Source organism: Balaenoptera ricei, chromosome 4 (assembly GCF_028023285.1).
Source record: "Balaenoptera ricei isolate mBalRic1 chromosome 4, mBalRic1.hap2, whole genome shotgun sequence".
Taxonomy (NCBI): Eukaryota; Metazoa; Chordata; class Mammalia; order Artiodactyla; family Balaenopteridae; genus Balaenoptera; species Balaenoptera ricei.
This window is the reverse complement of record NC_082642.1, coordinates 53,260,897-53,405,075: the sequence shown is the minus strand read 5'-3', so window position 1 is coordinate 53,405,075 and position 144,179 is coordinate 53,260,897.

The following is a 144,179-nucleotide window of genomic DNA, read 5'->3' as shown; positions in this document are numbered from 1 at the left end:
AACTTGTGGTAAGTGAGAAAGCGAAAGACACATGTCCTATCATATCACTTAAAGGTGTTACCTAAAAACTGATACCAATGAAGATATTTCCACAGAGAAAGGCAATCACAGATTCATTAAACAAACTTATGGTTCACCAAATGGAAAGGTGTGAGGATTGGATACGTTACGACACTGGGCATAACAGAGATGTACAAACACATGTGAAATATATAATCACCAAAGACCTACGGAACACCAAGAGAACACTACTCAACATTGTGTCATAACCTACATGGGAAAAGGATGCGAAGAAGAATAGATATATGTATATGTGTGAAAGAACCATATCTTGCACACCTAGAACACACAAAACATTGTAAACAAATTTGCTGTGATAAAAAATAAAAATTAAGGTGAAAGTACGAACCAGAAGTAATGAGACATAAACTGAAAGGGCTTTTTCCTGGCACATTGCATTCTAATTTACAACCTACAACACCACTTCCATTAAGGCTCTGCTGCCCTAGTACCCAGATTTGGGAATGGAGAAATGCTGCCTCCTTGTGGCCGGTTCCCACAACAGCAGCTTTAAACCCATTGCTAAAGGTCACTGAATAGTCACCAAACTTGCAGTTCTGTAAATGACACCTGCCCTCCAAGAAAATCCTGGGGTCAAAAATCGACCAAAAACTTCAAAAGAGTGCAAACTTCCGAGAAGACAATTTCAAGACGCATATTGTACTCACACTATTTTCTTTCTTTCTTTTTTAACAGAAAAGGAAAAGGCGTGGAAAAATCATGTATTTTAGGAATTTTTAAAGACATGCAAACCCGAATTACAAAACCCTATCAGCTCACAGCGGTCAGAATGGTCATTAGTAAAAAGCTGCAAACAATACATGCTGAAGGGATTTTGGAGAAATGCGTACCCTCGGTTCTAATGGGGACCTGGTAAGAGCCACTAATGAAAACACAATGGAGGTGCTTTTAAAAGGGAAACTTTGAGCTACCACTCAGTCAATCACAGCCACTGCTGGGCCTATACCCTGAGAAAATGAGAATCTAAAAGTCACATGCTGGGGGTTTCCTTGGTGGCGTAGTGGTTGAGAATCTGCCTGCCAACGCAGGGGACACGGGTTCGGGCCCTGGCCTGGGAAGATCCCACATGCCGTGGAGCAACTAAGCCCGTGAGCCACAACTATTGAGCCTGCGCGTCTGGAGCTTGTGCTACGGAGCAAAAGAGGCCGCGACAGTGAGAAGCCCACACAACGCGATGAAGAGTGGCCCCCGCTTGCTGCATCTATAGAAAGCCCTCACGAATACCCAACACTTCCAAAATTAAATAAATAAATAAATAAAACTGAAAACAAAAAGTCACAGGCAGGCAGTCCTACACTCCAGCAATGTTTATCATAGCCAACACTAGGAAGCAACGAAAATGTCCATCAACAGAGGAATGCACCAAGAAGAAGTGGTCCATGTACATATTGGAATATTACTCCAATAAAACATATAAATTAAAATTAAATAACAAATGAAAGTAAGAGACATCAGCTTTTGTGGGTTTATCCGGGCACATTCCACTCTAATTTATAAGCCAGGAACACCACTGGCCGGGAGGTCTGTTTCCCTAGTTTCCAGAGTGGGCAACGTAGAAAGGATGCCGCCCTCTGGCCATTACCTGCAAAAGCAGCTTTAAAGCCTGTGCTAATGGTCACTTCATTTGAACAACTACTGCAGGGCTGTAACTGAAACCTACCCTCAAAATTTCTTGAGGGAGGGAATGGCCAGAACATTTCAAATTGTGGCACATACTTTAAGAAAACACTTTGAAGAACTAAGCTGTAATCACACTTTAAAAAATAAAAAGGACATGTCTTAAAACTCAATTTCAACGGATTATGAGACACATGCAAATTCAACCACAAAGAGGTATCAGCTCACACCCTTCAGAATAACCATCAGCAAGTCAACTATAAACAATAAATGCTAAAGATGTTGTGGAGAAATGCATACCCTCCACTTTAAGAGGGACGAAGCCGGAAAGAGCCACTAATGAGAACAGAATGGAGGTGCCTTTAAAAGGTAAACATTGAGCTACCAAATGATCCAGCAGGCCCATTCCTGGACCTAGAACCTAAGAAGACAGAATTGGAATGACACAGGCAGGCAAATCTGCATTGCACAGTATTACGCTAGCCAAGGTATGGAAGTAACCAAAAAGTTCACCAACAGTTGGGTGGACATAGAAGAACTGCTACATGTCGAGATGGAATATTAGCTAGCGAAAAAATGAAACAATGCCATTTGCAGCACCATAGGTGAGTCTACAATTAATCACGCAACTTGTGGTAAGTGAGAAAGTGAAAGACACATGTCCTATCATATCACTTAGAGGTGTTACCTAAAAAATGATACCAATGAAGATATTTCCACAGAGAAAGGCAATCACAGATTCATTAAACAATCTTATGGTTCACCAAATGGAAAGGTGTGAGGATTGGATACGTTACGACACTGGGCGTAACAGAGATGTACAAACACATGTGAAATATATAATCACCAAAGACCTACGGAACACCAAGAGAACACTACTCAACATTGTGTCATAACCTACATGGGAAAAGGATGCGAAGAAGAATAGATATATGTATATGTGTGAAAGAACCATATCTTGCACACCTAGAACACACAAAACATTGTAAACAAATTTGCTGTGATAAAAAATAAAAATTAAGGTGAAAGTACGAACCAGAAGTAATGAGACATAAACTGAAAGGGCTTTTTCCTGGCACATTGCATTCTAATTTACAACCTACAACACCACTTCCATTAAGGCTCTGCTGCCCTAGTACCCAGATTTGGGAATGGAGAAATGCTGCCTCCTTGTGGCCGGTTCCCACAACAGCAGCTTTAAACCCATTGCTAAAGGTCACTGAATAGTCACCAAACTTGCAGTTCTGTAAATGACACCTGCCCTCCAAGAAAATCCTGGGGTCAAAAATCGACCAAAAACTTCAAAAGAGTGCAAACTTCCGAGAAGACAATTTCAAGACGCATATTGTACTCACACTATTTTCTTTCTTTCTTTTTTAACAGAAAAGGAAAAGGCGTGGAAAAATCATGTATTTTAGGAATTTTTAAAGACATGCAAACCCGAATTACAAAACCCTATCAGCTCACAGCGGTCAGAATGGTCATTAGTAAAAAGCTGCAAACAATACATGCTGAAGGGATTTTGGAGAAATGCGTACCCTCGGTTCTAATGGGGACCTGGTAAGAGCCACTAATGAAAACACAATGGAGGTGCTTTTAAAAGGGAAACTTTGAGCTACCACTCAGTCAATCACAGCCACTGCTGGGCCTATACCCTGAGAAAATGAGAATCTAAAAGTCACATGCTGGGGGTTTCCTTGGTGGCGTAGTGGTTGACAATCTGCCTGCCAACGCAGGGGACACGGGTTCGGGCCCTGGTCTGGGAAGATCCCACATGCCGTGGAGCAACTAAGCCCGTGAGCCACAACTATTGAGCCTGCGCGTCTGGAGCTTGTGCTACGGAGCAAAAGAGGCCGCGACAGTGAGAAGCCCACACAACGCGATGAAGAGTGGCCCCCACTTGCTGCATCTATAGAAAGCCCTCACGAATACCCAACACTTCCAAAATTAAATAAATAAATAAATAAAACTGAAAACAAAAAGTCACAGGCAGGCAGTCCTACACTCCAGCAATGTTTATCATAGCCAACACTAGGAAGCAACGAAAATGTCCATCAACAGAGGAATGCACCAAGAAGAAGTGGTCCATGTACATATTGGAATATTACTCCAATAAAACATATAAATTAAAATTAAATAACAAATGAAAGTAAGAGACATCAGCTTTTGTGGGTTTATCCGGGCACATTCCACTCTAATTTATAAGCCAGGAACACCACTGGCCGGGAGGTCTGTTTCCCTAGTTTCCAGAGTGGGCAACGTAGAAAGGATGCCGCCCTCTGGCCATTACCTGCAAAAGCAGCTTTAAAGCCTGTGCTAATGGTCACTTCATTTGAACAACTACTGCAGGGCTGTAACTGAAACCTACCCTCAAAATTTCTTGAGGGAGGGAATGGCCAGAACATTTCAAATTGTGGCACATACTTTAAGAAAACACTTTGAAGAACTAAGCTGTAATCACACTTTAAAAAATAAAAAGGACATGTCTTAAAACTCAATTTCAACGGATTATGAGACACATGCAAATTCAACCACAAAGAGGTATCAGCTCACACCCTTCAGAATAACCATCAGCAAGTCAACTATAAACAATAAATGCTAAAGATGTTGTGGAGAAATGCATACCCTCCACTTTAAGAGGGACGAAGCCGGAAAGAGCCACTAATGAGAACAGAATGGAGGTGCCTTTAAAAGGTAAACATTGAGCTACCAAATGATCCAGCAGGCCCATTCCTGGACCTAGAACCTAAGAAGACAGAATTGGAATGACACAGGCAGGCAAATCTGCATTGCACAGTATTACGCTAGCCAAGGTATGGAAGTAACCAAAAAGTTCACCAACAGTTGGGTGGACATAGAAGAACTGCTACATGTCGAGATGGAATATTAGCTAGCGAAAAAATGAAACAATGCCATTTGCAGCACCATAGGTGAGTCTACAATTAATCACGCAACTTGTGGTAAGTGAGAAAGTGAAAGACACATGTCCTATCATATCACTTAGAGGTGTTACCTAAAAACTGATACCAATGAAGATATTTCCACAGAGAAAGGCAATCACAGATTCATTAAACAATCTTATGGTTCACCAAATGGAAAGGTGTGAGGATTGGATACGTTACGACATTGGGCTTAACAGAGATATACAAACACATGTGAAATATATAATCACCAAAGACCTACGGAACACCAAGAGAACACTACTCAACATTGTGTCATAACCTACATGGGAAAAGGATCCGAAGAAGAATAGATATATGTATATGTGTGAAAGAACCACATCTTGCACACCTAGAACACACAAAACATTGTAAACAAATTTGCTGTGATAAAAAATAAAAATTAAGGTAAAAATACGAACCAGAAGTAATGAGACATAAACTGAAAGGGCTTTTTCCTGGCACATTGCATTCTAATTTACAACCTACAACACCACTTCCATTAAGGCTCTGCTGCCCTAGTACCCAGATTTGGGAATGGAGAAATGCTGCCTCCTTGTGGCCGGTTCCCACAACAGCAGCTTTAAACCCATTGCTAAAGGTCACTGAATAGTCACCAAACTTGCAGTTCTGTAAATGACACCTGCCCTCCAAGAAAATCCTGGGGTCAAAAATCGACCAAAAACTTCAAAAGAGGGCAATCTTCCGAGAAGACAATTTCAAGACGCATATTGTACTCACACTATTTTCTTTCTTTCTTTTTTAACAGAAAAGGAAAAGGCGTGGAAAAATCATGTATTTTAGGAATTTTTAAAGACATGCAAACCCGAATTACAAAACCCTATCAGCTCACAGCGGTCAGAATGGTCATTAGTAAAAAGCTGCAAACAATACATGCTGAAGGGATTTTGGAGAAATGCGTACCCTCGGTTCTAATGGGGACCTGGTAAGAGCCACTAATGAAAACACAATGGAGGTGCTTTTAAAAGGGAAACTTTGAGCTACCACTCAATCAATCACAGCCACTGCTGGGCCTATACCCTGAGAAAATGAGAATCTAAAAGTCACATGCTGGGGGTTTCCTTGGTGGCGTAGTGGTGGAGAATCTGCCTGCCAACGCAGGGGACACAGGTTCGGGCCCTGGTCTGGGAAGATCCCACGTGCCACGGAGCAACTAAGCTCGTGAGCCACAACTATTGAGCCTGCGCATCAGGAGCTTGTGCTCCGGAGCAACAGAGGCCGCGAAAGTGAGAAGCTCGCAAAACGCGATGAAGAGTGGCCCCCGCTTGCTGCAACTAGAGAAAGCCCTCACAAAGACCCAACACATCCAAAATTAAATAAATAAATAAATAAAACTGAAAACAAAAAGTCACAGGCAGGCAGTCCTACACTCCAGCAATGTTTATCATAGCCAACACTTGGAAGCAACGAAAATGTCCATCAACAGAGGAATGCACCAAGAAGAAGTGGTCCATGTACATATTGGAATATTACTCCAATAAAATATATAAATTAAAATTAAATAACAAATGAAAGTAAGAGACATCAGCTTTTGTGGGGTTTTCCGGGCACATTCCACTCTAATTTATAAGCGAGGAACACCACTAGCCAGGAGGTCTGTTTCCCTAGTTTCCAGAGTGGGCAACGTAGAAAGGATTCCGCCCTCTGTCCATTACCTGCAAAAGCAGCTTTAAAGCCTGTGCTAATGGTCACTTCATTTGAACAACTACTGCAGGGCTGTAACTGAAACCTGCCCTCAAAATTTCTTGAGGGAGGGAATGGCCAGAACATTTCAAATTGCGACACATAATTGAAGAAAACACTTTGAAGAACTAAGCTGTAGTCACACTTTGAAAAATAAAAAGGACATGCCTTAAAGCTCAATTTCAACGGATTATGAGACACATGCAAATTCAACCACAAAGAGGTATCAGCTCACACCAGTCAGAAGAACCATCAGCAAGTCAACTATAAACAATAAATGTTGAAGGTCTTGTGGAGAAATGCATACCCTCCACTTTAAGAGGGACGAAACCTGGAAAGAGCCACTAATGAGAAAAGAATGGAGGAGCCTTTAAAAGGTAAACATTGAGCTACCAAATGATCCACCAGGCACATTCCTGGACCTAGAACCTAAGAAGACAGAATTGGAAAGACAGAGGCTGGCAAATCTGCACTGCACCGTATTACTCTATCCAAGATATGGAAGTAACCAAAAAGTTCACCAACAGATGGGTGGGCATAGAAGAACTGCTACATGTCGAGATGGAATATTAGCTAGCAAAAAAACGAAAAAATGCCATTTGCAGCACCATAGGTGAGTCTACAAGTAATCACGCAACTTGTGGTAAGTGAGAAAGCGAAAGACACATGTCCTATCATATCACTTAAAGGTGTTACCTAAAAACTGATACCAATGAAGATATTTCCACAGAGAAAGGCAATCACAGATTCATTAAACAAACTTATGGTTCACCAAATGGAAAGGTGTGAGGATTGGATACGTTACGACACTGGGCGTAACAGAGATGTACAAACACATGTGAAATATATAATCACCAAAGACCTACGGAACACCAAGAGAACACTACTCAACATTGTGTCATAACCTACATGGGAAAAGGATGCGAAGAAGAATAGATATATGTATATGTGTGAAAGAACCATATCTTGCACACCTAGAACACACAAAACATTGTAAACAAATTTGCTGTGATAAAAAATAAAAATTAAGGTGAAAGTACGAACCAGAAGTAATGAGACATAAACTGAAAGGGCTTTTTCCTGGCACATTGCATTCTAATTTACAACCTACAACACCACTTCCATTAAGGCTCTGCTGCCCTAGTACCCAGATTTGGGAATGGAGAAATGCTGCCTCCTTGTGGCCGGTTCCCACAACAGCAGCTTTAAACCCATTGCTAAAGGTCACTGAATAGTCACCAAACTTGCAGTTCTGTAAATGACACCTGCCCTCCAAGAAAATCCTGGGGTCAAAAATCGACCAAAAACTTCAAAAGAGTGCAAACTTCCGAGAAGACAATTTCAAGACGCATATTGTACTCACACTATTTTCTTTCTTTCTTTTTTAACAGAAAAGGAAAAGGCGTGGAAAAATCATGTATTTTAGGAATTTTTAAAGACATGCAAACCCGAATTACAAAACCCTATCAGCTCACAGCGGTCAGAATGGTCATTAGTAAAAAGCTGCAAACAATACATGCTGAAGGGATTTTGGAGAAATGCGTACCCTCGGTTCTAATGGGGACCTGGTAAGAGCCACTAATGAAAACACAATGGAGGTGCTTTTAAAAGGGAAACTTTGAGCTACCACTCAGTCAATCACAGCCACTGCTGGGCCTATACCCTGAGAAAATGAGAATCTAAAAGTCACATGCTGGGGGTTTCCTTGGTGGCGTAGTGGTTGAGAATCTGCCTGCCAACGCAGGGGACACGGGTTCGGGCCCTGGTCTGGGAAGATCCCACATGCCGTGGAGCAACTAAGCCCGTGAGCCACAACTATTGAGCCTGCGCGTCTGGAGCTTGTGCTACGGAGCAAAAGAGGCCGCGACAGTGAGAAGCCCACACAACGCGATGAAGAGTGGCCCCCACTTGCTGCATCTATAGAAAGCCCTCACGAATACCCAACACTTCCAAAATTAAATAAATAAATAAATAAAACTGAAAACAAAAAGTCACAGGCAGGCAGTCCTACACTCCAGCAATGTTTATCATAGGCAACACTAGGAAGCAACGAAAATGTCCATCAACAGAGGAATGCACCAAGAAGAAGTGGTCCATGTACATATTGGAATATTACTCCAATAAAACATATAAATTAAAATTAAATAACAAATGAAAGTAAGAGACATCAGCTTTTGTGGGTTTATCCGGGCACATTCCACTCTAATTTATAAGCCAGGAACACCACTGGCCGGGAGGTCTGTTTCCCTAGTTTCCAGAGTGGGCAACGTAGAAAGGATGCCGCCCTCTGGCCATTACCTGCAAAAGCAGCTTTAAAGCCTGTGCTAATGGTCACTTCATTTGAACAACTACTGCAGGGCTGTAACTGAAACCTACCCTCAAAATTTCTTGAGGGAGGGAATGGCCAGAACATTTCAAATTGTGGCACATACTTTAAGAAAACACTTTGAAGAACTAAGCTGTAATCACACTTTAAAAAATAAAAAGGACATGTCTTAAAACTCAATTTCAACGGATTATGAGACACATGCAAATTCAACCACAAAGAGGTATCAGCTCACACCCTTCAGAATAACCATCAGCAAGTCAACTATAAACAATAAATGCTAAAGATGTTGTGGAGAAATGCATACCCTCCACTTTAAGAGGGACGAAGCCGGAAAGAGCCACTAATGAGAACAGAATGGAGGTGCCTTTAAAAGGTAAACATTGAGCTACCAAATGATCCAGCAGGCCCATTCCTGGACCTAGAACCTAAGAAGACAGAATTGGAATGACACAGGCAGGCAAATCTGCATTGCACAGTATTACGCTAGCCAAGGTATGGAAGTAACCAAAAAGTTCACCAACAGTTGGGTGGACATAGAAGAACTGCTACATGTCGAGATGGAATATTAGCTAGCGAAAAAATGAAACAATGCCATTTGCAGCACCATAGGTGAGTCTACAATTAATCACGCAACTTGTGGTAAGTGAGAAAGTGAAAGACACATGTCCTATCATATCACTTAGAGGTGTTACCTAAAAACTGATACCAATGAAGATATTTCCACAGAGAAAGGCAATCACAGATTCATTAAACAATCTTATGGTTCACCAAATGGAAAGGTGTGAGGATTGGATACGTTACGACATTGGGCTTAACAGAGATATACAAACACATGTGAAATATATAATCACCAAAGACCTACGGAACACCAAGAGAACACTACTCAACATTGTGTCATAACCTACATGGGAAAAGGATCCGAAGAAGAATAGATATATGTATATGTGTGAAAGAACCACATCTTGCACACCTAGAACACACAAAACATTGTAAACAAATTTGCTGTGATAAAAAATAAAAATTAAGGTAAAAATACGAACCAGAAGTAATGAGACATAAACTGAAAGGGCTTTTTCCTGGCACATTGCATTCTAATTTACAACCTACAACACCACTTCCATTAAGGCTCTGCTGCCCTAGTACCCAGATTTGGGAATGGAGAAATGCTGCCTCCTTGTGGCCGGTTCCCACAACAGCAGCTTTAAACCCATTGCTAAAGGTCACTGAATAGTCACCAAACTTGCAGTTCTGTAAATGACACCTGCCCTCCAAGAAAATCCTGGGGTCAAAAATCGACCAAAAACTTCAAAAGAGGGCAATCTTCCGAGAAGACAATTTCAAGACGCATATTGTACTCACACTATTTTCTTTCTTTCTTTTTTAACAGAAAAGGAAAAGGCGTGGAAAAATCATGTATTTTAGGAATTTTTAAAGACATGCAAACCCGAATTACAAAACCCTATCAGCTCACAGCGGTCAGAATGGTCATTAGTAAAAAGCTGCAAACAATACATGCTGAAGGGATTTTGGAGAAATGCGTACCCTCGGTTCTAATGGGGACCTGGTAAGAGCCACTAATGAAAACACAATGGAGGTGCTTTTAAAAGGGAAACTTTGAGCTACCACTCAATCAATCACAGCCACTGCTGGGCCTATACCCTGAGAAAATGAGAATCTAAAAGTCACATGCTGGGGGTTTCCTTGGTGGCGTAGTGGTGGAGAATCTGCCTGCCAACGCAGGGGACACAGGTTCGGGCCCTGGTCTGGGAAGATCCCACGTGCCACGGAGCAACTAAGCTCGTGAGCCACAACTATTGAGCCTGCGCGTCAGGAGCTTGTGCTCCGGAGCAACAGAGGCCGCGAAAGTGAGAAGCTCGCAAAACGCGATGAAGAGTGGCCCCCGCTTGCTGCAACTAGAGAAAGCCCTCACAAAGACCCAACACATCCAAAATTAAATAAATAAATAAATAAAACTGAAAACAAAAAGTCACAGGCAGGCAGTCCTACACTCCAGCAATGTTTATCATAGCCAACACTTGGAAGCAACGAAAACGTCCATCAACAGAGGAATGCACCAAGAAGAAGTGGTCCATGTACATATTGGAATATTACTCCAATAAAACATATAAATTAAAATTAAATAACAAATGAAAGTAAGAGACATCAGCTTTTGTGGGGTTTTCCGGGCACATTCCACTCTAATTTATAAGCGAGGAACACCACTAGCCAGGAGGTCTGTTTCCCTAGTTTCCAGAGTGGGCAACGTAGAAAGGATTCCGCCCTCTGTCCATTACCTGCAAAAGCAGCTTTAAAGCCTGTGCTAATGGTCACTTCATTTGAACAACTACTGCAGGGCTGTAACTGAAACCTGCCCTCAAAATTTCTTGAGGGAGGGAATGGCCAGAACATTTCAAATTGCGACACATAATTGAAGAAAACACTTTGAAGAACTAAGCTGTAGTCACACTTTGAAAAATAAAAAGGACATGCCTTAAAGCTCAATTTCAACGGATTATGAGACACATGCAAATTCAACCACAAAGAGGTATCAGCTCACACCAGTCAGAAGAACCATCAGCAAGTCAACTATAAACAATAAATGTTGAAGGTCTTGTGGAGAAATGCATACCCTCCACTTTAAGAGGGACGAAACCTGGAAAGAGCCACTAATGAGAAAAGAATGGAGGAGCCTTTAAAAGGTAAACATTGAGCTACCAAATGATCCACCAGGCCCATTCCTGGACCTAGAACCTAAGAAGACAGAATTGGAAAGACAGAGGCTGGCAAATCTGCACTGCACCGTATTACTCTATCCAAGATATGGAAGTAACCAAAAAGTTCACCAACAGATGGGTGGACATAGAAGAACTGCTACATGTCGAGATGGAATATTAGCTAGCAAAAAAACGAAAAAATGCCATTTGCAGCACCATAGGTGAGTCTACAAGTAATCACGCAACTTGTGGTAAGTGAGAAAGCGAAAGACACATGTCCTATCATATCACTTAAAGGTGTTACCTAAAAACTGATACCAATGAAGATATTTCCACAGAGAAAGGCAATCACAGATTCATTAAACAAACTTATGGTTCACCAAATGGAAAGGTGTGAGGATTGGATACGTTACGACACTGGGCGTAACAGAGATGTACAAACACATGTGAAATATATAATCACCAAAGACCTACGGAACACCAAGAGAACACTACTCAACATTGTGTCATAACCTACATGGGAAAAGGATGCGAAGAAGAATAGATATATGTATATGTGTGAAAGAACCATATCTTGCACACCTAGAACACACAAAACATTGTAAACAAATTTGCTGTGATAAAAAATAAAAATTAAGGTGAAAGTACGAACCAGAAGTAATGAGACATAAACTGAAAGGGCTTTTTCCTGGCACATTGCATTCTAATTTACAACCTACAACACCACTTCCATTAAGGCTCTGCTGCCCTAGTACCCAGATTTGGGAATGGAGAAATGCTGCCTCCTTGTGGCCGGTTCCCACAACAGCAGCTTTAAACCCATTGCTAAAGGTCACTGAATAGTCACCAAACTTGCAGTTCTGTAAATGACACCTGCCCTCCAAGAAAATCCTGGGGTCAAAAATCGACCAAAAACTTCAAAAGAGTGCAAACTTCCGAGAAGACAATTTCAAGACGCATATTGTACTCACACTATTTTCTTTCTTTCTTTTTTAACAGAAAAGGAAAAGGCGTGGAAAAATCATGTATTTTAGGAATTTTTAAAGACATGCAAACCCGAATTACAAAACCCTATCAGCTCACAGCGGTCAGAATGGTCATTAGTAAAAAGCTGCAAACAATACATGCTGAAGGGATTTTGGAGAAATGCGTACCCTCGGTTCTAAGGCGGACCTGGTAAGAGCCACTAATGAAAACACAATGGAGGTGCTTTTAAAAGGGAAACTTTGAGCTACCACTCAGTCAATCACAACCACTGCTGGGCCTATACCCTGAGAAAATGAGAATCTAAAAGTCACATGCTGGGGGTTTCCTTGGTGGCGTAGTGGTTGAGAATCTGCCTGCCAACGCAGGGGACACGGGTTCGGGCCCTGGTCTGGGAAGATCCCACATGCCGTGGAGCAACTAAGCCCGTGAGCCACAACTATTGAGCCTGCGCGTCTGGAGCTTGTGCTACGGAGCAAAAGAGGCCGCGACAGTGAGAAGCCCACACAACGCGATGAAGAGTGGCCCCCGCTTGCTGCATCTATAGAAAGCCCTCACGAATACCCAACACTTCCAAAATTAAATAAATAAATAAATAAAACTGAAAACAAAAAGTCACAGGCAGGCAGTCCTACACTCCAGCAATGTTTATCATAGCCAACACTAGGAAGCAACGAAAATGTCCATCAACAGAGGAATGCACCATGAAGAAGTGGTCCATGTACATATTGGAATATTACTCCAATAAAACATATAAATTAAAATTAAATAACAAATGAAAGTAAGAGACATCAGCTTTTGTGGGTTTATCCGGGCACATTCCACTCTAATTTATAAGCCAGGAACACCACTGGCCGGGAGGTCTGTTTCCCTAGTTTCCAGAGTGGGCAACGTAGAAAGGATGCCGCCCTCTGGCCATTACCTGCAAAAGCAGCTTTAAAGCCTGTGCTAATGGTCACTTCATTTGAACAACTACTGCAGGGCTGTAACTGAAACCTACCCTCAAAATTTCTTGAGGGAGGGAATGGCCAGAACATTTCAAATTGTGGCACATACTTTAAGAAAACACTTTGAAGAACTAAGCTGTAATCACACTTTAAAAAATAAAAAGGACATGTCTTAAAACTCAATTTCAACGGATTATGAGACACATGCAAATTCAACCACAAAGAGGTATCAGCTCACACCCTTCAGAATAACCATCAGCAAGTCAACTATAAACAATAAATGCTAAAGATGTTGTGGAGAAATGCATACCCTCCACTTTAAGAGGGACGAAGCCGGAAAGAGCCACTAATGAGAACAGAATGGAGGTGCCTTTAAAAGGTAAACATTGAGCTACCAAATGATCCAGCAGGCCCATTCCTGGACCTAGAACCTAAGAAGACAGAATTGGAATGACACAGGCAGGCAAATCTGCATTGCACAGTATTACGCTAGCCAAGGTATGGAAGTAACCAAAAAGTTCACCAACAGTTGGGTGGACATAGAAGAACTGCTACATGTCGAGATGGAATATTAGCTAGCGAAAAAATGAAACAATGCCATTTGCAGCATCATAGGTGAGTCTACAATTAATCACGCAACTTGTGGTAAGTGAGAAAGTGAAAGACACATGTCCTATCATATCATTTAGAGGTGTTACCTAAAAAATGATACCAATGAAGATATTTCCACAGAGAAAGGCAATCACAGATTCATTAAACAATCTTATGGTTCACCAAATGGAAAGGTGTGAGGATTGGATACGTTACGACATTGGGCTTAACAGAGATATACAAACACATGTGAAATATATAATCACCAAAGACCTACGGAACACCAAGAGAACACTACTCAACATTGTGTCATAACCTACATGGGAAAAGGATCCGAAGAAGAATAGATATATGTATATGTGTGAAAGAACCACATCTTGCACACCTAGAACACACAAAACATTGTAAACAAATTTGCTGTGATAAAAAATAAAAATTAACGTAAAAATACGAACCAGAAGTAATGAGACATAAACTGAAAGGGCTTTTTCCTGGCACATTCCATTCTAATTTACAACCTACAACACCACTTCCATTAAGGCTCTGCTGCCCTAGTACCCAGATTTGGGAATGGAGAAATGCTGCCTCCTTGTGGCCGGTTCCCACAACAGCAGCTTTAAACCCATTGCTAAAGGTCACTGAATAGTCACCAAACTTGCAGTTCTGTAAATGACACCTGCCCTCCAAGAAAATCCTGGGGTCAAAAATCGACCAAAAACTTCAAAAGAGGGCAATCTTCCGAGAAGACAATTTCAAGACGCATATTGTACTCACACTATTTTCTTTCTTTCTTTTTTAACAGAAAAGGAAAAGGCGTGGAAAAATCATGTATTTTAGGAATTTTTAAAGACATGCAAACCCGAATTACAAAACCCTATCAGCTCACAGCGGTCAGAATGGTCATTAGTAAAAAGCTGCAAACAATACATGCTGAAGGGATTTTGGAGAAATGCGTACCCTCGGTTCTAATGGGGACCTGGTAAGAGCCACTAATGAAAACACAATGGAGGTGCTTTTAAAAGGGAAACTTTGAGCTACCACTCAATCACAGCCACTGCTGGGCCTATACCCTGAGAAAATGAGAATCTAAAAGTCACATGCTGGGGGTTTCCTTGGTGGCGTAGTGGTGGAGAATCTGCCTGCCAACGCAGGGGACACAGGTTCGGGCCCTGGTCTGGGAAGATCCCACGTGCCACGGAGCAACTAAGCTCGTGAGCCACAACTATTGAGCCTGCGCGTCAGGAGCTTGTGCTCCGGAGCAACAGAGGCCGCGAAAGTGAGAAGCTCGCAAAACGCGATGAAGAGTGGCCCCCGCTTGCTGCAACTAGAGAAAGCCCTCACAAAGACCCAACACATCCAAAATTAAATAAATAAATAAATAAAACTGAAAACAAAAAGTCACAGGCAGGCAGTCCTACACTCCAGCAATGTTTATCATAGCCAACACTTGGAAGCAACGAAAACGTCCATCAACAGAGGAATGCACCAAGAAGAAGTGGTCCATGTACATATTGGAATATTACTCCAATAAAACATGTAAATTAAAATTAAATAACAAATGAAAGTAAGAGACATCAGCTTTTGTGGGGTTTTCCGGGCACATTCCACTCTAATTTATAAGCGAGGAACACCACTAGCCAGGAGGTCTGTTTCCCTAGTTTCCAGAGTGGGCAACGTAGAAAGGATTCCGCCCTCTGTCCATTACCTGCAAAAGCAGCTTTAAAGCCTGTGCTAATGGTCACTTCATTTGAACAACTACTGCAGGGCTGTAACTGAAACCTGCCCTCAAAATTTCTTGAGGGAGGGAATGGCCAGAACATTTCAAATTGCGACACATAATTGAAGAAAACACTTTGAAGAACTAAGCTGTAGTCACACTTTGAAAAATAAAAAGGACATGCCTTAAAGCTCAATTTCAACGGATTATGAGACACATGCAAATTCAACCACAAAGAGGTATCAGCTCACACCAGTCAGAAGAACCATCAGCAAGTCAACTATAAACAATAAATGTTGAAGGTCTTGTGGAGAAATGCATACCCTCCACTTTAAGAGGGACGAAACCTGGAAAGAGCCACTAATGAGAAAAGAATGGAGGAGCCTTTAAAAGGTAAACATTGAGCTACCAAATGATCCACCAGGCCCATTCCTGGACCTAGAACCTAAGAAGACAGAATTGGAAAGACAGAGGCTGGCAAATCTGCACTGCACCGTATTACTCTATCCAAGATATGGAAGTAACCAAAAAGTTCACCAACAGATGGGTGGACATAGAAGAACTGCTACATGTCGAGATGGAATATTAGCTAGCAAAAAAATGAAAAAATGCCATTTGCAGCACCATAGGTGAGTCTACAAGTAATCACGCAACTTGTGGTAAGTGAGAAAGCGAAAGACACATGTCCTATCATATCACTTAAAGGTGTTACCTAAAAACTGATACCAATGAAGATATTTCCACAGAGAAAGGCAATCACAGATTCATTAAACAAACTTATGGTTCACCAAATGGAAAGGTGTGAGGATTGGATACGTTACGACACTGGGCGTAACAGAGATGTACAAACACATGTGAAATATATAATCACCAAAGACCTACGGAACACCAAGAGAACACTACTCAACATTGTGTCATAACCTACATGGGAAAAGGATGCGAAGAAGAATAGATATATGTATATGTGTGAAAGAACCATATCTTGCACACCTAGAACACACAAAACATTGTAAACAAATTTGCTGTGATAAAAAATAAAAATTAAGGTGAAAGTACGAACCAGAAGTAATGAGACATAAACTGAAAGGGCTTTTTCCTGGCACATTGCATTCTAATTTACAACCTACAACACCACTTCCATTAAGGCTCTGCTGCCCTAGTACCCAGATTTGGGAATGGAGAAATGCTGCCTCCTTGTGGCCGGTTCCCACAACAGCAGCTTTAAACCCATTGCTAAAGGTCACTGAATAGTCACCAAACTTGCAGTTCTGTAAATGACACCTGCCCTCCAAGAAAATCCTGGGGTCAAAAATCGACCAAAAACTTCAAAAGAGTGCAAACTTCCGAGAAGACAATTTCAAGACGCATATTGTACTCACACTATTTTCTTTCTTTCTTTTTTAACAGAAAAGGAAAAGGCGTGGAAAAATCATGTATTTTAGGAATTTTTAAAGACATGCAAACCCGAATTACAAAACCCTATCAGCTCACAGCGGTCAGAATGGTCATTAGTAAAAAGCTGCAAACAATACATGCTGAAGGGATTTTGGAGAAATGCGTACCCTCGGTTCTAATGGGGACCTGGTAAGAGCCACTAATGAAAACACAATGGAGGTGCTTTTAAAAGGGAAACTTTGAGCTACCACTCAGTCAATCACAGCCACTGCTGGGCCTATACCCTGAGAAAATGAGAATCTAAAAGTCACATGCTGGGGGTTTCCTTGGTGGCGTAGTGGTTGAGAATCTGCCTGCCAACGCAGGGGACACGGGTTCAGGCCCTGGTCTGGGAAGATCCCACATGCCGTGGAGCAACTAAGCCCGTGAGCCACAACTATTGAGCCTGCGCGTCTGGAGCTTGTGCTACGGAGCAAAAGAGGCCGCGACAGTGAGAAGCCCACACAACGCGATGAAGAGTGGCCCCCGCTTGCTGCATCTATAGAAAGCCCTCACGAATACCCAACACTTCCAAAATTAAATAAATAAATAAATAAAACTGAAAACAAAAAGTCACAGGCAGGCAGTCCTACACTCCAGCAATGTTTATCATAGCCAACACTAGGAAGCAACGAAAATGTCCATCAACAGAGGAATGCACCAAGAAGAAGTGGTCCATGTACATATTGGAATATTACTCCAATAAAACATATAAATTAAAATTAAATAACAAATGAAAGTAAGAGACATCAGCTTTTGTGGGTTTATCCGGGCACATTCCACTCTAATTTATAAGCCAGGAACACCACTGGCCGGGAGGTCTGTTTCCCTAGTTTCCAGAGTGGGCAACGTAGAAAGGATGCCGCCCTCTGGCCATTACCTGCAAAAGCAGCTTTAAAGCCTGTGCTAATGGTCACTTCATTTGAACAACTACTGCAGGGCTGTAACTGAAACCTACCCTCAAAATTTCTTGAGGGAGGGAATGGCCAGAACATTTCAAATTGTGGCACATACTTTAAGAAAACACTTTGAAGAACTAAGCTGTAATCACACTTTAAAAAATAAAAAGGACATGTCTTAAAACTCAATTTCAACGGATTATGAGACACATGCAAATTCAACCACAAAGAGGTATCAGCTCACACCCTTCAGAATAACCATCAGCAAGTCAACTATAAACAATAAATGCTAAAGATGTTGTGGAGAAATGCATACCCTCCACTTTAAGAGGGACGAAGCCGGAAAGAGCCACTAATGAGAACAGAATGGAGGTGCCTTTAAAAGGTAAACATTGAGCTACCAAATGATCCAGCAGGCCCATTCCTGGACCTAGAACCTAAGAAGACAGAATTGGAATGACACAGGCAGGCAAATCTGCATTGCACAGTATTACGCTAGCCAAGGTATGGAAGTAACCAAAAAGTTCACCAACAGTTGGGTGGACATAGAAGAACTGCTACATGTCGAGATGGAATATTAGCTAGCGAAAAAATGAAACAATGCCATTTGCAGCACCATAGGTGAGTCTACAATTAATCACGCAACTTGTGGTAAGTGAGAAAGTGAAAGACACATGTCCTATCATATCACTTAGAGGTGTTACCTAAAAACTGATACCAATGAAGATATTTCCACAGAGAAAGGCAATCACAGATTCATTAAACAATCTTATGGTTCACCAAATGGAAAGGTGTGAGGATTGGATACGTTACGACACTGGGCGTAACAGAGATGTACAAACACATGTGAAATATATAATCACCAAAGACCTACGGAACACCAAGAGAACACTACTCAACATTGTGTCATAACCTACATGGGAAAAGGATGCGAAGAAGAATAGATATATGTATATGTGTGAAAGAACCATATCTTGCACACCTAGAACACACAAAACATTGTAAACAAATTTGCTGTGATAAAAAATAAAAATTAAGGTGAAAGTACGAACCAGAAGTAATGAGACATAAACTGAAAGGGCTTTTTCCTGGCACATTGCATTCTAATTTACAACCTACAACACCACTTCCATTAAGGCTCTGCTGCCCTAGTACCCAGATTTGGGAATGGAGAAATGCTGCCTCCTTGTGGCCGGTTCCCACAACAGCAGCTTTAAACCCATTGCTAAAGGTCACTGAATAGTCACCAAACTTGCAGTTCTGTAAATGACACCTGCCCTCCAAGAAAATCCTGGGGTCAAAAATCGACCAAAAACTTCAAAAGAGTGCAAACTTCCGAGAAGACAATTTCAAGACGCATATTGTACTCACACTATTTTCTTTCTTTCTTTTTTAACAGAAAAGGAAAAGGCGTGGAAAAATCATGTATTTTAGGAATTTTTAAAGACATGCAAACCCGAATTACAAAACCCTATCAGCTCACAGCGGTCAGAATGGTCATTAGTAAAAAGCTGCAAACAATACATGCTGAAGGGATTTTGGAGAAATGCGTACCCTCGGTTCTAATGGGGACCTGGTAAGAGCCACTAATGAAAACACAATGGAGGTGCTTTTAAAAGGGAAACTTTGAGCTACCACTCAGTCAATCACAGCCACTGCTGGGCCTATACCCTGAGAAAATGAGAATCTAAAAGTCACATGCTGGGGGTTTCCTTGGTGGCGTAGTGGTTGACAATCTGCCTGCCAACGCAGGGGACACGGGTTCGGGCCCTGGTCTGGGAAGATCCCACATGCCGTGGAGCAACTAAGCCCGTGAGCCACAACTATTGAGCCTGCGCGTCTGGAGCTTGTGCTACGGAGCAAAAGAGGCCGCGACAGTGAGAAGCCCACACAACGCGATGAAGAGTGGCCCCCGCTTGCTGCATCTATAGAAAGCCCTCACGAATACCCAACACTTCCAAAATTAAATAAATAAATAAATAAAACTGAAAACAAAAAGTCACAGGCAGGCAGTCCTACACTCCAGCAATGTTTATCATAGGCAACACTAGGAAGCAACGAAAATGTCCATCAACAGAGGAATGCACCATGAAGAAGTGGTCCATGTACATATTGGAATATTACTCCAATAAAACATATAAATTAAAATTAAATAACAAATGAAAGTAAGAGACATCAGCTTTTGTGGGTTTATCCGGGCACATTCCACTCTAATTTATAAGCCAGGAACACCACTGGCCGGGAGGTCTGTTTCCCTAGTTTCCAGAGTGGGCAACGTAGAAAGGATGCCGCCCTCTGGCCATTACCTGCAAAAGCAGCTTTAAAGCCTGTGCTAATGGTCACTTCATTTGAACAACTACTGCAGGGCTGTAACTGAAACCTACCCTCAAAATTTCTTGAGGGAGGGAATGGCCAGAACATTTCAAATTGTGGCACATACTTTAAGAAAACACTTTGAAGAACTAAGCTGTAATCACACTTTAAAAAATAAAAAGGACATGTCTTAAAACTCAATTTCAACGGATTATGAGACACATGCAAATTCAACCACAAAGAGGTATCAGCTCACACCCTTCAGAATAACCATCAGCAAGTCAACTATAAACAATAAATGCTAAAGATGTTGTGGAGAAATGCATACCCTCCACTTTAAGAGGGACGAAGCCGGAAAGAGCCACTAATGAGAACAGAATGGAGGTGCCTTTAAAAGGTAAACATTGAGCTACCAAATGATCCAGCAGGCCCATTCCTGGACCTAGAACCTAAGAAGACAGAATTGGAATGACACAGGCAGGCAAATCTGCATTGCACAGTATTACGCTAGCCAAGGTATGGAAGTAACCAAAAAGTTCACCAACAGTTGGGTGGACATAGAAGAACTGCTACATGTCGAGATGGAATATTAGCTAGCGAAAAAATGAAACAATGCCATTTGCAGCACCATAGGTGAGTCTACAATTAATCACGCAACTTGTGGTAAGTGAGAAAGTGAAAGACACATGTCCTATCATATCACTTAGAGGTGTTACCTAAAAAATGATACCAATGAAGATATTTCCACAGAGAAAGGCAATCACAGATTCATTAAACAATCTTATGGTTCACCAAATGGAAAGGTGTGAGGATTGGATACGTTACGACACTGGGCGTAACAGAGATGTACAAACACATGTGAAATATATAATCACCAAAGACCTACGGAACACCAAGAGAACACTACTCAACATTGTGTCATAACCTACATGGGAAAAGGATGCGAAGAAGAATAGATATATGTATATGTGTGAAAGAACCATATCTTGCACACCTAGAACACACAAAACATTGTAAACAAATTTGCTGTGATAAAAAATAAAAATTAAGGTGAAAGTACGAACCAGAAGTAATGAGACATAAACTGAAAGGGCTTTTTCCTGGCACATTGCATTCTAATTTACAACCTACAACACCACTTCCATTAAGGCTCTGCTGCCCTAGTACCCAGATTTGGGAATGGAGAAATGCTGCCTCCTTGTGGCCGGTTCCCACAACAGCAGCTTTAAACCCATTGCTAAAGGTCACTGAATAGTCACCAAACTTGCAGTTCTGTAAATGACACCTGCCCTCCAAGAAAATCCTGGGGTCAAAAATCGACCAAAAACTTCAAAAGAGTGCAAACTTCCGAGAAGACAATTTCAAGACGCATATTGTACTCACACTATTTTCTTTCTTTCTTTTTTAACAGAAAAGGAAAAGGCGTGGAAAAATCATGTATTTTAGGAATTTTTAAAGACATGCAAACCCGAATTACAAAACCCTATCAGCTCACAGCGGTCAGAATGGTCATTAGTAAAAAGCTGCAAACAATACATGCTGAAGGGATTTTGGAGAAATGCGTACCCTCGGTTCTAATGGGGACCTGGTAAGAGCCACTAATGAAAACACAATGGAGGTGCTTTTAAAAGGGAAACTTTGAGCTACCACTCAGTCAATCACAGCCACTGCTGGGCCTATACCCTGAGAAAATGAGAATCTAAAAGTCACATGCTGGGGGTTTCCTTGGTGGCGTAGTGGTTGAGAATCTGCCTGCCAACGCAGGGGACACGGGTTCGGGCCCTGGTCTGGGAAGATCCCACATGCCGTGGAGCAACTAAGCCCGTGAGCCACAACTATTGAGCCTGCGCGTCTGGAGCTTGTGCTACGGAGCAAAAGAGGCCGCGACAGTGAGAAGCCCACACAACGCGATGAAGAGTGGCCCCCACTTGCTGCATCTATAGAAAGCCCTCACGAATACCCAACACTTCCAAAATTAAATAAATAAATAAATAAAACTGAAAACAAAAAGTCACAGGCAGGCAGTCCTACACTCCAGCAATGTTTATCATAGCCAACACTAGGAAGCAACGAAAATGTCCATCAACAGAGGAATGCACCAAGAAGAAGTGGTCCATGTACATATTGGAATATTACTCCAATAAAACATATAAATTAAAATTAAATAACAAATGAAAGTAAGAGACATCAGCTTTTGTGGGTTTATCCGGGCACATTCCACTCTAATTTATAAGCCAGGAACACCACTGGCCGGGAGGTCTGTTTCCCTAGTTTCCAGAGTGGGCAACGTAGAAAGGATGCCGCCCTCTGGCCATTACCTGCAAAAGCAGCTTTAAAGCCTGTGCTAATGGTCACTTCATTTGAACAACTACTGCAGGGCTGTAACTGAAACCTACCCTCAAAATTTCTTGAGGGAGGGAATGGCCAGAACATTTCAAATTGTGGCACATACTTTAAGAAAACACTTTGAAGAACTAAGCTGTAATCACACTTTAAAAAATAAAAAGGACATGTCTTAAAACTCAATTTCAACGGATTATGAGACACATGCAAATTCAACCACAAAGAGGTATCAGCTCACACCCTTCAGAATAACCATCAGCAAGTCAACTATAAACAATAAATGCTAAAGATGTTGTGGAGAAATGCATACCCTCCACTTTAAGAGGGACGAAGCCGGAAAGAGCCACTAATGAGAACAGAATGGAGGTGCCTTTAAAAGGTAAACATTGAGCTACCAAATGATCCAGCAGGCCCATTCCTGGACCTAGAACCTAAGAAGACAGAATTGGAATGACACAGGCAGGCAAATCTGCATTGCACAGTATTACGCTAGCCAAGGTATGGAAGTAACCAAAAAGTTCACCAACAGTTGGGTGGACATAGAAGAACTGCTACATGTCGAGATGGAATATTAGCTAGCGAAAAAATGAAACAATGCCATTTGCAGCACCATAGGTGAGTCTACAATTAATCACGCAACTTGTGGTAAGTGAGAAAGTGAAAGACACATGTCCTATCATATCACTTAGAGGTGTTACCTAAAAAATGATACCAATGAAGATATTTCCACAGAGAAAGGCAATCACAGATTCATTAAACAATCTTATGGTTCACCAAATGGAAAGGTGTGAGGATTGGATACGTTACGACACTGGGCGTAACAGAGATGTACAAACACATGTGAAATATATAATCACCAAAGACCTACGGAACACCAAGAGAACACTACTCAACATTGTGTCATAACCTACATGGGAAAAGGATGCGAAGAAGAATAGATATATGTATATGTGTGAAAGAACCATATCTTGCACACCTAGAACACACAAAACATTGTAAACAAATTTGCTGTGATAAAAAATAAAAATTAAGGTGAAAGTACGAACCAGAAGTAATGAGACATAAACTGAAAGGGCTTTTTCCTGGCACATTGCATTCTAATTTACAACCTACAACACCACTTCCATTAAGGCTCTGCTGCCCTAGTACCCAGATTTGGGAATGGAGAAATGCTGCCTCCTTGTGGCCGGTTCCCACAACAGCAGCTTTAAACCCATTGCTAAAGGTCACTGAATAGTCACCAAACTTGCAGTTCTGTAAATGACACCTGCCCTCCAAGAAAATCCTGGGGTCAAAAATCGACCAAAAACTTCAAAAGAGTGCAAACTTCTGAGAAGACAATTTCAAGACGCATATTGTACTCACACTATTTTCTTTCTTTCTTTTTTAACAGAAAAGGAAAAGGCGTGGAAAAATCATGTATTTTAGGAATTTTTAAAGACATGCAAACCCGAATTACAAAACCCTATCAGCTCACAGCGGTCAGAATGGTCATTAGTAAAAAGCTGCAAACAATACATGCTGAAGGGATTTTGGAGAAATGCGTACCCTCGGTTCTAATGGGGACCTGGTAAGAGCCACTAATGAAAACACAATGGAGGTGCTTTTAAAAGGGAAACTTTGAGCTACCACTCAGTCAATCACAGCCACTGCTGGGCCTATACCCTGAGAAAATGAGAATCTAAAAGTCACATGCTGGGGGTTTCCTTGGTGGCGTAGTGGTTGAGAATCTGCCTGCCAACGCAGGGGACACGGGTTCGGGCCCTGGTCTGGGAAGATCCCACATGCCGTGGAGCAACTAAGCCCGTGAGCCACAACTATTGAGCCTGCGCGTCTGGAGCTTGTGCTACGGAGCAAAAGAGGCCGCGACAGTGAGAAGCCCACACAACGCGATGAAGAGTGGCCCCCACTTGCTGCATCTATAGAAAGCCCTCACGAATACCCAACACTTCCAAAATTAAATAAATAAATAAATAAAACTGAAAACAAAAAGTCACAGGCAGGCAGTCCTACACTCCAGCAATGTTTATCATAGCCAACACTAGGAAGCAACGAAAATGTCCATCAACAGAGGAATGCACCAAGAAGAAGTGGTCCATGTACATATTGGAATATTACTCCAATAAAACATATAAATTAAAATTAAATAACAAATGAAAGTAAGAGACATCAGCTTTTGTGGGTTTATCCGGGCACATTCCACTCTAATTTATAAGCCAGGAACACCACTGGCCGGGAGGTCTGTTTCCCTAGTTTCCAGAGTGGGCAACGTAGAAAGGATGCCGCCCTCTGGCCATTACCTGCAAAAGCAGCTTTAAAGCCTGTGCTAATGGTCACTTCATTTGAACAACTACTGCAGGGCTGTAACTGAAACCTACCCTCAAAATTTCTTGAGGGAGGGAATGGCCAGAACATTTCAAATTGTGGCACATACTTTAAGAAAACACTTTGAAGAACTAAGCTGTAATCACACTTTAAAAAATAAAAAGGACATGTCTTAAAACTCAATTTCAACGGATTATGAGACACATGCAAATTCAACCACAAAGAGGTATCAGCTCACACCCTTCAGAATAACCATCAGCAAGTCAACTATAAACAATAAATGCTAAAGATGTTGTGGAGAAATGCATACCCTCCACTTTAAGAGGGACGAAGCCGGAAAGAGCCACTAATGAGAACAGAATGGAGGTGCCTTTAAAAGGTAAACATTGAGCTACCAAATGATCCAGCAGGCCCATTCCTGGACCTAGAACCTAAGAAGACAGAATTGGAATGACACAGGCAGGCAAATCTGCATTGCACAGTATTACGCTAGCCAAGGTATGGAAGTAACCAAAAAGTTCACCAACAGTTGGGTGGACATAGAAGAACTGCTACATGTCGAGATGGAATATTAGCTAGCGAAAAAATGAAACAATGCCATTTGCAGCACCATAGGTGAGTCTACAATTAATCACGCAACTTGTGGTAAGTGAGAAAGTGAAAGACACATGTCCTATCATATCACTTAGAGGTGTTACCTAAAAAATGATACCAATGAAGATATTTCCACAGAGAAAGGCAATCACAGATTCATTAAACAATCTTATGGTTCACCAAATGGAAAGGTGTGAGGATTGGATACGTTACGACACTGGGCGTAACAGAGATGTACAAACACATGTGAAATATATAATCACCAAAGACCTACGGAACACCAAGAGAACACTACTCAACATTGTGTCATAACCTACATGGGAAAAGGATGCGAAGAAGAATAGATATATGTATATGTGTGAAAGAACCATATCTTGCACACCTAGAACACACAAAACATTGTAAACAAATTTGCTGTGATAAAAAATAAAAATTAAGGTGAAAGTACGAACCAGAAGTAATGAGACATAAACTGAAAGGGCTTTTTCCTGGCACATTGCATTCTAATTTACAACCTACAACACCACTTCCATTAAGGCTCTGCTGCCCTAGTACCCAGATTTGGGAATGGAGAAATGCTGCCTCCTTGTGGCCGGTTCCCACAACAGCAGCTTTAAACCCATTGCTAAAGGTCACTGAATAGTCACCAAACTTGCAGTTCTGTAAATGACACCTGCCCTCCAAGAAAATCCTGGGGTCAAAAATCGACCAAAAACTTCAAAAGAGTGCAAACTTCCGAGAAGACAATTTCAAGACGCATATTGTACTCACACTATTTTCTTTCTTTCTTTTTTAACAGAAAAGGAAAAGGCGTGGAAAAATCATGTATTTTAGGAATTTTTAAAGACATGCAAACCCGAATTACAAAACCCTATCAGCTCACAGCGGTCAGAATGGTCATTAGTAAAAAGCTGCAAACAATACATGCTGAAGGGATTTTGGAGAAATGCGTACCCTCGGTTCTAATGGGGACCTGGTAAGAGCCACTAATGAAAACACAATGGAGGTGCTTTTAAAAGGGAAACTTTGAGCTACCACTCAGTCAATCACAGCCACTGCTGGGCCTATACCCTGAGAAAATGAGAATCTAAAAGTCACATGCTGGGGGTTTCCTTGGTGGCGTAGTGGTTGAGAATCTGCCTGCCAACGCAGGGGACACGGGTTCGGGCCCTGGTCTGGGAAGATCCCACATGCCGTGGAGCAACTAAGCCCGTGAGCCACAACTATTGAGCCTGCGCGTCTGGAGCTTGTGCTACGGAGCAAAAGAGGCCGCGACAGTGAGAAGCCCACACAACGCGATGAAGAGTGGCCCCCACTTGCTGCATCTATAGAAAGCCCTCACGAATACCCAACACTTCCAAAATTAAATAAATAAATAAATAAAACTGAAAACAAAAAGTCACAGGCAGGCAGTCCTACACTCCAGCAATGTTTATCATAGCCAACACTAGGAAGCAACGAAAATGTCCATCAACAGAGGAATGCACCAAGAAGAAGTGGTCCATGTACATATTGGAATATTACTCCAATAAAACATATAAATTAAAATTAAATAACAAATGAAAGTAAGAGACATCAGCTTTTGTGGGTTTATCCGGGCACATTCCACTCTAATTTATAAGCCAGGAACACCACTGGCCGGGAGGTCTGTTTCCCTAGTTTCCAGAGTGGGCAACGTAGAAAGGATGCCGCCCTCTGGCCATTACCTGCAAAAGCAGCTTTAAAGCCTGTGCTAATGGTCACTTCATTTGAACAACTACTGCAGGGCTGTAACTGAAACCTACCCTCAAAATTTCTTGAGGGAGGGAATGGCCAGAACATTTCAAATTGTGGCACATACTTTAAGAAAACACTTTGAAGAACTAAGCTGTAATCACACTTTAAAAAATAAAAAGGACATGTCTTAAAACTCAATTTCAACGGATTATGAGACACATGCAAATTCAACCACAAAGAGGTATCAGCTCACACCCTTCAGAATAACCATCAGCAAGTCAACTATAAACAATAAATGCTAAAGATGTTGTGGAGAAATGCATACCCTCCACTTTAAGAGGGACGAAGCCGGAAAGAGCCACTAATGAGAACAGAATGGAGGTGCCTTTAAAAGGTAAACATTGAGCTACCAAATGATCCAGCAGGCCCATTCCTGGACCTAGAACCTAAGAAGACAGAATTGGAATGACACAGGCAGGCAAATCTGCATTGCACAGTATTACGCTAGCCAAGGTATGGAAGTAACCAAAAAGTTCACCAACAGTTGGGTGGACATAGAAGAACTGCTACATGTCGAGATGGAATATTAGCTAGCGAAAAAATGAAACAATGCCATTTGCAGCACCATAGGTGAGTCTACAATTAATCACGCAACTTGTGGTAAGTGAGAAAGTGAAAGACACATGTCCTATCATATCACTTAGAGGTGTTACCTAAAAAATGATACCAATGAAGATATTTCCACAGAGAAAGGCAATCACAGATTCATTAAACAATCTTATGGTTCACCAAATGGAAAGGTGTGAGGATTGGATACGTTACGACACTGGGCGTAACAGAGATGTACAAACACATGTGAAATATATAATCACCAAAGACCTACGGAACACCAAGAGAACACTACTCAACATTGTGTCATAACCTACATGGGAAAAGGATGCGAAGAAGAATAGATATATGTATATGTGTGAAAGAACCATATCTTGCACACCTAGAACACACAAAACATTGTAAACAAATTTGCTGTGATAAAAAATAAAAATTAAGGTGAAAGTACGAACCAGAAGTAATGAGACATAAACTGAAAGGGCTTTTTCCTGGCACATTGCATTCTAATTTACAACCTACAACACCACTTCCATTAAGGCTCTGCTGCCCTAGTACCCAGATTTGGGAATGGAGAAATGCTGCCTCCTTGTGGCCGGTTCCCACAACAGCAGCTTTAAACCCATTGCTAAAGGTCACTGAATAGTCACCAAACTTGCAGTTCTGTAAATGACACCTGCCCTCCAAGAAAATCCTGGGGTCAAAAATCGACCAAAAACTTCAAAAGAGTGCAAACTTCTGAGAAGACAATTTCAAGACGCATATTGTACTCACACTATTTTCTTTCTTTCTTTTTTAACAGAAAAGGAAAAGGCGTGGAAAAATCATGTATTTTAGGAATTTTTAAAGACATGCAAACCCGAATTACAAAACCCTATCAGCTCACAGCGGTCAGAATGGTCATTAGTAAAAAGCTGCAAACAATACATGCTGAAGGGATTTTGGAGAAATGCGTACCCTCGGTTCTAATGGGGACCTGGTAAGAGCCACTAATGAAAACACAATGGAGGTGCTTTTAAAAGGGAAACTTTGAGCTACCACTCAGTCAATCACAGCCACTGCTGGGCCTATACCCTGAGAAAATGAGAATCTAAAAGTCACATGCTGGGGGTTTCCTTGGTGGCGTAGTGGTTGAGAATCTGCCTGCCAACGCAGGGGACACGGGTTCGGGCCCTGGTCTGGGAAGATCCCACATGCCGTGGAGCAACTAAGCCCGTGAGCCACAACTATTGAGCCTGCGCGTCTGGAGCTTGTGCTACGGAGCAAAAGAGGCCGCGACAGTGAGAAGCCCACACAACGCGATGAAGAGTGGCCCCCGCTTGCTGCATCTATAGAAAGCCCTCACGAATACCCAACACTTCCAAAATTAAATAAATAAATAAATAAAACTGAAAACAAAAAGTCACAGGCAGGCAGTCCTACACTCCAGCAATGTTTATCATAGCCAACACTAGGAAGCAACGAAAATGTCCATCAACAGAGGAATGCACCAAGAAGAAGTGGTCCATGTACATATTGGAATATTACTCCAATAAAACATATAAATTAAAATTAAATAACAAATGAAAGTAAGAGACATCAGCTTTTGTGGGTTTATCCGGGCACATTCCACTCTAATTTATAAGCCAGGAACACCACTGGCCGGGAGGTCTGTTTCCCTAGTTTCCAGAGTGGGCAACGTAGAAAGGATGCCGCCCTCTGGCCATTACCTGCAAAAGCAGCTTTAAAGCCTGTGCTAATGGTCACTTCATTTGAACAACTACTGCAGGGCTGTAACTGAAACCTACCCTCAAAATTTCTTGAGGGAGGGAATGGCCAGAACATTTCAAATTGTGGCACATACTTTAAGAAAACACTTTGAAGAACTAAGCTGTAATCACACTTTAAAAAATAAAAAGGACATGTCTTAAAACTCAATTTCAACGGATTATGAGACACATGCAAATTCAACCACAAAGAGGTATCAGCTCACACCCTTCAGAATAACCATCAGCAAGTCAACTATAAACAATAAATGCTAAAGATGTTGTGGAGAAATGCATACCCTCCACTTTAAGAGGGACGAAGCCGGAAAGAGCCACTAATGAGAACAGAATGGAGGTGCCTTTAAAAGGTAAACATTGAGCTACCAAATGATCCAGCAGGCCCATTCCTGGACCTAGAACCTAAGAAGACAGAATTGGAATGACACAGGCAGGCAAATCTGCATTGCACAGTATTACGCTAGCCAAGGTATGGAAGTAACCAAAAAGTTCACCAACAGTTGGGTGGACATAGAAGAACTGCTACATGTCGAGATGGAATATTAGCTAGCGAAAAAATGAAACAATGCCATTTGCAGCACCATAGGTGAGTCTACAATTAATCACGCAACTTGTGGTAAGTGAGAAAGTGAAAGACACATGTCCTATCATATCACTTAGAGGTGTTACCTAAAAAATGATACCAATGAAGATATTTCCACAGAGAAAGGCAATCACAGATTCATTAAACAATCTTATGGTTCACCAAATGGAAAGGTGTGAGGATTGGATACGTTACGACACTGGGCGTAACAGAGATGTACAAACACATGTGAAATATATAATCACCAAAGACCTACGGAACACCAAGAGAACACTACTCAACATTGTGTCATAACCTACATGGGAAAAGGATGCGAAGAAGAATAGATATATGTATATGTGTGAAAGAACCATATCTTGCACACCTAGAACACACAAAACATTGTAAACAAATTTGCTGTGATAAAAAATAAAAATTAAGGTGAAAGTACGAACCAGAAGTAATGAGACATAAACTGAAAGGGCTTTTTCCTGGCACATTGCATTCTAATTTACAACCTACAACACCACTTCCATTAAGGCTCTGCTGCCCTAGTACCCAGATTTGGGAATGGAGAAATGCTGCCTCCTTGTGGCCGGTTCCCACAACAGCAGCTTTAAACCCATTGCTAAAGGTCACTGAATAGTCACCAAACTTGCAGTTCTGTAAATGACACCTGCCCTCCAAGAAAATCCTGGGGTCAAAAATCGACCAAAAACTTCAAAAGAGTGCAAACTTCTGAGAAGACAATTTCAAGACGCATATTGTACTCACACTATTTTCTTTCTTTCTTTTTTAACAGAAAAGGAAAAGGCGTGGAAAAATCATGTATTTTAGGAATTTTTAAAGACATGCAAACCCGAATTACAAAACCCTATCAGCTCACAGCGGTCAGAATGGTCATTAGTAAAAAGCTGCAAACAATACATGCTGAAGGGATTTTGGAGAAATGCGTACCCTCGGTTCTAATGGGGACCTGGTAAGAGCCACTAATGAAAACACAATGGAGGTGCTTTTAAAAGGGAAACTTTGAGCTACCACTCAGTCAATCACAGCCACTGCTGGGCCTATACCCTGAGAAAATGAGAATCTAAAAGTCACATGCTGGGGGTTTCCTTGGTGGCGTAGTGGTTGAGAATCTGCCTGCCAACGCAGGGGACACGGGTTCGGGCCCTGGTCTGGGAAGATCCCACATGCCGTGGAGCAACTAAGCCCGTGAGCCACAACTATTGAGCCTGCGCGTCTGGAGCTTGTGCTACGGAGCAAAAGAGGCCGCGACAGTGAGAAGCCCACACAACGCGATGAAGAGTGGCCCCCGCTTGCTGCATCTATAGAAAGCCCTCACGAATACCCAACACTTCCAAAATTAAATAAATAAATAAATAAAACTGAAAACAAAAAGTCACAGGCAGGCAGTCCTACACTCCAGCAATGTTTATCATAGCCAACACTAGGAAGCAACGAAAATGTCCATCAACAGAGGAATGCACCAAGAAGAAGTGGTCCATGTACATATTGGAATATTACTCCAATAAAACATATAAATTAAAATTAAATAACAAATGAAAGTAAGAGACATCAGCTTTTGTGGGTTTATCCGGGCACATTCCACTCTAATTTATAAGCCAGGAACACCACTGGCCGGGAGGTCTGTTTCCCTAGTTTCCAGAGTGGGCAACGTAGAAAGGATGCCGCCCTCTGGCCATTACCTGCAAAAGCAGCTTTAAAGCCTGTGCTAATGGTCACTTCATTTGAACAACTACTGCAGGGCTGTAACTGAAACCTACCCTCAAAATTTCTTGAGGGAGGGAATGGCCAGAACATTTCAAATTGTGGCACATACTTTAAGAAAACACTTTGAAGAACTAAGCTGTAATCACACTTTAAAAAATAAAAAGGACATGTCTTAAAACTCAATTTCAACGGATTATGAGACACATGCAAATTCAACCACAAAGAGGTATCAGCTCACACCCTTCAGAATAACCATCAGCAAGTCAACTATAAACAATAAATGCTAAAGATGTTGTGGAGAAATGCATACCCTCCACTTTAAGAGGGACGAAGCCGGAAAGAGCCACTAATGAGAACAGAATGGAGGTGCCTTTAAAAGGTAAACATTGAGCTACCAAATGATCCAGCAGGCCCATTCCTGGACCTAGAACCTAAGAAGACAGAATTGGAATGACACAGGCAGGCAAATCTGCATTGCACAGTATTACGCTAGCCAAGGTATGGAAGTAACCAAAAAGTTCACCAACAGTTGGGTGGACATAGAAGAACTGCTACATGTCGAGATGGAATATTAGCTAGCGAAAAAATGAAACAATGCCATTTGCAGCACCATAGGTGAGTCTACAATTAATCACGCAACTTGTGGTAAGTGAGAAAGTGAAAGACACATGTCCTATCATATCACTTAGAGGTGTTACCTAAAAAATGATACCAATGAAGATATTTCCACAGAGAAAGGCAATCACAGATTCATTAAACAATCTTATGGTTCACCAAATGGAAAGGTGTGAGGATTGGATACGTTACGACACTGGGCGTAACAGAGATGTACAAACACATGTGAAATATATAATCACCAAAGACCTACGGAACACCAAGAGAACACTACTCAACATTGTGTCATAACCTACATGGGAAAAGGATGCGAAGAAGAATAGATATATGTATATGTGTGAAAGAACCATATCTTGCACACCTAGAACACACAAAACATTGTAAACAAATTTGCTGTGATAAAAAATAAAAATTAAGGTGAAAGTACGAACCAGAAGTAATGAGACATAAACTGAAAGGGCTTTTTCCTGGCACATTGCATTCTAATTTACAACCTACAACACCACTTCCATTAAGGCTCTGCTGCCCTAGTACCCAGATTTGGGAATGGAGAAATGCTGCCTCCTTGTGGCCGGTTCCCACAACAGCAGCTTTAAACCCATTGCTAAAGGTCACTGAATAGTCACCAAACTTGCAGTTCTGTAAATGACACCTGCCCTCCAAGAAAATCCTGGGGTCAAAAATCGACCAAAAACTTCAAAAGAGTGCAAACTTCCGAGAAGACAATTTCAAGACGCATATTGTACTCACACTATTTTCTTTCTTTCTTTTTTAACAGAAAAGGAAAAGGCGTGGAAAAATCATGTATTTTAGGAATTTTTAAAGACATGCAAACCCGAATTACAAAACCCTATCAGCTCACAGCGGTCAGAATGGTCATTAGTAAAAAGCTGCAAACAATACATGCTGAAGGGATTTTGGAGAAATGCGTACCCTCGGTTCTAATGGGGACCTGGTAAGAGCCACTAATGAAAACACAATGGAGGTGCTTTTAAAAGGGAAACTTTGAGCTACCACTCAGTCAATCACAGCCACTGCTGGGCCTATACCCTGAGAAAATGAGAATCTAAAAGTCACATGCTGGGGGTTTCCTTGGTGGCGTAGTGGTTGAGAATCTGCCTGCCAACGCAGGGGACACGGGTTCGGGCCCTGGTCTGGGAAGATCCCACATGCCGTGGAGCAACTAAGCCCGTGAGCCACAACTATTGAGCCTGCGCGTCTGGAGCTTGTGCTACGGAGCAAAAGAGGCCGCGACAGTGAGAAGCCCACACAACGCGATGAAGAGTGGCCCCCACTTGCTGCATCTATAGAAAGCCCTCACGAATACCCAACACTTCCAAAATTAAATAAATAAATAAATAAAACTGAAAACAAAAAGTCACAGGCAGGCAGTCCTACACTCCAGCAATGTTTATCATAGCCAACACTAGGAAGCAACGAAAATGTCCATCAACAGAGGAATGCACCAAGAAGAAGTGGTCCATGTACATATTGGAATATTACTCCAATAAAACATATAAATTAAAATTAAATAACAAATGAAAGTAAGAGACATCAGCTTTTGTGGGTTTATCCGGGCACATTCCACTCTAATTTATAAGCCAGGAACACCACTGGCCGGGAGGTCTGTTTCCCTAGTTTCCAGAGTGGGCAACGTAGAAAGGATGCCGCCCTCTGGCCATTACCTGCAAAAGCAGCTTTAAAGCCTGTGCTAATGGTCACTTCATTTGAACAACTACTGCAGGGCTGTAACTGAAACCTACCCTCAAAATTTCTTGAGGGAGGGAATGGCCAGAACATTTCAAATTGTGGCACATACTTTAAGAAAACACTTTGAAGAACTAAGCTGTAATCACACTTTAAAAAATAAAAAGGACATGTCTTAAAACTCAATTTCAACGGATTATGAGACACATGCAAATTCAACCACAAAGAGGTATCAGCTCACACCCTTCAGAATAACCATCAGCAAGTCAACTATAAACAATAAATGCTAAAGATGTTGTGGAGAAATGCATACCCTCCACTTTAAGAGGGACGAAGCCGGAAAGAGCCACTAATGAGAACAGAATGGAGGTGCCTTTAAAAGGTAAACATTGAGCTACCAAATGATCCAGCAGGCCCATTCCTGGACCTAGAACCTAAGAAGACAGAATTGGAATGACACAGGCAGGCAAATCTGCATTGCACAGTATTACGCTAGCCAAGGTATGGAAGTAACCAAAAAGTTCACCAACAGTTGGGTGGACATAGAAGAACTGCTACATGTCGAGATGGAATATTAGCTAGCGAAAAAATGAAACAATGCCATTTGCAGCACCATAGGTGAGTCTACAATTAATCACGCAACTTGTGGTAAGTGAGAAAGTGAAAGACACATGTCCTATCATATCACTTAGAGGTGTTACCTAAAAAATGATACCAATGAAGATATTTCCACAGAGAAAGGCAATCACAGATTCATTAAACAATCTTATGGTTCACCAAATGGAAAGGTGTGAGGATTGGATACGTTACGACACTGGGCGTAACAGAGATGTACAAACACATGTGAAATATATAATCACCAAAGACCTACGGAACACCAAGAGAACACTACTCAACATTGTGTCATAACCTACATGGGAAAAGGATGCGAAGAAGAATAGATATATGTATATGTGTGAAAGAACCATATCTTGCACACCTAGAACACACAAAACATTGTAAACAAATTTGCTGTGATAAAAAATAAAAATTAAGGTGAAAGTACGAACCAGAAGTAATGAGACATAAACTGAAAGGGCTTTTTCCTGGCACATTGCATTCTAATTTACAACCTACAACACCACTTCCATTAAGGCTCTGCTGCCCTAGTACCCAGATTTGGGAATGGAGAAATGCTGCCTCCTTGTGGCCGGTTCCCACAACAGCAGCTTTAAACCCATTGCTAAAGGTCACTGAATAGTCACCAAACTTGCAGTTCTGTAAATGACACCTGCCCTCCAAGAAAATCCTGGGGTCAAAAATCGACCAAAAACTTCAAAAGAGTGCAAACTTCTGAGAAGACAATTTCAAGACGCATATTGTACTCACACTATTTTCTTTCTTTCTTTTTTAACAGAAAAGGAAAAGGCGTGGAAAAATCATGTATTTTAGGAATTTTTAAAGACATGCAAACCCGAATTACAAAACCCTATCAGCTCACAGCGGTCAGAATGGTCATTAGTAAAAAGCTGCAAACAATACATGCTGAAGGGATTTTGGAGAAATGCGTACCCTCGGTTCTAATGGGGACCTGGTAAGAGCCACTAATGAAAACACAATGGAGGTGCTTTTAAAAGGGAAACTTTGAGCTACCACTCAGTCAATCACAGCCACTGCTGGGCCTATACCCTGAGAAAATGAGAATCTAAAAGTCACATGCTGGGGGTTTCCTTGGTGGCGTAGTGGTTGAGAATCTGCCTGCCAACGCAGGGGACACGGGTTCGGGCCCTGGTCTGGGAAGATCCCACATGCCGTGGAGCAACTAAGCCCGTGAGCCACAACTATTGAGCCTGCGCGTCTGGAGCTTGTGCTACGGAGCAAAAGAGGCCGCGACAGTGAGAAGCCCACACAACGCGATGAAGAGTGGCCCCCGCTTGCTGCATCTATAGAAAGCCCTCACGAATACCCAACACTTCCAAAATTAAATAAATAAATAAATAAAACTGAAAACAAAAAGTCACAGGCAGGCAGTCCTACACTCCAGCAATGTTTATCATAGCCAACACTAGGAAGCAACGAAAATGTCCATCAACAGAGGAATGCACCAAGAAGAAGTGGTCCATGTACATATTGGAATATTACTCCAATAAAACATATAAATTAAAATTAAATAACAAATGAAAGTAAGAGACATCAGCTTTTGTGGGTTTATCCGGGCACATTCCACTCTAATTTATAAGCCAGGAACACCACTGGCCGGGAGGTCTGTTTCCCTAGTTTCCAGAGTGGGCAACGTAGAAAGGATGCCGCCCTCTGGCCATTACCTGCAAAAGCAGCTTTAAAGCCTGTGCTAATGGTCACTTCATTTGAACAACTACTGCAGGGCTGTAACTGAAACCTACCCTCAAAATTTCTTGAGGGAGGGAATGGCCAGAACATTTCAAATTGTGGCACATACTTTAAGAAAACACTTTGAAGAACTAAGCTGTAATCACACTTTAAAAAATAAAAAGGACATGTCTTAAAACTCAATTTCAACGGATTATGAGACACATGCAAATTCAACCACAAAGAGGTATCAGCTCACACCCTTCAGAATAACCATCAGCAAGTCAACTATAAACAATAAATGCTAAAGATGTTGTGGAGAAATGCATACCCTCCACTTTAAGAGGGACGAAGCCGGAAAGAGCCACTAATGAGAACAGAATGGAGGTGCCTTTAAAAGGTAAACATTGAGCTACCAAATGATCCAGCAGGCCCATTCCTGGACCTAGAACCTAAGAAGACAGAATTGGAATGACACAGGCAGGCAAATCTGCATTGCACAGTATTACGCTAGCCAAGGTATGGAAGTAACCAAAAAGTTCACCAACAGTTGGGTGGACATAGAAGAACTGCTACATGTCGAGATGGAATATTAGCTAGCGAAAAAATGAAACAATGCCATTTGCAGCACCATAGGTGAGTCTACAATTAATCACGCAACTTGTGGTAAGTGAGAAAGTGAAAGACACATGTCCTATCATATCACTTAGAGGTGTTACCTAAAAAATGATACCAATGAAGATATTTCCACAGAGAAAGGCAATCACAGATTCATTAAACAATCTTATGGTTCACCAAATGGAAAGGTGTGAGGATTGGATACGTTACGACACTGGGCGTAACAGAGATGTACAAACACATGTGAAATATATAATCACCAAAGACCTACGGAACACCAAGAGAACACTACTCAACATTGTGTCATAACCTACATGGGAAAAGGATGCGAAGAAGAATAGATATATGTATATGTGTGAAAGAACCATATCTTGCACACCTAGAACACACAAAACATTGTAAACAAATTTGCTGTGATAAAAAATAAAAATTAAGGTGAAAGTACGAACCAGAAGTAATGAGACATAAACTGAAAGGGCTTTTTCCTGGCACATTGCATTCTAATTTACAACCTACAACACCACTTCCATTAAGGCTCTGCTGCCCTAGTACCCAGATTTGGGAATGGAGAAATGCTGCCTCCTTGTGGCCGGTTCCCACAACAGCAGCTTTAAACCCATTGCTAAAGGTCACTGAATAGTCACCAAACTTGCAGTTCTGTAAATGACACCTGCCCTCCAAGAAAATCCTGGGGTCAAAAATCGACCAAAAACTTCAAAAGAGTGCAAACTTCTGAGAAGACAATTTCAAGACGCATATTGTACTCACACTATTTTCTTTCTTTCTTTTTTAACAGAAAAGGAAAAGGCGTGGAAAAATCATGTATTTTAGGAATTTTTAAAGACATGCAAACCCGAATTACAAAACCCTATCAGCTCACAGCGGTCAGAATGGTCATTAGTAAAAAGCTGCAAACAATACATGCTGAAGGGATTTTGGAGAAATGCGTACCCTCGGTTCTAATGGGGACCTGGTAAGAGCCACTAATGAAAACACAATGGAGGTGCTTTTAAAAGGGAAACTTTGAGCTACCACTCAGTCAATCACAGCCACTGCTGGGCCTATACCCTGAGAAAATGAGAATCTAAAAGTCACATGCTGGGGGTTTCCTTGGTGGCGTAGTGGTTGAGAATCTGCCTGCCAACGCAGGGGACACGGGTTCGGGCCCTGGTCTGGGAAGATCCCACATGCCGTGGAGCAACTAAGCCCGTGAGCCACAACTATTGAGCCTGCGCGTCTGGAGCTTGTGCTACGGAGCAAAAGAGGCCGCGACAGTGAGAAGCCCACACAACGCGATGAAGAGTGGCCCCCGCTTGCTGCATCTATAGAAAGCCCTCACGAATACCCAACACTTCCAAAATTAAATAAATAAATAAATAAAACTGAAAACAAAAAGTCACAGGCAGGCAGTCCTACACTCCAGCAATGTTTATCATAGCCAACACTAGGAAGCAACGAAAATGTCCATCAACAGAGGAATGCACCAAGAAGAAGTGGTCCATGTACATATTGGAATATTACTCCAATAAAACATATAAATTAAAATTAAATAACAAATGAAAGTAAGAGACATCAGCTTTTGTGGGTTTATCCGGGCACATTCCACTCTAATTTATAAGCCAGGAACACCACTGGCCGGGAGGTCTGTTTCCCTAGTTTCCAGAGTGGGCAACGTAGAAAGGATGCCGCCCTCTGGCCATTACCTGCAAAAGCAGCTTTAAAGCCTGTGCTAATGGTCACTTCATTTGAACAACTACTGCAGGGCTGTAACTGAAACCTACCCTCAAAATTTCTTGAGGGAGGGAATGGCCAGAACATTTCAAATTGTGGCACATACTTTAAGAAAACACTTTGAAGAACTAAGCTGTAATCACACTTTAAAAAATAAAAAGGACATGTCTTAAAACTCAATTTCAACGGATTATGAGACACATGCAAATTCAACCACAAAGAGGTATCAGCTCACACCCTTCAGAATAACCATCAGCAAGTCAACTATAAACAATAAATGCTAAAGATGTTGTGGAGAAATGCATACCCTCCACTTTAAGAGGGACGAAGCCGGAAAGAGCCACTAATGAGAACAGAATGGAGGTGCCTTTAAAAGGTAAACATTGAGCTACCAAATGATCCAGCAGGCCCATTCCTGGACCTAGAACCTAAGAAGACAGAATTGGAATGACACAGGCAGGCAAATCTGCATTGCACAGTATTACGCTAGCCAAGGTATGGAAGTAACCAAAAAGTTCACCAACAGTTGGGTGGACATAGAAGAACTGCTACATGTCGAGATGGAATATTAGCTAGCGAAAAAATGAAACAATGCCATTTGCAGCACCATAGGTGAGTCTACAATTAATCACGCAACTTGCGGTAAGTGAGAAAGTGAAAGACACATGTCCTATCATATCACTTAGAGGTGTTACCTAAAAACTGATACCAATGAAGATATTTCCACAGAGAAAGGCAATCACAGATTCATTAAACAATCTTATGGTTCACCAAATGGAAAGGTGTGAGGATTGGATACGTTACGACATTGGGCTTAACAGAGATATACAAACACATGTGAAATATATAATCACCAAAGACCTACGGAACACCAAGAGAACACTACTCAACATTGTGTCATAACCTACATGGGAAAAGGATCCGAAGAAGAATAGATATATGTATATGTGTGAAAGAACCACATCTTGCACACCTAGAACACACAAAACATTGTAAACAAATTTGCTGTGATAAAAAATAAAAATTAAGGTAAAAATACGAACCAGAAGTAATGAGACATAAACTGAAAGGGCTTTTTCCTGGCACATTGCATTCTAATTTACAACCTACAACACCACTTCCATTAAGGCTCTGCTGCCCTAGTACCCAGATTTGGGAATGGAGAAATGCTGCCTCCTTGTGGCCGGTTCCCACAACAGCAGCTTTAAACCCATTGCTAAAGGTCACTGAATAGTCACCAAACTTGCAGTTCTGTAAATGACACCTGCCCTCCAAGAAAATCCTGGGGTCAAAAATCGACCAAAAACTTCAAAAGAGGGCAATCTTCCGAGAAGACAATTTCAAGACGCATATTGTACTCACACTATTTTCTTTCTTTCTTTTTTAACAGAAAAGGAAAAGGCGTGGAAAAATCATGTATTTTAGGAATTTTTAAAGACATGCAAACCCGAATTACAAAACCCTATCAGCTCACAGCGGTCAGAATGGTCATTAGTAAAAAGCTGCAAACAATACATGCTGAAGGGATTTTGGAGAAATGCGTACCCTCGGTTCTAATGGGGACCTGGTAAGAGCCACTAATGAAAACACAATGGAGGTGCTTTTAAAAGGGAAACTTTGAGCTACCACTCAATCAATCACAGCCACTGCTGGGCCTATACCCTGAGAAAATGAGAATCTAAAAGTCACATGCTGGGGGTTTCCTTGGTGGCGTAGTGGTGGAGAATCTGCCTGCCAACGCAGGGGACACAGGTTCGGGCCCTGGTCTGGGAAGATCCCACGTGCCACGGAGCAACTAAGCTCGTGAGCCACAACTATTGAGCCTGCGCGTCAGGAGCTTGTGCTCCGGAGCAACAGAGGCCGCGAAAGTGAGAAGCTCGCAAAACGCGATGAAGAGTGGCCCCCGCTTGCTGCAACTAGAGAAAGCCCTCACAAAGACCCAACACATCCAAAATTAAATAAATAAATAAATAAAACTGAAAACAAAAAGTCACAGGCAGGCAGTCCTACACTCCAGCAATGTTTATCATAGCCAACACTTGGAAGCAACGAAAATGTCCATCAACAGAGGAATGCACCAAGAAGAAGTGGTCCATGTACATATTGGAATATTACTCCAATAAAATATATAAATTAAAATTAAATAACAAATGAAAGTAAGAGACATCAGCTTTTGTGGGGTTTTCCGGGCACATTCCACTCTAATTTATAAGCGAGGAACACCACTAGCCAGGAGGTCTGTTTCCCTAGTTTCCAGAGTGGGCTACGTAGAAAGGATTCCGCCCTCTGTCCATTACCTGCAAAAGCAGCTTTAAAGCCTGTGCTAATGGTCACTTCATTTGAACAACTACTGCAGGGCTGTAACTGAAACCTGCCCTCAAAATTTCTTGAGGGAGGGAATGGCCAGAACATTTCAAATTGCGACACATAATTGAAGAAAACACTTTGAAGAACTAAGCTGTAGTCACACTTTGAAAAATAAAAAGGACATGCCTTAAAGCTCAATTTCAACGGATTATGAGACACATGCAAATTCAACCACAAAGAGGTATCAGCTCACACCAGTCAGAAGAACCATCAGCAAGTCAACTATAAACAATAAATGTTGAAGGTCTTGTGGAGAAATGCATACCCTCCACTTTAAGAGGGACGAAACCTGGAAAGAGCCACTAATGAGAAAAGAATGGAGGAGCCTTTAAAAGGTAAACATTGAGCTACCAAATGATCCACCAGGCACATTCCTGGACCTAGAACCTAAGAAGACAGAATTGGAAAGACAGAGGCTGGCAAATCTGCACTGCACCGTATTACTCTATCCAAGATATGGAAGTAACCAAAAAGTTCACCAACAGATGGGTGGGCATAGAAGAACTGCTACATGTCGAGATGGAATATTAGCTAGCAAAAAAACGAAAAAATGCCATTTGCAGCACCATAGGTGAGTCTACAAGTAATCACGCAACTTGTGGTAAGTGAGAAAGCGAAAGACACATGTCCTATCATATCACTTAAAGGTGTTACCTAAAAACTGATACCAATGAAGATATTTCCACAGAGAAAGGCAATCACAGATTCATTAAACAAACTTATGGTTCACCAAATGGAAAGGTGTGAGGATTGGATACGTTACGACACTGGGCGTAACAGAGATGTACAAACACATGTGAAATATATAATCACCAAAGACCTACGGAACACCAAGAGAACACTACTCAACATTGTGTCATAACCTACATGGGAAAAGGATGCGAAGAAGAATAGATATATGTATATGTGTGAAAGAACCATATCTTGCACACCTAGAACACACAAAACATTGTAAACAAATTTGCTGTGATAAAAAATAAAAATTAAGGTGAAAGTACGAACCAGAAGTAATGAGACATAAACTGAAAGGGCTTTTTCCTGGCACATTGCATTCTAATTTACAACCTACAACACCACTTCCATTAAGGCTCTGCTGCCCTAGTACCCAGATTTGGGAATGGAGAAATGCTGCCTCCTTGTGGCCGGTTCCCACAACAGCAGCTTTAAACCCATTGCTAAAGGTCACTGAATAGTCACCAAACTTGCAGTTCTGTAAATGACACCTGCCCTCCAAGAAAATCCTGGGGTCAAAAATCGACCAAAAACTTCAAAAGAGTGCAAACTTCCGAGAAGACAATTTCAAGACGCATATTGTACTCACACTATTTTCTTTCTTTCTTTTTTAACAGAAAAGGAAAAGGCGTGGAAAAATCATGTATTTTAGGAATTTTTAAAGACATGCAAACCCGAATTACAAAACCCTATCAGCTCACAGCGGTCAGAATGGTCATTAGTAAAAAGCTGCAAACAATACATGCTGAAGGGATTTTGGAGAAATGCGTACCCTCGGTTCTAATGGGGACCTGGTAAGAGCCACTAATGAAAACACAATGGAGGTGCTTTTAAAAGGGAAACTTTGAGCTACCACTCAGTCAATCACAGCCACTGCTGGGCCTATACCCTGAGAAAATGAGAATCTAAAAGTCACATGCTGGGGGTTTCCTTGGTGGCGTAGTGGTTGAGAATCTGCCTGCCAACGCAGGGGACACGGGTTCGGGCCCTGGTCTGGGAAGATCCCACATGCCGTGGAGCAACTAAGCCCGTGAGCCACAACTATTGAGCCTGCGCGTCTGGAGCTTGTGCTACGGAGCAAAAGAGGCCGCGACAGTGAGAAGCCCACACAACGCGATGAAGAGTGGCCCCCACTTGCTGCATCTATAGAAAGCCCTCACGAATACCCAACACTTCCAAAATTAAATAAATAAATAAATAAAACTGAAAACAAAAAGTCACAGGCAGGCAGTCCTACACTCCAGCAATGTTTATCATAGCCAACACTAGGAAGCAACGAAAATGTCCATCAACAGAGGAATGCACCAAGAAGAAGTGGTCCATGTACATATTGGAATATTACTCCAATAAAACATATAAATTAAAATTAAATAACAAATGAAAGTAAGAGACATCAGCTTTTGTGGGTTTATCCGGGCACATTCCACTCTAATTTATAAGCCAGGAACACCACTGGCCGGGAGGTCTGTTTCCCTAGTTTCCAGAGTGGGCAACGTAGAAAGGATGCCGCCCTCTGGCCATTACCTGCAAAAGCAGCTTTAAAGCCTGTGCTAATGGTCACTTCATTTGAACAACTACTGCAGGGCTGTAACTGAAACCTACCCTCAAAATTTCTTGAGGGAGGGAATGGCCAGAACATTTCAAATTGTGGCACATACTTTAAGAAAACACTTTGAAGAACTAAGCTGTAATCACACTTTAAAAAATAAAAAGGACATGTCTTAAAACTCAATTTCAACGGATTATGAGACACATGCAAATTCAACCACAAAGAGGTATCAGCTCACACCCTTCAGAATAACCATCAGCAAGTCAACTATAAACAATAAATGCTAAAGATGTTGTGGAGAAATGCATACCCTCCACTTTAAGAGGGACGAAGCCGGAAAGAGCCACTAATGAGAACAGAATGGAGGTGCCTTTAAAAGGTAAACATTGAGCTACCAAATGATCCAGCAGGCCCATTCCTGGACCTAGAACCTAAGAAGACAGAATTGGAATGACACAGGCAGGCAAATCTGCATTGCACAGTATTACGCTAGCCAAGGTATGGAAGTAACCAAAAAGTTCACCAACAGTTGGGTGGACATAGAAGAACTGCTACATGTCGAGATGGAATATTAGCTAGCGAAAAAATGAAACAATGCCATTTGCAGCACCATAGGTGAGTCTACAATTAATCACGCAACTTGTGGTAAGTGAGAAAGTGAAAGACACATGTCCTATCATATCACTTAGAGGTGTTACCTAAAAACTGATACCAATGAAGATATTTCCACAGAGAAAGGCAATCACAGATTCATTAAACAATCTTATGGTTCACCAAATGGAAAGGTGTGAGGATTGGATACGTTACGACATTGGGCTTAACAGAGATATACAAACACATGTGAAATATATAATCACCAAAGACCTACGGAACACCAAGAGAACACTACTCAACATTGTGTCATAACCTACATGGGAAAAGGATCCGAAGAAGAATAGATATATGTATATGTGTGAAAGAACCACATCTTGCACACCTAGAACACACAAAACATTGTAAACAAATTTGCTGTGATAAAAAATAAAAATTAAGGTAAAAATACGAACCAGAAGTAATGAGACATAAACTGAAAGGGCTTTTTCCTGGCACATTGCATTCTAATTTACAACCTACAACACCACTTCCATTAAGGCTCTGCTGCCCTAGTACCCAGATTTGGGAATGGAGAAATGCTGCCTCCTTGTGGCCGGTTCCCACAACAGCAGCTTTAAACCCATTGCTAAAGGTCACTGAATAGTCACCAAACTTGCAGTTCTGTAAATGACACCTGCCCTCCAAGAAAATCCTGGGGTCAAAAATCGACCAAAAACTTCAAAAGAGGGCAATCTTCCGAGAAGACAATTTCAAGACGCATATTGTACTCACACTATTTTCTTTCTTTCTTTTTTAACAGAAAAGGAAAAGGCGTGGAAAAATCATGTATTTTAGGAATTTTTAAAGACATGCAAACCCGAATTACAAAACCCTATCAGCTCACAGCGGTCAGAATGGTCATTAGTAAAAAGCTGCAAACAATACATGCTGAAGGGATTTTGGAGAAATGCGTACCCTCGGTTCTAATGGGGACCTGGTAAGAGCCACTAATGAAAACACAATGGAGGTGCTTTTAAAAGGGAAACTTTGAGCTACCACTCAATCAATCACAGCCACTGCTGGGCCTATACCCTGAGAAAATGAGAATCTAAAAGTCACATGCTGGGGGTTTCCTTGGTGGCGTAGTGGTGGAGAATCTGCCTGCCAACGCAGGGGACACAGGTTCGGGCCCTGGTCTGGGAAGATCCCACGTGCCACGGAGCAACTAAGCTCGTGAGCCACAACTATTGAGCCTGCGCGTCAGGAGCTTGTGCTCCGGAGCAACAGAGGCCGCGAAAGTGAGAAGCTCGCAAAACGCGATGAAGAGTGGCCCCCGCTTGCTGCAACTAGAGAAAGCCCTCACAAAGACCCAACACATCCAAAATTAAATAAATAAATAAATAAAACTGAAAACAAAAAGTCACAGGCAGGCAGTCCTACACTCCAGCAATGTTTATCATAGCCAACACTTGGAAGCAACGAAAATGTCCATCAACAGAGGAATGCACCAAGAAGAAGTGGTCCATGTACATATTGGAATATTACTCCAATAAAATATATAAATTAAAATTAAATAACAAATGAAAGTAAGAGACATCAGCTTTTGTGGGGTTTTCCGGGCACATTCCACTCTAATTTATAAGCGAGGAACACCACTAGCCAGGAGGTCTGTTTCCCTAGTTTCCAGAGTGGGCAACGTAGAAAGGATTCCGCCCTCTGTCCATTACCTGCAAAAGCAGCTTTAAAGCCTGTGCTAATGGTCACTTCATTTGAACAACTACTGCAGGGCTGTAACTGAAACCTGCCCTCAAAATTTCTTGAGGGAGGGAATGGCCAGAACATTTCAAATTGCGACACATAATTGAAGAAAACACTTTGAAGAACTAAGCTGTAGTCACACTTTGAAAAATAAAAAGGACATGCCTTAAAGCTCAATTTCAACGGATTATGAGACACATGCAAATTCAACCACAAAGAGGTATCAGCTCACACCAGTCAGAAGAACCATCAGCAAGTCAACTATAAACAATAAATGTTGAAGGTCTTGTGGAGAAATGCATACCCTCCACTTTAAGAGGGACGAAACCTGGAAAGAGCCACTAATGAGAAAAGAATGGAGGAGCCTTTAAAAGGTAAACATTGAGCTACCAAATGATCCACCAGGCACATTCCTGGACCTAGAACCTAAGAAGACAGAATTGGAAAGACAGAGGCTGGCAAATCTGCACTGCACCGTATTACTCTATCCAAGATATGGAAGTAACCAAAAAGTTCACCAACAGATGGGTGGGCATAGAAGAACTGCTACATGTCGAGATGGAATATTAGCTAGCAAAAAAACGAAAAAATGCCATTTGCAGCACCATAGGTGAGTCTACAAGTAATCACGCAACTTGTGGTAAGTGAGAAAGCGAAAGACACATGTCCTATCATATCACTTAAAGGTGTTACCTAAAAACTGATACCAATGAAGATATTTCCACAGAGAAAGGCAATCACAGATTCATTAAACAAACTTATGGTTCACCAAATGGAAAGGTGTGAGGATTGGATACGTTACGACACTGGGCGTAACAGAGATGTACAAACACATGTGAAATATATAATCACCAAAGACCTACGGAACACCAAGAGAACACTACTCAACATTGTGTCATAACCTACATGGGAAAAGGATGCGAAGAAGAATAGATATATGTATATGTGTGAAAGAACCATATCTTGCACACCTAGAACACACAAAACATTGTAAACAAATTTGCTGTGATAAAAAATAAAAATTAAGGTGAAAGTACGAACCAGAAGTAATGAGACATAAACTGAAAGGGCTTTTTCCTGGCACATTGCATTCTAATTTACAACCTACAACACCACTTCCATTAAGGCTCTGCTGCCCTAGTACCCAGATTTGGGAATGGAGAAATGCTGCCTCCTTGTGGCCGGTTCCCACAACAGCAGCTTTAAACCCATTGCTAAAGGTCACTGAATAGTCACCAAACTTGCAGTTCTGTAAATGACACCTGCCCTCCAAGAAAATCCTGGGGTCAAAAATCGACCAAAAACTTCAAAAGAGTGCAAACTTCCGAGAAGACAATTTCAAGACGCATATTGTACTCACACTATTTTCTTTCTTTCTTTTTTAACAGAAAAGGAAAAGGCGTGGAAAAATCATGTATTTTAGGAATTTTTAAAGACATGCAAACCCGAATTACAAAACCCTATCAGCTCACAGCGGTCAGAATGGTCATTAGTAAAAAGCTGCAAACAATACATGCTGAAGGGATTTTGGAGAAATGCGTACCCTCGGTTCTAATGGGGACCTGGTAAGAGCCACTAATGAAAACACAATGGAGGTGCTTTTAAAAGGGAAACTTTGAGCTACCACTCAGTCAATCACAGCCACTGCTGGGCCTATACCCTGAGAAAATGAGAATCTAAAAGTCACATGCTGGGGGTTTCCTTGGTGGCGTAGTGGTTGAGAATCTGCCTGCCAACGCAGGGGACACGGGTTCGGGCCCTGGTCTGGGAAGATCCCACATGCCGTGGAGCAACTAAGCCCGTGAGCCACAACTATTGAGCCTGCGCGTCTGGAGCTTGTGCTACGGAGCAAAAGAGGCCGCGACAGTGAGAAGCCCACACAACGCGATGAAGAGTGGCCCCCACTTGCTGCATCTATAGAAAGCCCTCACGAATACCCAACACTTCCAAAATTAAATAAATAAATAAATAAAACTGAAAACAAAAAGTCACAGGCAGGCAGTCCTACACTCCAGCAATGTTTATCATAGCCAACACTAGGAAGCAACGAAAATGTCCATCAACAGAGGAATGCACCAAGAAGAAGTGGTCCATGTACATATTGGAATATTACTCCAATAAAACATATAAATTAAAATTAAATAACAAATGAAAGTAAGAGACATCAGCTTTTGTGGGTTTATCCGGGCACATTCCACTCTAATTTATAAGCCAGGAACACCACTGGCCGGGAGGTCTGTTTCCCTAGTTTCCAGAGTGGGCAACGTAGAAAGGATGCCGCCCTCTGGCCATTACCTGCAAAAGCAGCTTTAAAGCCTGTGCTAATGGTCACTTCATTTGAACAACTACTGCAGGGCTGTAACTGAAACCTACCCTCAAAATTTCTTGAGGGAGGGAATGGCCAGAACATTTCAAATTGTGGCACATACTTTAAGAAAACACTTTGAAGAACTAAGCTGTAATCACACTTTAAAAAATAAAAAGGACATGTCTTAAAACTCAATTTCAACGGATTATGAGACACATGCAAATTCAACCACAAAGAGGTATCAGCTCACACCCTTCAGAATAACCATCAGCAAGTCAACTATAAACAATAAATGCTAAAGATGTTGTGGAGAAATGCATACCCTCCACTTTAAGAGGGACGAAGCCGGAAAGAGCCACTAATGAGAACAGAATGGAGGTGCCTTTAAAAGGTAAACATTGAGCTACCAAATGATCCAGCAGGCCCATTCCTGGACCTAGAACCTAAGAAGACAGAATTGGAATGACACAGGCAGGCAAATCTGCATTGCACAGTATTACGCTAGCCAAGGTATGGAAGTAACCAAAAAGTTCACCAACAGTTGGGTGGACATAGAAGAACTGCTACATGTCGAGATGGAATATTAGCTAGCGAAAAAATGAAACAATGCCATTTGCAGCACCATAGGTGAGTCTACAATTAATCACGCAACTTGTGGTAAGTGAGAAAGTGAAAGACACATGTCCTATCATATCACTTAGAGGTGTTACCTAAAAACTGATACCAATGAAGATATTTCCACAGAGAAAGGCAATCACAGATTCATTAAACAATCTTATGGTTCACCAAATGGAAAGGTGTGAGGATTGGATACGTTACGACATTGGGCTTAACAGAGATATACAAACACATGTGAAATATATAATCACCAAAGACCTACGGAACACCAAGAGAACACTACTCAACATTGTGTCATAACCTACATGGGAAAAGGATCCGAAGAAGAATAGATATATGTATATGTGTGAAAGAACCACATCTTGCACACCTAGAACACACAAAACATTGTAAACAAATTTGCTGTGATAAAAAATAAAAATTAAGGTAAAAATACGAACCAGAAGTAATGAGACATAAACTGAAAGGGCTTTTTCCTGGCACATTGCATTCTAATTTACAACCTACAACACCACTTCCATTAAGGCTCTGCTGCCCTAGTACCCAGATTTGGGAATGGAGAAATGCTGCCTCCTTGTGGCCGGTTCCCACAACAGCAGCTTTAAACCCATTGCTAAAGGTCACTGAATAGTCACCAAACTTGCAGTTCTGTAAATGACACCTGCCCTCCAAGAAAATCCTGGGGTCAAAAATCGACCAAAAACTTCAAAAGAGGGCAATCTTCCGAGAAGACAATTTCAAGACGCATATTGTACGCACACTATTTTCTTTCTTTCTTTTTTAACAGAAAAGGAAACGGCGTGGAAAAATCATATATTTTAGGAATTCTTAAAGACATGCAAACCCGAATTACAAAACCCTATCAGCTCACAGCGGTAAGAATGGTCATTAGTAAAAAGCTGCAAACAATACATGCTGAAGGGATTTTGGAGAAATGCGTACCCTCGGTTCTAATGGGGACCTGGTAAGAGCCACTAATGAAACCACAATGGAGGTGCTTTTAAAAGGGAAACTTTGAGCTACCACTCAATCAATCACAGCCACTGCTGGGCCTATACCCTGAGAAAATGAGAATCTAAAAGTCACATGCTGGGGGTTTCCTTGGTGGCGTAGTGGTGGAGAATCTGCCTGCCAACGCAGGGGACACGGGTTCGGGCCCTGGTCTGGGAAGATCCCACGTGCCACGGAGCAACTAAGCTCGTGAGCCACAACTATTGAGCCTGCGCGTCAGGAGCTTGTGCTCCGGAGCAACAGAGGCCGCGAAAGTGAGAAGCTCGCAAAACGCGATGAAGAGTGGCCCCCGCTTGCTGCAACTAGAGAAAGCCCTCACAAAGACCCAACACATCCAAAATTAAATAAATAAATAAATAAAACTGAAAACAAAAAGTCACAGGCAGGCAGTCCTACACTCCAGCAATGTTTATCATAGCCAACACTTGGAAGCAACGAAAATGTCCATCAACAGAGGAATACACCAAGAAGAAGTGGTCCATGTACATATTGGAATATTACTCCAATAAAATATATAAATTAAAATTAAATAACAAATGAAAGTAAGAGACATCAGCTTTTGTGGGGTTTTCCGGGCACATTCCACTCTAATTTATAAGCGAGGAACACCACTAGCCAGGAGGTCTGTTTCCCTAGTTTCCAGAGTGGGCTACGTAGAAAGGATTCCGCCCTCTGTCCATTACCTGCAAAAGCAGCTTTAAAGCCTGTGCTAATGGTCACTTCATTTGAACAACTACTGCAGGGCTGTAACTGAAACCTGCCCTCAAAATTTCTTGAGGGAGGGAATGGCCAGAACATTTCAAATTGCGACACATAATTGAAGAAAACACTTTGAAGAACTAAGCTGTAGTCACACTTTGAAAAATAAAAAGGACATGCCTTAAAGCTCAATTTCAACGGATTATGAGACACATGCAAATTCAACCACAAAGAGGTATCAGCTCACACCAGTCAGAAGAACCATCAGCAAGTCAACTATAAACAATAAATGTTGAAGGTCTTGTGGAGAAATGCATACCCTCCACTTTAAGAGGGACGAAACCTGGAAAGAGCCACTAATGAGAAAAGAATGGAGGAGCCTTTAAAAGGTAAACATTGAGCTACCAAATGATCCACCAGGCCCATTCCTGGACCTAGAACCTAAGAAGACAGAATTGGAAAGACAGAGGCTGGCAAATCTGCACTGCACCGTATTACTCTATCCAAGATATGGAAGTAACCAAAAAGTTCACCAACAGATGGGTGGACATAGAAGAACTGCTACATGTCGAGATGGAATATTAGCTAGCAAAAAAAACGAAAAAATGCCATTTGCAGCACCATAGGTGAGTCTACAAGTAATCACGCAACTTGTGGTAAGTGAGAAAGCGAAAGACACATGTCCTATCATATCACTTAAAGGTGTTACCTAAAAACTGATACCAATGAAGATATTTCCACAGAGAAAGGCAATCACAGATTCATTAAACAAACTTATGGTTCACCAAATGGAAAGGTGTGAGGATTGGATACGTTACGACACTGGGCGTAACAGAGATGTACAAACACATGTGAAATATATAATCACCAAAGACCTACGGAACACCAAGAGAACACTACTCAACATTGTGTCATAACCTACATGGGAAAAGGATGCGAAGAAGAATAGATATATGTATATGTGTGAAAGAACCATATCTTGCACACCTAGAACACACAAAACATTGTAAACAAATTTGCTGTGATAAAAAATAAAAATTAAGGTGAAAGTACGAACCAGAAGTAATGAGACATAAACTGAAAGGGCTTTTTCCTGGCACATTGCATTCTAATTTACAACCTACAACACCACTTCCATTAAGGCTCTGCTGCCCTAGTACCCAGATTTGGGAATGGAGAAATGCTGCCTCCTTGTGGCCGGTTCCCACAACAGCAGCTTTAAACCCATTGCTAAAGGTCACTGAATAGTCACCAAACTTGCAGTTCTGTAAATGACACCTGCCCTCCAAGAAAATCCTGGGGTCAAAAATCGACCAAAAACTTCAAAAGAGTGCAAACTTCCGAGAAGACAATTTCAAGACGCATATTGTACTCACACTATTTTCTTTCTTTCTTTTTTAACAGAAAAGGAAAAGGCGTGGAAAAATCATGTATTTTAGGAATTTTTAAAGACATGCAAACCCGAATTACAAAACCCTATCAGCTCACAGCGGTCAGAATGGTCATTAGTAAAAAGCTGCAAACAATACATGCTGAAGGGATTTTGGAGAAATGCGTACCCTCGGTTCTAATGGGGACCTGGTAAGAGCCACTAATGAAAACACAATGGAGGTGCTTTTAAAAGGGAAACTTTGAGCTACCACTCAGTCAATCACAGCCACTGCTGGGCCTATACCCTGAGAAAATGAGAATCTAAAAGTCACATGCTGGGGGTTTCCTTGGTGGCGTAGTGGTTGAGAATCTGCCTGCCAACGCAGGGGACACGGGTTCGGGCCCTGGTCTGGGAAGATCCCACATGCCGTGGAGCAACTAAGCCCGTGAGCCACAACTATTGAGCCTGCGCGTCTGGAGCTTGTGCTACGGAGCAAAAGAGGCCGCGACAGTGAGAAGCCCACACAACGCGATGAAGAGTGGCCCCCGCTTGCTGCATCTATAGAAAGCCCTCACGAATACCCAACACTTCCAAAATTAAATAAATAAATAAATAAAACTGAAAACAAAAAGTCACAGGCAGGCAGTCCTACACTCCAGCAATGTTTATCATAGGCAACACTAGGAAGCAACGAAAATGTCCATCAACAGAGGAATGCACCATGAAGAAGTGGTCCATGTACATATTGGAATATTACTCCAATAAAACATATAAATTAAAATTAAATAACAAATGAAAGTAAGAGACATCAGCTTTTGTGGGTTTATCCGGGCACATTCCACTCTAATTTATAAGCCAGGAACACCACTGGCCGGGAGGTCTGTTTCCCTAGTTTCCAGAGTGGGCAACGTAGAAAGGATGCCGCCCTCTGGCCATTACCTGCAAAAGCAGCTTTAAAGCCTGTGCTAATGGTCACTTCATTTGAACAACTACTGCAGGGCTGTAACTGAAACCTACCCTCAAAATTTCTTGAGGGAGGGAATGGCCAGAACATTTCAAATTGTGGCACATACTTTAAGAAAACACTTTGAAGAACTAAGCTGTAATCACACTTTAAAAAATAAAAAGGACATGTCTTAAAACTCAATTTCAACGGATTATGAGACACATGCAAATTCAACCACAAAGAGGTATCAGCTCACACCCTTCAGAATAACCATCAGCAAGTCAACTATAAACAATAAATGCTAAAGATGTTGTGGAGAAATGCATACCCTCCACTTTAAGAGGGACGAAGCCGGAAAGAGCCACTAATGAGAACAGAATGGAGGTGCCTTTAAAAGGTAAACATTGAGCTACCAAATGATCCAGCAGGCCCATTCCTGGACCTAGAACCTAAGAAGACAGAATTGGAATGACACAGGCAGGCAAATCTGCATTGCACAGTATTACGCTAGCCAAGGTATGGAAGTAACCAAAAAGTTCACCAACAGTTGGGTGGACATAGAAGAACTGCTACATGTCGAGATGGAATATTAGCTAGCGAAAAAATGAAACAATGCCATTTGCAGCACCATAGGTGAGTCTACAATTAATCACGCAACTTGTGGTAAGTGAGAAAGTGAAAGACACATGTCCTATCATATCACTTAGAGGTGTTACCTAAAAAATGATACCAATGAAGATATTTCCACAGAGAAAGGCAATCACAGATTCATTAAACAATCTTATGGTTCACCAAATGGAAAGGTGTGAGGATTGGATACGTTACGACACTGGGCGTAACAGAGATGTACAAACACATGTGAAATATATAATCACCAAAGACCTACGGAACACCAAGAGAACACTACTCAACATTGTGTCATAACCTACATGGGAAAAGGATGCGAAGAAGAATAGATATATGTATATGTGTGAAAGAACCATATCTTGCACACCTAGAACACACAAAACATTGTAAACAAATTTGCTGTGATAAAAAATAAAAATTAAGGTGAAAGTACGAACCAGAAGTAATGAGACATAAACTGAAAGGGCTTTTTACTGGCACATTGCATTCTAATTTACAACCTACAACACCACTTCCATTAAGGCTCTGCTGCCCTAGTACCCAGATTTGGGAATGGAGAAATGCTGCCTCCTTGTGGCCGGTTCCCACAACAGCAGCTTTAAACCCATTGCTAAAGGTCACTGAATAGTCACCAAACTTGCAGTTCTGTAAATGACACCTGCCCTCCAAGAAAATCCTGGGGTCAAAAATCGACCAAAAACTTCAAAAGAGTGCAAACTTCCGAGAAGACAATTTCAAGACGCATATTGTACTCACACTATTTTCTTTCTTTCTTTTTTAACAGAAAAGGAAAAGGCGTGGAAAAATCATGTATTTTAGGAATTTTTAAAGACATGCAAACCCGAATTACAAAACCCTATCAGCTCACAGCGGTCAGAATGGTCATTAGTAAAAAGCTGCAAACAATACATGCTGAAGGGATTTTGGAGAAATGCGTACCCTCGGTTCTAAGGCGGACCTGGTAAGAGCCACTAATGAAAACACAATGGAGGTGCTTTTAAAAGGGAAACTTTGAGCTACCACTCAATCACAGCCACTGCTGGGCCTATACCCTGAGAAAATGAGAATCTAAAAGTCACATGCTGGGGGTTTCCTTGGTGGCGTAGTGGTGGAGAATCTGCCTGCCAACGCAGGGGACACGGGTTCGGGCCCTGGTCTGGGAAGATCCCACGTGCCACGGAGCAACTAAGCTCGTGAGCCACAACTATTGAGCCTGCGCGTCAGGAGCTTGTGCTCCGGAGCAACAGAGGCCGCGAAAGTGAGAAGCTCGCAAAACGCGATGAAGAGTGGCCCCCGCTTGCTGCAACTAGAGAAAGCCCTCACAAAGACCCAACACATCCAAAATTAAATAAATAAATAAATAAAACTGAAAACAAAAAGTCACAGGCAGGCAGTCCTACACTCCAGCAATGTTTATCATAGCCAACACTTGGAAGCAACGAAAATGTCCATCAACAGAGGAATGCACCAAGAAGAAGTGGTCCATGTACATATTGGAATATTACTCCAATAAAATATATAAATTAAAATTAAATAACAAATGAAAGTAAGAGACATCAGCTTTTGTGGGGTTTTCCGGGCACATTCCACTCTAATTTATAAGCGAGGAACACCACTAGCCAGGAGGTCTGTTTCCCTAGTTTCCAGAGTGGGCTACGTAGAAAGGATTCCGCCCTCTGTCCATTACCTGCAAAAGCAGCTTTAAAGCCTGTGCTAATGGTCACTTCATTTGAACAACTACTGCAGGGCTGTAACTGAAACCTGCCCTCAAAATTTCTTGAGGGAGGGAATGGCCAGAACATTTCAAATTGCGACACATAATTGAAGAAAACACTTTGAAGAACTAAGCTGTAGTCACACTTTGAAAAATAAAAAGGACATGCCTTAAAGCTCAATTTCAACGGATTATGAGACACATGCAAATTCAACCACAAAGAGGTATCAGCTCACACCAGTCAGAAGAACCATCAGCAAGTCAACTATAAACAATAAATGTTGAAGGTCTTGTGGAGAAATGCATACCCTCCACTTTAAGAGGGACGAAACCTGGAAAGAGCCACTAATGAGAAAAGAATGGAGGAGCCTTTAAAAGGTAAACATTGAGCTACCAAATGATCCACCAGGCCCATTCCTGGACCTAGAACCTAAGAAGACAGAATTGGAAAGACAGAGGCTGGCAAATCTGCACTGCACCGTATTACTCTATCCAAGATATGGAAGTAACCAAAAAGTTCACCAACAGATGGGTGGACATAGAAGAACTGCTACATGTCGAGATGGAATATTAGCTAGCAAAAAAACGAAAAAATGCCATTTGCAGCACCATAGGTGAGTCTACAAGTAATGACGCAACTTGTGGTAAGTGAGAAAGCGAAAGACACATGTCCTATCATATCACTTAAAGGTGTTACCTAAAAACTGATACCAATGAAGATATTTCCACAGAGAAAGGCAATCACAGATTCATTAAACAAACTTATGGTTCACCAAATGGAAAGGTGTGAGGATTGGATACGTTACGACACTGGGCGTAACAGAGATGTACAAACACATGTGAAATATATAATCACCAAAGACCTACGGAACACCAAGAGAACACTACTCAACATTGTGTCATAACCTACATGGGAAAAGGATGCGAAGAAGAATAGATATATGTATATGTGTGAAAGAACCATATCTTGCACACCTAGAACACACAAAACATTGTAAACAAATTTGCTGTGATAAAAAATAAAAATTAAGGTGAAAGTACGAACCAGAAGTAATGAGACATAAACTGAAAGGGCTTTTTCCTGGCACATTGCATTCTAATTTACAACCTACAACACCACTTCCATTAAGGCTCTGCTGCCCTAGTACCCAGATTTGGGAATGGAGAAATGCTGCCTCCTTGTGGCCGGTTCCCACAACAGCAGCTTTAAACCCATTGCTAAAGGTCACTGAATAGTCACCAAACTTGCAGTTCTGTAAATGACACCTGCCCTCCAAGAAAATCCTGGGGTCAAAAATCGACCAAAAACTTCAAAAGAGTGCAAACTTCCGAGAAGACAATTTCAAGACGCATATTGTACTCACACTATTTTCTTTCTTTCTTTTTTAACAGAAAAGGAAAAGGCGTGGAAAAATCATGTATTTTAGGAATTTTTAAAGACATGCAAACCCGAATTACAAAACCCTATCAGCTCACAGCGGTCAGAATGGTCATTAGTAAAAAGCTGCAAACAATACATGCTGAAGGGATTTTGGAGAAATGCGTACCCTCGGTTCTAATGGGGACCTGGTAAGAGCCACTAATGAAAACACAATGGAGGTGCTTTTAAAAGGGAAACTTTGAGCTACCACTCAGTCAATCACAGCCACTGCTGGGCCTATACCCTGAGAAAATGAGAATCTAAAAGTCACATGCTGGGGGTTTCCTTGGTGGCGTAGTGGTTGAGAATCTGCCTGCCAACGCAGGGGACACGGGTTCGGGCCCTGGTCTGGGAAGATCCCACATGCCGTGGAGCAACTAAGCCCGTGAGCCACAACTATTGAGCCTGCGCGTCTGGAGCTTGTGCTACGGAGCAAAAGAGGCCGCGACAGTGAGAAGCCCACACAACGCGATGAAGAGTGGCCCCCGCTTGCTGCATCTATAGAAAGCCCTCACGAATACCCAACACTTCCAAAATTAAATAAATAAATAAATAAAACTGAAAACAAAAAGTCACAGGCAGGCAGTCCTACACTCCAGCAATGTTTATCATAGCCAACACTAGGAAGCAACGAAAATGTCCATCAACAGAGGAATGCACCAAGAAGAAGTGGTCCATGTACATATTGGAATATTACTCCAATAAAACATATAAATTAAAATTAAATAACAAATGAAAGTAAGAGACATCAGCTTTTGTGGGTTTATCCGGGCACATTCCACTCTAATTTATAAGCCAGGAACACCACTGGCCGGGAGGTCTGTTTCCCTAGTTTCCAGAGTGGGCAACGTAGAAAGGATGCCGCCCTCTGGCCATTACCTGCAAAAGCAGCTTTAAAGCCTGTGCTAATGGTCACTTCATTTGAACAACTACTGCAGGGCTGTAACTGAAACCTACCCTCAAAATTTCTTGAGGGAGGGAATGGCCAGAACATTTCAAATTGTGGCACATACTTTAAGAAAACACTTTGAAGAACTAAGCTGTAATCACACTTTAAAAAATAAAAAGGACATGTCTTAAAACTCAATTTCAACGGATTATGAGACACATGCAAATTCAACCACAAAGAGGTATCAGCTCACACCCTTCAGAATAACCATCAGCAAGTCAACTATAAACAATAAATGCTAAAGATGTTGTGGAGAAATGCATACCCTCCACTTTAAGAGGGACGAAGCCGGAAAGAGCCACTAATGAGAACAGAATGGAGGTGCCTTTAAAAGGTAAACATTGAGCTACCAAATGATCCAGCAGGCCCATTCCTGGACCTAGAACCTAAGAAGACAGAATTGGAATGACACAGGCAGGCAAATCTGCATTGCACAGTATTACGCTAGCCAAGGTATGGAAGTAACCAAAAAGTTCACCAACAGTTGGGTGGACATAGAAGAACTGCTACATGTCGAGATGGAATATTAGCTAGCGAAAAAATGAAACAATGCCATTTGCAGCACCATAGGTGAGTCTACAATTAATCACGCAACTTGTGGTAAGTGAGAAAGTGAAAGACACATGTCCTATCATATCACTTAGAGGTGTTACCTAAAAAATGATACCAATGAAGATATTTCCACAGAGAAAGGCAATCACAGATTCATTAAACAATCTTATGGTTCACCAAATGGAAAGGTGTGAGGATTGGATACGTTACGACATTGGGCTTAACAGAGATATACAAACACATGTGAAATATATAATCACCAAAGACCTACGGAACACCAAGAGAACACTACTCAACATTGTGTCATAACCTACATGGGAAAAGGATCCGAAGAAGAATAGATATATGTATATGTGTGAAAGAACCACATCTTGCACACCTAGAACACACAAAACATTGTAAACAAATTTGCTGTGATAAAAAATAAAAATTAAGGTAAAAATACGAACCAGAAGTAATGAGACATAAACTGAAAGGGCTTTTTCCTGGCACATTGCATTCTAATTTACAACCTACAACACCACTTCCATTAAGGCTCTGCTGCCCTAGTACCCAGATTTGGGAATGGAGAAATGCTGCCTCCTTGTGGCCGGTTCCCACAACAGCAGCTTTAAACCCATTGCTAAAGGTCACTGAATAGTCACCAAACTTGCAGTTCTGTAAATGACACCTGCCCTCCAAGAAAATCCTGGGGTCAAAAATCGACCAAAAACTTCAAAAGAGGGCAATCTTCCGAGAAGACAATTTCAAGACGCATATTGTACGCACACTATTTTCTTTCTTTCTTTTTTAACAGAAAAGGAAACGGCGTGGAAAAATCATATATTTTAGGAATTTTTAAAGACATGCAAACCCGAATTACAAAACCCTATCAGCTCACAGCGGTCAGAATGGTCATTAGTAAAAAGCTGCAAACAATACATGCTGAAGGGATTTTGGAGAAATGCGTACCCTCGGTTCTAAGGCGGACCTGGTAAGAGCCACTAATGAAAACACAATGGAGGTGCTTTTAAAAGGGAAACTTTGAGCTACCACTCAATCACAGCCACTGCTGGGCCTATACCCTGAGAAAATGAGAATCTAAAAGTCACATGCTGGGGGTTTCCTTGGTGGCGTAGTGGTGGAGAATCTGCCTGCCAACGCAGGGGACACGGGTTCGGGCCCTGGTCTGGGAAGATCCCACGTGCCACGGAGCAACTAAGCTCGTGAGCCACAACTATTGAGCCTGCGCGTCAGGAGCTTGTGCTCCGGAGCAACAGAGGCCGCGAAAGTGAGAAGCTCGCAAAACGCGATGAAGAGTGGCCCCCGCTTGCTGCAACTAGAGAAAGCCCTCACAAAGACCCAACACATCCAAAATTAAATAAATAAATAAATAAAACTGAAAACAAAAAGTCACAGGCAGGCAGTCCTACACTCCAGCAATGTTTATCATAGCCAACACTTGGAAGCAACGAAAATGTCCATCAACAGAGGAATGCACCAAGAAGAAGTGGTCCATGTACATATTGGAATATTACTCCAATAAAATATATAAATTAAAATTAAATAACAAATGAAAGTAAGAGACATCAGCTTTTGTGGGGTTTTCCGGGCACATTCCACTCTAATTTATAAGCGAGGAACACCACTAGCCAGGAGGTCTGTTTCCCTAGTTTCCAGAGTGGGCTACGTAGAAAGGATTCCGCCCTCTGTCCATTACCTGCAAAAGCAGCTTTAAAGCCTGTGCTAATGGTCACTTCATTTGAACAACTACTGCAGGGCTGTAACTGAAACCTGCCCTCAAAATTTCTTGAGGGAGGGAATGGCCAGAACATTTCAAATTGCGACACATAATTGAAGAAAACACTTTGAAGAACTAAGCTGTAGTCACACTTTGAAAAATAAAAAGGACATGCCTTAAAGCTCAATTTCAACGGATTATGAGACACATGCAAATTCAACCACAAAGAGGTATCAGCTCACACCAGTCAGAAGAACCATCAGCAAGTCAACTATAAACAATAAATGTTGAAGGTCTTGTGGAGAAATGCATACCCTCCACTTTAAGAGGGACGAAACCTGGAAAGAGCCACTAATGAGAAAAGAATGGAGGAGCCTTTAAAAGGTAAACATTGAGCTACCAAATGATCCACCAGGCCCATTCCTGGACCTAGAACCTAAGAAGACAGAATTGGAAAGACAGAGGCTGGCAAATCTGCACTGCACCGTATTACTCTATCCAAGATATGGAAGTAACCAAAAAGTTCACCAACAGATGGGTGGACATAGAAGAACTGCTACATGTCGAGATGGAATATTAGCTAGCAAAAAAACGAAAAAATGCCATTTGCAGCACCATAGGTGAGTCTACAAGTAATCACGCAACTTGTGGTAAGTGAGAAAGCGAAAGACACATGTCCTATCATATCACTTAAAGGTGTTACCTAAAAACTGATACCAATGAAGATATTTTCACAGAGAAAGGCAATCACAGATTCATTAAACAAACTTATGGTTCACCAAATGGAAAGGTGTGAGGATTGGATACGTTACGACACTGGGCGTAACAGAGATGTACAAACACATGTGAAATATATAATCACCAAAGACCTACGGAACACCAAGAGAACACTACTCAACATTGTGTCATAACCTACATGGGAAAAGGATGCGAAGAAGAATAGATATATGTATATGTGTGAAAGAACCATATCTTGCACACCTAGAACACACAAAACATTGTAAACAAATTTGCTGTGATAAAAAATAAAAATTAAGGTGAAAGTACGAACCAGAAGTAATGAGACATAAACTGAAAGGGCTTTTTCCTGGCACATTGCATTCTAATTTACAACCTACAACACCACTTCCATTAAGGCTCTGCTGCCCTAGTACCCAGATTTGGGAATGGAGAAATGCTGCCTCCTTGTGGCCGGTTCCCACAACAGCAGCTTTAAACCCATTGCTAAAGGTCACTGAATAGTCACCAAACTTGCAGTTCTGTAAATGACACCTGCCCTCCAAGAAAATCCTGGGGTCAAAAATCGACCAAAAACTTCAAAAGAGTGCAAACTTCCGAGAAGACAATTTCAAGACGCATATTGTACTCACACTATTTTCTTTCTTTCTTTTTTAACAGAAAAGGAAAAGGCGTGGAAAAATCATGTATTTTAGGAATTTTTAAAGACATGCAAACCCGAATTACAAAACCCTATCAGCTCACAGCGGTCAGAATGGTCATTAGTAAAAAGCTGCAAACAATACATGCTGAAGGGATTTTGGAGAAATGCGTACCCTCGGTTCTAATGGGGACCTGGTAAGAGCCACTAATGAAAACACAATGGAGGTGCTTTTAAAAGGGAAACTTTGAGCTACCACTCAGTCAATCACAGCCACTGCTGGGCCTATACCCTGAGAAAATGAGAATCTAAAAGTCACATGCTGGGGGTTTCCTTGGTGGCGTAGTGGTTGAGAATCTGCCTGCCAACGCAGGGGACACGGGTTCGGGCCCTGGTCTGGGAAGATCCCACATGCCGTGGAGCAACTAAGCCCGTGAGCCACAACTATTGAGCCTGCGCGTCTGGAGCTTGTGCTACGGAGCAAAAGAGGCCGCGACAGTGAGAAGCCCACACAACGCGATGAAGAGTGGCCCCCGCTTGCTGCATCTATAGAAAGCCCTCACGAATACCCAACACTTCCAAAATTAAATAAATAAATAAATAAAACTGAAAACAAAAACTCACAGGCAGGCAGTCCTACACTCCAGCAATGTTTATCATAGCCAACACTAGGAAGCAACGAAAATGTCCATCAACAGAGGAATGCACCAAGAAGAAGTGGTCCATGTACATATTGGAATATTACTCCAATAAAACATATAAATTAAAATTAAATAACAAATGAAAGTAAGAGACATCAGCTTTTGTGGGTTTATCCGGGCACATTCCACTCTAATTTATAAGCCAGGAACACCACTGGCCGGGAGGTCTGTTTCCCTAGTTTCCAGAGTGGGCAACGTAGAAAGGATGCCGCCCTCTGGCCATTACCTGCAAAAGCAGCTTTAAAGCCTGTGCTAATGGTCACTTCATTTGAACAACTACTGCAGGGCTGTAACTGAAACCTACCCTCAAAATTTCTTGAGGGAGGGAATGGCCAGAACATTTCAAATTGTGGCACATACTTTAAGAAAACACTTTGAAGAACTAAGCTGTAATCACACTTTAAAAAATAAAAAGGACATGTCTTAAAACTCAATTTCAACGGATTATGAGACACATGCAAATTCAACCACAAAGAGGTATCAGCTCACACCCTTCAGAATAACCATCAGCAAGTCAACTATAAACAATAAATGCTAAAGATGTTGTGGAGAAATGCATACCCTCCACTTTAAGAGGGACGAAGCCGGAAAGAGCCACTAATGAGAACAGAATGGAGGTGCCTTTAAAAGGTAAACATTGAGCTACCAAATGATCCAGCAGGCCCATTCCTGGACCTAGAACCTAAGAAGACAGAATTGGAATGACACAGGCAGGCAAATCTGCATTGCACAGTATAACGCTAGCCAAGGTATGGAAGTAACCAAAAAGTTCACCAACAGTTGGGTGGACATAGAAGAACTGCTACATGTCGAGATGGAATATTAGCTAGCGAAAAAATGAAACAATGCCATTTGCAGCACCATAGGTGAGTCTACAATTAATCACGCAACTTGTGGTAAGTGAGAAAGTGAAAGACACATGTCCTATCATATCACTTAGAGGTGTTACCTAAAAAATGATACCAATGAAGATATTTCCACAGAGAAAGGCAATCACAGATTCATTAAACAATCTTATGGTTCACCAAATGGAAAGGTGTGAGGATTGGATACGTTACGACATTGGGCTTAACAGAGATATACAAACACATGTGAAATATATAATCACCAAAGACCTACGGAACACCAAGAGAACACTACTCAACATTGTGTCATAACCTACATGGGAAAAGGATCCGAAGAAGAATAGATATATGTATATGTGTGAAAGAACCACATCTTGCACACCTAGAACACACAAAACATTGTAAACAAATTTGCTGTGATAAAAAATAAAAATTAAGGTAAAAATACGAACCAGAAGTAATGAGACATAAACTGAAAGGGCTTTTTCCTGGCACATTCCATTCTAATTTACAACCTACAACACCACTTCCATTAAGGCTCTGCTGCCCTAGTACCCAGATTTGGGAATGGAGAAATGCTGCCTCCTTGTGGCCGGTTCCCACAACAGCAGCTTTAAACCCATTGCTAAAGGTCACTGAATAGTCACCAAACTTGCAGTTCTGTAAATGACACCTGCCCTCCAAGAAAATCCTGGGGTCAAAAATCGACCAAAAACTTCAAAAGAGGGCAATCTTCCGAGAAGACAATTTCAAGACGCATATTGTACGCACACTATTTTCTTTCTTTCTTTTTTAACAGAAAAGGAAAAGGCGTGGAAAAATCATATATTTTAGGAATTTTTAAAGACATGCAAACCCGAATTACAAAACCCTATCAGCTCACAGCGGTCAGAATGGTCATTAGTAAAAAGCTGCAAACAATACATGCTGAAGGGATTTTGGAGAAATGCGTACCCTCGGTTCTAAGGCGGACCTGGTAAGAGCCACTAATGAAAACACAATGGAGGTGCTTTTAAAAGGGAAACTTTGAGCTACCACTCAATCAATCACAGCCACTGCTGGGCCTATACCCTGAGAAAATGAGAATCTAAAAGTCACATGCTGGGGGTTTCCTTGGTGGCGTAGTGGTGGAGAATCTGCCTGCCAACGCAGGGGACACAGGTTCGGGCCCTGGTCTGGGAAGATCCCACGTGCCACGGAGCAACTAAGCTCGTGAGCCACAACTATTGAGCCTGCGCGTCAGGAGCTTGTGCTCCGGAGCAACAGAGGCCGCGAAAGTGAGAAGCTCGCAAAACGCGATGAAGAGTGGCCCCCGCTTGCTGCAACTAGAGAAAGCCCTCACAAAGACCCAACACATCCAAAATTAAATAAATAAATAAATAAAACTGAAAACAAAAAGTCACAGGCAGGCAGTCCTACACTCCAGCAATGTTTATCATAGCCAACACTAGGAAGCAACGAAAATGTCCATCAACAGAGGAATGCACCAAGAAGAAGTGGTCCATGTACATATTGGAATATTACTCCAATAAAACATATAAATTAAAATTAAATAACAAATGAAAGTAAGAGACATCAGCTTTTGTGGGTTTATCCGGGCACATTCCACTCTAATTTATAAGCCAGGAACACCACTGGCCGGGAGGTCTGTTTCCCTAGTTTCCAGAGTGGGCAACGTAGAAAGGATGCCGCCCTCTGGCCATTACCTGCAAAAGCAGCTTTAAAGCCTGTGCTAATGGTCACTTCATTTGAACAACTACTGCAGGGCTGTAACTGAAACCTACCCTCAAAATTTCTTGAGGGAGGGAATGGCCAGAACATTTCAAATTGTGGCACATACTTTAAGAAAACACTTTGAAGAACTAAGCTGTAATCACACTTTAAAAAATAAAAAGGACATGTCTTAAAACTCAATTTCAACGGATTATGAGACACATGCAAATTCAACCACAAAGAGGTATCAGCTCACACCCTTCAGAATAACCATCAGCAAGTCAACTATAAACAATAAATGCTAAAGATGTTGTGGAGAAATGCATACCCTCCACTTTAAGAGGGACGAAACCTGGAAAGAGCCACTAATGAGAAAAGAATGGAGGAGCCTTTAAAAGGTAAACATTGAGCTACCAAATGATCCACCAGGCCCATTCCTGGACCTAGAACCTAAGAAGACAGAATTGGAAAGACAGAGGCTGGCAAATCTGCACTGCACCGTATTACTCTATCCAAGATATGGAAGTAACCAAAAAGTTCACCAACAGATGGGTGGACATAGAAGAACTGCTACATGTCGAGATGGAATATTAGCTAGCAAAAAAACGAAAAAATGCCATTTGCAGCACCATAGGTGAGTCTACAAGTAATCACGCAACTTGTGGTAAGTGAGAAAGCGAAAGACACATGTCCTATCATATCACTTAAAGGTGTTACCTAAAAACTGATACCAATGAAGATATTTCCACAGAGAAAGGCAATCACAGATTCATTAAACAAACTTATGGTTCACCAAATGGAAAGGTGTGAGGATTGGATACGTTACGACACTGGGCGTAACAGAGATGTACAAACACATGTGAAATATATAATCACCAAAGACCTACGGAACACCAAGAGAACACTACTCAACATTGTGTCATAACCTACATGGGAAAAGGATGCGAAGAAGAATAGATATATGTATATGTGTGAAAGAACCATATTTTGCACACCTAGAACACACAAAACATTGTAAACAAATTTGCTGTGATAAAAAATAAAAATTGAGGTGAAAGTACGAACCAGAAGTAATGAGACATAAACTGAAAGGGCTTTTTCCTGGCACATTGCATTCTAATTTACAACCTACAACACCACTTCCATTAAGGCTCTGCTGCCCTAGTACCCAGATTTGGGAATGGAGAAATGCTGCCTCCTTGTGGCCGGTTCCCACAACAGCAGCTTTAAACCCATTGCTAAAGGTCACTGAATAGTCACCAAACTTGCAGTTCTGTAAATGACACCTGCCCTCCAAGAAAATCCTGGGGTCAAAAATCGACCAAAAACTTCAAAAGAGTGCAAACTTCCGAGAAGACAATTTCAAGACGCATATTGTACTCACACTATTTTCTTTCTTTCTTTTTTAACAGAAAAGGAAAAGGCGTGGAAAAATCATGTATTTTAGGAATTTTTAAAGACATGCAAACCCGAATTACAAAACCCTATCAGCTCACAGCGGTCAGAATGGTCATTAGTAAAAAGCTGCAAACAATACATGCTGAAGGGATTTTGGAGAAATGCGTACCCTCGGTTCTAATGGGGACCTGGTAAGAGCCACTAATGAAAACACAATGGAGGTGCTTTTAAAAGGGAAACTTTGAGCTACCACTCAGTCAATCACAGCCACTGCTGGGCCTATACCCTGAGAAAATGAGAATCTAAAAGTCACATGCTGGGGGTTTCCTTGGTGGCGTAGTGGTTGAGAATCTGCCTGCCAACGCAGGGGACACGGGTTCGGGCCCTGGTCTGGGAAGATCCCACATGCCGTGGAGCAACTAAGCCCGTGAGCCACAACTATTGAGCCTGCGCGTCTGGAGCTTGTGCTACGGAGCAAAAGAGGCCGCGACAGTGAGAAGCCCACACAACGCGATGAAGAGTGGCCCCCGCTTGCTGCATCTATAGAAAGCCCTCACGAATACCCAACACTTCCAAAATTAAATAAATAAATAAATAAAACTGAAAACAAAAAGTCACAGGCAGGCAGTCCTACACTCCAGCAATGTTTATCATAGGCAACAATAGGAAGCAACGAAAATGTCCATCAACAGAGGAATGCACCATGAAGAAGTGGTCCATGTACATATTGGAATATTACTCCAATAAAACATATAAATTAAAATTAAATAACAAATGAAAGTAAGAGACATCAGCTTTTGTGGGTTTATCCGGGCACATTCCACTCTAATTTATAAGCCAGGAACACCACTGGCCGGGAGGTCTGTTTCCCTAGTTTCCAGAGTGGGCAACGTAGAAAGGATGCCGCCCTCTGGCCATTACCTGCAAAAGCAGCTTTAAAGCCTGTGCTAATGGTCACTTCATTTGAACAACTACTGCAGGGCTGTAACTGAAACCTACCCTCAAAATTTCTTGAGGGAGGGAATGGCCAGAACATTTCAAATTGTGGCACATACTTTAAGAAAACACTTTGAAGAACTAAGCTGTAATGACACTTTAAAAAATAAAAAGGACATGTCTTAAAACTCAATTTCAACGGATTATGAGACACATGCAAATTCAACCACAAAGAGGTATCAGCTCACACCCTTCAGAATAACCATCAGCAAGTCAACTATAAACAATAAATGCTAAAGATGTTGTGGAGAAATGCATACCCTCCACTTTAAGAGGGACGAAGCCGGAAAGAGCCACTAATGAGAACAGAATGGAGGTGCCTTTAAAAGGTAAACATTGAGCTACCAAATGATCCAGCAGGCCCATTCCTGGACCTAGAACCTAAGAAGACAGAATTGGAATGACACAGGCAGGCAAATCTGCATTGCACAGTATTACGCTAGCCAAGGTATGGAAGTAACCAAAAAGTTCACCAACAGTTGGGTGGACATAGAAGAACTGCTACATGTCGAGATGGAATATTAGCTAGCGAAAAAATGAAACAATGCCATTTGCAGCACCATAGGTGAGTCTACAATTAATCACGCAAATTGTGGTAAGTGAGAAAGTGAAAGACACATGTCCTATCATATCACTTAGAGGTGTTACCTAAAAACTGATACCAATGAAGATATTTCCACAGAGAAAGGCAATCACAGATTCATTAAACAATCTTATGGTTCACCAAATGGAAAGGTGTGAGGATTGGATACGTTACGACATTGGGCTTAACAGAGATATACAAACACATGTGAAATATATAATCACCAAAGACCTACAGAACACCAAGAGAACACTACTCAACATTGTGTCATAACCTACATGGGAAAAGGATCCGAAGAAGAATAGATATATGTATATGTGTGAAAGAACCACATCTTGCACACCTAGAACACACAAAACATTGTAAACAAATTTGCTGTGATAAAAAATAAAAATTAAGGTAAAAATACGAACCAGAAGTAATGAGACATAAACTGAAAGGGCTTTTTCCTGGCACATTGCATTCTAATTTACAACCTACAACACCACTTCCATTAAGGCTCTGCTGCCCTAGTACCCAGATTTGGGAATGGAGAAATGCTGCCTCCTTGTGGCCGGTTCCCACAACAGCAGCTTTAAACCCATTGCTAAAGGTCACTGAATAGTCACCAAACTTGCAGTTCTGTAAGTGACACCTGCCCTCCAAGAAAATCCTGGGGTCAAAAATCGACCAAAAACTTCAAAAGAGGGCAATCTTCCGAGAAGACAATTTCAAGACGCATATTGTAGGCACACTATTTTCTTTCTTTCTTTTTTAACAGAAAAGGAAAAGGCGTGGAAAAATCATATATTTTAGGAATTTTTAAAGACATGCAAACCCAAATTACAAAACCCTATCAGCTCACAGCGGTCAGAATGGTCATTAGTAAAAAGCTGCAAACAATACATGCTGAAGGGATTTTGGAGAAATGCGTACCCTCGGTTCTAAGGCGGACCTGGTAAGAGCCACTAATGAAAACACAATGGAGGTGCTTTTAAAAGGGAAACTTTGAGCTACCACTCAATCACAGCCACTGCTGGGCCTATACCCTGAGAAAATGAGAATCTAAAAGTCACATGCTGGGGGTTTCCTTGGTGGCGTAGTGGTGGAGAATCTGCCTGCCAACGCAGGGGACATGGGTTCGGGCCCTGGTCTGGGAAGATCCCACGTGCCACGGAGCAACTAAGCTCGTGAGCCACAACTATTGAGCCTGCGCGTCAGGAGCTTGTGCTCCGGAGCAACAGAGGCCGCGAAAGTGAGAAGCTCGCAAAACGCGATGAAGAGTGGCCCCCGCTTGCTGCAACTAGAGAAAGCCCTCACAAAGACCCAACACATCCAAAATTAAATAAATAAATAAATAAAACTGAAAACAAAAAGTCACAGGCAGGCAGTCCTACACTCCAGCAATGTTTATCATAGCCAACACTTGGAAGCAACGAAAATGTCCATCAACAGAGGAATGCACCAAGAAGAAGTGGTCCATGTACATATTGGAATATTACTCCAATAAAATATATAAATTAAAATTAAATAACAAATGAAAGTAAGAGACATCAGCTTTTGTGGGGTTTTCCGGGCACATTCCACTCTAATTTATAAGCGAGGAACACCACTAGCCAGGAGGTCTGTTTCCCTAGTTTCCAGAGTGGGCTACGTAGAAAGGATTCCGCCCTCTGTCCATTACCTGCAAAAGCAGCTTTAAAGCCTGTGCTAATGGTCACTTCATTTGAACAACTACTGCAGGGCTGTAACTGAAACCTGCCCTCAAAATTTCTTGAGGGAGGGAATGGCCAGAACATTTCAAATTGCGACACATAATTGAAGAAAACACTTTGAAGAACTAAGCTGTAGTCACACTTTGAAAAATAAAAAGGACATGCCTTAAAGCTCAATTTCAACGGATTATGAGACACATGCAAATTCAACCACAAAGAGGTATCAGCTCACACCAGTCAGAAGAACCATCAGCAAGTCAACTATAAACAATAAATGTTGAAGGTCTTGTGGAGAAATGCATACCCTCCACTTTAAGAGGGACGAAACCTGGAAAGAGCCACTAATGAGAAAAGAATGGAGGAGCCTTTAAAAGGTAAACATTGAGCTACCAAATGATCCACCAGGCCCATTCCTGGACCTAGAACCTAAGAAGACAGAATTGGAAAGACAGAGGCTGGCAAATCTGCACTGCACCGTATTACTCTATCCAAGATATGGAAGTAACCAAAAAGTTCACCAACAGATGGGTGGACATAGAAGAACTGCTACATGTCGAGATGGAATATTAGCTAGCAAAAAAACGAAAAAATGCCATTTGCAGCACCATAGGTGAGTCTACAAGTAATCACGCAACTTGTGGTAAGTGAGAAAGCGAAAGACACATGTCCTATCATATCACTTAAAGGTGTTACCTAAAAACTGATACCAATGAAGATATTTCCACAGAGAAAGGCAATCACAGATTCATTAAACAAACTTATGGTTCACCAAATGGAAAGGTGTGAGGATTGGATACGTTACGACACTGGGCGTAACAGAGATGTACAAACACATGTGAAATATATAATCACCAAAGACCTACGGAACACCAAGAGAACACTACTCAACATTGTGTCATAACCTACATGGGAAAAGGATGCGAAGAAGAATAGATATATGTATATGTGTGAAAGAACCATATCTTGCACACCTAGAACACACAAAACATTGTAAACAAATTTGCTGTGATAAAAAATAAAAATTAAGGTGAAAGTATGAACCAGAAGTAATGAGACATAAACTGAAAGGGCTTTTTCCTGGCACATTGCATTCTAATTTACAACCTACAACACCACTTCCATTAAGGCTCTGCTGCCCTAGTACCCAGATTTGGGAATGGAGAAATGCTGCCTCCTTGTGGCCGGTTCCCACAACAGCAGCTTTAAACCCATTGCTAAAGGTCACTGAATAGTCACCAAACTTGCAGTTCTGTAAATGACACCTGCCCTCCAAGAAAATCCTGGGGTCAAAAATCGACCAAAAACTTCAAAAGAGTGCAAACTTCCGAGAAGACAATTTCAAGACGCATATTGTACTCACACTATTTTCTTTCTTTCTTTTTTAACAGAAAAGGAAAAGGCGTGGAAAAATCATGTATTTTAGGAATTTTTAAAGACATGCAAACCCGAATTACAAAACCCTATCAGCTCACAGCGGTCAGAATGGTCATTAGTAAAAAGCTGCAAACAATACATGCTGAAGGGATTTTGGAGAAATGCGTACCCTCGGTTCTAATGGGGACCTGGTAAGAGCCACTAATGAAAACACAATGGAGGTGCTTTTAAAAGGGAAACTTTGAGCTACCACTCAGTCAATCACAGCCACTGCTGGGCCTATACCCTGAGAAAATGAGAATCTAAAAGTCACATGCTGGGGGTTTCCTTGGTGGCGTAGTGGTTGAGAATCTGCCTGCCAACGCAGGGGACACGGGTTCGGGCCCTGGTCTGGGAAGATCCCACATGCCGTGGAGCAACTAAGCCCGTGAGCCACAACTATTGAGCCTGCGCGTCTGGAGCTTGTGCTACGGAGCAAAAGAGGCCGCGACAGTGAGAAGCCCACACAACGCGATGAAGAGTGGCCCCCGCTTGCTGCATCTATAGAAAGCCCTCACGAATACCCAACACTTCCAAAATTAAATAAATAAATAAATAAAACTGAAAACAAAAAGTCACAGGCAGGCAGTCCTACACTCCAGCAATGTTTATCATAGGCAACACTAGGAAACAACGAAAATGTCCATCAACAGAGGAATGCACCAAGAAGAAGTGGTCCATGTACATATTGGAATATTACTCCAATAAAACATATAAATTAAAATTAAATAACAAATGAAAGTAAGAGACATCAGCTTTTGTGGGTTTATCCGGGCACATTCCACTCTAATTTATAAGCCAGGAACACCACTGGCCGGGAGGTCTGTTTCCCTAGTTTCCAGAGTGGGCAACGTAGAAAGGATGCCGCCCTCTGGCCATTACCTGCAAAAGCAGCTTTAAAGCCTGTGCTAATGGTCACTTCATTTGAACAACTACTGCAGGGCTGTAACTGAAACCTACCCTCAAAATTTCTTGAGGGAGGGAATGGCCAGAACATTTCAAATTGTGGCACATACTTTAAGAAAACACTTTGAAGAACTAAGCTGTAATCACACTTTAAAAAATAAAAAGGACATGTCTTAAAACTCAATTTCAACGGATTATGAGACACATGCAAATTCAACCACAAAGAGGTATCAGCTCACACCCTTCAGAATAACCATCAGCAAGTCAACTATAAACAATAAATGCTAAAGATGTTGTGGAGAAATGCATACCCTCCACTTTAAGAGGGACGAAGCCGGAAAGAGCCACTAATGAGAACAGAATGGAGGTGCCTTTAAAAGGTAAACATTGAGCTACCAAATGATCCAGCAGGCCCATTCCTGGACCTAGAACCTAAGAAGACAGAATTGGAATGACACAGGCAGGCAAATCTGCATTGCACAGTATTACGCTAGCCAAGGTATGGAAGTAACCAAAAAGTTCACCAACAGTTGGGTGGACATAGAAGAACTGCTACATGTCGAGATGGAATATTAGCTAGCGAAAAAATGAAACAATGCCATTTGCAGCACCATAGGTGAGTCTACAATTAATCACGCAAATTGTGGTAAGTGAGAAAGTGAAAGACACATGTCCTATCATATCACTTAGAGGTGTTACCTAAAAACTGATACCAATGAAGATATTTCCACAGAGAAAGGCAATCACAGATTCATTAAACAATCTTATGGTTCACCAAATGGAAAGGTGTGAGGATTGGATACGTTACGACATTGGGCTTAACAGAGATATACAAACACATGTGAAATATATAATCACCAAAGACCTACGGAACACCAAGAGAACACTACTCAACATTGTGTCATAACCTACATGGGAAAAGGATCCGAAGAAGAATAGATATATGTATATGTGTGAAAGAACCACATCTTGCACACCTAGAACACACAAAACATTGTAAACAAATTTGCTGTGATAAAAAATAAAAATTAAGGTAAAAATACGAACCAGAAGTAATGAGACATAAACTGAAAGGGCTTTTTCCTGGCACATTGCATTCTAATTTACAACCTACAACACCACTTCCATTAAGGCTCTGCTGCCCTAGTACCCAGATTTGGGAATGGAGAAATGCTGCCTCCTTGTGGCCGGTTCCCACAACAGCAGCTTTAAACCCATTGCTAAAGGTCACTGAATAGTCACCAAACTTGCAGTTCTGTAAGTGACACCTGCCCTCCAAGAAAATCCTGGGGTCAAAAATCGACCAAAAACTTCAAAAGAGGGCAATCTTCCGAGAAGACAATTTCAAGACGCATATTGTACGCACACTATTTTCTTTCTTTCTTTTTTAACAGAAAAGGAAAAGGCGTGGAAAAATCATATATTTTAGGAATTTTTAAAGACATGCAAACCCAAATTACAAAACCCTATCAGCTCACAGCGGTCAGAATGGTCATTAGTAAAAAGCTGCAAACAATACATGCTGAAGGGATTTTGGAGAAATGCGTACCCTCGGTTCTAAGGCGGACCTGGTAAGAGCCACTAATGAAAACACAATGGAGGTGCTTTTAAAAGGGAAACTTTGAGCTACCACTCAATCACAGCCACTGCTGGGCCTATACCCTGAGAAAATGAGAATCTAAAAGTCACATGCTGGGGGTTTCCTTGGTGGCGTAGTGGTGGAGAATCTGCCTGCCAACGCAGGGGACACGGGTTCGGGCCCTGGTCTGGGAAGATCCCACGTGCCACGGAGCAACTAAGCTCGTGAGCCAGAACTATTGAGCCTGCGCGTCAGGAGCTTGTGCTCCGGAGCAACAGAGGCCGCGAAAGTGAGAAGCTCGCAAAACGCGATGAAGAGTGGCCCCCGCTTGCTGCAACTAGAGAAAGCCCTCACAAAGACCCAACACATCCAAAATTAAATAAATAAATAAATAAAACTGAAAACAAAAAGTCACAGGCAGGCAGTCCTACACTCCAGCAATGTTTATCATAGCCAACACTTGGAAGCAACGAAAATGTCCATCAACAGAGGAATGCACCAAGAAGAAGTGGTCCATGTACATATTGGAATATTACTCCAATAAAATATATAAATTAAAATTAAATAACAAATGAAAGTAAGAGACATCAGCTTTTGTGGGGTTTTCCGGGCACATTCCACTCTAATTTATAAGCGAGGAACACCACTAGCCAGGAGGTCTGTTTCCCTAGTTTCCAGAGTGGGCTACGTAGAAAGGATTCCGCCCTCTGTCCATTACCTGCAAAAGCAGCTTTAAAGCCTGTGCTAATGGTCACTTCATTTGAACAACTACTGCAGGGCTGTAACTGAAACCTGCCCTCAAAATTTCTTGAGGGAGGGAATGGCCAGAACATTTCAAATTGCGACACATAATTGAAGAAAACACTTTGAAGAACTAAGCTGTAGTCACACTTTGAAAAATAAAAAGGACATGCCTTAAAGCTCAATTTCAACGGATTATGAGACACATGCAAATTCAACCACAAAGAGGTATCAGCTCACACCAGTCAGAAGAACCATCAGCAAGTCAACTATAAACAATAAATGTTGAAGGTCTTGTGGAGAAATGCATACCCTCCACTTTAAGAGGGACGAAACCTGGAAAGAGCCACTAATGAGAAAAGAATGGAGGAGCCTTTAAAAGGTAAACATTGAGCTACCAAATGATCCACCAGGCCCATTCCTGGACCTAGAACCTAAGAAGACAGAATTGGAAAGACAGAGGCTGGCAAATCTGCACTGCACCGTATTACTCTATCCAAGATATGGAAGTAACCAAAAAGTTCACCAACAGATGGGTGGACATAGAAGAACTGCTACATGTCGAGATGGAATATTAGCTAGCAAAAAAACGAAAAAATGCCATTTGCAGCACCATAGGTGAGTCTACAAGTAATCACGCAACTTGTGGTAAGTGAGAAAGCGAAAGACACATGTCCTATCATATCACTTAAAGGTGTTACCTAAAAACTGATACCAATGAAGATATTTCCACAGAGAAAGGCAATCACAGATTCATTAAACAAACTTATGGTTCACCAAATGGAAAGGTGTGAGGATTGGATACGTTACGACACTGGGCGTAACAGAGATGTACAAACACATGTGAAATATATAATCACCAAAGACCTACGGAACACCAAGAGAACACTATTCAACATTGTGTCATAACCTACATGGGAAAAGGATGCGAAGAAGAATAGATATATGTATATGTGTGAAAGAACCATATCTTGCACACCTAGAACACACAAAACATTGTAAACAAATTTGCTGTGATAAAAAATAAAAATTAAGGTGAAAGTACGAACCAGAAGTAATGAGACATAAACTGAAAGGGCTTTTTCCTGGCACATTGCATTCTAATTTACAACCTACAACACCACTTCCATTAAGGCTCTGCTGCCCTAGTACCCAGATTTGGGAATGGAGAAATGCTGCCTCCTTGTGGCCGGTTCCCACAACAGCAGCTTTAAACCCATTGCTAAAGGTCACTGAATAGTCACCAAACTTGCAGTTCTGTAAATGACACCTGCCCTCCAAGAAAATCCTGGGGTCAAAAATCGACCAAAAACTTCAAAAGAGTGCAAACTTCCGAGAAGACAATTTCAAGACGCATATTGTACTCACACTATTTTCTTTCTTTCTTTTTTAACAGAAAAGGAAAAGGCGTGGAAAAATCATGTATTTTAGGAATTTTTAAAGACATGCAAACCCGAATTACAAAACCCTATCAGCTCACAGCGGTCAGAATGGTCATTAGTAAAAAGCTGCAAACAATACATGCTGAAGGGATTTTGGAGAAATGCGTACCCTCGGTTCTAATGGGGACCTGGTAAGAGCCACTAATGAAAACACAATGGAGGTGCTTTTAAAAGGGAAACTTTGAGCTACCACTCAGTCAATCACAGCCACTGCTGGGCCTATACCCTGAGAAAATGAGAATCTAAAAGTCACATGCTGGGGGTTTCCTTGGTGGCGTAGTGGTTGAGAATCTGCCTGCCAATGCAGGGGACACGGGTTCGGGCCCTGGTCTGGGAAGATCCCACATGCCGTGGAGCAACTAAGCCCGTGAGCCACAACTATTGAGCCTGCGCGTCTGGAGCTTGTGCTACGGAGCAAAAGAGGCCGCGACAGTGAGAAGCCCACACAACGCGATGAAGAGTGGCCCCCGCTTGCTGCATCTATAGAAAGCCCTCACGAATACCCAACACTTCCAAAATTAAATAAATAAAGAAATAAAACTGAAAACAAAAAGTCACAGGCAGGCAGTCCTACACTCCAGCAATGTTTATCATAGGCAACACTAGGAAGCAACGAAAATGTCCATCAACAGAGGAATGCACCAAGAAGAAGTGGTCCATGTACATATTGGAATATTACTCCAATAAAACATATAAATTAAAATTAAATAACAAATGAAAGTAAGAGACATCAGCTTTTGTGGGTTTATCCGGGCACATTCCACTCTAATTTATAAGCCAGGAACACCACTGGCCGGGAGGTCTGTTTCCCTAGTTTCCAGAGTGGGCAACGTAGAAAGGATGCCGCCCTCTGGCCATTACCTGCAAAAGCAGCTTTAAAGCCTGTGCTAATGGTCACTTCATTTGAACAACTACTGCAGGGCTGTAACTGAAACCTACCCTCAAAATTTCTTGAGGGAGGGAATGGCCAGAACATTTCAAATTGTGGCACATACTTTAAGAAAACACTTTGAAGAACTAAGCTGTAATCACACTTTAAAAAATAAAAAGGACATGTCTTAAAACTCAATTTCAACAGATTATGAGACACATGCAAATTCAACCACAAAGAGGTATCAGCTCACACCCTTCAGAATAACCATCAGCAAGTCAACTATAAACAATAAATGCTAAAGATGTTGTGGAGAAATGCATACCCTCCACTTTAAGAGGGACGAAGCCGGAAAGAGCCACTAATGAGAACAGAATGGAGGTGCCTTTAAAAGGTAAACATTGAGCTACCAAATGATCCAGCAGGCCCATTCCTGGACCTAGAACCTAAGAAGACAGAATTGGAATGACACAGGCAGGCAAATCTGCATTGCACAGTATTACGCTAGCCAAGGTATGGAAGTAACCAAAAAGTTCACCAACAGTTGGGTGGACATAGAAGAACTGCTACATGTCGAGATGGAATATTAGCTAGCGAAAAAATGAAACAATGCCATTTGCAGCACCATAGGTGAGTCTACAATTAATCACGCAAATTGTGGTAAGTGAGAAAGTGAAAGACACATGTCCTATCATATCACTTAGAGGTGTTACCTAAAAACTGATACCAATGAAGATATTTCCACAGAGAAAGGCAATCACAGATTCATTAAACAATCTTATGGTTCACCAAATGGAAAGGTGTGAGGATTGGATACGTTACGACATTGGGCTTAACAGAGATATACAAACACATGTGAAATATATAATCACCAAAGACCTACGGAACACCAAGAGAACACTACTCAACATTGTGTCATAACCTACATGGGAAAAGGATCCGAAGAAGAATAGATATATGTATATGTGTGAAAGAACCACATCTTGCACACCTAGAACACACAAAACATTGTAAACAAATTTGCTGTGATAAAAAATAAAAATTAAGGTAAAAATACGAACCAGAAGTAATGAGACATAAACTGAAAGGGCTTTTTCCTGGCACATTGCATTCTAATTTACAACCTACAACACCACTTCCATTAAGGCTCTGCTGCCCTAGTACCCAGATTTGGGAATGGAGAAATGCTGCCTCCTTGTGGCCGGTTCCCACAACAGCAGCTTTAAACCCATTGCTAAAGGTCACTGAATAGTCACCAAACTTGCAGTTCTGTAAGTGACACCTGCCCTCCAAGAAAATCCTGGGGTCAAAAATCGACCAAAAACTTCAAAAGAGGGCAATCTTCCGAGAAGACAATTTCAAGACGCATATTGTACGCACACTATTTTCTTTCTTTCTTTTTTAACAGAAAAGGAAAAGGCATGGAAAAATCATATATTTTAGGAATTTTTAAAGACATGCAAACCCAAATTACAAAACCCTATCAGCTCACAGCGGTCAGAATGGTCATTAGTAAAAAGCTGCAAACAATACATGCTGAAGGGATTTTGGAGAAATGCGTACCCTCGGTTCTAAGGCGGACCTGGTAAGAGCCACTAATGAAAACACAATGGAGGTGCTTTTAAAAGGGAAACTTTGAGCTACCACTCAATCACAGCCACTGCTGGGCCTATACCCTGAGAAAATGAGAATCTAAAAGTCACATGCTGGGGGTTTCCTTGGTGGCGTAGTGGTGGAGAATCTGCCTGCCAACGCAGGGGACACGGGTTCGGGCCCTGGTCTGGGAAGATCCCACGTGCCACGGAGCAACTAAGCTCGTGAGCCACAACTATTGAGCCTGCGCGTCAGGAGCTTGTGCTCCGGAGCAACAGAGGCCGCGAAAGTGAGAAGCTCGCAAAACGCGATGAAGAGTGGCCCCCGCTTGCTGCAACTAGAGAAAGCCCTCACAAAGACCCAACACATCCAAAATTAAATAAATAAATAAATAAAACTGAAAACAAAAAGTCACAGGCAGGCAGTCCTACACTCCAGCAATGTTTATCATAGCCAACACTTGGAAGCAACGAAAATGTCCATCAACAGAGGAATGCACCAAGAAGAAGTGGTCCATGTACATATTGGAATATTACTCCAATAAAATATATAAATTAAAATTAAATAACAAATGAAAGTAAGAGACATCAGCTTTTGTGGGGTTTTCCGGGCACATTCCACTCTAATTTATAAGCGAGGAACACCACTAGCCAGGAGGTCTGTTTCCCTAGTTTCCAGAGTGGGCTACGTAGAAAGGATTCCGCCCTCTGTCCATTACCTGCAAAAGCAGCTTTAAAGCCTGTGCTAATGGTCACTTCATTTGAACAACTACTGCAGGGCTGTAACTGAAACCTGCCCTCAAAATTTCTTGAGGGAGGGAATGGCCAGAACATTTCAAATTGCGACACATAATTGAAGAAAACACTTTGAAGAACTAAGCTGTAGTCACACTTTGAAAAATAAAAAGGACATGCCTTAAAGCTCAATTTCAACGGATTATGAGACACATGCAAATTCAACCACAAAGAGGTATCAGCTCACACCAGTCAGAAGAACCATCAGCAAGTCAACTATAAACAATAAATGTTGAAGGTCTTGTGGAGAAATGCATACCCTCCACTTTAAGAGGGACGAAACCTGGAAAGAGCCACTAATGAGAAAAGAATGGAGGAGCCTTTAAAAGGTAAACATTGAGCTACCAAATGATCCACCAGGCCCATTCCTGGACCTAGAACCTAAGAAGACAGAATTGGAAAGACAGAGGCTGGCAAATCTGCACTGCACCGTATTACTCTATCCAAGATATGGAAGTAACCAAAAAGTTCACCAACAGATGGGTGGACATAGAAGAACTGCTACATGTCGAGATGGAATATTAGCTAGCAAAAAAACGAAAAAATGCCATTTGCAGCACCATAGGTGAGTCTACAAGTAATCACGCAACTTGTGGTAAGTGAGAAAGCGAAAGACACATGTCCTATCATATCACTTAAAGGTGTTACCTAAAAACTGATACCAATGAAGATATTTCCACAGAGAAAGGCAATCACAGATTCATTAAACAAACTTATGGTTCACCAAATGGAAAGGTGTGAGGATTGGATACGTTACGACACTGGGCGTAACAGAGATGTACAAACACATGTGAAATATATAATCACCAAAGACCTACGGAACACCAAGAGAACACTATTCAACATTGTGTCATAACCTACATGGGAAAAGGATGCGAAGAAGAATAGATATATGTATATGTGTGAAAGAACCATATCTTGCACACCTAGAACACACAAAACATTGTAAACAAATTTGCTGTGATAAAAAATAAAAATTAAGGTGAAAGTACGAACCAGAAGTAATGAGACATAAACTGAAAGGGCTTTTTCCTGGCACATTGCATTCTAATTTACAACCTACAACACCACTTCCATTAAGGCTCTGCTGCCCTAGTACCCAGATTTGGGAATGGAGAAATGCTGCCTCCTTGTGGCCGGTTCCCACAACAGCAGCTTTAAACCCATTGCTAAAGGTCACTGAATAGTCACCAAACTTGCAGTTCTGTAAATGACACCTGCCCTCCAAGAAAATCCTGGGGTCAAAAATCGACCAAAAACTTCAAAAGAGTGCAAACTTCCGAGAAGACAATTTCAAGACGCATATTGTACTCACACTATTTTCTTTCTTTCTTTTTTAACAGAAAAGGAAAAGGCGTGGAAAAATCATGTATTTTAGGAATTTTTAAAGACATGCAAACCCGAATTACAAAACCCTATCAGCTCACAGCGGTCAGAATGGTCATTAGTAAAAAGCTGCAAACAATACATGCTGAAGGGATTTTGGAGAAATGCGTACCCTCGGTTCTAATGGGGACCTGGTAAGAGCCACTAATGAAAACACAATGGAGGTGCTTTTAAAAGGGAAACTTTGAGCTACCACTCAGTCAATCACAGCCACTGCTGGGCCTATACCCTGAGAAAATGAGAATCTAAAAGTCACATGCTGGGGGTTTCCTTGGTGGCGTAGTGGTTGAGAATCTGCCTGCCAACGCAGGGGACACGGGTTCGGGCCCTGGTCTGGGAAGATCCCACATGCCGTGGAGCAACTAAGCCCGTGAGCCACAACTATTGAGCCTGCGCGTCTGGAGCTTGTGCTACGGAGCAAAAGAGGCCGCGACAGTGAGAAGCCCACACAACGCGATGAAGAGTGGCCCCCGCTTGCTGCATCTATAGAAAGCCCTCACGAATACCCAACACTTCCAAAATTAAATAAATAAATAAATAAAACTGAAAACAAAAAGTCACAGGCAGGCAGTCCTACACTCCAGCAATGTTTATCATAGGCAACACTAGGAAGCAACGAAAATGTCCATCAACAGAGGAATGCACCAAGAAGAAGTGGTCCATGTACATATTGGAATATTACTCCAATAAAACATATAAATTAAAATTAAATAACAAATGAAAGTAAGAGACATCAGCTTTTGTGGGTTTATCCGGGCACATTCCACTCTAATTTATAAGCCAGGAACACCACTGGCCGGGAGGTCTGTTTCCCTAGTTTCCAGAGTGGGCAACGTAGAAAGGATGCCGCCCTCTGGCCATTACCTGCAAAAGCAGCTTTAAAGCCTGTGCTAATGGTCACTTCATTTGAACAACTACTGCAGGGCTGTAACTGAAACCTACCCTCAAAATTTCTTGAGGGAGGGAATGGCCAGAACATTTCAAATTGTGGCACATACTTTAAGAAAACACTTTGAAGAACTAAGCTGTAATCACACTTTAAAAAATAAAAAGGACATGTCTTAAAACTCAATTTCAACAGATTATGAGACACATGCAAATTCAACCACAAAGAGGTATCAACTCACACCCTTCAGAATAACCATCAGCAAGTCAACTATAAACAATAAATGCTAAAGATGTTGTGGAGAAATGCATACACTCCACTTTAAGAGGGACGAAGCCGGAAAGAGCCACTAATGAGAACAGAATGGAGGTGCCTTTAAAAGGTAAACATTGAGCTACCAAATGATCCAGCAGGCCCATTCCTGGACCTAGAACCTAAGAAGACAGAATTGGAAAGACAGAGGCTGGCAAATCTGCACTGCACCGTATTACTCTATCCAAGATATGGAAGTAACCAAAAAGTTCACCAACAGATGGGTGGACATAGAAGAACTGCTACATGTCGAGATGGAATATTAGCTAGCAAAAAAACGAAAAAATGCCATTTGCAGCACCATAGGTGAGTCTACAAGTAATCACGCAACTTGTGGTAAGTGAGAAAGCGAAAGACACATGTCCTATCATATCACTTAAAGGTGTTACCTAAAAACTGATACCAATGAAGATATTTCCACAGAGAAAGGCAATCACAGATTCATTAAACAAACTTATGGTTCACCAAATGGAAAGGTGTGAGGATTGGATACGTTACGACACTGGGTGTAACAGAGATGTACAAACACATGTGAAATATATAATCACCAAAGACCTACGGAACACCAAGAGAACACTACTCAACATTGTGTCATAACCTACATGGGAAAAGGATGCGAAGAATAGATATATGTATATGTGTGAAAGAACCATATTTTGCACACCTAGAACACACAAAACATTGTAAACAAATTTGCTGTGATAAAAAATAAAAATTAAGGTGAAAGTACGAACCAGAAGTAATGAGACATAAACTGAAAGGGCTTTTTCCTGGCACATTGCATTCTAATTTACAACCTACAACACCACTTCCATTAAGGCTCTGCTGCCCTAGTACCCAGATTTGGGAATGGAGAAATGCTGCCTCCTTGTGGCCGGTTCCCACAACAGCAGCTTTAAACCCATTGCTAAAGGTCACTGAATAGTCACCAAACTTGCAGTTCTGTAAATGACACCTGCCCTCCAAGAAAATCCTGGGGTCAAAAATCGACCAAAAACTTCAAAAGAGTGCAAACTTCCGAGAAGACAATTTCAAGACGCATATTGTACTCACACTATTTTCTTTCTTTCTTTTTTAACAGAAAAGGAAAAGGCGTGGAAAAATCATGTATTTTAGGAATTTTTAAAGACATGCAAACCCGAATTACAAAACCCTATCAGCTCACAGCGGTCAGAATGGTCATTAGTAAAAAGCTGCAAACAATACATGCTGAAGGGATTTTGGAGAAATGCGTACCCTCGGTTCTAATGGGGACCTGGTAAGAGCCACTAATGAAAACACAATGGAGGTGCTTTTAAAAGGGAAACTTTGAGCTACCACTCAGTCAATCACAGCCACTGCTGGGCCTATACCCTGAGAAAATGAGAATCTAAAAGTCACATGCTGGGGGTTTCCTTGGTGGCGTAGTGGTTGAGAATCTGCCTGCCAACGCAGGGGACACGGGTTCGGGCCCTGGTCTGGGAAGATCCCACATGCCGTGGAGCAACTAAGCCCGTGAGCCACAACTATTGAGCCTGCGCGTCTGGAGCTTGTGCTACGGAGCAAAAGAGGCCGCGACAGTGAGAAGCCCACACAACGCGATGAAGAGTGGCCCCCGCTTGCTGCATCTATAGAAAGCCCTCACGAATACCCAACACTTCCAAAATTAAATAAATAAATAAATAAAACTGAAAACAAAAAGTCACAGGCAGGCAGTCCTACACTCCAGCAATGTTTATCATAGGCAACAATAGGAAGCAACGAAAATGTCCATCAACAGAGGAATGCACCATGAAGAAGTGGTCCATGTACATATTGGAATATTACTCCAATAAAACATATAAATTAAAATTAAATAACAAATGAAAGTAAGAGACATCAGCTTTTGTGGGTTTATCCGGGCACATTCCACTCTAATTTATAAGCCAGGAACACCACTGGCCGGGAGGTCTGTTTCCCTAGTTTCCAGAGTGGGCAACGTAGAAAGGATGCCGCCCTCTGGCCATTACCTGCAAAAGCAGCTTTAAAGCCTGTGCTAATGGTCACTTCATTTGAACAACTACTGCAGGGCTGTAACTGAAACCTACCCTCAAAATTTCTTGAGGGAGGGAATGGCCAGAACATTTCAAATTGTGGCACATACTTTAAGAAAACACTTTGAAGAACTAAGCTGTAATCACACTTTAAAAAATAAAAAGGACATGTCTTAAAATTCAATTTCAACGGATTATGAGACACATGCAAATTCAACCACAAAGAGGTATCAGCTCACTCCCTTCAGAATAACCATCAGCAAGTCAACTATAAACAATAAATGCTAAAGATGTTGTGGAGAAATGCATACCCTCCACTTTAAGAGGGACGAAGCCGGAAAGAGCCACTAATGAGAACAGAATGGAGGTGCGTTTAAAAGGTAAACATTGAGCTACCAAATGATCCAGCAGGCCCATTCCTGGACCTAGAACCTAAGAAGACAGAATTGGAATGACACAGGCAGGCAAATCTGCATTGCACAGTATTACGCTAGCCAAGGTATGGAAGTAACCAAAAAGTTCACCAACAGTTGGGTGGACATAGAAGAACTGCTACATGTCGAGATGGAATATTAGCTAGCGAAAAAATGAAACAATGCCATTTGCAGCACCATAGGTGAGTCTACAATTAATCACGCAAATTGTGGTAAGTGAGAAAGTGAAAGACACATGTCCTATCATATCACTTAGAGGTGTTACCTAAAAACTGATACCAATGAAGATATTTCCACAGAGAAAGGCAATCACAGATTCATTAAACAATCTTATGGTTCACCAAATGGAAAGGTGTGAGGATTGGATACGTTACGACATTGGGCTTAACAGAGATATACAAACACATGTGAAATATATAATCACCAAAGACCTACGGAACACCAAGAGAACACTACTCAACATTGTGTCATAACCTACATGGGAAAAGGATCCGAAGAAGAATAGATATATGTATATGCGTGAAAGAACCACATCTTGCACACCTAGAACACACAAAACATTGTAAACAAATTTGCTGTGATAAAAAATAAAAATTAAGGTAAAAATACGAACCAGAAGTAATGAGACATAAACTGAAAGGGCTTTTTCCTGGCACATTGCATTCTAATTTACAACCTACAACACCACTTCCATTAAGGCTCTGCTGCCCTAGTACCCAGATTTGGGAATGGAGAAATGCTGCCTCCTTGTGGCCGGTTCCCACAACAGCAGCTTTAAACCCATTGCTAAAGGTCACTGAATAGTCACCAAACTTGCAGTTCTGTAAGTGACACCTGCCCTCCAAGAAAATCCTGGGGTCAAAAATCGACCAAAAACTTCAAAAGAGGGCAATCTTCCGAGAAGACAATTTCAAGACGCATATTGTACGCACACTATTTTCTTTCTTTCTTTTTTAACAGAAAAGGAAAAGGCGTGGAAAAATCATATATTTTAGGAATTTTTAAAGACATGCAAACCCAAATTACAAAACCCTATCAGCTCACAGCGGTCAGAATGGTCATTAGTAAAAAGCTGCAAACAATACATGCTGAAGGGATTTTGGAGAAATGCGTACCCTCGGTTCTAAGGCGGACCTGGTAAGAGCCACTAATGAAAACACAATGGAGGTGCTTTTAAAAGGGAAACTTTGAGCTACCACTCAATCACAGCCACTGCTGGGCCTATACCCTGAGAAAATGAGAATCTAAAAGTCACATGCTGGGGGTTTCCTTGGTGGCGTAGTGGTGGAGAATCTGCCTGCCAACGCAGGGGACACGGGTTCGGGCCCTGGTCTGGGAAGATCCCACGTGCCACGGAGCAACTAAGCTCGTGAGCCACAACTATTGAGCCTGCGCGTCAGGAGCTTGTGCTCCGGAGCAACAGAGGCCGCGAAAGTGAGAAGCTCGCAAAACGCGATGAAGAGTGGCCCCCGCTTGCTGCAACTAGAGAAAGCCCTCACAAAGACCCAACACATCCAAAATTAAATAAATAAATAAATAAAACTGAAAACAAAAAGTCACAGGCAGGCAGTCCTACACTCCAGCAATGTTTATCATAGCCAACACTTGGAAGCAACGAAAATGTCCATCAACAGAGGAATACACCAAGAAGAAGTGGTCCATGTACATATTGGAATATTACTCCAATAAAATATATAAATTAAAATTAAATAACAAATGAAAGTAAGAGACATCAGCTTTTGTGGGGTTTTCCGGGCACATTCCACTCTAATTTATAAGCGAGGAACACCACTAGCCAGGAGGTCTGTTTCCCTAGTTTCCAGAGTGGGCTACGTAGAAAGGATTCCGCCCTCTGTCCATTACCTGCAAAAGCAGCTTTAAAGCCTGTGCTAATGGTCACTTCATTTGAACAACTACTGCAGGGCTGTAACTGAAACCTGCCCTCAAAATTTCTTGAGGGAGGGAATGGCCAGAACATTTCAAATTGCGACACATAATTGAAGAAAACACTTTGAAGAACTAAGCTGTAGTCACACTTTGAAAAATAAAAAGGACATGCCTTAAAGCTCAATTTCAACGGATTATGAGACACATGCAAATTCAACCACAAAGAGGTATCAGCTCACACCAGTCAGAAGAACCATCAGCAAGTCAACTATAAACAATAAATGTTGAAGGTCTTGTGGAGAAATGCATACCCTCCACTTTAAGAGGGACGAAACCTGGAAAGAGCCACTAATGAGAAAAGAATGGAGGAGCCTTTAAAAGGTAAACATTGAGCTACCAAATGATCCACCAGGCCCATTCCTGGACCTAGAACCTAAGAAGACAGAATTGGAAAGACAGAGGCTGGCAAATCTGCACTGCACCGTATTACTCTATCCAAGATATGGAAGTAACCAAAAAGTTCACCAACAGATGGGTGGACATAGAAGAACTGCTACATGTCGAGATGGAATATTAGCTAGCAAAAAAACGAAAAAATGCCATTTGCAGCACCATAGGTGAGTCTACAAGTAATCACGCAACTTGTGGTAAGTGAGAAAGCGAAAGACACATGTCCTATCATATCACTTAAAGGTGTTACCTAAAAACTGATACCAATGAAGATATTTCCACAGAGAAAGGCAATCACAGATTCATTAAACAAACTTATGGTTCACCAAATGGAAAGGTGTGAGGATTGGATACGTTACGACACTGGGCGTAACAGAGATGTACAAACACATGTGAAATATATAATCACCAAAGACCTACGGAACACCAAGAGAACACTATTCAACATTGTGTCATAACCTACATGGGAAAAGGATGCGAAGAAGAATAGATATATGTATATGTGTGAAAGAACCATATCTTGCACACCTAGAACACACAAAACATTGTAAACAAATTTGCTGTGATAAAAAATAAAAATTAAGGTGAAAGTACGAACCAGAAGTAATGAGACATAAACTGAAAGGGCTTTTTCCTGGCACATTGCATTCTAATTTACAACCTACAACACCACTTCCATTAAGGCTCTGCTGCCCTAGTACCCAGATTTGGGAATGGAGAAATGCTGCCTCCTTGTGGCCGGTTCCCACAACAGCAGCTTTAAACCCATTGCTAAAGGTCACTGAATAGTCACCAAACTTGCAGTTCTGTAAATGACACCTGCCCTCCAAGAAAATCCTGGGGTCAAAAATCGACCAAAAACTTCAAAAGAGTGCAAACTTCCGAGAAGACAATTTCAAGACGCATATTGTACTCACACTATTTTCTTTCTTTCTTTTTTAACAGAAAAGGAAAAGGCGTGGAAAAATCATGTATTTTAGGAATTTTTAAAGACATGCAAACCCGAATTACAAAACCCTATCAGCTCACAGCGGTCAGAATGGTCATTAGTAAAAAGCTGCAAACAATACATGCTGAAGGGATTTTGGAGAAATGCGTACCCTCGGTTCTAATGGGGACCTGGTAAGAGCCACTAATGAAAACACAATGGAGGTGCTTTTAAAAGGGAAACTTTGAGCTACCACTCAGTCAATCACAGCCACTGCTGGGCCTATACCCTGAGAAAATGAGAATCTAAAAGTCACATGCTGGGGGTTTCCTTGGTGGCGTAGTGGTTGAGAATCTGCCTGCCAATGCAGGGGACACGGGTTCGGGCCCTGGTCTGGGAAGATCCCACATGCCGTGGAGCAACTAAGCCCGTGAGCCACAACTATTGAGCCTGCGCGTCTGGAGCTTGTGCTACGGAGCAAAAGAGGCCGCGACAGTGAGAAGCCCACACAACGCGATGAAGAGTGGCCCCCGCTTGCTGCATCTATAGAAAGCCCTCACGAATACCCAACACTTCCAAAATTAAATAAATAAAGAAATAAAACTGAAAACAAAAAGTCACAGGCAGGCAGTCCTACACTCCAGCAATGTTTATCATAGGCAACACTAGGAAGCAACGAAAATGTCCATCAACAGAGGAATGCACCAAGAAGAAGTGGTCCATGTACATATTGGAATATTACTCCAATAAAACATATAAATTAAAATTAAATAACAAATGAAAGTAAGAGACATCAGCTTTTGTGGGTTTATCCGGGCACATTCCACTCTAATTTATAAGCCAGGAACACCACTGGCCGGGAGGTCTGTTTCCCTAGTTTCCAGAGTGGGCAACGTAGAAAGGATGCCGCCCTCTGGCCATTACCTGCAAAAGCAGCTTTAAAGCCTGTGCTAATGGTCACTTCATTTGAACAACTACTGCAGGGCTGTAACTGAAACCTACCCTCAAAATTTCTTGAGGGAGGGAATGGCCAGAACATTTCAAATTGTGGCACATACTTTAAGAAAACACTTTGAAGAACTAAGCTGTAATCACACTTTAAAAAATAAAAAGGACATGTCTTAAAACTCAATTTCAACAGATTATGAGACACATGCAAATTCAACCACAAAGAGGTATCAGCTCACACCCTTCAGAATAACCATCAGCAAGTCAACTATAAACAATAAATGCTAAAGATGTTGTGGAGAAATGCATACCCTCCACTTTAAGAGGGACGAAGCCGGAAAGAGCCACTAATGAGAACAGAATGGAGGTGCCTTTAAAAGGTAAACATTGAGCTACCAAATGATCCAGCAGGCCCATTCCTGGACCTAGAACCTAAGAAGACAGAATTGGAATGACACAGGCAGGCAAATCTGCATTGCACAGTATTACGCTAGCCAAGGTATGGAAGTAACCAAAAAGTTCACCAACAGTTGGGTGGACATAGAAGAACTGCTACATGTCGAGATGGAATATTAGCTAGCGAAAAAATGAAACAATGCCATTTGCAGCACCATAGGTGAGTCTACAATTAATCACGCAACTTGTGGTAAGTGAGAAAGTGAAAGACACATGTCCTATCATATCACTTAGAGGTGTTACCTAAAAAATGATACCAATGAAGATATTTCCACAGAGAAAGGCAATCACAGATTCATTAAACAATCTTATGGTTCACCAAATGGAAAGGTGTGAGGATTGGATACGTTACGACATTGGGCTTAACAGAGATATACAAACACATGTGAAATATATAATCACCAAAGACCTACGGAACACCAAGTGAACACTACTCAACATTGTGTCATAACCTACATGGGAAAAGGATCCGAAGAAGAATAGATATATGTATATGTGTGAAAGAACCACATCTTGCACACCTAGAACACACAAAACATTGTAAACAAATTTGCTGTGATAAAAAATAAAAATTAAGGTAAAAATACGAACCAGAAGTAATGAGACATAAACTGAAAGGGCTTTTTCCTGGCACATTCCATTCTAATTTACAACCTACAACACCACTTCCATTAAGGCTCTGCTGCCCTAGTACCCAGATTTGGGAATGGAGAAATGCTGCCTCCTTGTGGCCGGTTCCCACAACAGCAGCTTTAAACCCATTGCTAAAGGTCACTGAATAGTCACCAAACTTGCAGTTCTGTAAATGACACCTGCCCTCCAAGAAAATCCTGGGGTCAAAAATCGACCAAAAACTTCAAAAGAGGGCAATCTTCCGAGAAGACAATTTCAAGACGCATATTGTACTCACACTATTTTCTTTCTTTCTTTTTTTTTTTTTTAAATTTTATTTATTTATTTATTTATTTATTTATGGCTGTGTTGGGTCTTCGTTTCTGTGCAAGGGCTTTCTCTAACTGCGGCAAGTGGGGGCCACTCTTCATCGCGGTGAGCGGCCTCTCACTATCGCGGCCTCTTTTGTTGCGGAGCAGAGGCTCCAGACGCGCAGGCTCAGTAATGGTGGCTCACGGGCCTAGTTGCTCCGCGGCATGTGGGATCTTCCCAGACCAGGGCGCAAACCCGTGTCCCCTGCATTGGCAGGCGGATTCTTAACCACTGCGCCACCAGGGAAGCCCTCTTTCTTTCTTTTTTAACAGAAAAGGAAAAGGCGTGGAAAAATCATATATTTTAGGAATTTTTAAAGACATGCAAACCTGAATTACAAAACCCTATCAGCTCACAGCGGTCAGAATGGTCATTAGTAAAAAGCTGCAAACAATACATGCTGAAGGGATTTTGGAGAAATGCGTACCCTCGGTTCTAAGGCGGACCTGGTAAGAGCCACTAATGAAAACACAATGGAGGTGCTTTTAAAAGGGAAACTTTGAGCTACCACTCAATCACAGCCACTGCTGGGCCTATACCCTGAGAAAATGAGAATCTAAAAGTCACATGCTGGGGGTTTCCTTGGTGGCATAGTGGTGGAGAATCTGCCTGCCAACGCAGGGGACACGGGTTCGGGCCCTGGTCTGGGAAGATCCCACGTGCCACGGAGCAACTAAGCTCGTGAGCCACAACTATTGAGCCTGCGCGTCAGGAGCTTGTGCTCCGGAGCAACAGAGGCCGCGAAAGTGAGAAGCTCGCAAAACGCGATGAAGAGTGGCCCCCGCTTGCTGCAACTAGAGAAAGCCCTCACAAAGACCCAACACATCCAAAATTAAATAAATAAATAAATAAAACTGAAAACAAAAAGTCACAGGCAGGCAGTCCTACACTCCAGCAATGTTTATCATAGCCAACACATGGAAGCAACGAAAATGTCCATCAACAGAGGAATGCACCAAGAAGAAGTGGTCCATGTACATATTGGAATATTACTCCAATAAAATATATAAATTAAAATTAAATAACAAATGAAAGTAAGAGACATCAGCTTTTGTGGGGTTTTCCGGGCACATTCCACTCTAATTTATAAGCGAGGAACACCACTAGCCAGGAGGTCTGTTTCCCTAGTTTCCAGAGTGGGCTACGTAGAAAGGATTCCGCCCTCTGTCCATTACCTGCAAAAGCAGCTTTAAAGCCTGTGCTAATGGTCACTTCATTTGAACAACTACTGCAGGGCTGTAACTGAAACCTGCCCTCAAAATTTCTTGAGGGAGGGAATGGCCAGAACATTTCAAATTGCGACACATAATTGAAGAAAACACTTTGAAGAACTAAGCTGTAGTCACACTTTGAAAAATAAAAAGGACATGCCTTAAAGCTCAATTTCAACGGATTATGAGACACATGCAAATTCAACCACAAAGAGGTATCAGCTCACACCAGTCAGAAGAACCATCAGCAAGTCAACTATAAACAATAAATGTTGAAGGTCTTGTGGAGAAATGCATACCCTCCACTTTAAGAGGGACGAAACCTGGAAAGAGCCACTAATGAGAAAAGAATGGAGGTGCCTTTAAAAGGTAAACATTGAGCTACCAAATGATCCACCAGGCCCATTCCTGGACCTAGAACCTAAGAAGACAGAATTGGAAAGACAGAGGCTGGCAAATCTGCACTGCACCGTATTACTCTATCCAAGATATGGAAGTAACCAAAAAGTTCACCAACAGATGGGTGGACATAGAAGAACTGCTACATGTCGAGATGGAATATTAGCTAGCAAAAAAACGAAAAAATGCCATTTGCAGCACCATAGGTGAGTCTACAAGTAATCACGCAACTTGTGGTAAGTGAGAAAGCGAAAGACACATGTCCTATCATATCACTTAAAGGTGTTACCTAAAAACTGATACCAATGAAGATATTTCCACAGAGAAAGGCAATCACAGATTCATTAAACAATCTTATGGTTCACCAAATGGAAAGGTGTGAGGATTGGATACGTTACGACATTGGGCTTAACAGAGATATACAAACACATGTGAAATATATAATCACCAAAGACCTACGGAACACCAAGTGAACACTACTCAACATTGTGTCATAACCTACATGGGAAAAGGATCCGAAGAAGAATAGATATATGTATATGTGTGAAAGAACCACATCTTGCACACCTAGAACACACAAAACATTGTAAACAAATTTGCTGTGATAAAAAATAAAAATTAAGGTAAAAATACGAACCAGAAGTAATGAGACATAAACTGAAAGGGCTTTTTCCTGGCACATTCCATTCTAATTTACAACCTACAACACCACTTCCATTAAGGCTCTGCTGCCCTAGTACCCAGATTTGGGAATGGAGAAATGCTGCCTCCTTGTGGCCGGTTCCCACAACAGCAGCTTTAAACCCATTGCTAAAGGTCACTGAATAGTCACCAAACTTGCAGTTCTGTAAATGACACCTGCCCTCCAAGAAAATCCTGGGGTCAAAAATCGACCAAAAACTTCAAAAGAGGGCAATCTTCCGAGAAGACAATTTCAAGACGCATATTGTACTCACACTATTTTCTTTCTTTCTTTTTTTTTTTTTTTAATTTTATTTATTTATTTATTTATTTATTTATGGCTGTGTTGGGTCTTCGTTTCTGTGCAAGGGCTTTCTCTAACTGCAGCAAGTGGGGGCCACTCTTCATCGCGGTGAGCGGCCTCTCACTATCGCGGCCTCTCTTGTTGCGGAGCAGAGGCTCCAGACGCGCAGGCTCAGTAATTGTGGCTCACGGGCCTAGTTGCTCCGCGGCATGTGGGATCTTCCCAGACCAGGGCGCAAACCCGTGTCCCCTGCATTGGCAGGCGGATTCTTAACCACTGCGCCACCAGGGAAGCCCTCTTTCTTTCTTTTTTAACAGAAAAGGAAAAGGCGTGGAAAAATCATATATTTTAGGAATTTTTAAAGACATGCAAACCCGAATTACAAAACCCTATCAGCTCACAGCGGTCAGAATGGTCATTAGTAAAAAGCTGCAAACAATACATGCTGAAGGGATTTTGGAGAAAAGCGTACCCTCGGTTCTAAGGCGGACCTGGTAAGAGCCACTAATGAAAACACAATGGAGGTGCTTTTAAAAGGGAAACTTTGAGCTACCACTCAATCACAGCCACTGCTGGGCCTATACCCTGAGAAAATGAGAATCTAAAAGTCACATGCTGGGGGTTTCCTTGGTGGCGTAGTGGTGGAGAATCTGCCTGCCAACGCAGGGGACACGGGTTCGGGCCCTGGTCTGGGAAGATCCCACGTGCCACGGAGCAACTAAGCTCGTGAGCCACAACTATTGAGCCTGCGCGTCAGGAGCTTGTGCTCCGGAGCAACAGAGGCCGCGAAAGTGAGAAGCTCGCAAAACGCGATGAAGAGTGGCCCCCGCTTGCTGCAACTAGAGAAAGCCCTCACAAAGACCCAACACATCCAAAATTAAATAAATAAATAAATAAAACTGAAAACAAAAAGTCACAGGCAGGCAGTCCTACACTCCAGCAATGTTTATCATAGCCAACACATGGAAGCAACGAAAATGTCCATCAACAGAGGAATGCACCAAGAAGAAGTGGTCCATGTACATATTGGAATATTACTCCAATAAAATATATAAATTAAAATTAAATAACAAATGAAAGTAAGAGACATCAGCTTTTGTGGGGTTTTCCGGGCACATTCCACTCTAATTTATAAGCGAGGAACACCACTAGCCAGGAGGTCTGTTTCCCTAGTTTCCAGAGTGGGCTACGTAGAAAGGATTCCGCCCTCTGTCCATTACCTGCAAAAGCAGCTTTAAAGCCTGTGCTAATGGTCACTTCATTTGAACAACGACTGCAGGGCTGTAACTGAAACCTGCCCTCAAAATTTCTTGAGGGAGGGAATGGCCAGAACATTTCAAATTGCGACACATAATTGAAGAAAACACTTTGAAGAACTAAGCTGTAGTCACACTTTGAAAAATAAAAAGGACATGCCTTAAAGCTCAATTTCAACGGATTATGAGACACATGCAAATTCAACCACAAAGAGGTATCAGCTCACACCAGTCAGAAGAACCATCAGCAAGTCAACTATAAACAATAAATGTTGAAGGTCTTGTGGAGAAATGCATACCCTCCACTTTAAGAGGGACGAAACCTGGAAAGAGCCACTAATGAGAAAAGAATGGAGGAGCCTTTAAAAGGTAAACATTGAGCTACCAAATGATCCACCAGGCCCATTCCTGGACCTAGAACCTAAGAAGACAGAATTGGAAAGACAGAGGCTGGCAAATCTGCACTGCACCGTATTACTCTATCCAAGATATGGAAGTAACCAAAAAGTTCACCAACAGATGGGTGGACATAGAAGAACTGCTACATGTCGAGATGGAATATTAGCTAGCAAAAAAACGAAAAAATGCCATTTGCAGCACCATAGGTGAGTCTACAAGTAATCACGCAACTTGTGGTAAGTGAGAAAGCGAAAGACACATGTCCTATCATATCACTTAAAGGTGTTACCTAAAAACTGATACCAATGAAGATATTTCCACAGAGAAAGGCAATCACAGATTCATTAAACAAACTTATGGTTCACCAAATGGAAAGGTGTGAGGATGGGATACGTTACGACACTGGGCGTAACAGAGATGTACAAACACATGTGAAATATATAATCACCAAAGACCTACGGAACACCAAGAGAACACTACTCAACATTGTGTCATAACCTACATGGGAAAAGGATGCGAAGAAGAATAGATATATGTATATGTGTGAAAGAACCATATCTTGCACACCTAGAACACACAAAACATTGTAAACAAATTTGCTGTGATAAAAAATAAAAATTAAGGTGAAAGTACGAACCAGAAGTAATGAGACATAAACTGAAAGGGCTTTTTCCTGGCACATTGCATTCTAATTTACAACCTACAACACCACTTCCATTAAGGCTCTGCTGCCCTAGTACCCAGATTTGGGAATGGAGAAATGCTGCCTCCTTGTGGCCGGTTCCCACAACAGCAGCTTTAAACCCATTGCTAAAGGTCACTGAATAGTCACCAAACTTGCAGTTCTGTAAATGACACCTGCCCTCCAAGAAAATCCTGGGGTCAAAAATCGACCAAAAACTTCAAAAGAGTGCAAACTTCCGAGAAGACAATTTCAAGACGCATATTGTACTCACACTATTTTCTTTCTTTCTTTTTTAACAGAAAAGGAAAAGGCGTGGAAAAATCATGTATTTTAGGAATTTTTAAAGACATGCAAACCCGAATTACAAAACCCTATCAGCTCACAGCGGTCAGAATGGTCATTAGTAAAAAGCTGCAAACAATACATGCTGAAGGGATTTTGGAGAAATGCGTACCCTCGGTTCTAATGGGGACCTGGTAAGAGCCACTAATGAAAACACAATGGAGGTGCTTTTAAAAGGGAAACTTTGAGCTACCACTCAGTCAATCACAGCCACTGCTGGGCCTATACCCTGAGAAAATGAGAATCTAAAAGTCACATGCTGGGGGTTTCCTTGGTGGCGTAGTGGTTGAGAATCTGCCTGCCAACGCAGGGGACACGGGTTCGGGCCCTGGTCTGGGAAGATCCCACATGCCGTGGAGCAACTAAGCCCGTGAGCCACAACTATTGAGCCTGCGCGTCTGGAGCTTGTGCTACGGAGCAAAAGAGGCCGCGACAGTGAGAAGCCCACACAACGCGATGAAGAGTGGCCCCCGCTTGCTGCATCTATAGAAAGCCCTCACGAATACCCAACACTTCCAAAATTAAATAAATAAATAAATAAAACTGAAAACAAAAAGTCACAGGCAGGCAGTCCTACACTCCAGCAATGTTTATCATAGGCAACACTAGGAAGCAACGAAAATGTCCATCAACAGAGGAATGCACCATGAAGAAGTGGTCCATGTACATATTGGAATATTACTCCAATAAAACATATAAATTAAAATTAAATAACAAATGAAAGTAAGAGACATCAGCTTTTGTGGGTTTATCCGGGCACATTCCACTCTAATTTATAAGCCAGGAACACCACTGGCCGGGAGGTCTGTTTCCCTAGTTTCCAGAGTGGGCAACGTAGAAAGGATGCCGCCCTCTGGCCATTACCTGCAAAAGCAGCTTTAAAGCCTGTGCTAATGGTCACTTCATTTGAACAACTACTGCAGGGCTGTAACTGAAACCTACCCTCAAAATTTCTTGAGGGAGGGAATGGCCAGAACATTTCAAATTGTGGCACATACTTTAAGAAAACACTTTGAAGAACTAAGCTGTAATCACACTTTAAAAAATAAAAAGGACATGTCTTAAAACTCAATTTCAACGGATTATGAGACACATGCAAATTCAACCACAAAGAGGTATCAGCTCACACCCTTCAGAATAACCATCAGCAAGTCAACTATAAACAATAAATGCTAAAGATGTTGTGGAGAAATGCATACCCTCCACTTTAAGAGGGACGAAGCCGGAAAGAGCCACTAATGAGAACAGAATGGAGGTGCCTTTAAAAGGTAAACATTGAGCTACCAAATGATCCAGCAGGCCCATTCCTGGACCTAGAACCTAAGAAGACAGAATTGGAATGACACAGGCAGGCAAATCTGCATTGCACAGTATTACGCTAGCCAAGGTATGGAAGTAACCAAAAAGTTCACCAACAGTTGGGTGGACATAGAAGAACTGCTACATGTCGAGATGGAATATTAGCTAGCGAAAAAATGAAACAATGCCATTTGCAGCACCATAGGTGAGTCTACAATTAATCACGCAACTTGTGGTAAGTGAGAAAGTGAAAGACACATGTCCTATCATATCACTTAGAGGTGTTACCTAAAAACTGATACCAATGAAGATATTTCCACAGAGAAAGGCAATCACAGATTCATTAAACAATCTTATGGTTCACCAAATGGAAAGGTGTGAGGATTGGATACGTTACGACATTGGGCTTAACAGAGATATACAAACACATGTGAAATATATAATCACCAAAGACCTACGGAACACCAAGAGAACACTACTCAACATTGTGTCATAACCTACATGGGAAAAGGATCCGAAGAAGAATAGATATATGTATATGTGTGAAAGAACCACATCTTGCACACCTAGAACACACAAAACATTGTAAACAAATTTGCTGTGATAAAAAATAAAAATTAAGGTAAAAATACGAACCAGAAGTAATGAGACATAAACTGAAAGGGCTTTTTCCTGGCACATTGCATTCTAATTTACAACCTACAACACCACTTCCATTAAGGCTCTGCTGCCCTAGTACCCAGATTTGGGAATGGAGAAATGCTGCCTCCTTGTGGCCGGTTCCCACAACAGCAGCTTTAAACCCATTGCTAAAGGTCACTGAATAGTCACCAAACTTGCAGTTCTGTAAATGACACCTGCCCTCCAAGAAAATCCTGGGGTCAAAAATCGACCAAAAACTTCAAAAGAGGGCAATCTTCCGAGAAGACAATTTCAAGACGCATATTGTACGCACACTATTTTCTTTCTTTCTTTTTTAACAGAAAAGGAAACGGCGTGGAAAAATCATATATTTTAGGAATTTTTAAAGACATGCAAACCCGAATTACAAAACCCTATCAGCTCACAGCGGTAAGAATGGTCATTAGTAAAAAGCTGCAAACAATACATGCTGAAGGGATTTTGGAGAAATGCGTACCCTCGGTTCTAATGGGGACCTGGTAAGAGCCACTAATGAAAACACAATGGAGGTGCTTTTAAAAGGGAAACTTTGAGCTACCACTCAATCACAGCCACTGCTGGGCCTATACCCTGAGAAAATGAGAATCTAAAAGTCACATGCTGGGGGTTTCCTTGGTGGCGTAGTGGTGGAGAATCTGCCTGCCAACGCAGGGGACACGGGTTCGGGCCCTGGTCTGGGAAGATCCCACGTGCCACGGAGCAACTAAGCTCGTGAGCCACAACTATTGAGCCTGCGCGTCAGGAGCTTGTGCTCCGGAGCAACAGAGGCCGCGAAAGTGAGAAGCTCGCAAAACGCGATGAAGAGTGGCCCCCGCTTGCTGCAACTAGAGAAAGCCCTCACAAAGACCCAACACATCCAAAATTAAATAAATAAATAAATAAAACTGAAAACAAAAAGTCACAGGCAGGCAGTCCTACACTCCAGCAATGTTTATCATAGCCAACACATGGAAGCAACGAAAATGTCCATCAACAGAGGAATGCACCAAGAAGAAGTGGTCCATGTACATATTGGAATATTACTCCAATAAAATATATAAATTAAAATTAAATAACAAATGAAAGTAAGAGACATCAGCTTTTGTGGGGTTTTCCGGGCACATTCCACTCTAATTTATAAGCGAGGAACACCACTAGCCAGGAGGTCTGTTTCCCTAGTTTCCAGAGTGGGCTACGTAGAAAGGATTCCGCCCTCTGTCCATTACCTGCAAAAGCAGCTTTAAAGCCTGTGCTAATGGTCACTTCATTTGAACAACGACTGCAGGGCTGTAACTGAAACCTGCCCTCAAAATTTCTTGAGGGAGGGAATGGCCAGAACATTTCAAATTGCGACACATAATTGAAGAAAACACTTTGAAGAACTAAGCTGTAGTCACACTTTGAAAAATAAAAAGGACATGCCTTAAAGCTCAATTTCAACGGATTATGAGACACATGCAAATTCAACCACAAAGAGGTATCAGCTCACACCAGTCAGAAGAACCATCAGCAAGTCAACTATAAACAATAAATGTTGAAGGTCTTGTGGAGAAATGCATACCCTCCACTTTAAGAGGGACGAAACCTGGAAAGAGCCACTAATGAGAAAAGAATGGAGGAGCCTTTAAAAGGTAAACATTGAGCTACCAAATGATCCACCAGGCCCATTCCTGGACCTAGAACCTAAGAAGACAGAATTGGAAAGACAGAGGCTGGCAAATCTGCACTGCACCGTATTACTCTATCCAAGATATGGAAGTAACCAAAAAGTTCACCAACAGATGGGTGGACATAGAAGAACTGCTACATGTCGAGATGGAATATTAGCTAGCAAAAAAACGAAAAAATGCCATTTGCAGCACCATAGGTGAGTCTACAAGTAATCACGCAACTTGTGGTAAGTGAGAAAGCGAAAGACACATGTCCTATCATATCACTTAAAGGTGTTACCTAAAAACTGATACCAATGAAGATATTTCCACAGAGAAAGGCAATCACAGATTCATTAAACAAACTTATGGTTCACCAAATGGAAAGGTGTGAGGATGGGATACGTTACGACACTGGGCGTAACAGAGATGTACAAACACATGTGAAATATATAATCACCAAAGACCTACGGAACACCAAGAGAACACTACTCAACATTGTGTCATAACCTACATGGGAAAAGGATGCGAAGAAGAATAGATATATGTATATGTGTGAAAGAACCATATCTTGCACACCTAGAACACACAAAACATTGTAAACAAATTTGCTGTGATAAAAAATAAAAATTAAGGTGAAAGTACGAACCAGAAGTAATGAGACATAAACTGAAAGGGCTTTTTCCTGGCACATTGCATTCTAATTTACAACCTACAACACCACTTCCATTAAGGCTCTGCTGCCCTAGTACCCAGATTTGGGAATGGAGAAATGCTGCCTCCTTGTGGCCGGTTCCCACAACAGCAGCTTTAAACCCATTGCTAAAGGTCACTGAATAGTCACCAAACTTGCAGTTCTGTAAATGACACCTGCCCTCCAAGAAAATCCTGGGGTCAAAAATCGACCAAAAACTTCAAAAGAGTGCAAACTTCCGAGAAGACAATTTCAAGACGCATATTGTACTCACACTATTTTCTTTCTTTCTTTTTTAACAGAAAAGGAAAAGGCGTGGAAAAATCATGTATTTTAGGAATTTTTAAAGACATGCAAACCCGAATTACAAAACCCTATCAGCTCACAGCGGTCAGAATGGTCATTAGTAAAAAGCTGCAAACAATACATGCTGAAGGGATTTTGGAGAAATGCGTACCCTCGGTTCTAATGGGGACCTGGTAAGAGCCACTAATGAAAACACAATGGAGGTGCTTTTAAAAGGGAAACTTTGAGCTACCACTCAGTCAATCACAGCCACTGCTGGGCCTATACCCTGAGAAAATGAGAATCTAAAAGTCACATGCTGGGGGTTTCCTTGGTGGCGTAGTGGTTGAGAATCTGCCTGCCAACGCAGGGGACACGGGTTCGGGCCCTGGTCTGGGAAGATCCCACATGCCGTGGAGCAACTAAGCCCGTGAGCCACAACTATTGAGCCTGCGCGTCTGGAGCTTGTGCTACGGAGCAAAAGAGGCCGCGACAGTGAGAAGCCCACACAACGCGATGAAGAGTGGCCCCCGCTTGCTGCATCTATAGAAAGCCCTCACGAATACCCAACACTTCCAAAATTAAATAAATAAATAAATAAAACTGAAAACAAAAAGTCACAGGCAGGCAGTCCTACACTCCAGCAATGTTTATCATAGCCAACACTAGGAAGCAACGAAAATGTCCATCAACAGAGGAATGCACCATGAAGAAGTGGTCCATGTACATATTGGAATATTACTCCAATAAAACATATAAATTAAAATTAAATAACAAATGAAAGTAAGAGACATCAGCTTTTGTGGGTTTATCCGGGCACATTCCACTCTAATTTATAAGCCAGGAACACCACTGGCCGGGAGGTCTGTTTCCCTAGTTTCCAGAGTGGGCAACGTAGAAAGGATGCCGCCCTCTGGCCATTACCTGCAAAAGCAGCTTTAAAGCCTGTGCTAATGGTCACTTCATTTGAACAACTACTGCAGGGCTGTAACTGAAACCTACCCTCAAAATTTCTTGAGGGAGGGAATGGCCAGAACATTTCAAATTGTGGCACATACTTTAAGAAAACACTTTGAAGAACTAAGCTGTAATCACACTTTAAAAAATAAAAAGGACATGTCTTAAAACTCAATTTCAACGGATTATGAGACACATGCAAATTCAACCACAAAGAGGTATCAGCTCACACCCTTCAGAATAACCATCAGCAAGTCAACTATAAACAATAAATGCTAAAGATGTTGTGGAGAAATGCATACCCTCCACTTTAAGAGGGACGAAGCCGGAAAGAGCCACTAATGAGAACAGAATGGAGGTGCCTTTAAAAGGTAAACATTGAGCTACCAAATGATCCAGCAGGCCCATTCCTGGACCTAGAACCTAAGAAGACAGAATTGGAATGACACAGGCAGGCAAATCTGCATTGCACAGTATTACGCTAGCCAAGGTATGGAAGTAACCAAAAAGTTCACCAACAGTTGGGTGGACATAGAAGAACTGCTACATGTCGAGATGGAATATTAGCTAGCGAAAAAATGAAACAATGCCATTTGCAGCACCATAGGTGAGTCTACAATTAATCACGCAACTTGTGGTAAGTGAGAAAGTGAAAGACACATGTCCTATCATATCACTTAGAGGTGTTACCTAAAAACTGATACCAATGAAGATATTTCCACAGAGAAAGGCAATCACAGATTCATTAAACAATCTTATGGTTCACCAAATGGAAAGGTGTGAGGATTGGATACGTTACGACATTGGGCTTAACAGAGATATACAAACACATGTGAAATATATAATCACCAAAGACCTACGGAACACCAAGAGAACACTACTCAACATTGTGTCATAACCTACATGGGAAAAGGATCCGAAGAAGAATAGATATATGTATATGTGTGAAAGAACCACATCTTGCACACCTAGAACACACAAAACATTGTAAACAAATTTGCTGTGATAAAAAATAAAAATTAAGGTAAAAATACGAACCAGAAGTAATGAGACATAAACTGAAAGGGCTTTTTCCTGGCACATTGCATTCTAATTTACAACCTACAACACCACTTCCATTAAGGCTCTGCTGCCCTAGTACCCAGATTTGGGAATGGAGAAATGCTGCCTCCTTGTGGCCGGTTCCCACAACAGCAGCTTTAAACCCATTGCTAAAGGTCACTGAATAGTCACCAAACTTGCAGTTCTGTAAATGACACCTGCCCTCCAAGAAAATCCTGGGGTCAAAAATCGACCAAAAACTTCAAAAGAGGGCAATCTTCCGAGAAGACAATTTCAAGACGCATATTGTACGCACACTATTTTCTTTCTTTCTTTTTTAACAGAAAAGGAAACGGCGTGGAAAAATCATATATTTTAGGAATTTTTAAAGACATGCAAACCCGAATTACAAAACCCTATCAGCTCACAGCGGTAAGAATGGTCATTAGTAAAAAGCTGCAAACAATACATGCTGAAGGGATTTTGGAGAAATGCGTACCCTCGGTTCTAATGGGGACCTGGTAAGAGCCACTAATGAAACCACAATGGAGGTGCTTTTAAAAGGGAAACTTTGAGCTACCACTCAATCAATCACAGCCACTGCTGGGCCTATACCCTGAGAAAATGAGAATCTAAAAGTCACATGCTGGGGGTTTCCTTGGTGGCGTAGTGGTGGAGAATCTGCCTGCCAACGCAGGGGACACGGGTTCGGGCCCTGGTCTGGGAAGATCCCACGTGCCACGGAGCAACTAAGCTCGTGAGCCACAACTATTGAGCCTGCGCGTCAGGAGCTTGTGCTCCGGAGCAACAGAGGCCGCGAAAGTGAGAAGCTCGCAAAACGCGATGAAGAGTGGCCCCCGCTTGCTGCAACTAGAGAAAGCCCTCACAAAGACCCAACACATCCAAAATTAAATAAATAAATAAATAAAACTGAAAACAAAAAGTCACAGGCAGGCAGTCCTACACTCCAGCAATGTTTATCATAGCCAACACTTGGAAGCAACGAAAATGTCCATCAACAGAGGAATGCACCAAGAAGAAGTGGTCCATGTACATATTGGAATATTACTCCAATAAAATATATAAATTAAAATTAAATAACAAATGAAAGTAAGAGACATCAGCTTTTGTGGGGTTTTCCGGGCACATTCCACTCTAATTTATAAGCGAGGAACACCACTAGCCAGGAGGTCTGTTTCCCTAGTTTCCAGAGTGGGCTACGTAGAAAGGATTCCGCCCTCTGTCCATTACCTGCAAAAGCAGCTTTAAAGCCTGTGCTAATGGTCACTTCATTTGAACAACGACTGCAGGGCTGTAACTGAAACCTGCCCTCAAAATTTCTTGAGGGAGGGAATGGCCAGAACATTTCAAATTGCGACACATAATTGAAGAAAACACTTTGAAGAACTAAGCTGTAGTCACACTTTGAAAAATAAAAAGGACATGCCTTAAAGCTCAATTTCAACGGATTATGAGACACATGCAAATTCAACCACAAAGAGGTATCAGCTCACACCAGTCAGAAGAACCATCAGCAAGTCAACTATAAACAATAAATGTTGAAGGTCTTGTGGAGAAATGCATACCCTCCACTTTAAGAGGGACGAAACCTGGAAAGAGCCACTAATGAGAAAAGAATGGAGGAGCCTTTAAAAGGTAAACATTGAGCTACCAAATGATCCACCAGGCCCATTCCTGGACCTAGAACCTAAGAAGACAGAATTGGAAAGACAGAGGCTGGCAAATCTGCACTGCACCGTATTACTCTATCCAAGATATGGAAGTAACCAAAAAGTTCACCAACAGATGGGTGGACATAGAAGAACTGCTACATGTCGAGATGGAATATTAGCTAGCAAAAAAACGAAAAAATGCCATTTGCAGCACCATAGGTGAGTCTACAAGTAATCACGCAACTTGTGGTAAGTGAGAAAGCGAAAGACACATGTCCTATCATATCACTTAAAGGTGTTACCTAAAAACTGATACCAATGAAGATATTTCCACAGAGAAAGGCAATCACAGATTCATTAAACAAACTTATGGTTCACCAAATGGAAAGGTGTGAGGATGGGATACGTTACGACACTGGGCGTAACAGAGATGTACAAACACATGTGAAATATATAATCACCAAAGACCTACGGAACACCAAGAGAACACTACTCAACATTGTGTCATAACCTACATGGGAAAAGGATGCGAAGAAGAATAGATATATGTATATGTGTGAAAGAACCATATCTTGCACACCTAGAACACACAAAACATTGTAAACAAATTTGCTGTGATAAAAAATAAAAATTAAGGTGAAAGTACGAACCAGAAGTAATGAGACATAAACTGAAAGGGCTTTTTCCTGGCACATTGCATTCTAATTTACAACCTACAACACCACTTCCATTAAGGCTCTGCTGCCCTAGTACCCAGATTTGGGAATGGAGAAATGCTGCCTCCTTGTGGCCGGTTCCCACAACAGCAGCTTTAAACCCATTGCTAAAGGTCACTGAATAGTCACCAAACTTGCAGTTCTGTAAATGACACCTGCCCTCCAAGAAAATCCTGGGGTCAAAAATCGACCAAAAACTTCAAAAGAGTGCAAACTTCCGAGAAGACAATTTCAAGACGCATATTGTACTCACACTATTTTCTTTCTTTCTTTTTTAACAGAAAAGGAAAAGGTGTGGAAAAATCATGTATTTTAGGAATTTTTAAAGACATGCAAACCCGAATTACAAAACCCTATCAGCTCACAGCGGTCAGAATGGTCATTAGTAAAAAGCTGCAAACAATACATGCTGAAGGGATTTTGGAGAAATGCGTACCCTCGGTTCTAATGGGGACCTGGTAAGAGCCACTAATGAAAACACAATGGAGGTGCTTTTAAAAGGGAAACTTTGAGCTACCACTCAGTCAATCACAGCCACTGCTGGGCCTATACCCTGAGAAAATGAGAATCTAAAAGTCACATGCTGGGGGTTTCCTTGGTGGCGTAGTGGTTGAGAATCTGCCTGCCAACGCAGGGGACACGGGTTCGGGCCCTGGTCTGGGAAGATCCCACATGCCGTGGAGCAACTAAGCCCGTGAGCCACAACTATTGAGCCTGCGCGTCTGGAGCTTGTGCTACGGAGCAAAAGAGGCCGCGACAGTGAGAAGCCCACACAACGCGATGAAGAGTGGCCCCCGCTTGCTGCATCTATAGAAAGCCCTCACGAATACCCAACACTTCCAAAATTAAATAAATAAATAAATAAAACTGAAAACAAAAAGTCACAGGCAGGCAGTCCTACACTCCAGCAATGTTTATCATAGGCAACACTAGGAAGCAACGAAAATGTCCATCAACAGAGGAATGCACCATGAAGAAGTGGTCCATGTACATATTGGAATATTACTCCAATAAAACATATAAATTAAAATTAAATAACAAATGAAAGTAAGAGACATCAGCTTTTGTGGGTTTATCCGGGCACATTCCACTCTAATTTATAAGCCAGGAACACCACTGGCCGGGAGGTCTGTTTCCCTAGTTTCCAGAGTGGGCAACGTAGAAAGGATGCCGCCCTCTGGCCATTACCTGCAAAAGCAGCTTTAAAGCCTGTGCTAATGGTCACTTCATTTGAACAACTACTGCAGGGCTGTAACTGAAACCTACCCTCAAAATTTCTTGAGGGAGGGAATGGCCAGAACATTTCAAATTGTGGCACATACTTTAAGAAAACACTTTGAAGAACTAAGCTGTAATCACACTTTAAAAAATAAAAAGGACATGTCTTAAAACTCAATTTCAACGGATTATGAGACACATGCAAATTCAACCACAAAGAGGTATCAGCTCACACCCTTCAGAATAACCATCAGCAAGTCAACTATAAACAATAAATGCTAAAGATGTTGTGGAGAAATGCATACCCTCCACTTTAAGAGGGACGAAGCCGGAAAGAGCCACTAATGAGAACAGAATGGAGGTGCCTTTAAAAGGTAAACATTGAGCTACCAAATGATCCAGCAGGCCCATTCCTGGACCTAGAACCTAAGAAGACAGAATTGGAATGACACAGGCAGGCAAATCTGCATTGCACAGTATTACGCTAGCCAAGGTATGGAAGTAACCAAAAAGTTCACCAACAGTTGGGTGGACATAGAAGAACTGCTACATGTCGAGATGGAATATTAGCTAGCGAAAAAATGAAACAATGCCATTTGCAGCACCATAGGTGAGTCTACAATTAATCACGCAACTTGTGGTAAGTGAGAAAGTGAAAGACACATGTCCTATCATATCACTTAGAGGTGTTACCTAAAAAATGATACCAATGAAGATATTTCCACAGAGAAAGGCAATCACAGATTCATTAAACAATCTTATGGTTCACCAAATGGAAAGGTGTGAGGATTGGATACGTTACGACATTGGGCTTAACAGAGATATACAAACACATGTGAAATATATAATCACCAAAGACCTACGGAACACCAAGAGAACACTACTCAACATTGTGTCATAACCTACATGGGAAAAGGATCCGAAGAAGAATAGATATATGTATATGTGTGAAAGAACCACATCTTGCACACCTAGAACACACAAAACATTGTAAACAAATTTGCTGTGATAAAAAATAAAAATTAAGGTAAAAATACGAACCAGAAGTAATGAGACATAAACTGAAAGGGCTTTTTCCTGGCACATTGCATTCTAATTTACAACCTACAACACCACTTCCATTAAGGCTCTGCTGCCCTAGTACCCAGATTTGGGAATGGAGAAATGCTGCCTCCTTGTGGCCGGTTCCCACAACAGCAGCTTTAAACCCATTGCTAAAGGTCACTGAATAGTCACCAAACTTGCAGTTCTGTAAATGACACCTGCCCTCCAAGAAAATCCTGGGGTCAAAAATCGACCAAAAACTTCAAAAGAGGGCAATCTTCCGAGAAGACAATTTCAAGACGCATATTGTACGCACACTATTTTCTTTCTTTCTTTTTTAACAGAAAAGGAAACGGCGTGGAAAAATCATATATTTTAGGAATTCTTAAAGACATGCAAACCCGAATTACAAAACCCTATCAGCTCACAGCGGTAAGAATGGTCATTAGTAAAAAGCTGCAAACAATACATGCTGAAGGGATTTTGGAGAAATGCGTACCCTCGGTTCTAATGGGGACCTGGTAAGAGCCACTAATGAAACCACAATGGAGGTGCTTTTAAAAGGGAAACTTTGAGCTACCACTCAATCAATCACAGCCACTGCTGGGCCTATACCCTGAGAAAATGAGAATCTAAAAGTCACATGCTGGGGGTTTCCTTGGTGGCGTAGTGGTGGAGAATCTGCCTGCCAACGCAGGGGACACGGGTTCGGGCCCTGGTCTGGGAAGATCCCACGTGCCACGGAGCAACTAAGCTCGTGAGCCACAACTATTGAGCCTGCGCGTCAGGAGCTTGTGCTCCGGAGCAACAGAGGCCGCGAAAGTGAGAAGCTCGCAAAACGCGATGAAGAGTGGCCCCCGCTTGCTGCAACTAGAGAAAGCCCTCACAAAGACCCAACACATCCAAAATTAAATAAATAAATAAATAAAACTGAAAACAAAAAGTCACAGGCAGGCAGTCCTACACTCCAGCAATGTTTATCATAGCCAACACTTGGAAGCAACGAAAATGTCCATCAACAGAGGAATGCACCAAGAAGAAGTGGTCCATGTACATATTGGAATATTACTCCAATAAAATATATAAATTAAAATTAAATAACAAATGAAAGTAAGAGACATCAGCTTTTGTGGGGTTTTCCGGGCACATTCCACTCTAATTTATAAGCGAGGAACACCACTAGCCAGGAGGTCTGTTTCCCTAGTTTCCAGAGTGGGCTACGTAGAAAGGATTCCGCCCTCTGTCCATTACCTGCAAAAGCAGCTTTAAAGCCTGTGCTAATGGTCACTTCATTTGAACAACTACTGCAGGGCTGTAACTGAAACCTGCCCTCAAAATTTCTTGAGGGAGGGAATGGCCAGAACATTTCAAATTGCGACACATAATTGAAGAAAACACTTTGAAGAACTAAGCTGTAGTCACACTTTGAAAAATAAAAAGGACATGCCTTAAAGCTCAATTTCAACGGATTATGAGACACATGCAAATTCAACCACAAAGAGGTATCAGCTCACACCAGTCAGAAGAACCATCAGCAAGTCAACTATAAACAATAAATGTTGAAGGTCTTGTGGAGAAATGCATACCCTCCACTTTAAGAGGGACGAAACCTGGAAAGAGCCACTAATGAGAAAAGAATGGAGGAGCCTTTAAAAGGTAAACATTGAGCTACCAAATGATCCACCAGGCCCATTCCTGGACCTAGAACCTAAGAAGACAGAATTGGAAAGACAGAGGCTGGCAAATCTGCACTGCACCGTATTACTCTATCCAAGATATGGAAGTAACCAAAAAGTTCACCAACAGATGGGTGGACATAGAAGAACTGCTACATGTCGAGATGGAATATTAGCTAGCAAAAAAAACGAAAAAATGCCATTTGCAGCACCATAGGTGAGTCTACAAGTAATCACGCAACTTGTGGTAAGTGAGAAAGCGAAAGACACATGTCCTATCATATCACTTAAAGGTGTTACCTAAAAACTGATACCAATGAAGATATTTCCACAGAGAAAGGCAATCACAGATTCATTAAACAAACTTATGGTTCACCAAATGGAAAGGTGTGAGGATTGGATACGTTACGACACTGGGCGTAACAGAGATGTACAAACACATGTGAAATATATAATCACCAAAGACCTACGGAACACCAAGAGAACACTACTCAACATTGTGTCATAACCTACATGGGAAAAGGATGCGAAGAAGAATAGATATATGTATATGTGTGAAAGAACCATATTTTGCACACCTAGAACACACAAAACATTGTAAACAAATTTGCTGTGATAAAAAATAAAAATTAAGGTGAAAGTACGAACCAGAAGTAATGAGACATAAACTGAAAGGGCTTTTTCCTGGCACATTGCATTCTAATTTACAACCTACAACACCACTTCCATTAAGGCTCTGCTGCCCTAGTACCCAGATTTGGGAATGGAGAAATGCTGCCTCCTTGTGGCCGGTTCCCACAACAGCAGCTTTAAACCCATTGCTAAAGGTCACTGAATAGTCACCAAACTTGCAGTTCTGTAAATGACACCTGCCCTCCAAGAAAATCCTGGGGTCAAAAATCGACCAAAAACTTCAAAAGAGTGCAAACTTCCGAGAAGACAATTTCAAGACGCATATTGTACTCACACTATTTTCTTTCTTTCTTTTTTAACAGAAAAGGAAAAGGCGTGGAAAAATCATGTATTTTAGGAATTTTTAAAGACATGCAAACCCGAATTACAAAACCCTATCAGCTCACAGCGGTCAGAATGGTCATTAGTAAAAAGCTGCAAACAATACATGCTGAAGGGATTTTGGAGAAATGCGTACCCTCGGTTCTAATGGGGACCTGGTAAGAGCCACTAATGAAAACACAATGGAGGTGCTTTTAAAAGGGAAACTTTGAGCTACCACTCAGTCAATCACAGCCACTGCTGGGCCTATACCCTGAGAAAATGAGAATCTAAAAGTCACATGCTGGGGGTTTCCTTGGTGGCGTAGTGGTTGAGAATCTGCCTGCCAATGCAGGGGACACGGGTTCGGGCCCTGGTCTGGGAAGATCCCACATGCCGTGGAGCAACTAAGCCCGTGAGCCACAACTATTGAGCCTGCGCGTCTGGAGCTTGTGCTACGGAGCAAAAGAGGCCGCGACAGTGAGAAGCCCACACAACGCGATGAAGAGTGGCCCCCGCTTGCTGCATCTATAGAAAGCCCTCACGAATACCCAACACTTCCAAAATTAAATAAATAAATAAATAAAACTGAAAACAAAAAGTCACAGGCAGGCAGTCCTACACTCCAGCAATGTTTATCATAGCCAACACTAGGAAGCAACGAAAATGTCCATCAACAGAGGAATGCACCAAGAAGAAGTGGTCCATGTACATATTGGAATATTACTCCAATAAAACATATAAATTAAAATTAAATAACAAATGAAAGTAAGAGACATCAGCTTTTGTGGGTTTATCCGGGCACATTCCACTCTAATTTATAAGCCAGGAACACCACTGGCCGGGAGGTCTGTTTCCCTAGTTTCCAGAGTGGGCAACGTAGAAAGGATGCCGCCCTCTGGCCATTACCTGCAAAAGCAGCTTTAAAGCCTGTGCTAATGGTCACTTCATTTGAACAACTACTGCAGGGCTGTAACTGAAACCTACCCTCAAAATTTCTTGAGGGAGGGAATGGCCAGAACATTTCAAATTGTGGCACATACTTTAAGAAAACACTTTGAAGAACTAAGCTGTAATCACACTTTAAAAAATAAAAAGGACATGTCTTAAAACTCAATTTCAACGGATTATGAGACACATGCAAATTCAACCACAAAGAGGTATCAGCTCACACCCTTCAGAATAACCATCAGCAAGTCAACTATAAACAATAAATGCTAAAGATGTTGTGGAGAAATGCATACCCTCCACTTTAAGAGGGACGAAGCCGGAAAGAGCCACTAATGAGAACAGAATGGAGGTGCCTTTAAAAGGTAAACATTGAGCTACCAAATGATCCAGCAGGCCCATTCCTGGACCTAGAACCTAAGAAGACAGAATTGGAATGACACAGGCAGGCAAATCTGCATTGCACAGTATTACGCTAGCCAAGGTATGGAAGTAACCAAAAAGTTCACCAACAGTTGGGTGGACATAGAAGAACTGCTACATGTCGAGATGGAATATTAGCTAGCGAAAAAATGAAACAATGCCATTTGCAGCACCATAGGTGAGTCTACAATTAATCACGCAACTTGTGGTAAGTGAGAAAGTGAAAGACACATGTCCTATCATATCACTTAGAGGTGTTACCTAAAAAATGATACCAATGAAGATATTTCCACAGAGAAAGGCAATCACAGATTCATTAAACAATCTTATGGTTCACCAAATGGAAAGGTGTGAGGATTGGATACGTTACGACATTGGGCTTAACAGAGATATACAAACACATGTGAAATATATAATCACCAAAGACCTACGGAACACCAAGAGAACACTACTCAACATTGTGTCATAACCTACATGGGAAAAGGATCCGAAGAAGAATAGATATATGTATATGTGTGAAAGAACCACATCTTGCACACCTAGAACACACAAAACATTGTAAACAAATTTGCTGTGATAAAAAATAAAAATTAAGGTAAAAATACGAACCAGAAGTAATGAGACATAAACTGAAAGGGCTTTTTCCTGGCACATTGCATTCTAATTTACAACCTACAACACCACTTCCATTAAGGCTCTGCTGCCCTAGTACCCAGATTTGGGAATGGAGAAATGCTGCCTCCTTGTGGCCGGTTCCCACAACAGCAGCTTTAAACCCATTGCTAAAGGTCACTGAATAGTCACCAAACTTGCAGTTCTGTAAATGACACCTGCCCTCCAAGAAAATCCTGGGGTCAAAAATCGACCAAAAACTTCAAAAGAGGGCAATCTTCCGAGAAGACAATTTCAAGACGCATATTGTACGCACACTATTTTCTTTCTTTCTTTTTTAACAGAAAAGGAAACGGCGTGGAAAAATCATATATTTTAGGAATTCTTAAAGACATGCAAACCCGAATTACAAAACCCTATCAGCTCACAGCGGTAAGAATGGTCATTAGTAAAAAGCTGCAAACAATACATGCTGAAGGGATTTTGGAGAAATGCGTACCCTCGGTTCTAATGGGGACCTGGTAAGAGCCACTAATGAAACCACAATGGAGGTGCTTTTAAAAGGGAAACTTTGAGCTACCACTCAATCAATCACAGCCACTGCTGGGCCTATACCCTGAGAAAATGAGAATCTAAAAGTCACATGCTGGGGGTTTCCTTGGTGGCGTAGTGGTGGAGAATCTGCCTGCCAACGCAGGGGACACGGGTTCGGGCCCTGGTCTGGGAAGATCCCACGTGCCACGGAGCAACTAAGCTCGTGAGCCACAACTATTGAGCCTGCGCGTCAGGAGCTTGTGCTCCGGAGCAACAGAGGCCGCGAAAGTGAGAAGCTCGCAAAACGCGATGAAGAGTGGCCCCCGCTTGCTGCAACTAGAGAAAGCCCTCACAAAGACCCAACACATCCAAAATTAAATAAATAAATAAATAAAACTGAAAACAAAAAGTCACAGGCAGGCAGTCCTACACTCCAGCAATGTTTATCATAGCCAACACTTGGAAGCAACGAAAATGTCCATCAACAGAGGAATGCACCAAGAAGAAGTGGTCCATGTACATATTGGAATATTACTCCAATAAAATATATAAATTAAAATTAAATAACAAATGAAAGTAAGAGACATCAGCTTTTGTGGGGTTTTCCGGGCACATTCCACTCTAATTTATAAGCGAGGAACACCACTAGCCAGGAGGTCTGTTTCCCTAGTTTCCAGAGTGGGCTACGTAGAAAGGATTCCGCCCTCTGTCCATTACCTGCAAAAGCAGCTTTAAAGCCTGTGCTAATGGTCACTTCATTTGAACAACTACTGCAGGGCTGTAACTGAAACCTGCCCTCAAAATTTCTTGAGGGAGGGAATGGCCAGAACATTTCAAATTGCGACACATAATTGAAGAAAACACTTTGAAGAACTAAGCTGTAGTCACACTTTGAAAAATAAAAAGGACATGCCTTAAAGCTCAATTTCAACGGATTATGAGACACATGCAAATTCAACCACAAAGAGGTATCAGCTCACACCAGTCAGAAGAACCATCAGCAAGTCAACTATAAACAATAAATGTTGAAGGTCTTGTGGAGAAATGCATACCCTCCACTTTAAGAGGGACGAAACCTGGAAAGAGCCACTAATGAGAAAAGAATGGAGGAGCCTTTAAAAGGTAAACATTGAGCTACCAAATGATCCACCAGGCCCATTCCTGGACCTAGAACCTAAGAAGACAGAATTGGAAAGACAGAGGCTGGCAAATCTGCACTGCACCGTATTACTCTATCCAAGATATGGAAGTAACCAAAAAGTTCACCAACAGATGGGTGGACATAGAAGAACTGCTACATGTCGAGATGGAATATTAGCTAGCAAAAAAAACGAAAAAATGCCATTTGCAGCACCATAGGTGAGTCTACAAGTAATCACGCAACTTGTGGTAAGTGAGAAAGCGAAAGACACATGTCCTATCATATCACTTAAAGGTGTTACCTAAAAACTGATACCAATGAAGATATTTCCACAGAGAAAGGCAATCACAGATTCATTAAACAAACTTATGGTTCACCAAATGGAAAGGTGTGAGGATTGGATACGTTACGACACTGGGCGTAACAGAGATGTACAAACACATGTGAAATATATAATCACCAAAGACCTACGGAACACCAAGAGAACACTACTCAACATTGTGTCATAACCTACATGGGAAAAGGATGCGAAGAAGAATAGATATATGTATATGTGTGAAAGAACCATATTTTGCACACCTAGAACACACAAAACATTGTAAACAAATTTGCTGTGATAAAAAATAAAAATTAAGGTGAAAGTACGAACCAGAAGTAATGAGACATAAACTGAAAGGGCTTTTTCCTGGCACATTGCATTCTAATTTACAACCTACAACACCACTTCCATTAAGGCTCTGCTGCCCTAGTACCCAGATTTGGGAATGGAGAAATGCTGCCTCCTTGTGGCCGGTTCCCACAACAGCAGCTTTAAACCCATTGCTAAAGGTCACTGAATAGTCACCAAACTTGCAGTTCTGTAAATGACACCTGCCCTCCAAGAAAATCCTGGGGTCAAAAATCGACCAAAAACTTCAAAAGAGTGCAAACTTCCGAGAAGACAATTTCAAGACGCATATTGTACTCACACTATTTTCTTTCTTTCTTTTTTAACAGAAAAGGAAAAGGCGTGGAAAAATCATGTATTTTAGGAATTTTTAAAGACATGCAAACCCGAATTACAAAACCCTATCAGCTCACAGCGGTCAGAATGGTCATTAGTAAAAAGCTGCAAACAATACATGCTGAAGGGATTTTGGAGAAATGCGTACCCTCGGTTCTAATGGGGACCTGGTAAGAGCCACTAATGAAAACACAATGGAGGTGCTTTTAAAAGGGAAACTTTGAGCTACCACTCAGTCAATCACAGCCACTGCTGGGCCTATACCCTGAGAAAATGAGAATCTAAAAGTCACATGCTGGGGGTTTCCTTGGTGGCGTAGTGGTTGAGAATCTGCCTGCCAATGCAGGGGACACGGGTTCGGGCCCTGGTCTGGGAAGATCCCACATGCCGTGGAGCAACTAAGCCCGTGAGCCACAACTATTGAGCCTGCGCGTCTGGAGCTTGTGCTACGGAGCAAAAGAGGCCGCGACAGTGAGAAGCCCACACAACGCGATGAAGAGTGGCCCCCGCTTGCTGCATCTATAGAAAGCCCTCACGAATACCCAACACTTCCAAAATTAAATAAATAAATAAATAAAACTGAAAACAAAAAGTCACAGGCAGGCAGTCCTACACTCCAGCAATGTTTATCATAGCCAACACTAGGAAGCAACGAAAATGTCCATCAACAGAGGAATGCACCAAGAAGAAGTGGTCCATGTACATATTGGAATATTACTCCAATAAAACATATAAATTAAAATTAAATAACAAATGAAAGTAAGAGACATCAGCTTTTGTGGGTTTATCCGGGCACATTCCACTCTAATTTATAAGCCAGGAACACCACTGGCCGGGAGGTCTGTTTCCCTAGTTTCCAGAGTGGGCAACGTAGAAAGGATGCCGCCCTCTGGCCATTACCTGCAAAAGCAGCTTTAAAGCCTGTGCTAATGGTCACTTCATTTGAACAACTACTGCAGGGCTGTAACTGAAACCTACCCTCAAAATTTCTTGAGGGAGGGAATGGCCAGAACATTTCAAATTGTGGCACATACTTTAAGAAAACACTTTGAAGAACTAAGCTGTAATCACACTTTAAAAAATAAAAAGGACATGTCTTAAAACTCAATTTCAACGGATTATGAGACACATGCAAATTCAACCACAAAGAGGTATCAGCTCACACCCTTCAGAATAACCATCAGCAAGTCAACTATAAACAATAAATGCTAAAGATGTTGTGGAGAAATGCATACCCTCCACTTTAAGAGGGACGAAGCCGGAAAGAGCCACTAATGAGAACAGAATGGAGGTGCCTTTAAAAGGTAAACATTGAGCTACCAAATGATCCAGCAGGCCCATTCCTGGACCTAGAACCTAAGAAGACAGAATTGGAATGACACAGGCAGGCAAATCTGCATTGCACAGTATTACGCTAGCCAAGGTATGGAAGTAACCAAAAAGTTCACCAACAGTTGGGTGGACATAGAAGAACTGCTACATGTCGAGATGGAATATTAGCTAGCGAAAAAATGAAACAATGCCATTTGCAGCACCATAGGTGAGTCTACAATTAATCACGCAACTTGTGGTAAGTGAGAAAGTGAAAGACACATGTCCTATCATATCACTTAGAGGTGTTACCTAAAAAATGATACCAATGAAGATATTTCCACAGAGAAAGGCAATCACAGATTCATTAAACAATCTTATGGTTCACCAAATGGAAAGGTGTGAGGATTGGATACGTTACGACATTGGGCTTAACAGAGATATACAAACACATGTGAAATATATAATCACCAAAGACCTACGGAACACCAAGAGAACACTACTCAACATTGTGTCATAACCTACATGGGAAAAGGATCCGAAGAAGAATAGATATATGTATATGTGTGAAAGAACCACATCTTGCACACCTAGAACACACAAAACATTGTAAACAAATTTGCTGTGATAAAAAATAAAAATTAAGGTAAAAATACGAACCAGAAGTAATGAGACATAAACTGAAAGGGCTTTTTCCTGGCACATTGCATTCTAATTTACAACCTACAACACCACTTCCATTAAGGCTCTGCTGCCCTAGTACCCAGATTTGGGAATGGAGAAATGCTGCCTCCTTGTGGCCGGTTCCCACAACAGCAGCTTTAAACCCATTGCTAAAGGTCACTGAATAGTCACCAAACTTGCAGTTCTGTAAATGACACCTGCCCTCCAAGAAAATCCTGGGGTCAAAAATCGACCAAAAACTTCAAAAGAGGGCAATCTTCCGAGAAGACAATTTCAAGACGCATATTGTACGCACACTATTTTCTTTCTTTCTTTTTTAACAGAAAAGGAAACGGCGTGGAAAAATCATATATTTTAGGAATTCTTAAAGACATGCAAACCCGAATTACAAAACCCTATCAGCTCACAGCGGTCAGAATGGTCATTAGTAAAAAGCTGCAAACAATACATGCTGAAGGGATTTTGGAGAAATGCGTACCCTCGGTTCTAATGGGGACCTGGTAAGAGCCACTAATGAAACCACAATGGAGGTGCTTTTAAAAGGGAAACTTTGAGCTACCACTCAATCAATCACAGCCACTGCTGGGCCTATACCCTGAGAAAATGAGAATCTAAAAGTCACATGCTGGGGGTTTCCTTGGTGGCGTAGTGGTGGAGAATCTGCCTGCCAACGCAGGGGACACGGGTTCGGGCCCTGGTCTGGGAAGATCCCACGTGCCACGGAGCAACTAAGCTCGTGAGCCACAACTATTGAGCCTGCGCGTCAGGAGCTTGTGCTCCGGAGCAACAGAGGCCGCGAAAGTGAGAAGCTCGCAAAACGCGATGAAGAGTGGCCCCCGCTTGCTGCAACTAGAGAAAGCCCTCACAAAGACCCAACACATCCAAAATTAAATAAATAAATAAATAAAACTGAAAACAAAAAGTCACAGGCAGGCAGTCCTACACTCCAGCAATGTTTATCATAGCCAACACTTGGAAGCAACGAAAATGTCCATCAACAGAGGAATACACCAAGAAGAAGTGGTCCATGTACATATTGGAATATTACTCCAATAAAATATATAAATTAAAATTAAATAACAAATGAAAGTAAGAGACATCAGCTTTTGTGGGGTTTTCCGGGCACATTCCACTCTAATTTATAAGCGAGGAACACCACTAGCCAGGAGGTCTGTTTCCCTAGTTTCCAGAGTGGGCTACGTAGAAAGGATTCCGCCCTCTGTCCATTACCTGCAAAAGCAGCTTTAAAGCCTGTGCTAATGGTCACTTCATTTGAACAACGACTGCAGGGCTGTAACTGAAACCTGCCCTCAAAATTTCTTGAGGGAGGGAATGGCCAGAACATTTCAAATTGCGACACATAATTGAAGAAAACACTTTGAAGAACTAAGCTGTAGTCACACTTTGAAAAATAAAAAGGACATGCCTTAAAGCTCAATTTCAACGGATTATGAGACACATGCAAATTCAACCACAAAGAGGTATCAGCTCACACCAGTCAGAAGAACCATCAGCAAGTCAACTATAAACAATAAATGTTGAAGGTCTTGTGGAGAAATGCATACCCTCCACTTTAAGAGGGACGAAACCTGGAAAGAGCCACTAATGAGAAAAGAATGGAGGAGCCTTTAAAAGGTAAACATTGAGCTACCAAATGATCCACCAGGCCCATTCCTGGACCTAGAACCTAAGAAGACAGAATTGGAAAGACAGAGGCTGGCAAATCTGCACTGCACCGTATTACTCTATCCAAGATATGGAAGTAACCAAAAAGTTCACCAACAGATGGGTGGACATAGAAGAACTGCTACATGTCGAGATGGAATATTAGCTAGCAAAAAAAACGAAAAAATGCCATTTGCAGCACCATAGGTGAGTCTACAAGTAATCACGCAACTTGTGGTAAGTGAGAAAGCGAAAGACACATGTCCTATCATATCACTTAAAGGTGTTACCTAAAAACTGATACCAATGAAGATATTTCCACAGAGAAAGGCAATCACAGATTCATTAAACAAACTTATGGTTCACCAAATGGAAAGGTGTGAGGATTGGATACGTTACGACACTGGGCGTAACAGAGATGTACAAACACATGTGAAATATATAATCACCAAAGACCTACGGAACACCAAGAGAACACTACTCAACATTGTGTCATAACCTACATGGGAAAAGGATGCGAAGAAGAATAGATATATGTATATGTGTGAAAGAACCATATTTTGCACACCTAGAACACACAAAACATTGTAAACAAATTTGCTGTGATAAAAAATAAAAATTAAGGTGAAAGTACGAACCAGAAGTAATGAGACATAAACTGAAAGGGCTTTTTCCTGGCACATTGCATTCTAATTTACAACCTACAACACCACTTCCATTAAGGCTCTGCTGCCCTAGTACCCAGATTTGGGAATGGAGAAATGCTGCCTCCTTGTGGCCGGTTCCCACAACAGCAGCTTTAAACCCATTGCTAAAGGTCACTGAATAGTCACCAAACTTGCAGTTCTGTAAATGACACCTGCCCTCCAAGAAAATCCTGGGGTCAAAAATCGACCAAAAACTTCAAAAGAGTGCAAACTTCCGAGAAGACAATTTCAAGACGCATATTGTACTCACACTATTTTCTTTCTTTCTTTTTTAACAGAAAAGGAAAAGGCGTGGAAAAATCATGTATTTTAGGAATTTTTAAAGACATGCAAACCCGAATTACAAAACCCTATCAGCTCACAGCGGTCAGAATGGTCATTAGTAAAAAGCTGCAAACAATACATGCTGAAGGGATTTTGGAGAAATGCGTACCCTCGGTTCTAATGGGGACCTGGTAAGAGCCACTAATGAAAACACAATGGAGGTGCTTTTAAAAGGGAAACTTTGAGCTACCACTCAGTCAATCACAGCCACTGCTGGGCCTATACCCTGAGAAAATGAGAATCTAAAAGTCACATGCTGGGGGTTTCCTTGGTGGCGTAGTGGTTGAGAATCTGCCTGCCAATGCAGGGGACACGGGTTCGGGCCCTGGTCTGGGAAGATCCCACATGCCGTGGAGCAACTAAGCCCGTGAGCCACAACTATTGAGCCTGCGCGTCTGGAGCTTGTGCTACGGAGCAAAAGAGGCCGCGACAGTGAGAAGCCCACACAACGCGATGAAGAGTGGCCCCCGCTTGCTGCATCTATAGAAAGCCCTCACGAATACCCAACACTTCCAAAATTAAATAAATAAATAAATAAAACTGAAAACAAAAAGTCACAGGCAGGCAGTCCTACACTCCAGCAATGTTTATCATAGCCAACACTAGGAAGCAACGAAAATGTCCATCAACAGAGGAATGCACCAAGAAGAAGTGGTCCATGTACATATTGGAATATTACTCCAATAAAACATATAAATTAAAATTAAATAACAAATGAAAGTAAGAGACATCAGCTTTTGTGGGTTTATCCGGGCACATTCCACTCTAATTTATAAGCCAGGAACACCACTGGCCGGGAGGTCTGTTTCCCTAGTTTCCAGAGTGGGCAACGTAGAAAGGATGCCGCCCTCTGGCCATTACCTGCAAAAGCAGCTTTAAAGCCTGTGCTAATGGTCACTTCATTTGAACAACTACTGCAGGGCTGTAACTGAAACCTACCCTCAAAATTTCTTGAGGGAGGGAATGGCCAGAACATTTCAAATTGTGGCACATACTTTAAGAAAACACTTTGAAGAACTAAGCTGTAATCACACTTTAAAAAATAAAAAGGACATGTCTTAAAACTCAATTTCAACGGATTATGAGACACATGCAAATTCAACCACAAAGAGGTATCAGCTCACACCCTTCAGAATAACCATCAGCAAGTCAACTATAAACAATAAATGCTAAAGATGTTGTGGAGAAATGCATACCCTCCACTTTAAGAGGGACGAAGCCGGAAAGAGCCACTAATGAGAACAGAATGGAGGTGCCTTTAAAAGGTAAACATTGAGCTACCAAATGATCCAGCAGGCCCATTCCTGGACCTAGAACCTAAGAAGACAGAATTGGAATGACACAGGCAGGCAAATCTGCATTGCACAGTATTACGCTAGCCAAGGTATGGAAGTAACCAAAAAGTTCACCAACAGTTGGGTGGACATAGAAGAACTGCTACATGTCGAGATGGAATATTAGCTAGCGAAAAAATGAAACAATGCCATTTGCAGCACCATAGGTGAGTCTACAATTAATCACGCAACTTGTGGTAAGTGAGAAAGTGAAAGACACATGTCCTATCATATCACTTAGAGGTGTTACCTAAAAAATGATACCAATGAAGATATTTCCACAGAGAAAGGCAATCACAGATTCATTAAACAATCTTATGGTTCACCAAATGGAAAGGTGTGAGGATTGGATACGTTACGACATTGGGCTTAACAGAGATATACAAACACATGTGAAATATATAATCACCAAAGACCTACGGAACACCAAGAGAACACTACTCAACATTGTGTCATAACCTACATGGGAAAAGGATCCGAAGAAGAATAGATATATGTATATGTGTGAAAGAACCACATCTTGCACACCTAGAACACACAAAACATTGTAAACAAATTTGCTGTGATAAAAAATAAAAATTAAGGTAAAAATACGAACCAGAAGTAATGAGACATAAACTGAAAGGGCTTTTTCCTGGCACATTGCATTCTAATTTACAACCTACAACACCACTTCCATTAAGGCTCTGCTGCCCTAGTACCCAGATTTGGGAATGGAGAAATGCTGCCTCCTTGTGGCCGGTTCCCACAACAGCAGCTTTAAACCCATTGCTAAAGGTCACTGAATAGTCACCAAACTTGCAGTTCTGTAAATGACACCTGCCCTCCAAGAAAATCCTGGGGTCAAAAATCGACCAAAAACTTCAAAAGAGGGCAATCTTCCGAGAAGACAATTTCAAGACGCATATTGTACGCACACTATTTTCTTTCTTTCTTTTTTAACAGAAAAGGAAACGGCGTGGAAAAATCATATATTTTAGGAATTCTTAAAGACATGCAAACCCGAATTACAAAACCCTATCAGCTCACAGCGGTAAGAATGGTCATTAGTAAAAAGCTGCAAACAATACATGCTGAAGGGATTTTGGAGAAATGCGTACCCTCGGTTCTAATGGGGACCTGGTAAGAGCCACTAATGAAACCACAATGGAGGTGCTTTTAAAAGGGAAACTTTGAGCTACCACTCAATCAATCACAGCCACTGCTGGGCCTATACCCTGAGAAAATGAGAATCTAAAAGTCACATGCTGGGGGTTTCCTTGGTGGCGTAGTGGTGGAGAATCTGCCTGCCAACGCAGGGGACACGGGTTCGGGCCCTGGTCTGGGAAGATCCCACGTGCCACGGAGCAACTAAGCTCGTGAGCCACAACTATTGAGCCTGCGCGTCAGGAGCTTGTGCTCCGGAGCAACAGAGGCCGCGAAAGTGAGAAGCTCGCAAAACGCGATGAAGAGTGGCCCCCGCTTGCTGCAACTAGAGAAAGCCCTCACAAAGACCCAACACATCCAAAATTAAATAAATAAATAAATAAAACTGAAAACAAAAAGTCACAGGCAGGCAGTCCTACACTCCAGCAATGTTTATCATAGCCAACACTTGGAAGCAACGAAAATGTCCATCAACAGAGGAATGCACCAAGAAGAAGTGGTCCATGTACATATTGGAATATTACTCCAATAAAATATATAAATTAAAATTAAATAACAAATGAAAGTAAGAGACATCAGCTTTTGTGGGGTTTTCCGGGCACATTCCACTCTAATTTATAAGCGAGGAACACCACTAGCCAGGAGGTCTGTTTCCCTAGTTTCCAGAGTGGGCTACGTAGAAAGGATTCCGCCCTCTGTCCATTACCTGCAAAAGCAGCTTTAAAGCCTGTGCTAATGGTCACTTCATTTGAACAACTACTGCAGGGCTGTAACTGAAACCTGCCCTCAAAATTTCTTGAGGGAGGGAATGGCCAGAACATTTCAAATTGCGACACATAATTGAAGAAAACACTTTGAAGAACTAAGCTGTAGTCACACTTTGAAAAATAAAAAGGACATGCCTTAAAGCTCAATTTCAACGGATTATGAGACACATGCAAATTCAACCACAAAGAGGTATCAGCTCACACCAGTCAGAAGAACCATCAGCAAGTCAACTATAAACAATAAATGTTGAAGGTCTTGTGGAGAAATGCATACCCTCCACTTTAAGAGGGACGAAACCTGGAAAGAGCCACTAATGAGAAAAGAATGGAGGAGCCTTTAAAAGGTAAACATTGAGCTACCAAATGATCCACCAGGCCCATTCCTGGACCTAGAACCTAAGAAGACAGAATTGGAAAGACAGAGGCTGGCAAATCTGCACTGCACCGTATTACTCTATCCAAGATATGGAAGTAACCAAAAAGTTCACCAACAGATGGGTGGACATAGAAGAACTGCTACATGTCGAGATGGAATATTAGCTAGCAAAAAAAACGAAAAAATGCCATTTGCAGCACCATAGGTGAGTCTACAAGTAATCACGCAACTTGTGGTAAGTGAGAAAGCGAAAGACACATGTCCTATCATATCACTTAAAGGTGTTACCTAAAAACTGATACCAATGAAGATATTTCCACAGAGAAAGGCAATCACAGATTCATTAAACAAACTTATGGTTCACCAAATGGAAAGGTGTGAGGATTGGATACGTTACGACACTGGGCGTAACAGAGATGTACAAACACATGTGAAATATATAATCACCAAAGACCTACGGAACACCAAGAGAACACTACTCAACATTGTGTCATAACCTACATGGGAAAAGGATGCGAAGAAGAATAGATATATGTATATGTGTGAAAGAACCATATTTTGCACACCTAGAACACACAAAACATTGTAAACAAATTTGCTGTGATAAAAAATAAAAATTAAGGTGAAAGTACGAACCAGAAGTAATGAGACATAAACTGAAAGGGCTTTTTCCTGGCACATTGCATTCTAATTTACAACCTACAACACCACTTCCATTAAGGCTCTGCTGCCCTAGTACCCAGATTTGGGAATGGAGAAATGCTGCCTCCTTGTGGCCGGTTCCCACAACAGCAGCTTTAAACCCATTGCTAAAGGTCACTGAATAGTCACCAAACTTGCAGTTCTGTAAATGACACCTGCCCTCCAAGAAAATCCTGGGGTCAAAAATCGACCAAAAACTTCAAAAGAGTGCAAACTTCCGAGAAGACAATTTCAAGACGCATATTGTACTCACACTATTTTCTTTCTTTCTTTTTTAACAGAAAAGGAAAAGGCGTGGAAAAATCATGTATTTTAGGAATTTTTAAAGACATGCAAACCCGAATTACAAAACCCTATCAGCTCACAGCGGTCAGAATGGTCATTAGTAAAAAGCTGCAAACAATACATGCTGAAGGGATTTTGGAGAAATGCGTACCCTCGGTTCTAATGGGGACCTGGTAAGAGCCACTAATGAAAACACAATGGAGGTGCTTTTAAAAGGGAAACTTTGAGCTACCACTCAGTCAATCACAGCCACTGCTGGGCCTATACCCTGAGAAAATGAGAATCTAAAAGTCACATGCTGGGGGTTTCCTTGGTGGCGTAGTGGTTGAGAATCTGCCTGCCAATGCAGGGGACACGGGTTCGGGCCCTGGTCTGGGAAGATCCCACATGCCGTGGAGCAACTAAGCCCGTGAGCCACAACTATTGAGCCTGCGCGTCTGGAGCTTGTGCTACGGAGCAAAAGAGGCCGCGACAGTGAGAAGCCCACACAACGCGATGAAGAGTGGCCCCCGCTTGCTGCATCTATAGAAAGCCCTCACGAATACCCAACACTTCCAAAATTAAATAAATAAATAAATAAAACTGAAAACAAAAAGTCACAGGCAGGCAGTCCTACACTCCAGCAATGTTTATCATAGCCAACACTAGGAAGCAACGAAAATGTCCATCAACAGAGGAATGCACCAAGAAGAAGTGGTCCATGTACATATTGGAATATTACTCCAATAAAACATATAAATTAAAATTAAATAACAAATGAAAGTAAGAGACATCAGCTTTTGTGGGTTTATCCGGGCACATTCCACTCTAATTTATAAGCCAGGAACACCACTGGCCGGGAGGTCTGTTTCCCTAGTTTCCAGAGTGGGCAACGTAGAAAGGATGCCGCCCTCTGGCCATTACCTGCAAAAGCAGCTTTAAAGCCTGTGCTAATGGTCACTTCATTTGAACAACTACTGCAGGGCTGTAACTGAAACCTACCCTCAAAATTTCTTGAGGGAGGGAATGGCCAGAACATTTCAAATTGTGGCACATACTTTAAGAAAACACTTTGAAGAACTAAGCTGTAATCACACTTTAAAAAATAAAAAGGACATGTCTTAAAACTCAATTTCAACGGATTATGAGACACATGCAAATTCAACCACAAAGAGGTATCAGCTCACACCCTTCAGAATAACCATCAGCAAGTCAACTATAAACAATAAATGCTAAAGATGTTGTGGAGAAATGCATACCCTCCACTTTAAGAGGGACGAAGCCGGAAAGAGCCACTAATGAGAACAGAATGGAGGTGCCTTTAAAAGGTAAACATTGAGCTACCAAATGATCCAGCAGGCCCATTCCTGGACCTAGAACCTAAGAAGACAGAATTGGAATGACACAGGCAGGCAAATCTGCATTGCACAGTATTACGCTAGCCAAGGTATGGAAGTAACCAAAAAGTTCACCAACAGTTGGGTGGACATAGAAGAACTGCTACATGTCGAGATGGAATATTAGCTAGCGAAAAAATGAAACAATGCCATTTGCAGCACCATAGGTGAGTCTACAATTAATCACGCAACTTGTGGTAAGTGAGAAAGTGAAAGACACATGTCCTATCATATCACTTAGAGGTGTTACCTAAAAAATGATACCAATGAAGATATTTCCACAGAGAAAGGCAATCACAGATTCATTAAACAATCTTATGGTTCACCAAATGGAAAGGTGTGAGGATTGGATACGTTACGACATTGGGCTTAACAGAGATATACAAACACATGTGAAATATATAATCACCAAAGACCTACGGAACACCAAGAGAACACTACTCAACATTGTGTCATAACCTACATGGGAAAAGGATCCGAAGAAGAATAGATATATGTATATGTGTGAAAGAACCACATCTTGCACACCTAGAACACACAAAACATTGTAAACAAATTTGCTGTGATAAAAAATAAAAATTAAGGTAAAAATACGAACCAGAAGTAATGAGACATAAACTGAAAGGGCTTTTTCCTGGCACATTGCATTCTAATTTACAACCTACAACACCACTTCCATTAAGGCTCTGCTGCCCTAGTACCCAGATTTGGGAATGGAGAAATGCTGCCTCCTTGTGGCCGGTTCCCACAACAGCAGCTTTAAACCCATTGCTAAAGGTCACTGAATAGTCACCAAACTTGCAGTTCTGTAAATGACACCTGCCCTCCAAGAAAATCCTGGGGTCAAAAATCGACCAAAAACTTCAAAAGAGGGCAATCTTCCGAGAAGACAATTTCAAGACGCATATTGTACGCACACTATTTTCTTTCTTTCTTTTTTAACAGAAAAGGAAACGGCGTGGAAAAATCATATATTTTAGGAATTCTTAAAGACATGCAAACCCGAATTACAAAACCCTATCAGCTCACAGCGGTCAGAATGGTCATTAGTAAAAAGCTGCAAACAATACATGCTGAAGGGATTTTGGAGAAATGCGTACCCTCGGTTCTAATGGGGACCTGGTAAGAGCCACTAATGAAACCACAATGGAGGTGCTTTTAAAAGGGAAACTTTGAGCTACCACTCAATCAATCACAGCCACTGCTGGGCCTATACCCTGAGAAAATGAGAATCTAAAAGTCACATGCTGGGGGTTTCCTTGGTGGCGTAGTGGTGGAGAATCTGCCTGCCAACGCAGGGGACACGGGTTCGGGCCCTGGTCTGGGAAGATCCCACGTGCCACGGAGCAACTAAGCTCGTGAGCCACAACTATTGAGCCTGCGCGTCAGGAGCTTGTGCTCCGGAGCAACAGAGGCCGCGAAAGTGAGAAGCTCGCAAAACGCGATGAAGAGTGGCCCCCGCTTGCTGCAACTAGAGAAAGCCCTCACAAAGACCCAACACATCCAAAATTAAATAAATAAATAAATAAAACTGAAAACAAAAAGTCACAGGCAGGCAGTCCTACACTCCAGCAATGTTTATCATAGCCAACACTTGGAAGCAACGAAAATGTCCATCAACAGAGGAATACACCAAGAAGAAGTGGTCCATGTACATATTGGAATATTACTCCAATAAAATATATAAATTAAAATTAAATAACAAATGAAAGTAAGAGACATCAGCTTTTGTGGGGTTTTCCGGGCACATTCCACTCTAATTTATAAGCGAGGAACACCACTAGCCAGGAGGTCTGTTTCCCTAGTTTCCAGAGTGGGCTACGTAGAAAGGATTCCGCCCTCTGTCCATTACCTGCAAAAGCAGCTTTAAAGCCTGTGCTAATGGTCACTTCATTTGAACAACGACTGCAGGGCTGTAACTGAAACCTGCCCTCAAAATTTCTTGAGGGAGGGAATGGCCAGAACATTTCAAATTGCGACACATAATTGAAGAAAACACTTTGAAGAACTAAGCTGTAGTCACACTTTGAAAAATAAAAAGGACATGCCTTAAAGCTCAATTTCAACGGATTATGAGACACATGCAAATTCAACCACAAAGAGGTATCAGCTCACACCAGTCAGAAGAACCATCAGCAAGTCAACTATAAACAATAAATGTTGAAGGTCTTGTGGAGAAATGCATACCCTCCACTTTAAGAGGGACGAAACCTGGAAAGAGCCACTAATGAGAAAAGAATGGAGGAGCCTTTAAAAGGTAAACATTGAGCTACCAAATGATCCACCAGGCCCATTCCTGGACCTAGAACCTAAGAAGACAGAATTGGAAAGACAGAGGCTGGCAAATCTGCACTGCACCGTATTACTCTATCCAAGATATGGAAGTAACCAAAAAGTTCACCAACAGATGGGTGGACATAGAAGAACTGCTACATGTCGAGATGGAATATTAGCTAGCAAAAAAAACGAAAAAATGCCATTTGCAGCACCATAGGTGAGTCTACAAGTAATCACGCAACTTGTGGTAAGTGAGAAAGCGAAAGACACATGTCCTATCATATCACTTAAAGGTGTTACCTAAAAACTGATACCAATGAAGATATTTCCACAGAGAAAGGCAATCACAGATTCATTAAACAAACTTATGGTTCACCAAATGGAAAGGTGTGAGGATTGGATACGTTACGACACTGGGCGTAACAGAGATGTACAAACACATGTGAAATATATAATCACCAAAGACCTACGGAACACCAAGAGAACACTACTCAACATTGTGTCATAACCTACATGGGAAAAGGATGCGAAGAAGAATAGATATATGTATATGTGTGAAAGAACCATATTTTGCACACCTAGAACACACAAAACATTGTAAACAAATTTGCTGTGATAAAAAATAAAAATTAAGGTGAAAGTACGAACCAGAAGTAATGAGACATAAACTGAAAGGGCTTTTTCCTGGCACATTGCATTCTAATTTACAACCTACAACACCACTTCCATTAAGGCTCTGCTGCCCTAGTACCCAGATTTGGGAATGGAGAAATGCTGCCTCCTTGTGGCCGGTTCCCACAACAGCAGCTTTAAACCCATTGCTAAAGGTCACTGAATAGTCACCAAACTTGCAGTTCTGTAAATGACACCTGCCCTCCAAGAAAATCCTGGGGTCAAAAATCGACCAAAAACTTCAAAAGAGTGCAAACTTCCGAGAAGACAATTTCAAGACGCATATTGTACTCACACTATTTTCTTTCTTTCTTTTTTAACAGAAAAGGAAAAGGCGTGGAAAAATCATGTATTTTAGGAATTTTTAAAGACATGCAAACCCGAATTACAAAACCCTATCAGCTCACAGCGGTCAGAATGGTCATTAGTAAAAAGCTGCAAACAATACATGCTGAAGGGATTTTGGAGAAATGCGTACCCTCGGTTCTAATGGGGACCTGGTAAGAGCCACTAATGAAAACACAATGGAGGTGCTTTTAAAAGGGAAACTTTGAGCTACCACTCAGTCAATCACAGCCACTGCTGGGCCTATACCCTGAGAAAATGAGAATCTAAAAGTCACATGCTGGGGGTTTCCTTGGTGGCGTAGTGGTTGAGAATCTGCCTGCCAATGCAGGGGACACGGGTTCGGGCCCTGGTCTGGGAAGATCCCACATGCCGTGGAGCAACTAAGCCCGTGAGCCACAACTATTGAGCCTGCGCGTCTGGAGCTTGTGCTACGGAGCAAAAGAGGCCGCGACAGTGAGAAGCCCACACAACGCGATGAAGAGTGGCCCCCGCTTGCTGCATCTATAGAAAGCCCTCACGAATACCCAACACTTCCAAAATTAAATAAATAAATAAATAAAACTGAAAACAAAAAGTCACAGGCAGGCAGTCCTACACTCCAGCAATGTTTATCATAGCCAACACTAGGAAGCAACGAAAATGTCCATCAACAGAGGAATGCACCAAGAAGAAGTGGTCCATGTACATATTGGAATATTACTCCAATAAAACATATAAATTAAAATTAAATAACAAATGAAAGTAAGAGACATCAGCTTTTGTGGGTTTATCCGGGCACATTCCACTCTAATTTATAAGCCAGGAACACCACTGGCCGGGAGGTCTGTTTCCCTAGTTTCCAGAGTGGGCAACGTAGAAAGGATGCCGCCCTCTGGCCATTACCTGCAAAAGCAGCTTTAAAGCCTGTGCTAATGGTCACTTCATTTGAACAACTACTGCAGGGCTGTAACTGAAACCTACCCTCAAAATTTCTTGAGGGAGGGAATGGCCAGAACATTTCAAATTGTGGCACATACTTTAAGAAAACACTTTGAAGAACTAAGCTGTAATCACACTTTAAAAAATAAAAAGGACATGTCTTAAAACTCAATTTCAACGGATTATGAGACACATGCAAATTCAACCACAAAGAGGTATCAGCTCACACCCTTCAGAATAACCATCAGCAAGTCAACTATAAACAATAAATGCTAAAGATGTTGTGGAGAAATGCATACCCTCCACTTTAAGAGGGACGAAGCCGGAAAGAGCCACTAATGAGAACAGAATGGAGGTGCCTTTAAAAGGTAAACATTGAGCTACCAAATGATCCAGCAGGCCCATTCCTGGACCTAGAACCTAAGAAGACAGAATTGGAATGACACAGGCAGGCAAATCTGCATTGCACAGTATTACGCTAGCCAAGGTATGGAAGTAACCAAAAAGTTCACCAACAGTTGGGTGGACATAGAAGAACTGCTACATGTCGAGATGGAATATTAGCTAGTGAAAAAATGAAACAATGCCATTTGCAGCACCATAGGTGAGTCTACAATTAATCACGCAACTTGTGGTAAGTGAGAAAGTGAAAGACACATGTCCTATCATATCACTTAGAGGTGTTACCTAAAAAATGATACCAATGAAGATATTTCCACAGAGAAAGGCAATCACAGATTCATTAAACAATCTTATGGTTCACCAAATGGAAAGGTGTGAGGATTGGATACGTTACGACATTGGGCTTAACAGAGATATACAAACACATGTGAAATATATAATCACCAAAGACCTACGGAACACCAAGAGAACACTACTCAACATTGTGTCATAACCTACATGGGAAAAGGATCCGAAGAAGAATAGATATATGTATATGTGTGAAAGAACCACATCTTGCACACCTAGAACACACAAAACATTGTAAACAAATTTGCTGTGATAAAAAATAAAAATTAAGGTAAAAATACGAACCAGAAGTAATGAGACATAAACTGAAAGGGCTTTTTCCTGGCACATTGCATTCTAATTTACAACCTACAACACCACTTCCATTAAGGCTCTGCTGCCCTAGTACCCAGATTTGGGAATGGATAAATGCTGCCTCCTTGTGGCCGGTTCCCACAACAGCAGCTTTAAACCCATTGCTAAAGGTCACTGAATAGTCACCAAACTTGCAGTTCTGTAAATGACACCTGCCCTCCAAGAAAATCCTGGGGTCAAAAATCGACCAAAAACTTCAAAAGAGGGCAATCTTCCGAGAAGACAATTTCAAGACGCATATTGTACGCACACTATTTTCTTTCTTTCTTTTTTAACAGAAAAGGAAACGGCGTGGAAAAATCATATATTTTAGGAATTCTTAAAGACATGCAAACCCGAATTACAAAACCCTATCAGCTCACAGCGGTCAGAATGGTCATTAGTAAAAAGCTGCAAACAATACATGCTGAAGGGATTTTGGAGAAATGCGTACCCTCGGTTCTAATGGGGACCTGGTAAGAGCCACTAATGAAACCACAATGGAGGTGCTTTTAAAAGGGAAACTTTGAGCTACCACTCAATCAATCACAGCCACTGCTGGGCCTATACCCTGAGAAAATGAGAATCTAAAAGTCACATGCTGGGGGTTTCCTTGGTGGCGTAGTGGTGGAGAATCTGCCTGCCAACGCAGGGGACACGGGTTCGGGCCCTGGTCTGGGAAGATCCCACGTGCCACGGAGCAACTAAGCTCGTGAGCCACAACTATTGAGCCTGCGCGTCAGGAGCTTGTGCTCCGGAGCAACAGAGGCCGCGAAAGTGAGAAGCTCGCAAAACGCGATGAAGAGTGGCCCCCGCTTGCTGCAACTAGAGAAAGCCCTCACAAAGACCCAACACATCCAAAATTAAATAAATAAATAAATAAAACTGAAAACAAAAAGTCACAGGCAGGCAGTCCTACACTCCAGCAATGTTTATCATAGCCAACACTTGGAAGCAACGAAAATGTCCATCAACAGAGGAATACACCAAGAAGAAGTGGTCCATGTACATATTGGAATATTACTCCAATAAAATATATAAATTAAAATTAAATAACAAATGAAAGTAAGAGACATCAGCTTTTGTGGGGTTTTCCGGGCACATTCCACTCTAATTTATAAGCGAGGAACACCACTAGCCAGGAGGTCTGTTTCCCTAGTTTCCAGAGTGGGCTACGTAGAAAGGATTCCGCCCTCTGTCCATTACCTGCAAAAGCAGCTTTAAAGCCTGTGCTAATGGTCACTTCATTTGAACAACGACTGCAGGGCTGTAACTGAAACCTGCCCTCAAAATTTCTTGAGGGAGGGAATGGCCAGAACATTTCAAATTGCGACACATAATTGAAGAAAACACTTTGAAGAACTAAGCTGTAGTCACACTTTGAAAAATAAAAAGGACATGCCTTAAAGCTCAATTTCAACGGATTATGAGACACATGCAAATTCAACCACAAAGAGGTATCAGCTCACACCAGTCAGAAGAACCATCAGCAAGTCAACTATAAACAATAAATGTTGAAGGTCTTGTGGAGAAATGCATACCCTCCACTTTAAGAGGGACGAAACCTGGAAAGAGCCACTAATGAGAAAAGAATGGAGGAGCCTTTAAAAGGTAAACATTGAGCTACCAAATGATCCACCAGGCCCATTCCTGGACCTAGAACCTAAGAAGACAGAATTGGAAAGACAGAGGCTGGCAAATCTGCACTGCACCGTATTACTCTATCCAAGATATGGAAGTAACCAAAAAGTTCACCAACAGATGGGTGGACATAGAAGAACTGCTACATGTCGAGATGGAATATTAGCTAGCAAAAAAAACGAAAAAATGCCATTTGCAGCACCATAGGTGAGTCTACAAGTAATCACGCAACTTGTGGTAAGTGAGAAAGCGAAAGACACATGTCCTATCATATCACTTAAAGGTGTTACCTAAAAACTGATACCAATGAAGATATTTCCACAGAGAAAGGCAATCACAGATTCATTAAACAAACTTATGGTTCACCAAATGGAAAGGTGTGAGGATTGGATACGTTACGACACTGGGCGTAACAGAGATGTACAAACACATGTGAAATATATAATCACCAAAGACCTACGGAACACCAAGAGAACACTACTCAACATTGTGTCATAACCTACATGGGAAAAGGATGCGAAGAAGAATAGATATATGTATATGTGTGAAAGAACCATATTTTGCACACCTAGAACACACAAAACATTGTAAACAAATTTGCTGTGATAAAAAATAAAAATTAAGGTGAAAGTACGAACCAGAAGTAATGAGACATAAACTGAAAGGGCTTTTTCCTGGCACATTGCATTCTAATTTACAACCTACAACACCACTTCCATTAAGGCTCTGCTGCCCTAGTACCCAGATTTGGGAATGGAGAAATGCTGCCTCCTTGTGGCCGGTTCCCACAACAGCAGCTTTAAACCCATTGCTAAAGGTCACTGAATAGTCACCAAACTTGCAGTTCTGTAAATGACACCTGCCCTCCAAGAAAATCCTGGGGTCAAAAATCGACCAAAAACTTCAAAAGAGTGCAAACTTCCGAGAAGACAATTTCAAGACGCATATTGTACTCACACTATTTTCTTTCTTTCTTTTTTAACAGAAAAGGAAAAGGCGTGGAAAAATCATGTATTTTAGGAATTTTTAAAGACATGCAAACCCGAATTACAAAACCCTATCAGCTCACAGCGGTCAGAATGGTCATTAGTAAAAAGCTGCAAACAATACATGCTGAAGGGATTTTGGAGAAATGCGTACCCTCGGTTCTAATGGGGACCTGGTAAGAGCCACTAATGAAAACACAATGGAGGTGCTTTTAAAAGGGAAACTTTGAGCTACCACTCAGTCAATCACAGCCACTGCTGGGCCTATACCCTGAGAAAATGAGAATCTAAAAGTCACATGCTGGGGGTTTCCTTGGTGGCGTAGTGGTTGAGAATCTGCCTGCCAACGCAGGGGACACGGGTTCGGGCCCTGGTCTGGGAAGATCCCACATGCCGTGGAGCAACTAAGCCCGTGAGCCACAACTATTGAGCCTGCGCGTCTGGAGCTTGTGCTACGGAGCAAAAGAGGCCGCGACAGTGAGAAGCCCACACAACGCGATGAAGAGTGGCCCCCGCTTGCTGCATCTATAGAAAGCCCTCACGAATACCCAACACTTCCAAAATTAAATAAATAAATAAATAAAACTGAAAACAAAAAGTCACAGGCAGGCAGTCCTACACTCCAGCAATGTTTATCATAGGCAACACTAGGAAGCAACGAAAATGTCCATCAACAGAGGAATGCACCAAGAAGAAGTGGTCCATGTACATATTGGAATATTACTCCAATAAAACATATAAATTAAAATTAAATAACAAATGAAAGTAAGAGACATCAGCTTTTGTGGGTTTATCCGGGCACATTCCACTCTAATTTATAAGCCAGGAACACCACTGGCCGGGAGGTCTGTTTCCCTAGTTTCCAGAGTGGGCAACGTAGAAAGGATGCCGCCCTCTGGCCATTACCTGCAAAAGCAGCTTTAAAGCCTGTGCTAATGGTCACTTCATTTGAACAACTACTGCAGGGCTGTAACTGAAACCTACCCTCAAAATTTCTTGAGGGAGGGAATGGCCAGAACATTTCAAATTGTGGCACATACTTTAAGAAAACACTTTGAAGAACTAAGCTGTAATCACACTTTAAAAAATAAAAAGGACATGTCTTAAAACTCAATTTCAACGGATTATGAGACACATGCAAATTCAACCACAAAGAGGTATCAGCTCACACCCTTCAGAATAACCATCAGCAAGTCAACTATAAACAATAAATGCTAAAGATGTTGTGGAGAAATGCATACCCTCCACTTTAAGAGGGACGAAGCCGGAAAGAGCCACTAATGAGAACAGAATGGAGGTGCCTTTAAAAGGTAAACATTGAGCTACCAAATGATCCAGCAGGCCCATTCCTGGACCTAGAACCTAAGAAGACAGAATTGGAATGACACAGGCAGGCAAATCTGCATTGCACAGTATTACGCTAGCCAAGGTATGGAAGTAACCAAAAAGTTCACCAACAGTTGGGTGGACATAGAAGAACTGCTACATGTCGAGATGGAATATTAGCTAGCGAAAAAATGAAACAATGCCATTTGCAGCACCATAGGTGAGTCTACAATTAATCACGCAACTTGTGGTAAGTGAGAAAGTGAAAGACACATGTCCTATCATATCACTTAGAGGTGTTACCTAAAAAATGATACCAATGAAGATATTTCCACAGAGAAAGGCAATCACAGATTCATTAAACAATCTTATGGTTCACCAAATGGAAAGGTGTGAGGATTGGATACGTTACGACATTGGGCTTAACAGAGATATACAAACACATGTGAAATATATAATCACCAAAGACCTACGGAACACCAAGAGAACACTACTCAACATTGTGTCATAACCTACATGGGAAAAGGATCCGAAGAAGAATAGATATATGTATATGTGTGAAAGAACCACATCTTGCACACCTAGAACACACAAAACATTGTAAACAAATTTGCTGTGATAAAAAATAAAAATTAAGGTAAAAATACGAACCAGAAGTAATGAGACATAAACTGAAAGGGCTTTTTCCTGGCACATTCCATTCTAATTTACAACCTACAACACCACTTCCATTAAGGCTCTGCTGCCCTAGTACCCAGATTTGGGAATGGAGAAATGCTGCCTCCTTGTGGCCGGTTCCCACAACAGCAGCTTTAAACCCATTGCTAAAGGTCACTGAATAGTCACCAAACTTGCAGTTCTGTAAATGACACCTGCCCTCCAAGAAAATCCTGGGGTCAAAAATCGACCAAAAACTTCAAAAGAGGGCAATCTTCCGAGAAGACAATTTCAAGACGCATATTGTACGCACACTATTTTCTTTCTTTCTTTTTTAACAGAAAAGGAAACGGCGTGGAAAAATCATATATTTTAGGAATTCTTAAAGACATGCAAACCCGAATTACAAAACCCTATCAGCTCACAGCGGTAAGAATGGTCATTAGTAAAAAGCTGCAAACAATACATGCTGAAGGGATTTTGGAGAAATGCGTACCCTCGGTTCTAATGGGGACCTGGTAAGAGCCACTAATGAAACCACAATGGAGGTGCTTTTAAAAGGGAAACTTTGAGCTACCACTCAATCAATCACAGCCACTGCTGGGCCTATACCCTGAGAAAATGAGAATCTAAAAGTCACATGCTGGGGGTTTCCTTGGTGGCGTAGTGGTGGAGAATCTGCCTGCCAACGCAGGGGACACGGGTTCGGGCCCTGGTCTGGGAAGATCCCACGTGCCACGGAGCAACTAAGCTCGTGAGCCACAACTATTGAGCCTGCGCGTCAGGAGCTTGTGCTCCGGAGCAACAGAGGCCGCGAAAGTGAGAAGCTCGCAAAACGCGATGAAGAGTGGCCCCCGCTTGCTGCAACTAGAGAAAGCCCTCACAAAGACCCAACACATCCAAAATTAAATAAATAAATAAATAAAACTGAAAACAAAAAGTCACAGGCAGGCAGTCCTACACTCCAGCAATGTTTATCATAGCCAACACTTGGAAGCAACGAAAATGTCCATCAACAGAGGAATACACCAAGAAGAAGTGGTCCATGTACATATTGGAATATTACTCCAATAAAATATATAAATTAAAATTAAATAACAAATGAAAGTAAGAGACATCAGCTTTTGTGGGGTTTTCCGGGCACATTCCACTCTAATTTATAAGCAAGGAACACCACTAGCCAGGAGGTCTGTTTCCCTAGTTTCCAGAGTGGGCTACGTAGAAAGGATTCCGCCCTCTGTCCATTACCTGCAAAAGCAGCTTTAAAGCCTGTGCTAATGGTCACTTCATTTGAACAACGACTGCAGGGCTGTAACTGAAACCTGCCCTCAAAATTTCTTGAGGGAGGGAATGGCCAGAACATTTCAAATTGCGACACATAATTGAAGAAAACACTTTGAAGAACTAAGCTGTAGTCACACTTTGAAAAATAAAAAGGACATGCCTTAAAGCTCAATTTCAACGGATTATGAGACACATGCAAATTCAACCACAAAGAGGTATCAGCTCACACCAGTCAGAAGAACCATCAGCAAGTCAACTATAAACAATAAATGTTGAAGGTCTTGTGGAGAAATGCATACCCTCCACTTTAAGAGGGACGAAACCTGGAAAGAGCCACTAATGAGAAAAGAATGGAGGAGCCTTTAAAAGGTAAACATTGAGCTACCAAATGATCCACCAGGCCCATTCCTGGACCTAGAACCTAAGAAGACAGAATTGGAAAGACAGAGGCTGGCAAATCTGCACTGCACCGTATTACTCTATCCAAGATATGGAAGTAACCAAAAAGTTCACCAACAGATGGGTGGACATAGAAGAACTGCTACATGTCGAGATGGAATATTAGCTAGCAAAAAAACGAAAAAATGCCATTTGCAGCACCATAGGTGAGTCTACAAGTAATCACGCAACTTGTGGTAAGTGAGAAAGCGAAAGACACATGTCCTATCATATCACTTAAAGGTGTTACCTAAAAACTGATACCAATGAAGATATTTCCACAGAGAAAGGCAATCACAGATTCATTAAACAAACTTATGGTTCACCAAATGGAAAGGTGTGAGGATTGGATACGTTACGACACTGGGCGTAACAGAGATGTACAAACACATGTGAAATATATAATCACCAAAGACCTACGGAACACCAAGAGAACACTACTCAACATTGTGTCATAACCTACATGGGAAAAGGATGCGAAGAAGAATAGATATATGTATATGTGTGAAAGAACCATATTTTGCACACCTAGAACACACAAAACATTGTAAACAAATTTGCTGTGATAAAAAATAAAAATTAAGGTGAAAGTACGAACCAGAAGTAATGAGACATAAACTGAAAGGGCTTTTTCCTGGCACATTGCATTCTAATTTACAACCTACAACACCACTTCCATTAAGGCTCTGCTGCCCTAGTACCCAGATTTGGGAATGGAGAAATGCTGCCTCCTTGTGGCCGGTTCCCACAACAGCAGCTTTAAACCCATTGCTAAAGGTCACTGAATAGTCACCAAACTTGCAGTTCTGTAAATGACACCTGCCCTCCAAGAAAATCCTGGGGTCAAAAATCGACCAAAAACTTCAAAAGAGTGCAAACTTCCGAGAAGACAATTTCAAGACGCATATTGTACTCACACTATTTTCTTTCTTTCTTTTTTAACAGAAAAGGAAAAGGCGTGGAAAAATCATGTATTTTAGGAATTTTTAAAGACATGCAAACCCGAATTACAAAACCCTATCAGCTCACAGCGGTCAGAATGGTCATTAGTAAAAAGCTGCAAACAATACATGCTGAAGGGATTTTGGAGAAATGCGTACCCTCGGTTCTAAGGCGGACCTGGTAAGAGCCACTAATGAAAACACAATGGAGGTGCTTTTAAAAGGGAAACTTTGAGCTACCACTCAGTCAATCACAGCCACTGCTGGGCCTATACCCTGAGAAAATGAGAATCTAAAAGTCACATGCTGGGGGTTTCCTTGGTGGCGTAGTGGTTGAGAATCTGCCTGCCAATGCAGGGGACACGGGTTCGGGCCCTGGTCTGGGAAGATCCCACATGCCGTGGAGCAACTAAGCCCGTGAGCCACAACTATTGAGCCTGCGCGTCTGGAGCTTGTGCTACGGAGCAAAAGAGGCCGCGACAGTGAGAAGCCCACACAACGCGATGAAGAGTGGCCCCCGCTTGCTGCATCTATAGAAAGCCCTCACGAATACCCAACACTTCCAAAATTAAATAAATAAATAAATAAAACTGAAAACAAAAAGTCACAGGCAGGCAGTCCTACACTCCAGCAATGTTTATCATAGCCAACACTAGGAAGCAACGAAAATGTCCATCAACAGAGGAATGCACCAAGAAGAAGTGGTCCATGTACATATTGGAATATTACTCCAATAAAACATATAAATTAAAATTAAATAACAAATGAAAGTAAGAGACATCAGCTTTTGTGGGTTTATCCGGGCACATTCCACTCTAATTTATAAGCCAGGAACACCACTGGCCGGGAGGTCTGTTTCCCTAGTTTCCAGAGTGGGCAACGTAGAAAGGATGCCGCCCTCTGGCCATTACCTGCAAAAGCAGCTTTAAAGCCTGTGCTAATGGTCACTTCATTTGAACAACTACTGCAGGGCTGTAACTGAAACCTACCCTCAAAATTTCTTGAGGGAGGGAATGGCCAGAACATTTCAAATTGTGGCACATACTTTAAGAAAACACTTTGAAGAACTAAGCTGTAATCACACTTTAAAAAATAAAAAGGACATGTCTTAAAACTCAATTTCAACGGATTATGAGACACATGCAAATTCAACCACAAAGAGGTATCAGCTCACACCCTTCAGAATAACCATCAGCAAGTCAACTATAAACAATAAATGCTAAAGATGTTGTGGAGAAATGCATACCCTCCACTTTAAGAGGGACGAAGCCGGAAAGAGCCACTAATGAGAACAGAATGGAGGTGCCTTTAAAAGGTAAACATTGAGCTACCAAATGATCCAGCAGGCCCATTCCTGGACCTAGAACCTAAGAAGACAGAATTGGAATGACACAGGCAGGCAAATCTGCATTGCACAGTATTACGCTAGCCAAGGTATGGAAGTAACCAAAAAGTTCACCAACAGTTGGGTGGACATAGAAGAACTGCTACATGTCGAGATGGAATATTAGCTAGCGAAAAAATGAAACAATGCCATTTGCAGCACCATAGGTGAGTCTACAATTAATCACGCAACTTGTGGTAAGTGAGAAAGCGAAAGACACATGTCCTATCATATCACTTAGAGGTGTTACCTAAAAAATGATACCAATGAAGATATTTCCACAGAGAAAGGCAATCACAGATTCATTAAACAATCTTATGGTTCACCAAATGGAAAGGTGTGAGGATTGGATACGTTACGACATTGGGCTTAACAGAGATATACAAACACATGTGAAATATATAATCACCAAAGACCTACGGAACACCAAGAGAACACTACTCAACATTGTGTCATAACCTACATGGGAAAAGGATCCGAAGAAGAATAGATATATGTATATGTGTGAAAGAACCACATCTTGCACACCTAGAACACACAAAACATTGTAAACAAATTTGCTGTGATAAAAAATAAAAATTAAGGTAAAAATACGAACCAGAAGTAATGAGACATAAACTGAAAGGGCTTTTTCCTGGCACATTCCATTCTAATTTACAACCTACAACACCACTTCCATTAAGGCTCTGCTGCCCTAGTACCCAGATTTGGGAATGGAGAAATGCTGCCTCCTTGTGGCCGGTTCCCACAACAGCAGCTTTAAACCCATTGCTAAAGGTCACTGAATAGTCACCAAACTTGCAGTTCTGTAAATGACACCTGCCCTCCAAGAAAATCCTGGGGTCAAAAATCGACCAAAAACTTCAAAAGAGGGCAATCTTCCGAGAAGACAATTTCAAGACGCATATTGTACGCACACTATTTTCTTTCTTTCTTTTTTAACAGAAAAGGAAACGGCGTGGAAAAATCATATATTTTAGGAATTCTTAAAGACATGCAAACCCGAATTACAAAACCCTATCAGCTCACAGCGGTCAGAATGGTCATTAGTAAAAAGCTGCAAACAATACATGCTGAAGGGATTTTGGAGAAATGCGTACCCTCGGTTCTAATGGGGACCTGGTAAGAGCCACTAATGAAACCACAATGGAGGTGCTTTTAAAAGGGAAACTTTGAGCTACCACTCAATCAATCACAGCCACTGCTGGGCCTATACCCTGAGAAAATGAGAATCTAAAAGTCACATGCTGGGGGTTTCCTTGGTGGCGTAGTGGTGGAGAATCTGCCTGCCAACGCAGGGGACACGGGTTCGGGCCCTGGTCTGGGAAGATCCCACGTGCCACGGAGCAACTAAGCTCGTGAGCCACAACTATTGAGCCTGCGCGTCAGGAGCTTGTGCTCCGGAGCAACAGAGGCCGCGAAAGTGAGAAGCTCGCAAAACGCGATGAAGAGTGGCCCCCGCTTGCTGCAACTAGAGAAAGCCCTCACAAAGACCCAACACATCCAAAATTAAATAAATAAATAAATAAAACTGAAAACAAAAAGTCACAGGCAGGCAGTCCTACACTCCAGCAATGTTTATCATAGCCAACACTTGGAAGCAACGAAAATGTCCATCAACAGAGGAATACACCAAGAAGAAGTGGTCCATGTACATATTGGAATATTACTCCAATAAAATATATAAATTAAAATTAAATAACAAATGAAAGTAAGAGACATCAGCTTTTGTGGGGTTTTCCGGGCACATTCCACTCTAATTTATAAGCGAGGAACACCACTAGCCAGGAGGTCTGTTTCCCTAGTTTCCAGAGTGGGCTACGTAGAAAGGATTCCGCCCTCTGTCCATTACCTGCAAAAGCAGCTTTAAAGCCTGTGCTAATGGTCACTTCATTTGAACAACGACTGCAGGGCTGTAACTGAAACCTGCCCTCAAAATTTCTTGAGGGAGGGAATGGCCAGAACATTTCAAATTGCGACACATAATTGAAGAAAACACTTTGAAGAACTAAGCTGTAGTCACACTTTGAAAAATAAAAAGGACATGCCTTAAAGCTCAATTTCAACGGATTATGAGACACATGCAAATTCAACCACAAAGAGGTATCAGCTCACACCAGTCAGAAGAACCATCAGCAAGTCAACTATAAACAATAAATGTTGAAGGTCTTGTGGAGAAATGCATACCCTCCACTTTAAGAGGGACGAAACCTGGAAAGAGCCACTAATGAGAAAAGAATGGAGGAGGCTTTAAAAGGTAAACATTGAGCTACCAAATGATCCACCAGGCCCATTCCTGGACCTAGAACCTAAGAAGACAGAATTGGAAAGACAGAGGCTGGCAAATCTGCACTGCACCGTATTACTCTATCCAAGATATGGAAGTAACCAAAAAGTTCACCAACAGATGGGTGGACATAGAAGAACTGCTACATGTCGAGATGGAATATTAGCTAGCAAAAAAACGAAAAAATGCCATTTGCAGCACCATAGGTGAGTCTACAAGTAATCACGCAACTTGTGGTAAGTGAGAAAGCGAAAGACACATGTCCTATCATATCACTTAAAGGTGTTACCTAAAAACTGATACCAATGAAGATATTTCCACAGAGAAAGGCAATCACAGATTCATTAAACAAACTTATGGTTCACCAAATGGAAAGGTGTGAGGATTGGATACGTTACGACACTGGGCGTAACAGAGATGTACAAACACATGTGAAATATATAATCACCAAAGACCTACGGAACACCAAGAGAACACTACTCAACATTGTGTCATAACCTACATGGGAAAAGGATGCGAAGAAGAATAGATATATGTATATGTGTGAAAGAACCATATCTTGCACACCTAGAACACACAAAACATTGTAAACAAATTTGCTGTGATAAAAAATAAAAATTAAGGTGAAAGTATGAACCAGAAGTAATGAGACATAAACTGAAAGGGCTTTTTCCTGGCACATTGCATTCTAATTTACAACCTACAACACCACTTCCATTAAGGCTCTGCTGCCCTAGTACCCAGATTTGGGAATGGAGAAATGCTGCCTCCTTGTGGCCGGTTCCCACAACAGCAGCTTTAAACCCATTGCTAAAGGTCACTGAATAGTCACCAAACTTGCAGTTCTGTAAATGACACCTGCCCTCCAAGAAAATCCTGGGGTCAAAAATCGACCAAAAACTTCAAAAGAGTGCAAACTTCCGAGAAGACAATTTCAAGACGCATATTGTACTCACACTATTTTCTTTCTTTCTTTTTTAACAGAAAAGGAAAAGGCGTGGAAAAATCATGTATTTTAGGAATTTTTAAAGACATGCAAACCCGAATTACAAAACCCTATCAGCTCACAGCGGTCAGAATGGTCATTAGTAAAAAGCTGCAAACAATACATGCTGAAGGGATTTTGGAGAAATGCGTACCCTCGGTTCTAATGGGGACCTGGTAAGAGCCACTAATGAAAACACAATGGAGGTGCTTTTAAAAGGGAAACTTTGAGCTACCACTCAGTCAATCACAGCCACTGCTGGGCCTATACCCTGAGAAAATGAGAATCTAAAAGTCACATGCTGGGGGTTTCCTTGGTGGCGTAGTGGTTGAGAATCTGCCTGCCAACGCAGGGGACACGGGTTCGGGCCCTGGTCTGGGAAGATCCCACATGCCGTGGAGCAACTAAGCCCGTGAGCCACAACTATTGAGCCTGCGCGTCTGGAGCTTGTGCTACGGAGCAAAAGAGGCCGCGACAGTGAGAAGCCCACACAACGCGATGAAGAGTGGCCCCCGCTTGCTGCATCTATAGAAAGCCCTCACGAATACCCAACACTTCCAAAATTAAATAAATAAATAAATAAAACTGAAAACAAAAAGTCACAGGCAGGCAGTCCTACACTCCAGCAATGTTTATCATAGCCAACACTAGGAAGCAACGAAAATGTCCATCAACAGAGGAATGCACCAAGAAGAAGTGGTCCATGTACATATTGGAATATTACTCCAATAAAACATATAAATTAAAATTAAATAACAAATGAAAGTAAGAGACATCAGCTTTTGTGGGTTTATCCGGGCACATTCCACTCTAATTTATAAGCCAGGAACACCACTGGCCGGGAGGTCTGTTTCCCTAGTTTCCAGAGTGGGCAACGTAGAAAGGATGCCGCCCTCTGGCCATTACCTGCAAAAGCAGCTTTAAAGCCTGTGCTAATGGTCACTTCATTTGAACAACTACTGCAGGGCTGTAACTGAAACCTACCCTCAAAATTTCTTGAGGGAGGGAATGGCCAGAACATTTCAAATTGTGGCACATACTTTAAGAAAACACTTTGAAGAACTAAGCTGTAATCACACTTTAAAAAATAAAAAGGACATGTCTTAAAACTCAATTTCAACGGATTATGAGACACATGCAAATTCAACCACAAAGAGGTATCAGCTCACACCCTTCAGAATAACCATCAGCAAGTCAACTATAAACAATAAATGCTAAAGATGTTGTGGAGAAATGCATACCCTCCACTTTAAGAGGGACGAAGCCGGAAAGAGCCACTAATGAGAACAGAATGGAGGTGCCTTTAAAAGGTAAACATTGAGCTACCAAATGATCCAGCAGGCCCATTCCTGGACCTAGAACCTAAGAAGACAGAATTGGAATGACACAGGCAGGCAAATCTGCATTGCACAGTATTACGCTAGCCAAGGTATGGAAGTAACCAAAAAGTTCACCAACAGTTGGGTGGACATAGAAGAACTGCTACATGTCGAGATGGAATATTAGCTAGCGAAAAAATGAAACAATGCCATTTGCAGCACCATAGGTGAGTCTACAATTAATCACGCAACTTGTGGTAAGTGAGAAAGTGAAAGACACATGTCCTATCATATCACTTAGAGGTGTTACCTAAAAAATGATACCAATGAAGATATTTCCACAGAGAAAGGCAATCACAGATTCATTAAACAATCTTATGGTTCACCAAATGGAAAGGTGTGAGGATTGGATACGTTACGACATTGGGCTTAACAGAGATATACAAACACATGTGAAATATATAATCACCAAAGACCTACGGAACACCAAGAGAACACTACTCAACATTGTGTCATAACCTACATGGGAAAAGGATCCGAAGAAGAATAGATATATGTATATGTGTGAAAGAACCACATCTTGCACACCTAGAACACACAAAACATTGTAAACAAATTTGCTGTGATAAAAAATAAAAATTAAGGTAAAAATACGAACCAGAAGTAATGAGACATAAACTGAAAGGGCTTTTTCCTGGCACATTCCATTCTAATTTACAACCTACAACACCACTTCCATTAAGGCTCTGCTGCCCTAGTACCCAGATTTGGGAATGGAGAAATGCTGCCTCCTTGTGGCCGGTTCCCACAACAGCAGCTTTAAACCCATTGCTAAAGGTCACTGAATAGTCACCAAACTTGCAGTTCTGTAAATGACACCTGCCCTCCAAGAAAATCCTGGGGTCAAAAATCGACCAAAAACTTCAAAAGAGGGCAATCTTCCGAGAAGACAATTTCAAGACGCATATTGTACGCACACTATTTTCTTTCTTTCTTTTTTAACAGAAAAGGAAACGGCGTGGAAAAATCATATATTTTAGGAATTCTTAAAGACATGCAAACCCGAATTACAAAACCCTATCAGCTCACAGCGGTCAGAATGGTCATTAGTAAAAAGCTGCAAACAATACATGCTGAAGGGATTTTGGAGAAATGCGTACCCTCGGTTCTAATGGGGACCTGGTAAGAGCCACTAATGAAACCACAATGGAGGTGCTTTTAAAAGGGAAACTTTGAGCTACCACTCAATCAATCACAGCCACTGCTGGGCCTATACCCTGAGAAAATGAGAATCTAAAAGTCACATGCTGGGGGTTTCCTTGGTGGCGTAGTGGTGGAGAATCTGCCTGCCAACGCAGGGGACACGGGTTCGGGCCCTGGTCTGGGAAGATCCCACGTGCCACGGAGCAACTAAGCTCGTGAGCCACAACTATTGAGCCTGCGCGTCTGGAGCTTGTGCTCCGGAGCAACAGAGGCCGCGAAAGTGAGAAGCTCGCAAAACGCGATGAAGAGTGGCCCCCGCTTGCTGCAACTAGAGAAAGCCCTCACAAAGACCCAACACATCCAAAATTAAATAAATAAATAAATAAAACTGAAAACAAAAAGTCACAGGCAGGCAGTCCTACACTCCAGCAATGTTTATCATAGCCAACACTTGGAAGCAACGAAAATGTCCATCAACAGAGGAATACACCAAGAAGAAGTGGTCCATGTACATATTGGAATATTACTCCAATAAAATATATAAATTAAAATTAAATAACAAATGAAAGTAAGAGACATCAGCTTTTGTGGGGTTTTCCGGGCACATTCCACTCTAATTTATAAGCGAGGAACACCACTAGCCAGGAGGTCTGTTTCCCTAGTTTCCAGAGTGGGCTACGTAGAAAGGATTCCGCCCTCTGTCCATTACCTGCAAAAGCAGCTTTAAAGCCTGTGCTAATGGTCACTTCATTTGAACAACGACTGCAGGGCTGTA